Source organism: Squalius cephalus, assembly GCF_949319135.1.
Source record: "Squalius cephalus genome assembly, chromosome: 2".
Taxonomy (NCBI): domain Eukaryota; kingdom Metazoa; phylum Chordata; class Actinopteri; order Cypriniformes; family Leuciscidae; genus Squalius; species Squalius cephalus.
This window is the reverse complement of record NC_137123.1, coordinates 5,599,719-5,743,897: the sequence shown is the minus strand read 5'-3', so window position 1 is coordinate 5,743,897 and position 144,179 is coordinate 5,599,719. Positions and strand designations below refer to the sequence as shown.

At 38.9% G+C, this 144,179-nt stretch overlaps 2 protein-coding genes and 1 pseudogene across 3 annotated transcripts in view; 2 read left to right on the top strand and 1 right to left on the bottom strand.

Annotated features, from left to right (window-relative positions):
• Nucleotides 1–18,338, top strand: part of LOC307154454 (protein NLRC3-like) — a 29,427-nt pseudogene extending 11,089 nt beyond the window's left edge. The window contains exons 4-8 of the transcript XR_013824040.1: nt 5,221–7,104; nt 7,191–7,364; nt 14,849–15,019; nt 15,519–15,565; nt 15,640–18,338. The product of XR_013824040.1 is annotated as a protein NLRC3-like (transcript). The remainder of the gene's footprint in view (nt 1–5,220; nt 7,105–7,190; nt 7,365–14,848; nt 15,020–15,518; nt 15,566–15,639) is intronic.
• A 13,358-nt stretch (nt 18,339–31,696) lies between these two features.
• LOC307154463 (protein NLRC3-like) lies at nt 31,697–58,989 on the top strand. Its single transcript, XM_079864433.1, has 8 exons — nt 31,697–31,831; nt 33,338–33,503; nt 33,855–33,971; nt 34,068–35,945; nt 36,072–36,242; nt 36,766–36,939; nt 53,383–53,429; nt 56,674–58,989. Exons 2-8 carry the CDS (start codon nt 33,397–33,399, stop codon nt 57,195–57,197), a joined length of 3,018 nt encoding a protein of 1,005 aa, XP_079720559.1. The 5' UTR covers nt 31,697–31,831; nt 33,338–33,396; the 3' UTR covers nt 57,198–58,989.
• An 11,462-nt stretch (nt 58,990–70,451) lies between these two features.
• On the bottom strand, nt 70,452–137,226 carry LOC307154794 (uncharacterized protein). The gene is made up of 27 exons (XM_079864884.1): nt 137,209–137,226; nt 136,753–136,825; nt 118,330–118,680; nt 117,989–118,231; nt 117,289–117,543; nt 117,008–117,175; nt 114,678–114,820; nt 112,768–113,086; nt 111,853–112,626; nt 105,471–105,623; nt 104,081–104,273; nt 103,661–103,734; nt 103,293–103,547; nt 102,935–103,189; nt 100,973–101,221; nt 79,245–79,276; nt 78,399–78,470; nt 78,000–78,192; nt 76,439–76,558; nt 76,132–76,313; nt 75,861–76,022; nt 75,579–75,785; nt 75,269–75,501; nt 75,119–75,185; nt 74,945–75,036; nt 73,839–73,989; nt 70,452–72,371 (listed from the first exon to the last, which is right to left on the bottom strand). The coding sequence occupies exons 1-27, from the start codon at nt 137,221–137,223 to the stop codon at nt 72,231–72,233; spliced, it is 5,172 nt and encodes a 1,723-aa protein (XP_079721010.1). The 5' UTR covers nt 137,224–137,226; the 3' UTR covers nt 70,452–72,230.
• Nucleotides 137,227–144,179: the final 6,953 nt, after the last annotated feature.

The window sequence follows — 144,179 nt, the reverse complement described above, 5'->3', positions numbered from 1 at the left end:
TCCTGCCCCTCCTATTTGTCCATCGTTGCAACATTCTCAGTTGTTACTGACTGCTCTTTTTTGACAGCTGACTGCACTTCTGTCTTTTTCATGAATTTCTACCAACATATGACTGGTATGGTCGGTGTTGCTCCTCAAAACTACCACTACCACCAGTTTTTCCAGTGTCCAATTATCTATCTGTGCTGGTCTGATTTCTCCTCCCTGTCCGACTTTAACAATTGTGTCATTTTCCCATTTTTCTGGCCTTGAGCTTACTACCATATACATGTTCCTCAAAATCATGGCTCCTCCCAAACCCTCAGGCCAAGTGTACCAGGCATTTCTTTTCAGGTATGGGATGTACAATGGATTTAGCTTTATTTCTGATTTTGTCAGCAAGGAATCCAAAAGGGTAGTTTTGGGAAGGTCAAATCTGTTCAAGTGTGGTCTCTGAGCTTCAAGAGTTATTTGTTTTTTATCACATCACGTCAATCCCCTAAGAGCCACTCTCGTTCAACCTGGTTCAAGTTTGTTATTCTTGTCAATTTTTTTTAAAAGCTCATCCTTCCCTTGGTCTGTTAACTCCTGTCTCTGCCCTTCATTATCTATTCTAACCAGAAGTGATTCTTAATACCTTTGGTATCTTTAATGCATCTTGAAAATCATTCTTCTTTCCGCAATCTAGCCTCGTAATTATCTCTCACTCTAGACCACGTGTACTTTTCTTCAGGTGTCAAAAGGTGAAAAAACTCTATCTCTATCACTTCTCTCCCTCCTTATTTCTTTAAATCAACATAAACACTTTCAGTCTGTTATAACGCACACTCATACACCCGGGATTTCATACACACTGTCGCACAGCCGTGCACAGAGTCACTCACACCCACGCAAAGTCGCTCTGAAACACACACACTCAGAGTCACACACACATACAGAGCTGCCCTCACACGCAAAACCACTCTCACACCCACTTCAAAACCTCACACACACACACACAAAGTCGCTCTCCCACACTCACACAGCGCTGCTCTCACACACTTATTTCCCTATTTTTCTTGTAACAAATGAAAAGACAAAGTCAATCAATCAAACTTTTGACAATATGGGCTGTGTTTCCCTATTCGGATCACATCGATTACAGTTCGGAGAATGGCCAAACAGCCGACAAAGCCAATTTCGGGGAATATTCTTTGTTCCTTGATACCTTGGTTTTTTTTATTTTCCTCTCATCAATTTCTGTTTTATCATCCATTCAACATTTAATAACACTAATTCAATAAATTATTTTTGTGAGAGTTTTATTTTATGTGCCTTTGTCTGTCTCAGCTTTCTCACTCCCTTTTTTCTCACTGAGCGGTGCCAAGGTTTTGTACTTTGTAACAATTTCGGGACAGTGGCTCAAATGTAATTTCATGCAGAGCACAGAGCTCAGTTAAAAACACTTTGTCTATGCGTCTCCGTCCTTTCTATGAATTCTGCTCAAACACGGCTATATCATTTCTAACTTTTAATTTCTATCACTTTGGGTTTTTAGAAAAAAACATTATAAGTAAAAGGTTTTATTATTATTGTCACTTTTGCTAATTTTCTCCGAAATGACCTTCCTCCTTATTTTTTAAGATGAAAAATCACTTAGACATACAAACACAAACACTTTTCTCCTCACATAAAACAGATCACGTGCGCACACAATAAAACAGATAAGACTAACAATGAAGTGCTTCTCTCGTTACAACGCACCTCCTGCGTTGTGGACAATACAACATATAATTTTGCAAACGCACTTTTCGCATAAAATACTGTGACGCACACATGTACAATGCACCTTCATGCGAATGGAATACGCATCTCCTGCGTATGGACAGACAAACAGATAAATTTGCAAACGCACTTTTCGCATAAAATACTGTGACGCACACATGTACAATGCACCTTCATGCGAATGGAATACGCACCTGCGTATATAACATGCTTCTCACGTTCTTCAACGCGTCTTCTGCGTTGGGGACGCGCTTCTCGCGTCGGTACGCACCTTCTCGCGTACTCAATTAACGTGCTTCTCACGTCAAAACGCACCTTCTGCGTTTAGGGACAATACAACATATCATTTTGCAAACGCACTTTTCGCATAAAATACTGTGACGCACACATGTACAATGCACCCTCATGCGAATGGAATACGCATCTCCTGCGTATGGACAGACAAACAGATACTGCATGCACTTTTTTCTCAAAACCTGGAACCTACCCTCCTTTTTCCTCCCTTCTTTTATTAGTTTTAGGTTCTTTTTGGTGGGGTCTTTTGTTTAAGGCAGTCACCAACCAGGCGCTAGCTTACCAGGGGCAGCACAAAACAAATATAAGCAAAATTTGCTTACCTTATTTTTATGGCGCCTTTGTTTTGTGAGGCCTCTGCCAGCCTGCCCACCGTGGTCACCCCTCGACCCCTTGTCCCTCCTGGCTCGGCTCGACAATTATGTTGTGGCGAATTCATAGTTCTTTTTGGTTCAGGTCTCAAAGAAGTTTCTCAGAGTCGAGGTTCCAGGTCAGAAGAATTAACTTTATTGACAAGCAACAAAGTGAGAAGCCGGCTGGCCATCCGGACATCTGAAGTTACAATGGCCAGTGTTCATGTCTTATATTTTTTCTTATCGCTAGGTGCCCAATGGGCACCCTCAAATCTATCTCTTCCCCTCTGTCACGCCTGGTGACCTTGGCACAGCCAGACATGACTTCTCTATTGGTCAAACCTCACACAATGGTGCTCTGTTGGTTCAATATTTTGACACTTTGCATTGCTGATGCAAGCTGGTTATTTTCCATTCTCTCATCCTTTCTCAGACCTATTTTGTCATGCTTGTCATTTTTCATTACATCATACTTAGACATGAATCAAGGAAAATTCTCCAACATATTTTTGTCATGCTTGTCATTTTTCATTACATCATACTTAGACATGAATCAAGGAAAATTCTCCAACACTGGCGCTCCCATGAACTCTCGTCAGAGGCCCACATTGAGGAACACTAATAGTTGGATAAAGTCGTTATTTTTGTTGTTTTTCCGCACAAAAAGTATTGTCGTCGCATGATAAACTTAATGTAGTGCCACTGTAGTTACTTGGACTATTTTAACGATGTTTTAATAACTATTCTGGGCCGGTGATTTTCGGTCACACTGGAAGCCTATGGAGGAGTCAAAATTCTGTCAGATTTCATCAAAAATATCTTAATTTGTGTTCCGAAGATGAACGAAAGACTTACATGGTTGGAACAACATGAGGGTGAGTAATTACTGACAGAATTTTCATTTTTGGGTGAACTAACCCTTTAATAATGTGCTTTCCTAGATTTTACGAAATGGAAGTCACGTGACATACTTCCCTGGTCACTACTCCCTGATCGGCTGTAAGACAAAAACAAAAACAAAAAAATAAAGACTCAAAGTTTCAACTTAATACAAAAACAACAAACCACCGGGAGAAAACAAACTGTTAACTCAAAAATTGAAGGTAAACAAAGAATAATAATTAAAAAAAAAACGAGACACACCAACAACCCAGCGTTACAAAACAAAAGAATCAGCTCCCTCCTTCTTTCTCTATCGCGCTTCCGGTCTGCGTCAGACTTTTATAGGGACGCCCATTCAGGTGTAAACGTCACAATAATGATTGACGACCTTAAAACAACAACAACAACAACAACAGAACACCATATCCTCTACACATGTCACAATGTTCATTAACAAAAACAGACACATCTGTAAAAATTAACAACCTCATTTTTAAATGGTAAAAATATAAATATTCAGACTATTTGAGTTTTATTAAAATTAACCATTGGTCATCCATAATATAATATATTTAGTTAACACAGTTAAAACCACGCGTACAGCACCTCAATACCATGGTAGAATGTAACTATATGGTTTCTATGGTACTTTATATGAAAAATAGTAGCCTAAATACATTTAGTATAAATTCACAAACACTATAGCTTTATCACAAAAAAATACTGTAATTATATGTAATACATGTCTACATAATAATATGATCAAATTCTATCTGAATATCCCACATTTCTGCCACAATTCCATGGTGCAGTTAGTGTTACTACAGTAAATTCATGATAAATGATGTGATTTGTAGATTGAAAAGCTTTTTTGACTGCATCGTTGTGCACAGTGTTTCCTGCTTGTCAGCACGGTTGTGTTCTTCACTGAATTCAAGCCCTTCTCACTGGATCTCACAGCGCTGTTTAGTGGTTGTGTGACCGAGACCATTCAGCAAGTAAACACATCTGATCTAGTAAACGCTGCGCTGCTGTTTGGACTTTGAGCTGAGTGGATAAATGGTCTGTGTGGTGCGTTGATCAAATGAGTTTCGTTCCGCTTTTAGCACATAAACATTATCGAACATTTATCAAACTCTTGATATCTTTTTATCAAGGAAAATTATATTGCAGTAATTTTGTTATTATTTTGTCACCCAGCCTACTTTTAATGAAACCTGGGAGATTTCTGTCCCTTCTGCTGAAAGTTCATGCCAACAAAATATTGAAGATCCAAAATGGTCATAATGGCATCATAAAACAAATCCATATGAATCGAGTGATTTAATCCAAGTTTTGTGAAGAGATACAATCACTTTATATGATGAACAAATTTAATTTAGCCTTTAGTGAGACCCTCTTGGATCTTTAAAAAAAATTGGTGGTAATGGACTTTGAATGGAATTTCTCAGTTTTATTAAAATATCTTGATTTGTGTTTTAAAGATTAATGAAAGTAATTCATTTTTTGAATGACAGAATATTTATTTTTGAACTAACCCATTTAAAAATTGTCTAAAATGCTGTTTTGTTTGTCTTTTGTAAGAATCAGCAGGAAGAAGAGTCAGAGTTTTGAGTCTCCAGAACCCAGTGGTGTGTCTGTGAAGAGTAGCAGATCCATGGAGCAACCCCCTAGATTAAGTGATGAACCAGTGTCTTCTGATCCTCTGTTAGTATAAACATTTACTCGCTAATTTACTGTACTGCATATCAGATTTATAATGATTTAATAAACTAAATGAAAGAGCACTAAATGCACTCCAAAATATGTAACATATACACTGTACAGGGGAGCAACTTGATGAAGGGTGTAAAACTTATTTCTAATAACCAATATATTTCTGATGTCGTCAGCTGTCCTTGTGTCACTGCTATATTCCTTTTTGCTGTTATGTTATTTTCTTTTTCAGCAAGGGAAAGGAGCTGATCAGATCTGTACCGTCATCTACATCCCACTATGACACCCACATCAGGCAGGACAAAACTGAAGCAGTCCAGCAGAGACACACTCTGGAGACTGGAGAGCTGCAGAGAGTCAAAGACCAGCACAAAACCAGCATGAAGAACAAGTATGAGAGATTATTTGAGGGAATCAAACTCCAAGAGAATGACACGCTCCTGAACAGGATCTACACACAGCTCTACATCATAGAGGGAGAGAGAGAAGGAGTGAATGAAGAACATGAGGTTTTACAGATGGAGAAAACAGCCAGAACACTTCACTCACAAGACACTGCAATCGATTGTAATGACATCTTTAAAGCCTCACCTGTACTAGGATGTGAGGAGAAAGACCAAATCAAGACTGTTCTTACTAAAGGCATCGCTGGAATCGGGAAAACCGTCTCTGTGCAGAAGTTCATTCTGGACTGGGCCGAGGGAAAAGCCAATCAGGATGTAGATTTCATGTTTGTGCTTCCATTTCGAGAGCTGAACTTGATCCAAAATCATCAGTACAGTCTTCACAGACTTCTGCTGGACTTTCATCCTGAACTTCAAGATCTGGACTCAAAGATTTATGAAGAGTGTAAAGTTGTGTTCATCTTTGATGGTCTGGATGAAAGCAGAATCACACTGATGTTTTCAGACACTCAGAAAGTTTCTGATGTGACTGAGACTTCATCAGTGGGGGTGTTGATGTCAAACCTCATGAAAGGAGAGTTGCTTCCCTCTGCTCTCATCTGGATCACCTCCAGACCAGCAGCAGCCAATCAGATCCCCTCCAAATACATAAACCGTCTGACAGAGATTCAGGGATTCAATGAGTCTCGGAAGGAGGAATATTTCAGGAAGAGAATCAGTGACGAGCATCAAGCCAGCAGAATCATCTCACACATCAGAAGAGCAAGAAGCCTCAAAATCATGTGCCACATACCCGTCTTCTGCTGGATCTCATCCACTGTGCTTCAGAAGCTCCTGGAAGAAGATCTGAGTGCAGAAATCCCTCAAACTCTGACTGAAATGTACATCCACTTCCTGCTGATTCAGATAAACATGAGGAATCAGAAGTATGAAGAGAGAGATCCAGAGAAACTCATGTAGTCCAACAGAGAAGTGATTGTGAAACTTGCTGAAGTGGCTTTTAAACAGCTGATGAAGGGCCATGTGATGTTCTATGAGGAGGACCTGAGAGAGAGCGGCATAGACGTCACTGACGCCTCAGTGTATTCTGGGATTTGCACTGATATCTTTAAGGAGGAATCTGTGATTCACCAGAGGAAAGTCTACAGTTTCATTCATCTGAGCGTCCAGGAGTTTCTCGCTGCTTTCTATTTGTTTTACCTTTATGTAGTGAAAAATGTCGACCCATCTAAGTTTTTGGATGTAGTTCATTGTCTGCAAAGGGAAGCAGTAGATAAAGCCCTTGAGAGTGAGAACGGACAGCTGGATCTGTTCCTGCGGTTCCTGCTGGGTGTTTCACTGGAGTCCAATCAGAGACTCTTACAGGATCTACTGACCCACACAGAGAACAGCTCAGAGAGCATCAGGAGAACCACACAGTACATTAAAGAGAAGATCAAAGATGGACATGGACTCTCCGCTGAAAGATCCATCAATCTGTTCCTCTGTCTGCTGGAAGTCAAAGATCAGACTCTATCCAAAGAGATTCAGGAGTTTGTGAAATCAGACAAACACTCAAAGAAGAAACTCTCTCGTGCTCACTGCTCAACAATCGCCTACATGCTTCAGATGTCAGAGGAGGTGCTGGATGAGCTGGACCTCAAGAAATACAACACATCAGATGAGGGTAGAAGAAGACTGATACCAGCTGTGATCAACTGCAGAAAAGCTTTGTGAGTGTTTAATTTCTGTACATTTACAATTAACACATTTTTCTGAAGTGAAGTTATCTTCTTTTATTACATATTTTGTCCCATAGTCTTGCTGGCTGTAATCTCTTGGAGCAGTGCTGTGAGAGTCTGGCATCAGCTCTGCAATCTTCAAACTGTGTCTTGAGAGAGTTGGATCTGAGCAACAATGACCTGCAGGATTCGGGATTGAAGCTGCTCTCTGATGGACTGAAGAGCCCAAACTGTCAGCTGGAGATATTAAGGTTTGTTGTAGTAATATGTTTCCATGTCTAATCTCTAGGGCTGGGTATCATTCAAAGAATTTCGATACCGATACCTTGATTTCGATGCCAGTTCCTGAACGATACTTTTTTCTATACCAATTTTATGAAATCCATTTTAACCCTCTGGGGACCAAGCTGTTTTTGGGGTCCTTGAGATGTTCTGACATGCTCTGACATTTGTGCTTTTTTCAGTTATTTATAAACATGTTAATGGCAAAGGTGTAAATTCACTCTATATAGCACAAACAGGGCTACCATAATATGCGAGCAACGTGTATGTAGATGTTTGTATTTTTAAGAGAATAATGTTTATGCGTGGTTATTGGAAAAAAATTAAATGAAAGTTGCTGAATTAAGACCACAAAACACATATTAAATATGTGTCCACAAGACTTTTGACTAATTGATGTTGTCCCTTTGAGTTCTAGCTTCAAAATTATGTGAAAATAGTCTTGCTTTATGGTCCACAAAAAAAAAATACATTGATTTAAATGGTGTAAAACAGGTTTTGCTTGGAAAGCCAATATGCGAGGGGGAGGAGTAGTTTACACCTTAGATTACAATGTCCCACCCACTCTGCATAATGACTCTGCATAATTAGCCATTCATTCAGGTGTGACACTGACTGAGCCACAATGCAAGGACAAAAGATGTATTGAGAAGAAGACTTATATTGACCATTTCGCTTACATCTATCTTGTAAATATGTTTTGCTATTTTATTAAAAATGTTACAATAACAACAATAATTAAAATTTCAACAATATTTCAAGTGTACTCTTTCTTTGTAAAAAAGAAAAAGAAAAAAGATTATAGGCCTACATTTTATCATATGTATTCATTAGTTTGAATATAGCAAATATATATATATATATATATATATATATATATATATATATATATATATATATATATATATAATATATATATATATATATATATAATATATATAATATATATAAAAATATATAATATATATAAATAATATAGTTATATATAGTTATATATATATATATATATATATATATAACGTTAGATATGTGCAGAAATTGCTAAACAAAAGATTATTTGATGTGGCAGTATATTCTACAGTAGCCTAAAAACTGTACCCAAATCTAGTCAACAAGTGACTGACTGTAACGTTGGTTTTATGAAATATTAGGGCATATAAATGCTAATTTGCAGTTTAATACGTTGCTTATACAAATACATTTTATTTCAACATATTCCAGTCGATTTTTACTCATCTCAGTAGGCTATAGCAAAGCAGTTTATTCTTTCACACACAGACGCGCGATTCATATTTAGGCTAAACAGTCTTTACAAATATGTACCCTTCATTCATCTCACAGAAAGGCGAGTCATATTATAGAAATGCGATTCATCTTTTTGCGGTTTGCATAGGCCTACACTAACGTTATTCCATAACGTTATTCCACACTTGAGAAAAGAAAACAGCCTACCTCACTCCTCAGCGGGATCTGCTCCTCATATCAGGAGATATTGCTCCTCATATCAGCACTGTTCTGAGGAAACTTATGCCTCACTCGATTGCGACGCGCTTTGTTTACAGCTGATGTGGGGGCGTTTCACAGACTGAAATGGTTCTCAGAATTTGCATTTGAATAGCACGCGCTCTCCGGGGAGTGGTCAAATTACTTTTGAATGGCTCGTAATGAGCTCGACTGGAGTCGCTCTCTTTTTGTACAGATTACAGAAGCTGAGAATATTTGTTTTTTATATAAATTACTTCATTTAAAAGCTGCGATCTCAAGCTTTATGCCCGTGGGTCTGTTTGCCTGTTTGACTGAATTTTCGCGGAGTTATAGATCATTTTCGAACGCGTTTCAAATGGGAGTTTACTGACAGAGAGAAGGCAGAAATCGCATCATGTTAATATTTCTTTATTTGTCAAAAAGCAAAACACTTTATTTTTATTGTGAGTATACAGAAAAAAAATAGAAACTGAACAGGATCGATTGATGTATTACACGAAAATGAAAGATCAAAATTAACAGAGCATTTAGTGTTTATTTTCATTGCTAAAAAAAAAAAAAACGAGCAAAACGCGCGGGCGCGTTTTTGGTCCCCAGAGGGTTAACAAGATTACATAACACATTAGCTCAGAAAAACTTTTGTTTTATTTTTTCATTTTGACTCATGCTCCTCATGCACAAAGGAACAAAAAAAAAAGCACAAAGGAACAAAATGTTTTTTATAAAGAGCTCATGCTCACCAAAGCTGAATTTGTTTGATCAATAACAGTAAAACTTGTAATATTGTGAAATAGTATTACAATTTAAAATCTGTTATTTTATTTGAATATATTTAAAAATGTAATTTATTCTTGTGATGTCAAAGCTGAATTTTCAAAATCATTACTTCAGTGTCACATGATCCTTCAGAAATATGAAAACAGTTTGCTGCTTAATATTTTGGAAACTATGATACATTTTTTCATGATTCTTTGATGAATAAATTCAAAAGAACAGCATTTATTTGAAACAGAAATATTTTGTAACATTACACATGTTTTAAGGTCACTTTTGATCACTTTAATGCATCCTTACTGAAAAAAAATTCTGACTAACCAACACATTTTTGAACAATAATTTTGTACATTCAGTAGGTCATTATTGCAATATAAACACTGTCAGAGTGATCAACAAGGTATCTGTTCATTTACCAGTCGAAGACGGAGCAACTTTCTGCTCTTACTGTATGTTTACTCCGTGCACTGTCAAGTGCTTTATCATATTTGTCATGGTACCGGTCTTTGCAGGAATTATTTTACCGCAAAAACTGCATCGCATGCTGTTGGTATCGAGCCTGGAGAAATGTAGCCACACTTTTGATAAACTTTTCCACATCTTTAGGGTATTGTGTGTGTGTGTGTGTGTGTGTGTGTGTGTGTGTGTGTGTGTGTGTGCGCTCGTGTCTCATATGACTATGTGCTCGGAGAGTTTGTGTGTGTGTGCTCGCGTCTCATTGAGTATGTGCGCAAGTTTGTGTGTGTGCTCGCGTCTCATTAATTATGTGCGCGAGTTTGTGTGTGTGTGCTCGTGTCTCATATGTGCGTGGAGAGTTTGTGTGCGCGCGCGTCTCATATGAGTATGTGCGCCTAGAGTTCCGCGCATCTCTTGTGTGTAGAGTTTGCGTGTATTTGCAAGAGTGACTTTAGGTGTGTCATTGTGCATTTCATATGTATTTATTTGAGCATTCAGCAGTATACAAGTTTGTGTGACTACTTAGTATACTGTATGTGTATGCAAGTGTTTCATATATGTGTGCGTGAAGGAAGTTTGATTTAAGCCCTAGACGGCGCCTCATATTAGGGGGTTGGGATGCTTACACACTTCACGTGAGCCACGTCTCTGGTCATAACCGCGTAAACTATTGTTTTTAGTGCTTATTGGCTCACTGACGTTGACGAGTTAACCCCTTAGTAATCGAAATCTGGTACCGAACAAGAAGTCATTTTTCGATACTCAATAGAATCTAAGCAATTCTATCGGTACCTTTAAGGTGGTATTGGCGATTTCAGGCCCAAACATAAATGATCACATTCATCTTCCTAACGATCTGCTAGCTGCCCGCCCCATAAGCATGCTGTCAAAAAAACGCGTCTCTGTAGGCAGCCTAGGCTCTGAGATCTGCACACAAAAACAAATGGTTTCACCAACCACTCAACCAAAATAAATAGTGTTCCAGCCAATCACCGACAGGGGTGGGTGTTGTGAGGTTTTGCCCTCGTGCACGGTTGCCTATGACGGCTGCACGTGAAAACCTTACAACACCCACCCCTGTCGGTGATTGGTTGGAACACTATTTATTTTGGTTTTGAGTGGTGGTAAAAGCTATAGTTTTTTGTGTGCAGATCTCAGAGCCTAGGCTGCCTACAGAGACGCGTTTTTTTTTTTTTTACATGCTTATGGGGCGGGCAGCTAGCGGTTTGTTAGGAAAGATAAGATGAATATGATCATTTATTTTTGGGCCTGAAATCACTGATACAACCTTTAAAATGATCGTACTCAATACACAGCCCTACTAATCTCTGATTAATTCCTGATGGAGGTGTTTAGTAATAAAGCTTTACATGTCTAATATCTGTTGAAGTCTAAAACAGATGCTTAGTCTTAGGAGCAAGCTGATCATGAGGCAGCTTTCCTCATGATCAGCTTGGATGTTAACTGCTCTACCTCATAGTTGGCTGCTGTTAAAGCAACACTAAGGAACATTTTTTACCTTAAAATAATGGTTCCAAAATCGTATCAGTGTTTCATCAAGTCGTAAAAGGGTGAAAGGCACTTCTAGATTCGCTTTGCAGCCCTATATCTGCTATAACCACACTATGCAAGTTTTCCAAACCTGGTCGCTTTTCTGTAGTTCGAATGAGACAAGAAAACTACAAATTTGACTTGCTTTACGTCAACCGTTACAATAGTGATTATTTAGTTTTTCTTCGTTTCTGATGTGGCAATACATCATAATTTCATGAAATCATGCAACATACTCTACCTTGTCTGTGGACATCGTTCATTCCAAAGCTGGTGCTAGATGAACAGTGAGCGTGCGTGCGACAGTAGGCTGTGGATGGCGAAATTATTTACGACAGCAGTAATGGACAATTCCGTTTCCAACCTGTAGGGCGACCGAAGAGGAAAACTTCCTTAGTGTTGCTTTAACACCTAATTGTTTGCAGAAATATTTTCAAACACAAAAAGCGCACTGTGATCCTTTATTGAAGACTTCCATAATGGTGATGCATAAATTGGGGTTGTTAAAAATACAGGCCATGAGGAATCTAATCCAAACCAACCAAAGTCTGGCATGATATAAAGAGTTAGGTAATATATGATGAAATACATTAATAAGTTATTATGTTGGTAAAATATGCTATTTTTTTATTTTTAAGTGAACATATGCATAACTTGAAGCAGTAGCACCAGTATGTAGAAAGCAAGAAAAATAGGCTATGTGCTGTGAACTGTTGTTGATTGAGCTATTAGATATAAAATGCTTTCTGTAAGCACTGTAATTACTCTGATTGGTGCATCTCACTTCAAGGTCACTGTCGGCATTTCTTTTAATGCTTCAATAGAATTAGGCTTAAAACACTTTTACCCTGAAACTTTTCAACAAAACTTATACACACCTATCAGACTTCATTAAAATAGACCAGAACACATCCATGGCCACCCTGAAAGTACAGCAAATATACTTTTAGGGAAGTGATCACTAGGGATGGGCATTCGATTAAATTTTCTTAGTCGATCGTCGGGAGAATTAACGATCGACTATCGATTAATCATTAATATTTTTATATTGAAATTCATTATTTCTTTAACTTTTTATAAATTAAAAATGCAATGAAAATACAAAAATACAGTTTGTTTGTCCTCGATGAGATCTTTATTACAAGAAGATCAACTTGTGGCAGTGAAACTGGACGTTTGGTAAACTTGAAGATATGCCCTGCGGTGCTCTAAAACAGCGGATCCTGCAGCTGCGAGCCGGCGTTCTTAAACAGAGACCCATGGCCACTTCATCCGTTTTCTGTGATCGGATAGCTATCCGATCGTGAAAAGACCAAATGTAAATGCCCTCCGAAACGCATTCGAGACGGATTTAAACCCGATCGCTCAAACCACTTCAGGAGGAGATCTGTGCCGCATTCCAGACGAAACTGGACAAGAGTAAATGCATCTGGTTGTTGAAACCACATATGTAAATTTGACTTATCCCAAAAATGCTAAGAAATAAACGTGTGAGAGCGTGTTATAGGCTATATGTCATGTTAAAGCCAGATATGACGACGCTACTTCAACACGCATCACCACAGATGAGCATCTATTCATCAAGCCAACGTGCAAACTATCGCAAATCAAAGTGAAAGTCATTCATCAACACACAATCATCTTCATTAAAAGTAAAGAACCGAAATGATCTTACCAGGGCTGTTGCCGCAATATCTTGTTGCGGTCTTTGATTTAGAAATTTTCGCTGATGATCAATAAAATGCAGCTCATATCAGTTGCTTTCGGTGACGTGCAACAATTTAAATATGCATATAGCGCGGGAATTCAAGATCGGATTTATATCCGTTTTGCAAAAACACATTTATGTGACCAGGTGTAAATGGAATCGTTTTGATAAATCAGATAGCTATCCGATCTGAGAAAACACATGAAGTTCCCATAGAACTTCTGCACCAGTCTACTGATTTCTGTTGAGAAAGATAAGCATGTTGACATGATCTGGGATCAGATGCGACCGCAAGCCAGTCCAGCCGCCGAAAACACCCGCTCTGAGGGGACTGACGTTGCCGGGATGCACAGGTACCTCCGCGCTAAAATGAATTCCATTGCTTCAAGACTCACACTACGCAACGCAACCTGCATTAGTTTAATCGATAACAAATAAACGTGATCGACGAAATTCTTAACGATCAATTATCGATCGTCGATTAATAATGCCCATCCCTAGTGATCACAATGTGTCAGTGTTTATGCCTGGCTTTTAATATGGTCAAGATCTGAACATAGAGAACACACTCTAATGCCAGGTGTAAAGAGAGCCTTGGAGTGACTTTATTGCACAGTTTGGTAATAAATGGGTGAAGTTTACATTTACTCATTTACTTTTATATTAAGTGATTCGCAGATGAGGAATACAACATCACCTTCACTTTGCCAGCAGCCATATCACCCTGTAGCCCAAGACTGGTTGCCCACAGAAGCTAAGCAGGGCTGAGCCTGGTTAGCCTGGTCTACCTGGATGGGAGACCTCCTGAGAAAAACCAGGTTGCTGCTGGAAGAGGTGTTAGTGAGGCCAGTTGGGGGCGCTCACCCTGTGGTCTGTGTGGGTCCTAACGCCCCAGTATAGTGATGGGGACACTGTACTGTCAAAGAGCACCGTCCTTCGGATGAGACGTTAAACCGAGGTCCTGACTTTCTGTGATCATTAAAAATCCTAGGATGTCCTTCGAAAAAGAGTAGGGGTGTAACCCCGGCATCCTGGACAGATTTGCCCATTGGCCCCTGTCCATCATGGCCACCTAATCCCCATATACTGATTGGCTTCATCACTGTCTCCTCTCCACCAATAAGCTGATGTGTGGTGTGTGTTCTGGCGCAGTATGGCTGCCGTCCCATCATCCAAGTGGATGCTGCACATTGGTGGTGGTTGAGGAGATTCCTTCTTCCATGTAAAGCGCTTTGAGGACCCAGAAAAGTGCTTTATAAATGTAACAAATTAATTATTAATTCATGTTTTTTCTAACATGTATGACTTTATTGCTTCTGTGCAAAACAAAAAGATAAAAACTGCAAAATGTTCAAGCTGCTATTTTCTTTTTAATATTAATGGACAATGACCAGTGGCTGAAAAAATAAACACACACACACACACACACACACACACACACACACACACACACACACACTCACTCTTCTTTCTCTGTAGGTTGTCTGGCTGTATGGTGACAGAGGAAGGCTGTGGTTATGTGTCTTCAGCTCTGAGTTCAAACCCCTCACACCTGAGAGAGCTGGATCTGAGCTACAATCACCCAGGACAATCTGGAGTTCAGCTGTTTAACAAACTAAAGGATCCAAACTGTTCTCTGCAGATACTCAAGTATGTGGGGCAGTGTGTGATGGGGTCATCTAATCTTTTGTTAAGAAATTGTTTTTATGTTCTTGTGTATCATGAATTTTTTAACCTTGCCTTTTCTGACAAAATGTAGCAGAATCCATAAAAATCACTTAAGAAAAAGATAGCATATATCAACATTGCTCAAATCAAGACATTAAATATATTAAGACAAATTTATTTTTTTTATTTTTGAAATGGGGCATTTTACATTGAAAGGCAGACTACTAAGATTTAAACCTGAGCCTAATGATCAAAGGGTTAAATGTTTAAATCACAATTTGCACATTACTCTTACCACTTTGTTGTGGTCTATCAGGTTCAAATGCAGTATTTAATCATCTTTCCTTAAACCACTGTGATGCTGTATCTATTTTACACAACAGTTAAAATATTTAATTGGAAATTAGTTATCAGTTATTTTTTTTTTTACATTTTTTTTTTTTTTTTTTTTTTTTTTTTTTATGTTTTTGTCTCTGTTCAGTTTGGAACATGGAGGAAATTTCAGGATCACACCAGGACTGCGGAAATGTGAGTCCTCAAACATGCATACACCTATGCATATTTAATGCCATAGCTCTTCTGATCTGTCTTTCTGTGTTCAGATGCTTGTGATCTCACTCTGGATCCAAACACAGCACACACTCGTCTCTCTCTGTCAGAAGGGAACAAAAAAACAGCATGTGAGCGAGAGCCTCAGCTGTATCCTGATCATCCAGAGAGATTTGAGAACTGTGAGCAGGTTCTGTGTCGAGAGAGTCTGACTGGACACCATTACTGGGAGATTAAATGGACTGGATGGGGTCATGTAGCAGTGGCATATAAAGGAATCAGCAGGAAAGGAGGGAGTGACTGTCGGTTTGGACTCAATGACAAGGCCTGGAATATTTACTGTTGTGATACGATTTACTCTGCCTGGCATGATAATAAGAGCATAAACATTCCTCGCCCTTCATCCTCTAACAGAGTAGGAGTGTATCTGGACTGGTCTGTCGGCACTCTGTCCTTCTACAGCGTCTCTGACACACACACACTCACACACTTACACACATTTAACACCACATTCACTGAACCGCTCTATGCTGGATTTTTGGTTTATCGTGATTCTTCAGTGTCTCTGTGTCAGATTTAACAAACTCGTGTAAGGAACCTTAAAGACATAAATGAAAGGCCATTTCTTCAGAGCAAAAAATGAAAATCTAATTGTGACTTTAAATATTAGAACTGTGACTATTTCATGCAATTTCAAGTTTAAGACCTTGTGTGCCAGAGGAACAAGCGTGCAGACATTTAGAATTTTGTCTATGAACTTAATTTTGTGCAGTAGCTCACTATATTTCTATAGCATCGCTGTCAAAGAGTAATTATCTGCTGAAGTGAACTTACTTATTGTAGAGGTAATGAAAGTTATAATGAGCATTCTAATGTTTGAAGCAGATGTCATAACAAATATCAGTAGATGGTGAAGTTTTTAAAACGAGCGTTTCATTCATAAACCCATAGGATCTTACCTTACCTGGCTAACTATAGATTCCTGCACACTCACAAATCCTTACATATAACAACAAAATATAAACTCAATGTAAATAAGAGATTCATTGTTGAGTGTAGACAGCTTCATAGATTATAACGGGAGTTTTTGTAAGAGTCCCAAATACTTAAAGGGGTCATTGAATGTCCATTTTCCACAAGTTGTTATGATTCTTTAGGGTCTTCATGTAAAGTTTGTAACATACTTTGGTTAAAATTCCTCAATGGTTGTGTAAAACAACACCCTTTTTACCTCCTCAAAAACAGTTCTGTTCACAGCAACCCGTTTCGGTGCATGTCTCTTTAAATGATAATGAGAAACTGCTCACCCCTCTTCCATGGGGGGTGTCATGGCAACCTGCCTTGGCGGACAGTACACAAATGGCTGAGGGCGGAAATATGCATAGGAAATATGCTAACATGGGACAGTCCGTCAGCGGTCATGGGCGGAGCATGAGCAATATGACATCATATTGCTCAGAAAATCCAAATGGCTTGATTATTGAGAGTGTTTAGACTTTTTGAGGATCAAAAAAAAAGGAGTGAAAGTGAATTTTGTATCTGATGACCCCATGCAGTACTGAATCCAATCTGGAAAAGTATGGAATTTTGAAATGAAAAATGTTAGGAACCCTGAAGGATATAAACTCTCACTGTGAGATGTAAATCCAGATTTTGAGGTCTAGAGTTAGCATTTTATGAGATCTAGAGTCACAATTATGTTGCAATTACTTTTTATTTTTTGAATAGTTGTAAATACAATTCTGTTTTGCATCTATTAAATACAAGGTTTTACTAGTAAGAATGCAAATGTAGAGATCTGTAATTGCAATTCTTACTTGTAGTGGGGCGGCCGTAGCCTAAAGGTTACCATATTTATTAGCCTTCAAGTCACTTTCACTTCATTATGTGAAAATGAGTAACACATTACATTAAGAATTATTCAGCTTGCTATAGATATAATTGGTTAAATTATCTGTAATTTTGCTTATATGAATGAGTTACTTATAGTTATAGTTAACATAGTTATATGTGAAGATGCACGCAGCATTCATAATAAGCAGTTCTGATCTCACAGATTAATGCTTCTTAAACGTACCAATAGACAGGAGAGGTTCATTCATATGAGGTAGTCAAGCTGCTTTATATTGTATGTATTATTTAAGTGTTCAATGAACATTTCATAACCTTTGAGATCTTTTGCCGTCCCATTTTTTTGTCAGCCCTTCTCTGAATGGAGGGTCTGACTGCAGGTCACACGTTTAGGGTTTTGTCTGTTATTGTGTGTGAATTTGTAGAAACACTTCATTTGGTGTGTTCTTATAAAAGCTACACTATATGTCATCACTGTTTCAGAGGATCCACATGTTCAGTTTCAGACTGCTGGATTTTCACGAACTGTTACTGTTTATTCAATGTATTTTCTCTCTGTTCAATATGTTATGATGATAAAATCATCTCTTAATGATTGCTATTATAATAACTGTAATGCCAATGTCTTGCAGCACTAAAATTATGCATTCTAGAGTGTTTTGTTATAATGTTTGGCTCACACTGTGTTTAACCCTCTGGGGACCAAAAACGCGCCCGCGCAAACACAAAACACAAAATGCTCTGTTAATTTTGATCTTTCATTTTCGTGTAATACATCAATCGATCCTGTTCAGTTTCTATTTTTTTTTCTGTATACTCACAATAAAAATAAAGTGTTTTGCTTTTTGACAAATAAAGAAAAATTAACATGATTCGATTTCTGCCTTCTCTCTGTCAGTAAACTCCCATTTGAAACGCGTTCGAAAATGATCTATAACTCCGCGAAAATTCAGTCAAACAGGCAAACAGACCCACGGGCATAAAGCTTGAGATCGCATCTTTTAAATGAAGTAATTTATATAAAAAACAAATATTCTCAGCTTCTGTAATCTGTATAAAAATAGAGCGATTCCAGTCGAGCTCATTACGAGCTCATTCAAAAGTAATGTGACCACTCCCCGGAGAGCGAGTGCTATTCAAATGCAAATTCTGAGAACCATTTCAGACCTGTGAAACGCCCACATCAGCTGTAAACAAAGCGCCGCGAGTGAGGCATAATATAACCTACCTTATGGAGAAAAGTTTCCTCAGAACAGTGCTGATATGAGGAGCAATAGATCCTGCTGAGGAGTGAGGTAGGGCTGTTATCTTTTCTCAAGTGTTAATGTGGAATAACGTTATGGAATAACGTTAGTGTAGGCCTATGTAAACCGCAAAAAGATGAATCGCGTTTCTATAATATGAAACGCGTTTCTGTGAGATGAATGAAGGGTACATATTTGTGAAGACTGTTTAGCCTAAATATGAATCGTGCGACTGTGTGTGAAACTGCTTTGCTATAGCCTACTGAGATGAGTAAAAATCGACTGAAATATGTTGAAATAAAATGTATTTGTATAAGCAACGTATTAAACTGCAAATTAACATTTATATGCCCTAATATTTCATAAAAACAACGTTACAGTCAGGCGAAGTATGAAAGACAACATTTTGTTGACTAGATTTGGGTACAGTTTTTACTGTAGAATATACTGCCACATCAAATAAGCTTTTGTTTAGCAATTTCTGCTCATATATATATATATATATATATATATATATATATATATATATATATATATATAAAATACTATTTTTGTCAAAAATAAAGTCATAGACTAAGATGTTAGATGTTCCAATGTTGGCTATATTCAAACTAATGAATACATATGATAAAATGTAGGCCTATAATCTTTTTTTTTTTTTACAAAGAAAGAGTACACTTGAAATATTGTTGAAATTGTAATTATTGTTGTAATTGTAACCTTTTTAATAAAATAGCAAAACATATTTACAAGATAGATGTAAGCGAAATCTTAAATGGTCAATATAAGTCTTCTTCTAAATATATCTTTTGTCCTTGCATTGTGGCTCAGTCAGTGTCACACCTGAATGAATGGCTCATTACACATAATGGGTGGGACCACTCCGCCCCCCTAGCATATTGGCTTTCCAAGCAAAACCTGTTTTACACCATTTAAATCAATGTATTTTTTTTTTGTGAACGATAAAGCAAGACTATTTTCACATAATTTTGAAGCCAGAACTGGAAGCGACAACATCCATTAGTCAAAAGTCTTGTGGACACATATTTAGTATGTGTTTTGTGGTCTTATTTCAGCAACTTTCATTTTTATTTTTTCCAATAACCACGCATAAACATTATTTTCTTAAAAATACAAACATCTACATACACGTTGCTCGCAGATTATGGTAGCCCTGTTTGTGCTATATAGAGTGAATTTACACCTTATTAACATGTTTATAAATAACTGAAAAAAGCACAAATGTCAAAAACACCTTGGTCCTTAGAAGGTTAACAAATTTTTTTTGAAAAATGATGATAGTTAACTACAATTCTGAGCAATTCATATTTTTGGTTTTGAGTTGTTGCTACCTTGACATGTTACATTTTATATCTATTGGTTTATATTTAGTTTTCCCTGTGCTGTGTATTTTGTGGTTGCAAAGACACACTCTGACTTCACAAAATACATTATACAAATAGTAATGGGATGAGCTAAATTTGGTGTGTGTGTGTGTGTGTTTAATGTTTTCCACTGGTACATATGTAACCAGGATGTATACACTAAAGCACAGGTTTCCAAGACTTAAAAAAATGTGTTGCCAGAATAATTTAAGATAAATAGTTACGTAAAAAAAAAAAAAAAAAATTGTTTTCATAAAATCATTGTCTGTCACATTTCAGTTTGTTTGGACTTTCTGTTTCTATTTGATCAGTACCTGTGTTCACTATATAAAATAAATACAAATATGCAAAATATATTTGTTATGATTCCAGTCTGTGTTCCCCTGTCTTGTCCCTTGCCATCCCACCCAACACGTTTATCTCACAGTGATCTCTCCATATGACCACAATGTGAGTTCACAGTGAGCTAAAAGTGTAACCGCACTGTGCACTCACTGTGTGCTCATATTATGGACACTAGGGCTGGGCGATTTAAATCGCGATATTGTTATGCGCATCTCGTCAGTAAAGCCGGTTCCTTGATTAGTAGTAAATCTCCATCACCTGCTTTCAGATGAAGCGGCATTTAGGGCTGAGGAGATAATTAACTGATTAATTTAGTGATGATTGAGCATTATTGAAGACACCTGATGTTAACAAGCAGAATCACTGAAGAAGAAAATCACAAATTGTAAGTTACCATTAAGGTGATGGGTGTTTGCTTTAGTTGGGCTCTAGACCATTATATGTTTACTTTAACATTTACTGTTGTTTGTCTGCTGTTATTGATTTATAACAGTTACATGAACAAAGTAAAATGTTTATTATAGTGTTGGTTATGTTTTGACATAATCATGCTGTGATCTGAAAAAGGAAACTTATTGAGATAGTTTGGTTTAACTTAGCAGCAGTTTACTGATTCTTCAGCCTATGATTATCAATTCTTTACTTATAATTCAAAATATTTAATAAACATTTTTCTGATCAATAGACATTCAGATAAATTCATTTAAAACACAGACATCAATAATCAGCCTGTGAATCTCAACACTGGTGACAATTATAAAGCATGTTGCAGTGGCTGCCACCAATCACAACTCATTAATGGCTCCCATCATGCATTGCGGTATGAATAAATTATGATCTGAATTGTCTATGTAATTTACTTTTCCTAATTGAATATTCTGCTCCTCACCATTGTTGAGATGCATAGACTGAATCTTGACATCTGTGTGTGCCTAAAAGAATGATTTTTTTTTTTTTTTTTTACAACTTTTAAGAAATCCTTTATATTATATAAAACAATTCTGGCCATTTATGCAGATTCACTAACCAACAACATAAATCAAAGTCAGAAAGAAGGATTTTAATGAGTTCAGTGATCAAGTTCAAATGATGATTGTCATAACATAATCAACATCATCAGATCACTTTATTCTTTGTTCAACTGGTGATTATAATTCAGAAACAACAGCCAAACAAAATCTAAAGTTAATAATATATGGGTCAAGAGCCCAACTAAAGCAACCATTGATCATCATAACGGTAACTTACAATTTGAGATTTTCTCCTTCAGTGATTCTGCTTGTTAACATCAGGTGACTTCAATAATGTTCAATCATCACAAAATTAATCACTTAATTATATCTCATTAACTTCGACACTCTTGAGTGTGGACTCATACTCTCCCAGGAGTGTTCATTTAACACTGGAGTTGTTGCTGTGTACAAAGAGCCGTAGTTAACTGACAAGCTGAGCCATATCGCATTAATTATCGCTGGCGATACGTCCGCGATATTAGTGCGATATGGCTCAGCTTGTCAGTTAACTACAGCTCTTTGTAGTCAATGCCGCTCCATCTGAAAGCAGGTGATGGTGATTTACTACTAATCAAGGAACCGGCTTTACTAACGAGATGCGCATAACAATATCGCGATTTAAAGCGCTCAGCCCTAAGACCAAAGAGCCCAACTACAGCAAACACTGACCTCTACAATGGTGACCAAACTCTTCAAACAAACTTCAACATGTAAACCTCTTAAACATAATTTCTAAACATCGAAACTTCCCGCTATAACTGTCTAAGAATGTTAGGGGGGATAATGTTCTATCAATGTCATCACTAAACATGTTTGAAATGTTTATAGAGAGTGTTATCCTACCTTTTAGGAGAACATTCTGGTTACAAAAATAAAATTAACTACAGAAAATATTACAAGAATATAACATAATGCTCTCAAAACATTCATAGAACAATAACATTTCTAGCTGGGATGAGCTCATATTGTGGTCATAGTTTGAGCACACAGTGAGAGCGCTGTGCGGTTACACTTTTAGAACACTGTGAACTCAGATTGCAGACGTTGTGACCACATGGTGACATCACTGTGAGATCATAGTGTTGACTGGGATGTTTAGCAGTTCCCCGGTATGATTGTCTATTAGGCTGCATTTACACTGCAGGTCTTGATGCCCAAATCCGATTTGCTGACTATATCCGATTTTTTTGACGACCCGCTTACATCATCTTTTAAAAGTGACCCGTATCCGATTTTTGCATTTACATTATATACTGCCGAAACTACCAAATGTAGAAGTTCTGACCCGGAAAAGGAAGTAAAACAGCACGAAATGCAATGGATGAAGATGCAAATACAATTATCCATTGTTTTGCTTTCCATAATATTTTGAAAAGTCAGCAAAAAAGTCAGCAAAACATTGGTCTCGTACGGTGGAGAAAAAAGAGGAGAGCCCTTGTTGAACCTCCATCGCGCCTATAATAAGTCATGTGATCTCAGTTGGTGGTGTCCACCTGAGTTGACGTCACTTTTTTTAATGACGTATGACTCGCATTTACTGGGGAATATCCGATTTGTCTGCTTACATGGCACACGCAAATGCATGTATCCGATTCATATCCGATTTATTACCACATATGAGTGAGGCCTGAATCCGATCTGAGAAAATCGGAATCCATGCGTTTTTTTCCTGCTTACACGTTCACCGTTCATATCCGATCTGTGCCACATGAGAGGAAAAAAATCAGAATTGGGTCACTTGAACCATGCAGTGTAAATGGGGCCTTAGTCTCCCCAGGTGTCTCTGATCCCCCTTGTTATCTTGTTCAGCTTGTTTGCCTGTGTAAGTCCTGTGTCTAGTTCAGTCTTTGTTGAGTTCTTGATGTTGTATGTTGGTTGGTCTGTTCCTGAGTCCTGTTCCCTACTCTGAGTCTGATTTTGTCAAGTTTTGAGTTTATTTAATAAAGTGTGCTGCATGTGGATTCTGCTTCCTCCTATGCTTCTATTTGACTTAAATTATGCATTTAAAAAAAAAAAGTAACCTATTAACAAAACGAAAGAAAAAACTGTGACAGTGTGCTGTTGAGTTTGGTTCATTTGTGTGAGGCGCGGAGCTCCACAAACAAGTTGATGGAAAGGAAACCGAGACAACAGAAATCACATCCTGTTTGTTTTCTGTATTTTTTTAAAAGCACTATGATCTCTTTTATTGTGAGTGTACACAAATAAAAGTAAACACAGTTTACAGTTTGTAGTTTCAAATGCTGTCCTACTCTTTTCTTTGACTAAAATGACATGTTGAGCATGTTTTTGTATTCTCTGTTCGATTGCGCCAGCGCCTCATGCACACACAATATATTACAGCGTTGCAAACTTGACATCGCAGCCTGTTCATTATCAAAATAAAATAGTCAACCTAATATATAAAAATTACACTGCTCAGTTTAAATAGTCAGTAGTACAATTTGTGCAATTCAGCGTAAGCACAAGCGTAATGCACAATTGAATTGAATGCACAATTCAAGCGTAATGCACTTTGAGGTGTTAAAAAATATGATTTGTTCCATTGATATTGGAATGCAAGTGATGCAAGCCTATAATAAATAGTAGTTAAGCATCCAAATACACAGAGAATTTGGAAACATTTGAATTCGAATGAGAGAGTAATGCTATGTGAGCCCAACGTCAGTTTCAGTTTCGCTTTACATGATTTCGTTTTTGGCTTGTTTATAGTTACTAATATTTTTTTCATTCTTGTTCTATTCTGAATACAATTTCATTAAATTTAAAGATTTTATTGTGGAGTGAATTGAACTAAATTAGCCTTTAGCTATGTTTGTAGTGTTTATAACGTTTGTAGTAGGCCAACAATATAAAATGTTGCTTTATTTTCCGGTATTATGCAATAAATATATAATGCAATAAAATGCCACTTCTACGTGACTTACCTCTCTCAAAAAAATTCAATAATATTTGTAGTGTATTTTTTAAGCAGCAAATTAACGGTTAACTGTTAAATTAGCATCCCTGTATATATAGCTAGATCAAATTATTGCAGAATCAACTTTGCGTTGCTATTCAGGGTTCAGCTACGTGCACTTGCATCATCCAGAAATTATGAATTAAGAAAAAAAAAATATATTAAGAAAAGTGCTGAGCTGGATTGTTTGCCATCTAGTGATTTAAAAGGAGAATAAAGTCAAATGCGTCTTTCAGTCAGAACACTTTAGCGACTTCCTAGTAACAGCCAAAACAACCACTCAGAATGCCTTAGTAATGACAAAGCAGCCACCTAGGCATTTCATAGCCAGTGTTGGGTATAGTTACTTTGGAAAGTAGTTAATTAGGTTACAACGTTACCATCAATTAAAAGTAATCAGTTACGTTACAGCGTTATCTATTCATAAAAGTAACGCGTTAGAGTACTCATGCGTTACCAAAAATTAAAAGCCGTTTGCAGCGGCTCACACATGACAGACACAGCCCCCGGCCCCTTTAAATGCACCTAGAAGTGACAATGAATAACGTCAGTCATCCGACTAAATTAACACTGCAGGATAACAATAACAGGAGGGGTGGTGTACAATAACAATAACAATGGGGGTGGTGTGGCGCAATGGATAAGACACATGCCTTTGGTGTGAGAGACCCGGGTTCGAATCCACTGTGAGACACCAATGTGTCCCTGAGCAAGACACTTAACCCCTAGTTGCTCCAGAGGCGTGCGACCTCTGACATATATATAGCAATTGTAAGTCGCTTTGGATAAAAGCGTCAGCTAAATGAATAAATGTAAATGTAAACAGGAAAGACAGTCAGCAATAGGCTATTATTCCACATGGCGTTTTATTTATATATTATCACAGAACATATTAATCAAAATTCGCACCTACAGCCCGGGTAGCCTAGGCTAGGCTACTGTATATGAGCACCATACAAGATAACTCCTGATTTTTTCTTTAACTCTAATGCAGTTATCAAAGTGCATCAAGTGTGCTTACTTGTAAACACAAACTGAGGTAAACAGGCTTGCAGATTTAAATCCATTTAGAAATGAACAACCAGTCAACGATCTAACAGAAATTAACAGCTGCCTGTCAAACAAAAATGATTACAAACCGAATTAAATTTTTGGCGGTCGACAGAAGCTTTTCACCAACGCAGAGTGTGCATTTTACCGTTATGTTCTTTTCCTTTTCGTTGACAAATTGAAAATCATGTGCGTACTTCCATAATCCAAACGCTGTCCTCTCTGCAATCTTGCCGGTAGTTCGAAAAAAAAAAAAAACACACACACACACACGGTCAGGCGCAGGGCACTGACGTGTCACAGCCACTCATTGACTACGATCACAGCGCTTCGGCTCCGCTGATACATCCGCAGGTGGCACAGTAGACCTAAGCCTACTGTCTGACAAAAAGCAGGCTGCAGTCGGGATTTTCCTTTCCTTAAAATAACGGATTACTTTTTTAAAAAAATAACGAAGTTACTGATTACTTAACGCAAGAAACTAACGCGTTAAGTTACACATTTCACGAAAAAGGTAATTAGAGTACTCTAACGCGTTACATTGTAACGCGTTACCCACAACACTGTTCATAGCAACCACCCCTTTCCCTAACAACCACTTAGCAACCACATAGCAAGAAAAACATAACCTTTTAATGACACCCTGATTTTGTGGTTGTGAATTTTGAACATGCAAGAACCTAGTTCATAATGTTATATTCATTTAACTTAAAAGTTTGTATCTTGTATTATTTCAGTTCTGAATGGAATGTTGTAGAATGTGACAGTGTAAACAGAAGCCAGAGAAGCTGTTTCTTCTGTTTCTCTAATTAATTTTCCTGATCATGTGACCAATAAGAAATTCACAGTTTGGAAGAGGATTTTGATGGTCGTCACCTACAGTGAGTCACATTTTTGTGTCTAAGAATAAAATGTAAGTTTTTATTAACATGGATTAATATCTGTCTTGCTTTCTAGTGTCGATCACTTTGGATCTCAGCACTGCATCATCTTCCCTGTGGATTTCTCATGGTTTCATTCAGGTCCTGTATCTAGAGTATTTTCTACCCGCCATACCAGAATGCATTGACATTTACACATTATCTCTAGGCTCAGAGCAATTGTGCCTTATAATTTAGCTGTTTCATCTTTTTATCTCTTTATCTCTTTATCTGGAACAACCATTAATGTTATGAAAGAGTCACTGGAGGCAAGCTGGTTGAGGACCCAAACACAACTTAAATAACAAAACAATTCAAAAACAAGATCAAACATAAAACAAAAGCATGGCATGGCATAACAGGAAACAGGACATGGAACAAACAATACTCGACAAGGACACAGGGCAAACATGAGGGCTTAAATACATAGACTAATTACAAGACAAGGAACACCTGTGAACAATAATCAGACGATTAACCAATGACAACACACATGGCAGGATCACATGACAAACAGGGAATCACATGACAAGACACAGAAACATGACAATGACAAGAAAACCCAACCCTTGACATAGCCAGGTAACCATTTAGGCTCGGCTTCCATGGCCCTATCAAGGGACCCACTGCCCCACCCTCATATATTTCTTCTGGGCAGCTATGGGGTTCGGCTCAGGAACAGACATGGCGGCGACCATTTCTGGTGAGGGCTCAGGTTCAGGCTTGGCGGCGACAATCTTGTCCGGAGACACTGGCTCGGCGGCAGCCATCTTGTCCGGAGACACTGGCTTGGCGGCGGCCATCTTGTCCGGAGACACTAGCTTGGCAGACGTGACGTGAACAGTCTCTGGCTCGGCAGACGTGACGTGAAAAAACTCAGGCTCAGCAGGGCTGGCGTGAAGAAGCTCAGGCTGAGGGGATGCTGTGAGCTTGTGGGACCCCTCATCCACAAAGCCTACAGTAAAGGATGAGCCGCAGGGTTGCCAACTCTCACGCATCTGGTGTGACACTCACACTTTCAGCATCAATCTCAGGCTCTCACGCACACGCAAGAAATGTCACGCCAAAATCCATTTTTCTCCCCTCTCAATCCATTAATTTTCTGTTGATGACTAGACCACAGCGTATTAATGACAGGAGAGGAGTTTAAGGCCCACAGCTGTAATATCTTAGCCTGACGTTGTCATACTCAGATTCTAGTCAGAATGTGAGTCTGATACTGCTCCATTGAGCTTTGATTATGGGGCGTGTTTCAACCGAACCAGGAAGGAAAATGCCTCTGCACTCAATTGGATAGACCTACAACCAATCAGAGCAACGGAGTAAGTGACGTATGTTTTTCATTCATGTTTCCGATCGACAAATGCCTTGATCGCTGTTCTCTGTTCCTCTTTTAAAATGAATGCGCTGTCGATATCTTCTATAACAGACGCGATGGCGGAATCTACACATGATGTTTCATAAACAAAGTTCGGGAGAAGCACGTTCAAATAATCAATCCAATCAACTTGTCATCAAACAATTACCGTCTACAGTCTACACTATATCAGCATGAGAGGAAGCATATATTCACTATGTCAACTCAACTCACCTAACATTCCTTGACAGTTTTCAGCATCCCTTCACTCACTCTCTGCTTGTTCTTCCACAGCCTGGAATACGGGGGGAGTACTTTGGGTTCGGGCCGAATACCGAGCCCAACAACACGCCAAATATGCATTTATTCTATCTGGCTTATTTGTAAGTGTGAACTCGTGAAATAACAATTCTCCAGCGGCAGTCATCTTTGTTGTAAACGAATTCAACCCAAGCGCTCGTTGGTGACGTGGATGATTACGTTACGTTGCTCATCTGTCCATCATCGTATAAAGCCCGCCCTGACAATTTGATTGGTCCGAACAATTTTTGTTCGGGCATAATAGCTCCTCAACAGATCGAGTCCAGACCGAACTTCTCGACCTAAAAATGTTGTGGGCGGGGCTAAGTTCGGCTGGCATCCAGGCTAGTAATATCTGCCTTAAACGTTCTCACTGCAGTATATTCTGATCGTTGATTCGCTGAAAACCTTGCACCTGATACATCAGTTGCGTGTGAGAAGTTCAGAGAGAGTTCAGAGCATAGGTTCGGAGTCGGAGCCACTGATGCACGTTTGAAAGTTTGGATGACAATCAAGGTAAGCAGATAACAAAATGTGTGCCTTTCACTCACGGGTGCTTTTTTAAATCTCGTTCTTCTCCCCACACTTTCAAATTAGTTTGTTAAGATTTTTTTAACACGCCGTCATCGCCAAAGAGGAGCAGGACCGAGAAGGACACGGAGCGCCTGCCTGCATCAATGCGCGCAGCCGCGTCCAGGAACGTCGCTTGCACACACTAAAAATACCTTACTGAAAGTTATAATGAGCAGGTATCGCGCTGTCTGTGAATGTCCTGATGCACACACAACGCACAGAAAGACTCGCGCCAGTATCGAGCGCACAGACAGCGGCCCAGTTTTGCTGGGCAGTTCTCCTTCGAACGAACAATAAAATGTCAATTTTGTCGAGTATCCTCATAACAATAAGCAGTCTTAAATTAGTTACATAAAGTCTTAAATGAACAAGAGTAAATGAGAAAATGAGATGCATAAGATTCTGTCAGCAGCGGCAGATTTTAAAGTGACAGCAGCCACTAATTCTGTAGTCAGTAAAGTTAACCAAAGAACAAAGGGAACAGAGAAAATCACTAACTGCTCTTGACTAAAGAACGCTTGCAGCTTTAATAAGGATTCATCTAATTGAATTCATAATTTATGCAGTGCGGACTGTTTGATAACCTAATTCAATTTCTGTATATTTCATACCTGTTAGACAGGAAGGACACAGGAAGGGCACATGTAAATATTACATTTATTTTTGGGTTTATGTGAGGAAAGTTCACTTATATTAAAAGTTGTTATAATTTTCAAAAGTAAAAAAAATCATTTTCATGGAGACATCAGTAGCTACAGTGATACTGGCCTTCATTCATAAAAAAAAATGGCATTAAACAATTGTTTAAAATATACTGTCTTTATGTTGTTTCTATATTACAGTGGAAATTGAGTCTCACATTATTTAAATTTTATTTGCACACAAAACATTAACGGTGAACATTTTTGACTTTATAAAATGATTCTCTCAAGTCTTGGCAATTGGCCCCTATTAAACAATAAAGAAAGTAAGACATATTTTTCTTATACATAGTTTAGTAGCCTACTATATTCATTTATCATTATAATCAACTTAATTATTTCCTGGATTTTGTATCACCATAGTCCCTAAAGGTCAGGAAATGTGATTAAAATTGTGAAAAACATTTTTGCTTTTTTTAAAGTGCAAAAACTTTTTCCCCCATTTTGTGTGATGATCAAAAAAATGATCAAAGGTTGCCCAGATTGTGTTGAGCCTGCCACACTCAAATGCAGATGCCGAGCGAACCTTTTCAGTTATTGGCCTAAACAAGACTGACATCAGGAACAGACTGTCACTTGATGGCACCCTGTGAGTGATGGGAAGTTCGGATCATTTTACTCAATCGTTTGTTCGATCTCGTTCATTAAAATTAACAAATCTTTTTTCGAGTCATTTCGTTCATTTAAGGGGCTTTAAATGTTATACTTTTAACAGCCAAATTCCCCGGACACATCCAACTACGCAGTCTTTATCATATTCTGAATTAAGAAATCATTATAATGCCGTCAAAAATAATTTACAGGGAACATAAATAATTACTTTCCGAGTCTTTCGTTCATCTGTCATGTGACAGACGCAATGAACGTTCATGAAGGGATTGAACCCTGCTTCAGACACGAGCCTCCTGCAGAGGTAGTGAAGCAGGCCAACACTGCCACTGTGGCACAGGCTACAACAGGCCTAATGAGTGAAACTTGTGTTGTGGTTTACTGGGGAGGTGGAGTAACTATTATGTGTTACTATTATATTTGTAACTATTATTGTTTTGATGTTGTTGTTTTACATGTTTGTTATTTAATCACCTCTATCTTTATTTTTTTTATAGTGCAATCAATAAATTAATTGTACATTTTGAAAAAACTTTTTTTCCCATAAATCAGGGTTTAGGCTATATAAGTAAACAAGGACGGATGTTTTTAAAATTAGGGTTAGGGTTACGCGCACGCACTGATGTTTTACAGAATCTCACTCCAGCCAAAGTCCCAAAGTTGGCAACCCTGGAGCCGCTTATCTGATGGGCGAGGTCAATATATTGGATTAAAGTCCATTGAGGGGTGTTATCAGGCATGAGGTAATCAAGAATGATGTCCGTAAGCCCATAGCGAAACATGTCCTTTAAGACACCCTCATTAAAGTCAACCCCATGGCAGAGCTCATAAAATTCATCAACATACTTCTCAATAGGGCGGTCACCTTGGCTGAGACGGAAGAGACGGTTTGCTGGGTCCATATTTTGGTCGAGTATTCTGTTATGAAAGATTCACTGGAGGCAAGCTGGTTGAGAGCCTAAACACAACTTAAATTACAAAACAATTCAAAAACAAGATCAAACATAAAACAAAAGCATGGCGTGGCATTAAACTAGAAAACAAGAAACTGGATCTGGGACTAATGGAGCCTTCAAGTGCTATAGTAATTATGGTAAATACCAAAAGCCGACTTGGAAAATGCACATGAACACCCCCTCATGTGGTATTTTCCACTGGGCAGCTCGTAGAATATTTTGATGCACGAGTTGCCGAGATGAGATAACCTTTGACCTTTTCAAAATGCCGGAGAGCAACGCAAGAGTCGTGAATACTGTTAGCGGATAGTTTTTGTAGCCCATACAATGTTGTGTCATTAACAATTGTAATATAATGCGTTAACACTCAATTTTCAACTTCGCCGCAATTTCCTTGGTTCATATTTAATTATTTTGTCATGTTTTATTTTTTTATTTATTATTAATTATGTTTTAATCATCAGAAAGCACCACATTTATGTTTTTTTTTTTTTTTGTAAAGATAAAAAAGATACTTTACTGACACAGACCTTGCGGGTACTACATTACGACAACAAAAGCACTTGAACACAACACACTGGTAAATACCAGTTCACAAGTGGAAAATATCATCTTTTCCATAGCACGTGAAGGCTCCAATAGAACAAACAATACTCGACAAGGACACAGGGCAAACATGAGGGCTTAAATACATAGACTAATTACAAGACAAGGAACACCTGTGAACAATGATCAGACGATTAACCAATGACAAGACACATGGCTGGATCACATGACAAACAGGGAATCACATGACAAGACACAGAAAAATGACAATGACAAGAAAACCCAAACCATGACAGTTCATGTTGCTTCCCCTTCACACAGAATCAATCTGTGATTGGATTTCCCCCTAGAAATAAAAGGGAAAAAAAGAAAAGTTATTCTGTTTTGAGGCTTTAAACCTGTTACACTGGATTTTTAAACGGCTGTAGATTCTGTGGTAAGTTCAGAACTTATTCTTTATGTACACATGTTGTCATATAAAAATGAGCTGCTGTTTGATTTCTTGCTTTTCTTCACATGGGATTTCAAATATGGATCATTATATTTCGACAAAGAAATGCTCTGACCATAGTCAAAAACATGGATGACTAAAGTAAAATTACTTTTGATATTTCCTCAGATCATTATATATAATAATATAAAAACAGTTATGAAAAAAAAATATGTATTTTTTTTATATTCAAATATTTATAGATCATGACATCAAGTTAAACTTTAAGTTGAACTTTAGCTTAAGCTTTCTTAATGTTTAGAAAAATAGTTCTAAATGGTACAGATTACAGTTCTTTGTAACAATAGCAGAACAATTGGTGTTAAATAGAGCCCTTTATAAGGTTACGTAAAGAACCATGATTTTTAATGTCTGTGTAGTACTTTAAACGATCCCATAATAAAAAAATGAATATGTTTTTTAATGTCTCAGTCTGCCTGGATTTATAACATGTAGTGACAGTGTCAGTTCCTCTCTACAAATCATGTGATTTTAGCATTTTGTTGTGTCGGTTCCTCTTTGCAAATGTGGTTTGTGCATGTGATTGTCTGTATAAGCAGAAATAAACAGTTGAGGTCAAAGTCACAATGTCCTCCATTTAAAGGTGCTGTTTTACTCTAATAAAGCATAAAAATACCATAATATGTTTGCATATATTGAGGAAACACAAGTTTACATACTCGTTTCTCTGAAAAACACTTCTACAGCCAGTTATTTTACTAATTATTTTACAAGTTCCGTGTTGTCAGTCGGGTTTTGTTTTGGTCTGTGTGACTCCGCCCACTGCCAGTTCACCCAATAGTATTTTGACACCCTGGGATGCCAGTTGGCAGGAAACACAGCGTATCGCAGCCTTGGATACGAGCAAACAAACTGGGTAAAAAATGGCAGATTCCATGCAACCTAAAAAGCCTTGATATCCATCTAAAATCTCTATGAACGAGAGCATATTAAAGCGCGGATAAATCAACTCATTAACTTACAGTCTGTTAGTCTTTTCAGCTTTCATTGTCAATTGCGCTCTTGCGTGTCCTCAAACTGGCAACCCGCGTGCGAGTTGAGTCTGAGGAGGAGGGGACGGGGGAAACAACGATCTCCAATAGTTTTAATTTGGACTGCAGTACCTATTTTGTCATTCTTACAGACAGCACCTTTAAGTAAAAGCAATTGTTTATGAAGGCCACAAAACAAGTTGGGATGAATAAGTAACCCTGATCCTTCACATAACCATTTCAGCAAGTTTTTCAAGAGGGTATGGTCTCTAAATAGAATATACTACAATTACTTTACATTATGTGTAAGGCAAATAGACTGGTATGTCTTATACGATTAAGAGTTTAATGTATCTGTACTGCAGTGTCCAAAAATACTATAAATGAAATAATTGTAACATCAGTACAGCGTCATTGTATTATTTTTTTATTTTATTTTTTGCTCCGGTTCCAATAAAAGATTTGAAATCAATCACTCCACTTTTTGAGAAAAGGAAGTGGGAGGACGGTGCCTTTAAAATGAGTTCTCTATCTACTGGATCCAGCTCCGTGTCTATGAAGCGTGATCAATCCATGATGAATGATCCCTCTAAATTAATAGATGGAACAGTGTCCTCTGACCTGAGGTAAGACTAATTTTGCATTTAGTAGACATTTGTATTCAAAGTGACTTTCCAGTAGCCTGCTGACAGTGAATGAGTGACAGCTAATGTTACATTACAGAGAAGCAAAGAGTCACTGTCTTACCAAAAAATGTCCTTTGGCATTTTCAAGAAGTTATTTTTGATATGTTGTTATATTTTGGTATTCTTTTTATTTACTCAAGAGGAAACATAGTACATTGAAGAGAGTTCACCCAATATAAAAAAATTCAGTTCATTATTTACTCAGTGTCAAAAAATGAATCAATGTAAATTTTATATGCATGCACAGTATAGCTAATACTCTAAAATGCAGTTTTGCTTGTCTTTTTTCAGTATAATCAGGAAACGGAAATCAGAGTCTCCAGAACCCAGCTGCGCGTCTGTGAAGAGTAACAGATCCATGGAGCCACCTTATAAATTCAGTAAAGGAACAGAGACCTCTGACCTTTCGTTAGTATTTGTAGTTGCTAATTTACTGGTAACAGATATATTTCTTAAGCTCTCCAACAGTCATTGTAATTTTGCTATTTTGCTTTTTAATCTCAGCATGGAAGAGAAACAAGAGCTGATCAGATCTGTGTCGTTCTCTACATCCCACTATCGGACCCACATCAGGCGGAACAAATCTGAAGCAATCCTGCAGACACACACACTGGAGACTGGAGACCTGCAGAGAGTCAAAGACCAGCACAAAACCAGCATGAAGAAGTATGAGAGAATATTTGAGGGACATAAACTCCAAGAGAATCAAACCCTGATAAACAGTATCTACACACATCTCTACATCATAGAGGGAGAGAGAGAAGGAGTGAATGAAGAACATGAGGTTTTACAAATGGAGAAAACGCCCAGAACACAACACTCACAAGATACTCCGATCTACTGCAATGACATCTTTAAACCCTTGCCTAAATCAGGATATGAGGATAAAGACAAAATCAAGACTGTTCTTACTAAAGGCATCGCTGGAATCGGAAAAACCGTCTCTGTGCAGAAGTTCATTCTGGACTGGGCCGAGGGAAAAGCCAATCAGGATGTAGATTTCATGTTTGTGCTTCCATTTCGAGAGCTGAACTTGATCCGAGATCATCAGTACAGTCTTCACAAACTTCTGCTGGACTTTCATCCTGAACTTCAAGATCTAGACTCAAAGATATATGAGTGTAATGTTGTGTTCATCTTGGATGGTCTGGATGAAAGCAGAATCGCACTGATGTTTTTAGAGGCTCAGGAAGTTTCTGATGTGACCGAGACTTCATCAGTGGGTGTGTTGATGTCAAACCTCATGAAAGGAGATCTGCTTCCCTCTGCTCTCATCTGGATCACCTCCAGACCAGCAGCAGCCAATCAGATCCCCTCCAAATACATCAACCGTCTGACAGAAATTCAGGGATTCAATGAGCCTCAGAAGGAGGAATATTTCAGGAAGAGAATCAGAGATGAGCATCAAGCCAACAGAATCATCTCACACATCAGAAGAGCAAGAAGCCTCCACATCATGTGCCACATACCCGTATTCTGCTGGATCTCGTCCACTGTGCTTCAGAAGCTCCTGGAAGAAGATCTGAGTGCAGAAATCCCTCAGACACTGACTGAAATGTACATCCACTTCCTGCTGATTCAGATCAACATGAGGGATCAGAAGTATAAAGAGAAAGATCCAGAGAAACTCCTGCAGTCCAACAGAGAAGTGATTGTGAAACTTGCTGAAGTGGCTTTCAAACAGCTGATGAAGGGCAATGTGATGTTCTATGAGGAGGACCTGAGAGAGAGCGGCATTGACGTCACTGACGCCTCAGTGTATTCTGGGATTTGCACTGAAATCTTTAAGGAGGAATCTGTGATTCATCAGAGGAAAGTATACTGCTTCATTCATCTGAGTGTTCAGGAGTTTCTCGCTGCTTTCTATGTGTATTACTACCACATAAGCAGCAATACAGAAGTGTGTTTAGATTCACTGCATGATTTACAGAAAAGAGCAGTAGAAAAAGCCCTTGAAAGTGAGAATGGACACCTGGATTTGTTCCTGCGGTTCCTGCTTGGAGTCTCACTAGAGTCCAATCAGAGGCTCTTACAGGATCTACTGACACACACAGAGAACAGCTCAGAGAGCATCAGGAGAACCACACAGTACATTAAAGAGAAGATCCAATATGGACATGGACTCTCCACTGAAAGATCCATCAATCTGTTCCTCTGTCTGCTGGAAGTGAAAGATCAGACTCTGTCCAGAGAGATTCAGGAGTTTGTGAAATCAGACAAACACTCAAAAGAGAAACTCTCTCCTGCTCAGTGCTCAACAATCGCCTATATGCTTCAGATGTCAGAGGAGGTGCTGGATAAGCTGGACCTCAAGACATACAACACATCAGATGAGGGTAGAAGAAGACTGATACCAGCTGTGATCAACTGCACAAAAGCCATGTGAGTTGAGGCACATTGGTATCTAGTTACCATATCAAAACTAGTATGCTGTTTTAATATTTTAGTTCAGTGCTTTGATGAGATCATGTGGTACAAACATTTAAAGTAATTAATTATGTCCCACAGGCTTGCAGGCTGTTATCTCACTCAGCATTGTGAAACCGTGTTACCGGCTCTTCAGTCATCAAGCTGTGTCATTAGAGAGCTGGATGTGAGTAACAATGACTTGCAGAATTCAGGGGTGAAGCTGCTCTCTGATGGACTGAAGTTTCCAACGTGTAAGCTGGAGATACTGAGGTATTACTAGGAGACTTACTGAGTGATCTAAGTCTGTTTTTTATTAGAAGTTATATCCTGGATATTTCCTCTTTTGTCTGTAGTTGATCTGCTGTTGATGTGTGTCTGTAGATGATCAATCTGTTGATGTGTGTCTGTAGATGATCAATCTGTTGATGTGTGTCTGTAGATGTTGATGTGTGTCTGTAGATGATCAGTCTGTTAATGTGTTTCTGTAGGTGATCTGTCTGTTGATGTGTGTAGATGATCAATCTGTTGATATGTGTCTGTAGGTGATCAGTCTGTTAGTGTGTATCTGTAGGTCATCTGTCTGTTGATGTGTGTAGATGATCAATCTGTTCATGTGTGTCTGTAGATGATCAGTTTGTTGATGTGTATCTTTAGGTGATCTGTCTGTTGATGTGTGTCTGTAGATGATCTGTCTGTTGATGTGTCTGTAGGCGATCTGTCTGTTGATGTGTATCTTTAGATGATCAATCTGTTGATGTTTGTCTGTAGATGATCTGACTGTGTGTGTCTGTAGGATGTCAGGCTGTATGGTGACCGAGGAAGGCTGTGGTTATGTGTCTTCAGCTCTGAGTTCAAACCCCTCACACCTGAGAGAGCTGGATCTGAGCTACAATCATCCAGGAGATTTAGGAGTCAAGCTACTCAATGACAAACTGAAGGATCCAAACTGCTCTCTGGAGATATTGAAGTAAGTGGGGCAGTAAGAGAGTTATTTGATTTTTCATTAGATTGTTAATACTTTTAAGCTCAGTTGATTAAAAAAATAAATAAATAACTTGTGCACCATGCTTACCAGCCATGACATTGTTTACAATACAGTACAACCTATTGTACCTTATCACTTAAACTGTGTGTGTCTGTGGTACGGTGCAAAAGACTTAGGCACTGTTTAAACTGCAAAAGACCAGAATGAAAACAATCATACTTCTTTAATGGATTTAGCTTTAGTCTCAATTACTGATCTAACACTTCACTAGTTTATAGTACTGTATATGCTTTAGAGCAGAGGTTCTCAACTTAAAGAGATAACCAAATTGCAGGTAAAAAAGAAAAGGTTTATGTGCAATAGGCAAAACTCAGCAAAATCCGGCCCAAGAGGGTCAGAACAAAAAATAAATACATTTTGCCAGGAAAAATAAGATGCTGAGTAGCAGGAAGTAATTCACACAGACAAAAAAACCTAGAATGGGCAGCCTGGTATTGATGTCGGGGCAGGCAAGGGCAAGAAAAAGGAACAAGGCAGGGCAACAAATCCAGGTCAGGAGAAGAGAACCTCAGGATCCCAGGCAGGTCAGATCAGACATTCTAACTAGGCAGGGGTAGACAAAAAAGAAATGCAGGATTGACAGAAAATCCTGGAGCCAAAAAAAAAAAAAAAAAAAAAAAAAATTATTCACATATTATGAATTTTACATACATACATATGCATATATACATATTACATATATTATTTTCAGACATGTGCAGACCTACTATGTACTGATGCACTTTTGCCATTAACCTGTTAAGCTGCAACCCCACTTTTGAAAAATCCCCAGAAATGACATACCCAAACTGAAACAGATACAGTTCATGAACCCTTTGCACTAAAAGCACAAGTATGATCTCATTTGAAAGCTGACACCTGGTAGTTTATTGTAAATGTAGAATTAATTATTGTCATAATGATTTTTTTTTTTTTAAATAGCTTCAAAATTTTGTAAAGTTATTAGAATTTTTTTTTATGAAACATATTAATGAAAATAAAATTGAAGTTGGCACTGGAGCAATCTAGAAATGCACTACAGCTAAAGCCACATGTCTAAACATTTTATATTTAAAATATGAAGATAATAAGTCTAAAACTCTGTATTTAGTTAAATGTTTTTCAAGATCATGTCATGACTTTATTTTGATTAGGCTACTCTAAAAATGCTACTGATGTTTAGTCGTCTTCTAAGCATCCATTCAGACTTTTGTCTCTATTGTTTTGTGGTGCAAACGAGCCCCATTCAGTCTCAGTCTCCCCCTGCACACATTCACACCTCTCCAGACTGGTTATGGCTCGAAATATGCATTTCTTTTGTCTGCATTATAGTTACTAACGACTGGCTATTCACAGCCTATTCATAGGGTTTCAATCCCTAATTTATTTTATCAAAGTTCTCACTTCACATTTGAAGTGCACTAAATAGTGGTCAAATGCACTAAAACATATCAGTAAGCATTCTTATTTAGAACAAAATTCATAAAAGAATAACCCCTGGTGGCAGGTGCACCTGGGCTAGCTAGCATGTTAGCTTAGCACACCATCAATACACGACCATTTATGAGATTAAAACCATGTTTGTGCTCCAAACTTACTTCATAATGCAATCGAGTGTTTTAAATAATCTTCTGTGATATAATTTGGCTTCAGATAAAAAAAAAATCAGACAGAAAACATTATTTATAGTTTTATGCACGATGATAAAGTCTATATCGATTAGCATTACATTATAAATATAATCTATTATTATAAAAATACCTGGCATGGCTTGAAGAACACAGGCAAATCAAATATCATAGCAAACATGTTTATTGTCTTCAAAACATGCATATTACAGCGGGATCTCTGTAGCTTTGTGTGTAGCAGTGACGTCCTGGAATGTCACATGATTATGGCTCTTCTTCATGTCCCATATATGGATTATTTTTTGTGCATATAGCGCCCTCAGGCTGTTGGTATGGATTGAAAACACTGCACATCTCAGTAAGAAGCGATCATAATGATTACATCGACGCATTTGGGTATAAATTCAATAAATATTATTCCTGTCTTTAGAAATATGACGTGAATCTATGAGAATATATCAATATTTCTCCAAGTTTGCACATTTTTGAGCTAAAAGCCCTGAAGGACGCTGTTTTGTGTATCGCTGTCATGACGACAGCACGGGAGTTTTTTATGAATGAAAGCGGCTGACGTGCATAATTCATATTAAAGGTATCGACTCATTTTTTCATTTCATAACTCCTGACACAAATTAAGACATAACTGTCACTATAAGTTTCTCAGAATACAATAGTGGTCAAATACTGAAACTTGAGTATTATATCTTTTTAATGATGTATAGTTTGTCAAGGTATAACATTAAATCTGATAGTAACTTTGAACTATATAAATAAAAAAACGCTTCAGTGCGCCCACGCACTGGTGAAGCTTAACAGGTTAAAGAACACTTACAAGCGTAATTTGGCAAAATTCCATCAGTAGGCATTATTTTTGTCAATTTAGTGATCAAAATGGACAAATATGTTATTAGATTAGAAAAATTAAACGAGGAACATACCAATGAAGGGACACATGCAAACAAGTAGAGTTGTAGCATCAGCAGTGAAGGTAGGGGAGTATTGGAAGAATGGAAGAATCAGTTTGCTGTCAATGAGAAGGAAGGGCAGGCTTTCTGTTTGCTCCGGAGTAAAGTAACTGAAATCAATGCGAGGTAGCTTAAAAGTGTCCCAGGCTGTGACATTTGCAACATTAAAAATGATGTGGCTCCTTGCCAAACATTGCAGACTATTCAATGATGGGGAACTATTTAAAAACTGTTTTCTGGAATCACAATGTCTTTTTGATCATATGAGCAACAAGAGCTAGACAATCTGCAGGATAAAAATATTACAGCTCAGTAAAGACACAGTTACGTGTTGAATTTCAGAAATGTATGAGCACTTGACAGAAGATCTAAAAACTAAGCTAGCCACTGCTTCAGGACTCCTCTGGCTGCAGATGAATTGACAGACATCAGATATGTTGCTCAGCTTTGCATTTGGTTGAGATGTGTGAATTCAGGAACTTTTGAGATTACGGAAGTTTTATTGGCATTGAATCTGCAACAAGAACGAACAAGGGGCAAGGGCATTCATAGAGCACTCAGTGAAGCATGCAAAGATATGAACATACCGGCATCCTCAGTTGCCTCCATCACTACTGATGGTGTCCCCTCAATGACGGGAAAACACAAGGGTCTTGTTGCTGAAATGCAAAAAACACTGCCCTTACTTGTTGGCATTTCACAGTATTGTGCACCAGCAAACTCTATGCAGTAAGTTAATTGATGGATACCTCATGAAGGTTATAGACACTGTGGTCAAGGTGGTCAACTTCATTTGAGCATACCCTCTAATGTATTGCCATTTTTTTGTGTAGTTGGATGAATTGGATGGTGCCTTTAGACACCTTCTGCACAGTGGAAAGTCTTAAATTGTTTTCTGACTGTACTCCTTGTGATAGTTTACTTTCTTGATGACATTGGTGAAGAAGAGAGATTTCCAGTCTTGAGAGATAAGGAGTGGAAAACAAATCTAGCTTTTCTATCACGGATACATCACAGTTCACCGAAGCAAGCTGAACTTGCAACTGCGAGGATGTTTCAAAATGAAGCTATAGTACACTACACAACTCAAAGATGGCGATTTAACTAATTTTCCACTTCTGAATGACGCGAATCAAGCATAGCGTCAGTTCTGGCAGGTCACGTTAGTCAAGCTCGCATCAGCTGACTCTCAGCTGATCCACGTCTACCTATAGGAATACGACGCCTATCACCGTATACATATATAAGCTCCTTCAGTATTACCAGCAGCTATTGTGTTTCTCAGGAGCTAATTACCCTCCTCCATCCCCAGCTCTTCCTCTCGTCAGTCAGGATTTGGCATTCTGATTCCCTTGAATCAGAAAAAAAAACTTGAATTATGTGTGTACTTTTAAATCTTGAATTAATGATTTCTGCAATACATTCATGTTGGTTCTGTTCTGTTTACCCTAAGGGGGGTTATTGCTGCTCTTAGCCATGCTAGGCTGCATGGATGCGCAGGGAGTTCTTGCCAAGAACAAAACCATACCGCCAATCCAAACTGTATGCTAATTGTCAGTCATATTTTATGATAGTGGTCCTGACAGAAGTGAGGGTTTACTTGACACACAACAGAGAGAAAGATTTTTTTATTACAACCATCAATCAAATGCAAGAAAAAATAATCTCTCGTCAGATTTTGTAAAACTAAAATTTGCTGGACATTTCATCAGAAAGCCATTCACTTTCCCTGTGGAACAAATCAAGGACTTGGCTGCAACTTTCTTTTGCTAATACCTTAACATTAAATTGGGTTGGTTTGCAGTGGTGACATAATGTTTAAATGATATGCTGCCCATGACGTAGAGCCCTGCATTTCAGCCCGAGCCCGACAGGCCCCAACTTTTTTACGCCCCTAGGGCCGGGCTTCGGGCCAATTTTCACGTCATAGTTCACATGCGGGCCGGGCCTCGGGCCTTTTTTGGGTTATCCTTCTTTTTATATTTTTAGACATTAATTAAAAAAATATGAGAAGTTGACGTCGACGATAGAAGAACAAACATAGAAAGACATTTAATAACCTCATAACTTTCATAATCTTATAATTACACTGACATATGATTGACATGACAGTCTCACGCACGCAAGCACGCGCACACACAGGTTTCCCGTCAGCGCAACCAACGATTCACCTCACTTGCAAATAATGCAGAATATTAAGAGAAAAATCGCAGAGTGATAGAAGAGAGGACTGGGTTAAAATCTCCCACTGTGGATGCTATTCTTTTTCTCCACGATGCTCTGTAAGAGACTGTTCTAACTTTTCGTTTGATTGGACTTTATTTTCGTTTAACTGTTGGAAACTAGGCTACTGATGTTTTTCGTTTTTCGTTTGATTGGACTTTATTTTCGTTTAACTGTTGGAAACTACTGGAAAAAAGAATGGCCATGTTCTGTGGTGCATTTTTGAGGTAAGATAACCTGCAAGTTTGTTTTTTATTTTTTTTATTTAATTTGCTCTATTGCTCATTTCGTTTGCGAGCGCTGTTGCGAGCAGCCTGAGCCTGCCTCAGTATTTCAAAAAAAATTTACTCACTGTGGTTTAATAAATAAACATTAAACTAACTGTCTGTGATATGCTTGAAGTGTTTTATATCTATGGATTTTATTGTAGCCAAGTAAAGTATTAGCGTTGATTTGAGAGGCTAAATTGATCAAACATGTTTTACTCACTGTTGGCTCGGCTGCTTGGTCGTAATTTTTAGTGCAATTTTCCACCGGACAAAATTGCGATTGTTAACTCATGATTTCTGTTCTGTCTGTGCGCACCAATCTTGCACTTCTATCTACTCCTCAACCAGACCACCTAGAGACTTCGGGTTTTCGGCATTATGTTAAGGAAGGTCTAATCTCGGGAACGCACAAAAAAAATCCAGGAAAAGATTTACTATCTCTTAGTGTTGTGATCCCATGACGTCAGAAAATTGGCTAAAACACTCACTGAGTTTTTATTATTATTATTTTTTTTTAAATGCTCCAAACATTTGTCTAAATTAACTTAATAAAGAAATGAAAAGAAAAGAAACATAACTAACAAAACGGACATATTTTAATGGCTGCAAATAGGGCAGGCTGCCGCTGTAAAAAAAAAAAAAAAAAAAACGGGCTCGGGTCGGACTCGGGCTGATAATTCTGATGAGCTGTCGGACACGGGTCGGGCTAGGGCCTGAGCGTCTCGGGCCAGGGCCGGGCTCGGGCCTAGATTTGAGGCCCGTGCAGGGCTCTACCGTGACGTGCACTTGGACTGTAGTGTGGCCCAGTGGGAAAACCACTGCTTTAGAGTGTCAGTTTGTGTGTGTCATGAATCATTCTGTATGTGAGATGAGGGTCATCTAATGGATCTTTTGTGAAGAAATTGCTTTCATTTTTATTTATTTTTTGTTGCTCCCACTATTTTATCTGCCTTTATTGACTTGATACAGCAGAATCCACAAAGCTCATTAAGAAACAAGAAAAACCATTGAAACATTTTCTGTGATATCAAAGTGTGAAACTGTTCATTTAACATCAAGCTAAATTTAAAGGGGTGATGAACTGAGAAATCAAAGTTTCCTTGAGCTTTTGACATATAAGAGATCATCATACTATAATAATATCCTGTAAGTTTCAGAACTGAAAACTACCTTGTTAGTCCAATAAAAGCTTTTATAGACATCAGGCTCAGCAAACGACTCGTTTTTCAAAGTGGGGAACTATGACGTCAAAGAGGATAAAACACCGCCTCCACAAAAGAAGATCAACGCCTACTTCAACACGGCCTGGTTAGCCCCGCCCACCGATTCGCCCAAACATGCTAAATAACATAGGACGACATGATGATTGCTACCGGATCGAGCTACTTCCAAGCAATAAACATGCTGTTGACTAAATATTGTGCAGTGCCTGTTTGTGGAAGAAGACACTCATAAGCTTCCTTCGGATTCCAGCATGGTTAAACTTGATTAAATCAGTCAATCACAATTTCCCGACACGGATCTGCCAGCAACATGTAAGTAACCATGTGTATTCTAATGCCTGATCTGCGATCAGTGATTTCTGATGTGTAATTATTCAAGTTCAGATATTTCTCTTAAAATCGTTCAATACTGTTTATGCATCAGTGACTAAACGATCAACTTAACATAATTTCTCGTAGTATTATGAAAATAATCTTTTTTTAAACTGTTATTAAATTATATAGCCTACAGAAAGCGATCAAAGAACGATCCCTTTCCATTCGCCCAAGCTGTCAATCAAACAGCACAGCGCGAGCCGCGAGAGCTTATCTGGACACTTACCAAACTCGTGATGAAATAATGACACTGTTACACTACACAACGAAGCTCTTACTGTGTACTCACATCGTGTTTGCATTGTGATTTGGTGTAAGTGTAACGGAGTGTATGTTAAATGTATATGTTAAATTACTGCATAAATGGGACAGCGCCATCTGTCTGATGCGTGATGGTATTTAGGGCACGAAATAGGTACCGCCCACAGCAGAAATGACGAGATATGCTGTGGGTAAGTTGCACGTTTTAGCGATCAGAGAATAAGCAGTTAAAAGTGTCCAAAACACATAAATAATCTCTTTATTGTGGATTAATCCTGCAATGAAACTGCAAGGCATGTTTTGATGTGTGTTTGGCGTCGAGTGTGTTATGTTATATCGAGTTATATTGATTTTGTATTACGAGGCATAACCGTAATTAATTTGTGCATTGTCTTGTGTTTATGTAGAACTGATTTATTCTCTGAAGAAGTGAAAAGCCTATTTCCATGTTTGTGTCTCCATTGTGCAGGTAAATATTTTGTTATAATGTGTTTTATGTATTAATTGCTCTATTTCATGTGCATGTTCACCACTAGATGGGGATGTTTCCCTTTATATTGGATATAATTGAATTTGTTCTGTATTTCATTGAGTTGATTTGTAATTAACTCTTGGAAAATGTATTATAACTGTCAAACTGCTAATTGTACTCACTATACGATCACAACGCAACAGAAATATTGCATTAATCTAAAAAGATTAAAAAAGAAAAAGAGTACTGTTTCAAATAAACAGCAGAAATGACGAGATATGCTGTGGAACTGATTTATTCTCTGAAGAAGTGAAAAGCCTATTTCCATGTTTGTGTCTCCATTGTGCAGTGTGCAGTGTGCAGTGTACAGACCAACCAGGCAACACCGTCACATTGGTGCCGTGAAGTTGTGATGTCGCTGTGTTGTTGTGGGTCGTGTCTTCAAGGAAGTTGATGGAAATCACCGTCCTGCTGCATAAGGATTGAAAGCATCCGTCATCAGTTTTACAGCTCGTTCTTGGGTCACAGCCTTTCCTGTTCAAGAGACTTTTTCACTTTATCCTTTTTCAATTTAAAGGAGAAAACGCTCTGATCATTGACATTGACTTTATTTTTGTGTTTGTGTGAACTTGCAGCACATTTTATCATTCATAATGAGTAACAGCAAGAGATATTTGTGTGATCAATTCACTCCTAGTCCAGTAGGCAGAGGCAGAGGGGTTTTAGGTGTACCACTTCCCTTTTCAATAGACAGCCCCGATAGTGGAATTAGTGATAGCAGACCTGGCATTACTAGAAGGGAGTGTGCTGTGAGAGATTGTGATACAGCAGACATGAATTCAGATGTCAATCAAAAGTCTAGAGATTTCAGCACGTCAACACCTAATGCTGACCATGGTGTGCCCGATATGTTAGGACAAATGAGTTCAATTGTCCAACAAATTGGCCAGCAGTTAGCAGACAACATTATGTCCCATTTTAGTCCTCTTAGCTTGGACATTGACACGCCAAAAAGACAACTACCTGACGATTCTAAGACTATTAATGGCCCATCAGGCATGGGGAATCTGTCGCAAAGTCAAGTAATTCAGCACAGAAAAGTCAAGGAGCCACCTTCATTCAGAGGGGACGGTTCTGACACAGTTGAAATTGAGGAATGGGAAGATCTGTTGAGAACATTCGTTAAAAAGAGTAACATGAACCCTGAGGAACATGTAGAAGAAATTCTTGTGCACCTACGTGGTAAAGCAAAGGATGTAGTCAAATTCTGGATCAGGAACTGTGATTCTGCCACAACTGTCTGTCCAAATTCTGTCTATAGCCTGTTGCGCAAACATTTCAGCTCTAATCATTACTCACCTGTCCCGCTTGCTGATTTTTACACTACCTTGCCTGAGGAGAATGAGAATCCGTACGACTACTGGCTGAGACTCAACAAGGCAGCGGATGTTGCTTTAGAATGTCTGCGAGAGCATGGTAAAACACTTGAAAAGCCCAGTGTGGAAGTGGTGCACATGTTTATTAGACACTGCCCAAGCAAAGACTTAGCCCTAACCTTCAGGTCAAAACCGATTGACAAGTGGTCAGCACATGAAGTTCAGGCTGTGCTTAACGATTATCAGTCGGAGTTGTCTTTCAAAGCCGCCAGTACAGTGCATCGTAGTCGAAATGAGAAAGTTTCAGTCAACAAGATTGATTTCAATGCAGTTCCAGTGCCCGCTCCCACAGTCTGCGAACAACAGCAACAGAAATGTACAGATTTCTCTGCTCTTGAAAAGGTCATTGACATGCTTGAAAAAGTCCTGCTAACCAACACTAACAGACCTCAGTCTCATTCAAGACGCCAGCCTACTAGGAGTCTCCCTAGGATCGAAGGTCTCGATGTTTTACCCTGTGCCATCTGCAAAGATGCTGCTCACTCTGCCTTAACTCATTGTCGTGAGCACCAACTGTGCTTCCAGTGTCAGTCACCAGGTCACTCCAGACGCTTCTGTCCCAGGTGGAGAAGACAACCGCCTCAGCCCGATCAGGAAAACTAGCAGGTCTGTGCGTAAGGGAGGTTAGTGCAGACCAGATCAATAACCCTCCCATTTCTGACACACAAGATTACGAATCTATATATGAACAGCACAAACCCAGTGTTCCCTATGATAAAACGGCTGTCTTTCAAGGAATACAACGAGTCCCCAGAGCTGATTCATTATTTTACACAACTGTGTCGGTAGAAAATGGCCCGTCTTTTACTGCATTACTCGACAGTGGTTCGATGGCCTGCACTCTCAGCGAGGCTGCTGAAGCTAGTTTGTTGTCAAGTGCTCTCACGCTGACAAAGTGTCCCGCCAATGATGTTGTAATTATCGGATGTGGTGGCCATCAAGTCACACCAACTGCAATGTATGATCTATCTGTCAGTGTTTATGGTTGCAAAATGATAATACCTGTGCTGATTGTTCCAGGACAGACAGATGAGATGATCTTGGGCAGCAATGCCATCAAAAGCATGCTGACTCTCCTGAAGAATACTGATGATTACTGGAAATTGATCTCACTTCCAAGTGGTAATGGTGAAAACGAGACTTTAGATTTTATTTCTTTGCTGTCCAACACTCAGAGATGGAGAGGTGATTACGCACCTGAAAAAGTCGGTACTGTTAAACTCAAGCACTGTGTGATACTTCAGCCTCATAGTGAACATCTTGTTTGGGGCAAGCTTCCGGTCAATGCCTCCATGTCTGTGGGAAGTACAGTGCTTGTGGAACCTACCCAGTCCAAATGTGGCTCTAGACAGATCATGGTAGGCAGAGTCATTACACCTTTATGGGGCGACGGATGGGTACCTGTGAAAATTATAAATCCTACGAATAAGGTGTTGACACTAAGAAGGAATGCAAAAATCGCAGACGTTTCTCCATGCATCGCAGTGGAAGATCTTCCAGAGAGTGACCATATTAAATCTCAAGTTCAACACTTTCAACATGAGGAAGCTTCTCAGGGATCTGAGGAAGAGATGGTGCATATCTTGAACAACTTGGGACTGAAAGACCTGGATCTGACAGAGTGTGAAGTGTCCTCAGCATGTAAAATTGATTTGCTTCGTCTCATTGAGAAATATGAGTCTATATTTTCAAGGGACAAGATGGACTGTGGTGAAGCCAAAGATTTTGTACATCGGATTCGTCTAGTGGACGACAAACCTTTTCGTCTTCCCTACCGCCGTGTACCTCCAAGTCATTATGAGAAACTGAGAGTAGCACTGGATGAGATGGAAGAGAAGGGTATTATCAGAAAATCAAATAGTGAATATGCTTCTCCTCTCGTCCTGGTGTGGAAAAAGAACGGTGACCTGAGGATCTGTACCGACTTTCGATGGTTGAACGCCAGGACCGTGAAAGACGCCCATCCTCTGCCACACCAGTCAGACGCCTTAGCTGCTCTTGGGGGGAATGCTTTCTTCTCAACTATGGACCTTACCTCAGGCTTCTATAATGTTCCGTTACACGAGGACGATAAGAAGTACACTGCTTTCTCGTCGCCATTCGGACTGCATGAATATAACAGGATGCCGCAGGGCCTCTGCAATAGTCCAGCTACATTCATGCGTATGATGATGTCAATCTTTGGTGACAAAAACTTCACAAGTTTACTGTGCTATCTTGATGATCTCATGGTCTTTGCTCCTAACGAGCAGGTTGCACTTACCAGGTTGGAGATGGTGTTCTCAAGACTCAAGGCCCACAACCTCAAACTTTCCCCTAAAAAATGCCATTTCTTGAGAAAGTCTGTAAAGTTTCTTGGTCATGTCATATGTGAAGATGGTGTCAAAACAGACTTTGATAAAGTAAAGGCCATTACGGAAGTACAAGCAGTGGATTTAATGGACTCTGATGGAATCACTCCATGCCACAAGAAAATCAGATCATTCTTAGGCATGGTACTATACTACCAACATTTTATAGAAAGATGTTCCATTAAAGCCAAACCCTTGTTCGACCTGATCTCAAAGACAGACACTAAAGGCTCCAGAGGCAGGAGGAGGAAACTCACCTCAAAGGCTATGTGCGTTAAACTCTCACCAGCAGACTGGACGGAAAAATGCCGGAAAGCATTTGACACTTTAAAGGAGGACCTTCTCACAAGTGTAACGCTGGCACACCCAGACTTCGAACGTGACTTCATACTGGCGGTAGATGCCTCGTTTGATGGATTGGGTGCTGTTCTTTCCCAGATCCCAGAGGGTAGCACTATGGCCAGGCCGGTGGCATTTGCTAGCAAGACGCTATCACGTTCACAGATAAATTACCCAGCCCACAGGCTAGAGTTCCTCGCACTTAAATGGGCGATATGCGACAAGTTCCATTTTTGGTTAAAGGGCCGTCATTTTACAGCTTGGACGGATAATAATCCCCTTACCTACATTCTCACCAAGCCGAGACTCGATGCTTGCGAGCAGCGCTGGGTTGCTAAGCTAGCCTCCTTCAGCTTTGACCTGAAATACGTACCCGGTTCTAAAAACATAGTCGCAGATGCATTGAGCAGGGAACCTTTCGTCCAATCGAGCGTGAGTCATCGACTAGTGACAGAACCTTACCAGTCCTTACTCAATCAGGTTGATGGAGTTGTAGATCACGTTGTCCAAGATTCCTTCCGACTTACCACTAACTGTCAAGTACTGAGTCCTGCTGATGATTCTTCTGGTACAGCTGGAGCTGGCAGTCAATGTCAAATGTCTTCAGATGCTTTGAGTCCACTAGATGTAGCTGCAGTATTGGACGCACATTCTTCTGTTAGTGTAGGACAATTCATTGGCGTGGAATCCATTCCGCAATTCCTTGATGTCGACCAGACTACTGCACTTAATGTGAGCGCACTTTCAGCTGCACAAGAACAGGATAATGCTGTGAGTCGAGCACTCTTTTACGTTCGGAGACACCGACGTCCTAGCAGGCATGAACGTGCTAGTGAACCTCGTACTGTTCTGAGACTTCTTAAGCATTGGACTAAACTTATCATCAGGGATGGCATGCTTTTTAAAGTCAAAAGAGACAATCAAATGAACAAAAAGTTGTATCAATTCATTGTGCCTGATGATTTAAAACAACAAGTACTTCATGGTCTGCATGATGCTGCTGGTCATCAAGGGCGCTCCAGGACACTTTCATTGGCCAGACAACGGTTCTTTTGGACAGGCATGGAATACGACATAGCGAATTATGTAAGGAACTGCATGAGATGTATTGTAGGCAAGACACCTGAACCAAAAGATCGTGCCCTCCTTGAGAACATACGCACATCTGAGCCGATGGAACTCATCTGCATTGACTTTTGGACAGCAGAGCAGGGTGACAAGAGTGTGGATGTCCTGGTAGCAACAGACCATTTCACCAAATTAGCCTATGCTTTTCCCTGCAAGAATCAGTCTGCTAAGCAGGTTGCTCATCATTTATGGAACAGTCTCTTCTGCATTTATGGATTCCCCAGGCGTGTGCATTCAGATCAAGGTCCAAGTTTTGAGAGCAAGCTGATGAAGGAGTTGCTGAATATGGCAGGTGTCAGTAAATCACACACGACTCCCTATCATCCAATGGGAAACGGAATCACTGAACGCTTCAACAGAACCTTAGGGAACATGATAAGAGCCTTACCTCCCCAGTCCAAAGCCAAGTGGCCACAGTCTTTGCAGATGCTGACATTCTGTTACAACTGCACCGTTCACGAGACCACAGGCTTTGCGCCTTTCTATCTGATGTTCGGGAGAGTTCCGCGTCTTCCAATCGATGTGATGTTCCAACATGTCCTGAGGGACGATACTGTTGTGAAGTATTCAGATTTTGTATCCAAACTCAAGTGCGACCTTGGTGAAGCTGCAAAGATTGCACAAAAGCACAGTTCAACTGAGCAAGCCCGGCATGCAAGGATCTATAATCGAAAAGTGAAGGGGTCACCTTTGACCATGGGCGACAGAGTCCTTCTGGCCAATCGCGGCGAGCGTGGCAAACGAAAGATTGCAGACAAATGGGAGTCTAACCTCTACGAAGTTATGTCTGTGAGATCACCCATCAATGTCTTTCGGATAAGAGACACTGTAACAGGCAGAGAGAAGGTTGTGCACAGGAACCTTTTACTCCCAGTTAACTTTCTGTACAAGGATGGCCGTGATTTACCATTTGAGTCCCATTCAAATGATTCAACTTCAAATTTACCTGACCTTCCTGAGAGTGATGCAAGAACGGCCCACTGGGTAATGCAGTCTGATCAGCATAATTGTCCAGATAATGCGAGTGACTCAGTTGCCTTGTCCAGAGTTCAGTGTTTCTTGGATGTGCAGAATCCCGATTCAAAGGCAGACTCTAATACTTGCAACCATTCTGTACGCATGGAACTGGGAGAAGACATTCCGTGTTTATTAGATGAAGGACTACCTACTGACGATGAGTTAGATCAAAGTTTCTCTCAGCAATCTTTGACAGCGTCAGTTTTTCCACTTTCACATGAAGTAAATAACCCTGTTCCGGATACAGTTAACCCTGTAATTTGCAATCAACCAAAGCACTTTCAAACAGGCACATTTAGTACAAGGGTTGGTAGGATCATTAAACCTCCACGAAGATTGATTTGCGAGATGAATAGTCAGTTTGTGCATGATTCATCACCTCCAGTGATTTCTCTTTTTGATGTGGTGAAAAACCTTTTTCATGGGTAAAATTTTATTTTGATATAGTTTTGAGTAGAGATTTTGTCTCGAGAAGTCATTTAAATCTTTGACTTGTGTATATGAAGAGAGGTGTATAGGGCATCTCTTTAGTCTGTGTTAAGTCTGGATTTTGGTACCAGTCCATACTTGCATACTTCCTCTGGAAGAATTTTGTAACTGATACTTACACTGCAATATGTCAAGGAGTTTCTTACCTTTTCTCTTTTCCAGTCATCCTTGTTTTGTTTTTGACCTTTTCTGATTCTTGTATTAAGTTTTCTATTGTTCAGGCGCTTTCCCCAGTTTAGCATAATTTAAGGGGGGTGTATGTAACGGAGTGTATGTTAAATGTATATGTTAAATTACTGCATAAATGGGACAGCGCCATCTGTCTGATGCGTGATGGTATTTAGGGCACGAAATAGGTACCGCCCACAGCAGAAATGACGAGATATGCTGTGGGTAAGTTGCACGTTTTAGCGATCAGAGAATAAGCAGTTAAAAGTGTCCAAAACACATAAATAATCTCTTTATTGTGGATTAATCCTGCAATGAAACTGCAAGGCATGTTTTGATGTGTGTTTGGCGTCGAGTGTGTTATGTTATATCGAGTTATATTGATTTTGTATTACGAGGCATAACCGTAATTAATTTGTGCATTGTCTTGTGTTTATGTAGAACTGATTTATTCTCTGAAGAAGTGAAAAGCCTATTTCCATGTTTGTGTCTCCATTGTGCAGGTAAATATTTTGTTATAATGTGTTTTATGTATTAATTGCTCTATTTCATGTGCATGTTCACCACTAGATGGGGATGTTTCCCTTTATATTGGATATAATTGAATTTGTTCTGTATTTCATTGAGTTGATTTGTAATTAACTCTTGGAAAATGTATTATAACTGTCAAACTGCTAATTGTACTCACTATACGATCACAACGCAACAGAAATATTGCATTAATCTAAAAAGATTAAAAAAGAAAAAGAGTACTGTTTCAAATAAACAGCAGAAATGACGAGATATGCTGTGGAACTGATTTATTCTCTGAAGAAGTGAAAAGCCTATTTCCATGTTTGTGTCTCCATTGTGCAGTGTGCAGTGTGCAGTGTACAGACCAACCAGGCAACACCGTCACATAAGCATTTGTGAGAGTGCAAAAATTGAGTTGCAATGATAAGATCTTTATTGTGCTCATCATGCTGCAACCTTTCATGCGATGGAATAGATTTAAATATAATGCTTTAAACGATACTTTTCACGATTTGTTAATCTCGATAGCTGTAATAGTAAAAACGTAGTACAAGTTTTCGAGAGAGTTCATGTAATACTAGCTATTTCATTGCAAGCATGTCAGCCAATCACAGCAGTGGGCGTTTGCACTGCAGTCTCACAGCAGACACGCCCCTTAAAACGGAGCGTTCAAATCTGAGGCAGAAATCAGGCTTGGAAAAATGGCTTTTATTCATAAATTATGACAATTTTGTATGTAAAAATCATACTAACATTATAAGGGCACCCCAGGCAACATTATAAAATAATAAAACAATCCAGTTCATGACCCCTTTAAGTGAAAAAAAAAAAAGACAATTAAACAAACTGTTTTTGTTTTTTATCCTACTAGTATTTGAGAGAGAGATTAGTGCAATGCTGCGTTCTCACCGAACGTGAATTGAGCGTCTGGAGCGAGTGATTTCCATGTTAAGTCACTGTTACGACGACATCAGCCATCTTGCAAATAGAAAACCGCCTAGCACTTGAAGAATTTCACCTCGAGAAGAATTTCACCTCGAATGAGCGTCTATTTTGCTTCAAACGCTCGCATTATAATTTGACGCGCGAGTGGATTCAAAATGTTCAAGCGTCCAACTAGATGCGATAGAAGCGAATTTGACGCTCAATTCGCATTCGGTGTAAACGCAGCAAAAGGAGGGTTAAATTGTATCATAATTTGCAGTAACACTTTTGAACCTGTATAGTGCACTGTGAGCCATTCACCATGTAGGAAGTAGTAAATGTGTTGAGAAGTAAATCTGTTTAAAAGCTGAGGTGAAGAATGATGTCATTAACATTTTTGATCCATACTGGTGGTAGAGACCAGGAACATTTTGTATGCATATATCTTCTAAGTTTGAAATTTGTATTTTTTTATGGGAACAAAAGCTTAAAGATAGTCTTAATGCTAACATTTATTCTAAAAGCCAAAAAATAGTTGCCACTATCTATTTTACACAATTAGCATTTCTAAAACGATGTGTTTTTTTTTTTTTTTTTCTGTTCAGTTTAGATCATGGAGGACATTTCAGGATCACACCAGGACTGAGAAAATGTAAGTCATCATGTACACACACACACACACACACACACAGCTAGACATTTTTTGTTCTAAAAATGTTCTGAGAACATTATCATGCAGTGTTCTAATAATGTTTTCAGCGGGTAGTTTTATTTTAGTTCCCAGAATGTTCTACTAAAAGTTAGGATAACATTCTCTAAAAACATTCTAAAAATGTTTAATGATTACATTGTTAGAACATTATTCCCTAATGTTCTTTTAACATTTTCAGCGAGTAGTTGTATTTTTGTACCCCGAATGTTCTCTTAAAAGATTCCCAACAATGTGCTTTTCCATTCTTCACGTTTTCCTTGGCTGCATTTATAATTTGAAGTCGATGCACTCTTTTAGAGCTCCTGGGATTCAACCTTATTTTCTTCATGCATGAATAGCCTATGTAAATTGTAGCTTATATTCAATTTAATCAATTATCATATTTTGATGTTTAAATTATAACGCTGAAAACAGTCTCGTGACTCGTGATTTGATTACATCTTTAATTAGTGATAGAAGTTACTAAGTAGCATGAAGTTATTATCTTAACATTAACATTAAAACACTAACATTTTTAACAAACTTAATTTCACAATTAATTCAAATATTTTTACTATAGTGTATTTGCATTTATATTTTAGTTTAATTATTCTTTTGTCTGAGTTGCAAGGTGTCAGGTCTGATGATAAAAGAAAACGCATGTGCGACTGGATTTTGCAAGTGTTGTCATGGAAATGGCAGGTGAGGGATGAAATAGGGACGTTCGCAAACTGGCCCGGACAAATGTCCTCAGAACGTCCGTCAGCGAACGTTACAAAGTGAACCAAATGCGGACGTCATCGGAATGTCCATCAGCTAACGTTACAAAGCGGGCCAAATGCGGACCTAAGGGGACGTTCGAAAAGTCCGGGGGACATCCCTTGTTAGCTGGGAACACATAACATTAGCCTAATACATTGAAAAATGTACTAATATTGATATTGCTCTAATCGCATTTAGACTCTCAATTTAACACAATATATTTTGATGTAGCAGAATTTTATTTTATTTTATTTTTGTCCATTTGTTGTCCATTTACATACCGCAACTCGCTCAAAATAAAAATGTAGCAGTCCGATGTAAAATAATCCATGTTTTAAACAATGTAAAAGCCACAGAACTGAAGTCGGCTAGTACTGAAGATCCCAAGCAGCAGCACGCACGCACGCACACACACACACATACACTCCAACAGACGATATTCAAACTTGACCTGTAAAGGCGCAATTACAGGAAAAGATGACATGTTTTAAAAGAAAGAATATGAAAAAATATACACGTGCTATTTATTTATTTGTATTTGTAGGCTGGCTGTTATATTTAATCAATTGGTTAAATGGTGTTTTCATTGCAGTGCATGATTAAAACTTAAACTTACAATAAATGATATACCATATATAACAACATATATTTACCACTGCTCTGCTAAACAGCAGTTTAACAGAGCAAACAGATTATATATTAAACAGAGCAAACATTGCATATGTATTCATATAAAATTATGTATATATGAAAAACTAATGGACTAGTCTCATGGTGACATTAGAGTTATATTCATGTGACCCATAATGACCCTTTTACACTTTAACAAATTATTGACCTTTCCTTTAGAAACACTCTTATGCCTAATAATGTCTTGCTTTTCACCCTGTGTGGTACTGTTACACAACCTGTTGGTTTAGGGTTAATCCTCTGTCCAACGCAACACTTTGCTAACATTGGCATAATTCTATACAAGTTACAACATATACCCCGGGTTGCACAGGCAAGGCTTAAGCCTGTAGTCCCAGACTAAAATGTATGTTTGAGCTGTTTTATCTGAAAGCAACTTGCACTGGCATATCTTAAATATGTCAGTGCCATTGTTTTGTCTCAAGATGCACAGCAGTAATGTTTCTTTTTTTCTTTTTTCTAAGGCATATTTTTAAAAGCTAATTAAATGCACTAAGGCCTAATCCTGTCTTAATATAAACCATGTATGTGAAACCCTAACTCTAAACCTAACCCTTGTCTACAGACCTTTATTTAACAGCATGGATACTCCAAGGTGTTGACTGCAGTGGTTAGGCCTCAAGCGTTGATACAGGACAAATAACTTTTCACTGTCACAGTCTGTAATGTATTTTAGCAAAGAGTGTTTGTATGGATTGTCCCTAAGCTAGAGCCATTAGTGCATTCAAGTCATGTCAAAAAGATCGTATTTACAAGTTGAACGCACATGAACGCCACCACAATGATGAGAATATGAGTAGGAAGCTCAGGATTTTCTTTAAGCCCCAATCTTGAAGAGTTAGGAGTGTGTCAGTGAGAAACATTGTGGAATACCACAATACTTAGGTATTCAGCAGTGACATTGTCAGGCTTTTTTACAATGAAGTAACCTAATGCCTGCACAAAATATGATAGCATTATAATATAACAATATAATATGTAATGATAAAGTTTACAGTGGCTTCATAAATTAATTTAAAACATTAAAAAAAGATAATTTTACAGCCTGCTACCTCAACAACATCCCTAAAAAAATCCTCAAAATGTTTCATGCAAAATGTTCTACTTTTGTTAAAAAGTCAGTTGACAGGAATGAAAACATTTATCTCAGGACTTAATAATATCCTGAACACATTTTACGAACATTGATTTGATAATGTTCCTCCTCTATTATTATGAAACATTGTGCCAATGTTTTATAAAAGATCATTCTACAAACTTTTACCTAAACAACATCCTAAATACATCCTCAAAATGTTACAGATAAAATGTTCTAGTTTTGTTAACACGTCGCATTACAAGAACGTTTTATAAAAAACACTCATCATCTCAGGCCTCAATAATATCCTCAAAACATTTTACGAACGTTGATCTGATAATGTTCCTCCTCTGTTATTATGGAACATTGTGCCAATGTTTTACTGAGAACATTATATAATCTGTTATCTCAACAACATCCTCAAAACATCCTCAAAATGTTACAGTTAAAACGTTATATTTTAGTTTACATTTAACCTTATAGAAACATTATTTGAAATGAGAAAACATCCGTAAAACATTCTTTGAACATTACATTCAAATGTTTTCTTTAAAACATTAACCAAACTTGTAGGAAATGTTAGCCAAAGTTCTGAGAACGTTCCCTGCTAGCTGGGCACACCTGTGAATATATTTACAGTGTCATAGATGTGCTGATCTCTCTTGTTGTCTTCAGATGCCTGCGATCTCACACTGGATCCAAACACAGCAAACACTCATCACATTCTGTCTGAGGACAAGAGAAAGGTGAAACACACCAAAGAGCAGCAGCCGTATCCTGATCATCCAGAGAGATTTGAGCTCCATGACCAGGTTCTGTGTGGAGAGAGTCTGACTGGACGCTGTTACTGGGATGTTAAATGGAGTGGCTCAGGTCATGTAGCAGTGGCATATAAAGGAATCAACAGGAAAGAAGGGAGTGATTGTCGGTTTGGACTCGATGACAAGTCCTGGAGTCTCTTCTGTAGTAATAAGGTTTACTCTTTTTGGCACAATAATAAAAGCACTGATGTACGTGGCCCGTCAGCCCGCTCTAATAGAGTAGGAGTGTATCTGGACGTGTCGGCTGGCACTCTGTCCTTCTACAGCGTCTCTGACACACACACACTCACACACTTACACACATTCAACGGCACATTCACTGAACCCCTCTATGCTGGATTTGTAGTTTATCCAGATTCGTTTGTGTCTCTGTGTTAAGAACCATATGGAAGCCTGTTTTCCATGCACAGTAAATTCCCCGGTGTTAAATTAACGGTGTTCATATGGGATCTACCAGCAGGGTGTTAAAAGTAACACCGAAGCAGTGTTAATGTTAATGAGATAATTAAGTGATTAATTGAGTGATGATTGACCAACAAGCAGAATCACTGAAGGAGAAAAATCTAAATGTTTAGTTGGGCTCTTGACCCTTGAAACTAATAACATTAGATTTAGTTTGGCTGCTGTAATTGAGTTATAACTACCAGATAAACAAAGAGAAAAAGTGATCTGATGGTGTTGGTTAGTTTTTGTAATAATTATCATTTGACCTGAGTCACTGAACTCATTCAGAGCCTTATTTCTGACTTAAATTTATATTGTTGATTACAGTGTTGATTCAACAGCATAAGATCCAGAATTTTCAATATATTCCAATGGATTTTTAAAAAAGTTCTGATAAAAAAAATAATACAAAAAACTGCCTTTTAGGCACACACAGACATCAAGAATCAGTGTATGAATCTCAACAATGGTGACAAACAGGAAATTCAATTAGGAAAATTCAGATCATAATTTATGCATACCACAATGCATGATGGGAGCCATTAATGAGTTGTGATTGGTGGCACCCAGAATGCACAGCAACATGCTTTATTATTGTCACCATTGTTGAGAATCACAGGCTGATTTTTGATGTCTGTGTGTCTAAAAGACAGAAGACTTTAGCTTTTTTTTGTTAAAGTTTTCTTTCAGAACAACTTGTAATCCTTTAGATTACATTACAAAAGGTCTTGTGGCTCAGATAAGGTCCAGTTCTGATTTATTTCATTTGCTTTTGGCTATCCAGGTTCAGAAAGTAAAAGTCCTCCTCAGTATGTTGTTCCAATCACCTGGATTTGCTAATTCAGCAGGAGAGAGAACTAATTAGTGAAATCAGCTGACTGAGTTCATGGGTGGAATAAACATATGGCAGGACTTCTACTTTCTGACCCCTGGACTAGCCCTGACCCCTCGGTGAGGTTTGGGAGAATGCTATTTTTAATCGCCAAACCGACACCATGCAGTTGTTGTCCTACCCTCTCCAGTAAATGTATAACCCTCACCTTCCTCCTTTAATGATCCTTCACCCAGAAATCTGGTCTCACTTAGTGCAGCTTTATCTATGTTATAACGCTTAAGCTCAGCAGTGACCAATGCTGTCCTTTGACTAGGCTGATTAGTGCCATAGTTTGATTCCAGGAGAGCTCTAATGTTTCATGTTGCTATACGTAACGAAATATATTTCTTTTGCATTCTGTGAACACTGAAACAGAATGGGCCGATAGGTGCGGCATCCTTTCCAGGCCGTCTGGAGCAAGGTCACACACACACACACACACACACACACACACACACACACACACAAAGCTGATTAAAAAAACATTGAGCAGATCTGATAAATCAAATTATTTTGCCATAAAAATAAACTTTTGCCATATTTTACCCCAGAAAAAGGGAAAAAAACATTCTGAATGATGATAACTTATCAATTTCTGAAAGCTCAAATTATATTATGATTATCTGTATATAAATGTATGTAATGATTAGACTGTACAGTGTGAGGTATTGAGGACATCAGAGCACATGCTGATCAAGTATAAATTTAATGCATGAGGGAAAAAACTTAGACAAACTTTTAATGTTAGCTTGAAAAATAAAATCATGATTGGAAATGTAATGATTAGTTTGATGAGTGTGGTTCATCAGCAAAGCAGCTATTATTCAACTTATTAAATCACATATTTCCCCTAATGTCTAGTTCTTGTGTTGTTTAATTTTCATTTAGTGTGTGTGTGCGTGTGTGTGCGTCAGAGGTGGAGATTCCAGGGGTCAGAAAGTAAAAGTCCTGCCATATGTTTATTCCACCCATGAACTCACACAGCAAACACTCCAGTGTTAAATGAACTCTCCTGGGAGTTTATTTGGCTCCAGACTCAAGAGTGTTAAAGTTAATGAGCTAATTAAGTGATTGTTTGAGTGATGATTGAGCATTATTGAAGACACCTGATGTTAACAAGCAGAATCACTGAAGGAGAAAATCACAATTTTAGACACCGTTATGGAGATTAGTGTTCGATTTAGTTGTGCAGTTGACCTTCAAATGAATATCTTTAGATTTTGTTTGGCTGTTGATCTGAGTTATTACAGCCAGATGAACAAAAAGAAAAGTTGATCAGGTGGTGTTGGTTATATTTGAACATAATCATAATTTGTTCTGAATCACTGAACTCAATTAGAGCCTAATCTCTGACTTAAATGTATATTGGTCATTACAACATCACAGTAATTCTACAGATTAAGTTCCAGATTTTTCAATATAATTCAAATTATTTCTTAAAAGTTGTTCTGATAAAGAAAAAGAAAATCTTTCTTTAAGGCACACACAGACATCAAGATTCAGTGTATGAATCTCAACAATGGTGACAAAAAGAATATTCAATTAGGAAAACAAGACAATTCAGATCATAATTTATTCATACTGCAATGCATGATGGGAGCCATGGATGAGTTTTGATTGGTGGCACCCAGAATGCACTGCAACATGCTTTATTATTGTCACCATTGTTGAGAATCACAGGCTGATTCTTGGTGTCAGTGTGTCCAAATAATATAATTTTTCAAAGTCTTTTGATCAGAACAACTTTCAAGAAATCTTTCTGATTACATTGAAAATGATTAACATGGCATAATATTAGAATCACAGGCAGCTGTAATCAACAAGGTAAACTTAACTCTCTAAATGAGTTTTGTGATTCAGGTCAAATTATGATTATGTCAAAACATAACCAACACCACCTGATCAACGTTTCTCTTTGTTCATCTGAGAGTTATAACCCAGATACAACAACCAAACAAAATCTAAAGTTATTAGTTTAAGGGTCAAGAGCCCAACTAAAGCCAACACTGATCACCATAATGGCAACTTAAAAAAGAGATTTTCTCCTTCAGTAATTCTGCTTGTTAACATCAGGTGTCTTCAATAATGCTCAATCATCACTCCAACAATTACTTAATTATCTCATTATCTTTAACACTCTTGAGTCTGGAGCCAAATAAACTCACAGGAGAGTTCATTTAACACTGGAGTGTTTGCTGTGTGAGTTCATGGGTGGAATAAATATATGGCAGGACTTTTACATTCTGACCCCTGGACTCTCCACCTCTGGTGTGCGTGTGCGTGTGCGTGCGTATGTGTGTGTGTTGTTCAGTCACCTAAAGCAGCTTCCCACATAGCAACATTTTGACATCCCAGATCTGGGCCACATCTGTTTGCCAGATGTGGGCCACAAGCAGGCCATAGCAATGCCACATGTCAGCCAAGAGCAAAGAAATAAACCAGAACTGAGTCACAAAATCTGTGTATATTAAATATGGAGTCATCTCAGCCTTAAAAAGCCTGTTAACAAGCAGAATCACTGAAGAAAAGAAGAGAACAGAAAAAAGAGATGAGCAGAAACACAAGAACTACAAGTGACTTCAGCCATAGATTGACTTTTCATGCTCATGTTTGTTAAAATTGTCTAAATGATTGTTATAATATTGCTGGATCTCATGCTGCAGTAACACAGGGTTTGAGATATGAATATATTAATGGAACAACACAATTGTTAGATTGAGGAAATCTCAGTGAATCAGTCTATTTCATGATGATTATAAAGCCATCAACAGGTAACCATCATCACCTGATCTCATTTCACTTTAGCTTTCTTTGCTGCTGCAAATCTGTTTAACAAACACACTGTCACAGCGGCCAAAAAAAGACAAAATATATAATAAGAGTTAAGAGGCCAACTAATGGAAACACTAATCACTGTTATGGTGACTTCAAATGAGTTAAACCCCTGTTAATTCGATTTCTTTACTCTTGGCTGACATGTGGCATTGCTATGGCCTGCTTGTGGCCCAGATCTGGCAAACAGGAGTGAGCCACCAAAGGGCCGTCATTCCACGCTGCATGTTGGCCAGATCATCTTTCCACGTGTGCCAGATGTGGGCCGGATCTGGGACGTCATAATGTTGCTATGTGGGTTAAAGCACAACTGCTCTGATAATTACCTGAAAATTTTATGATGCTCTGCGCCACTAGAGGGAGCGCGATTTTCACATGTGGTTGGAGTTAAAAACGAAAGTAAAAAGAGAGAAACTACTACGCCATTCGGAAGCATTGAATCTGTTAACACTGGGATTTTGTTTTACACACCATTTTATGTCAACGGCTGCATATTTTGTGGTAAGTTCAGAACTCATTCTTCATGTAACCATCTAGTCAAAGTGAGCTGCTATTTGGTTTTGAGTTTCTTATCTTTCGACTGTCTAACTAACAGAGAAGGCATTTGCATTTGTAGTGGAAAGCAACCGCTCCGGAAGCTCAGTAATGCTAGTTTTAGGTTTGCTTATGATATTCACTGTATCGCATATATTAACTTCCATGCTGCATGTGGGCCGGATCATCTTTCCACATGTGCCAGATGTGGGCCGGATCTGGGATGAAACAATGTTGCTATGTGGGATATTCGCCTAGGCTGCTAAAGGGACCGTCTGCATATTCCATTCACAGTCCAAAAATATAAACGTCCAATCACTCATTCCAGTGAACGATATTTACAAGGTTATAGTAAATGCCTAGGCACACTGAATTACCGTATGTACTTTTGCCAATGTCTCACTTGTACAGTACAAAATGATAAAATAAAAAGTGCTTTAACGTTTAAAGTTTTGTTTTTCCCATGTTCCAAAAGTCAGGGCTGAAGCCTGAAGGGATGGTTTTAGGGGGTCATTATAATGATCATTGTTTCAGAGGATCCACAGGCTCAGACTCATCCTGCTGGATTGTCAGAAACTGTTGCTGTTGCATCAACAAGTTTTCCTGTAGCTCAAACAGTAGAGCGTTGGCGCTTGCAATGCCAAGGTCATGGGTTCGATTTCCAGTGAAAGCAAGAGTTGATAATATAAATGTATACCTTGAAATTTAATGTAAGTCGCTTTGGATAAATGTGTAAATGTGTTGTCTCCCTGATCAAAATATTATGATGATAAAATCACCTTTTAATGATATGATCATAATGAGAAAAATGCATTTATGAATTTATAGTGTATTTATGAAATTATGTCCACTAAAAATATGATTCTTAGTGAATTATAATCTCTAATATATATATTTTTTGCTACCTTAACATTTTTTCCACTGCGCCGTGGTACACGGACACGTGCCGTTAGTGTGTTTCCTCAGCACAGTACAGAGGTGGAGAGTCCAGGGGTCAGAAAGTAAAAGTCCTGCCATATATTTATTCCACCCATGAACTCACACAGCAAACACTCCAGTGTTAAATGAACTCTCCTGTGAGTTTATTTGGCTCCAGACTCAAGAGTGTTAAAGTTAATGAGATAATTAAGTGATTGTTTGAGTGATGATTGAGCATTATTGAAAACACCTGATGTTAACAAGCAGCCAACATCACCTGATCTCATTTTCTCTTGGCTTTTTCACTGCAACAAATGTGTTTTATAAACACATAATTATAGCAGCCAGAGAAAATTTTACATTAAAGAGTCAAGGGTCAAGAGCACAACTAAAGCAAATGCTAACCACCATCATGGTGACTTTGAAATACAACTATTGATTTCATTCAAACAGAAATGAAATAAAGTCAGTCTGGTTAGTAATAAGTAAAGCTGGTAATGCTGTTTGTGAAGTTGTTTAATTCTTCTCTGCTGAGATCTTCACAGATTTAATGTCTTCTTTTCTCTTCAGTTGATTTCATCTAAGACTGTGTCTGAAGTCAGTTGTAGTTCTTGTGTTTCTCTTTCCTTCAGTGATTCTGCTTGTTAACAGCAGGTGTTCATAATTAATGCTCAATCATCACTTAATTATCTCATTAACTTCAACACCGCTTTAACTCTGTAGTGTGCACACATATGAACACTGAGCAGTGTTAATTTAACATGGGCGTTTTTCTGTGTACTATTACATAAATCGTACCTGTTTCATTTACGTATGACTGACAAATATAAATCACATTGTTTATTAATACAATTACATAAATCTTATCGGTTTCATTTATGTATGACTTCAAAATATGAATCACTTTCAGAGTATTGATTGGTTTATGTTAAAACTATGTAATCCAAATGCATGGAAATTTTATATGCAATTCAAATACATAAATCTTATGTTTAGACACAAATTTTTTTTGAGTGTAATGCTGCAATGCCAACCACTGTAGTATTATGAAATGAATTATTTCTTAATTGCATTATGATTAATTTCACTGAGAAAATCATCTGTACCTGTAACATTGATCAGGACTCATGTGATGAAGATCTTGTGTCCTTGATCAGACTGAACTCCACACCAGTATTCTGAATCTTCTTCAGTCACATGACTGAGGCTTCCCGTCAGGAGCTGCTTGTCACATTCACCGTCTGTCTTCGTCCTGTCTGCACTACACTACCCAGAATCCTCTGTTATCATCACCTTCACCTGCACATCATCATGATCAGCACCATCACCATCACCTGTGTTCCATCATCATCTCTTGCATCTGTTATGTCATTATCTCTGTGTATTTAGTTCCCTCTGTTTCTCTGTTTCACTGCCGGTTATTGTTTGTGTCTGGGTGTTTGTACAACAGCACTCTGTTTCGTGTATTCGCCTGTTTAGAATCTAATGTGAGAATTAAACCTTTGTTATTATTTGTATCTCCGTGTTTTGCCTCCTTCTTCATCTACCTGTGACGTGACAGAATAACCGGCCAAAAGATGAGTTGGGAGCTTGCTGGACAGATCGCGGCTTTGGCCCTGGATAGCACCAGGAGGTTTTGTCTTCTCGCTGTCACCAGCTCTTTAAAAATGAGACGATCAAGGCGTGTTACCGGATTGGGGCCGAGGTGGTCGATCCGAGGGAGCTTCCAGATCTCTCCGGTCTGGACTGGAGAGAGGCAATCTCCAGGTGTCTAGAAAGCTTCATCGTCACATCGCCGCCCCGGTGTTCACTCCCGGTCCTGAGTTTCGTCCAGCCGAGCCTGCACTTCACTCCAGTCCAGTCCAGCCGAGCCTGCACTTCACGCCAGATCTGCCGAGCCCAAGGCAGTATGCGTCATGCCCGCCGCCCTTGAGACTGTGAGCGTCATGCCTGCCGCGCCTGTGACAGTAAGCGTCATGCCCGCCGAGCTAGAGACTGACAGCGTCATGCCCGCAGAACTATTGTTTTCTTTTATCCCGCTGAGCTCAAAGCCCTCTTCGCCGCTGGTTCTGCCCAGCTCAACGCCCTCTTCATCGCTGGCCCTTTCCAGCTCAGAGCCCTCTTCATCGCTGGTCCTGTCCCGTCCAGCACAGAGCCCTCACCTCTGGTCCCGTCCAGCACAGAGTCTTCTCCGCTGGTCCCGTCCAGCACAGAGCCCTCACCGCTGGTCCCGTCCAGTACAGAGCCCTCACCGCTGGTCCCGTCCAGTACAGAGCCCTCACCGCTGGTCCCGTCCTGCCCAGAACCAGCGCATTACGTCAGCCCTGCCGAGCCTGCTCATCACGTCCCGTCTGCCCAGCCAGAGACTGAGCCTGTCCCGGTCCCAGTTCCTGTCCCAGACCCTGTTCCAGAGCCTGTCCCAGAGGCTTGTCTTGACACCGTCATTCTCCCCAAGAATTTTTTTTGGGGGGGCCATACGTCTCCGCCATGGCCACCCGAAGGGTCCTCTCCGCCATGGCCGCCTGAAGGGTCCTCTCTGCCATGTCGTAAATACCAGTGGGAAGCTTGGGATTTTCTCTAAACCCCGATCTTTACGAGTTGGGTGCGTGTCACTGAGAAACAGAATACCACAATACTTAAAGGTATTTAGCAGTGATATTGTCAGGCTTTTCTATTTACAGCGCAGTTAGCTAATTGCCTGCACAGGATATGATGGCATTATAATATAACAATGCACCATGTAACATTTCTAGAACAAGAATTTAAGAACCTTACTGTGTTTTTGTGTAATTATTTAAGAGAAAGTACTCCGCCATCTTACTCCGACTTGAACACACCTGCCGCCGTAAACACGACTTACCACCTCGTATGTACGAACTTTCCTGGAGGACTTGAACGCACCAATAGACATGATAAATACATAGACACTCTATTGGCCACTGGATCGTACGTCAACGGCGCCGCCGTATTGCTGAGGGCAACTTTCCCATACCTCTCATCATGGGAATTGAGAAAAATGGCTGCTTCGTGTGCTGCTTGAGGCCATACAAATCGCTGCACAATTGAAAACAGGTCTCGGGGAATTACCTTTCACAAGCATGACTGAACATTTGTTTCTGGTTGTATTTGGTTATTATATAATTAGTAATAGTAACGTCAGTCAGACGTTTAGCTGTTAGTTAGCTGTGAAAGTTGACATGATAGTTTTAGCTTAAATATTATATTTTATATTATAAAGTGAATTTCCTGAACTCTACATACATGACACCACCCTGTCTCTTTTTGCTAAATGTTCGTTTTAATGATCAATATTATAATGTTTTTTATTCATAATTTTTTTTAAATGAAAACAAAAAGAGTCAGGGTTGTGCTTTATATTTCGTGTTGTTGTAAATATGCAGTGAAGATAATCAATTGCGTTGCCTGAACCACATTTGTGTGGCCATTATGTTAAAGATTTTTTTTTAAATGAAAAAGAAAAGAGGCAAAGTGGTGGTTTATAACATATTTCGTTTTATTTGTAGCCTATAAAGAGATAACCGGAGTAGAGCGAGCTGAGTGACACTATCAAGTACGCCGCTGTTCCATTTCAGAATTATCGGACTTGTGTCCTCCCGTCCTCGGGAGTTCGTTCTCCTGAGTCGAACTTGTCAGTCCGAACTACCAAGGACTCAAGTCCTAACTTTGCGTACTTGGTATTGAGAAACGGCTTATGGCAAGCTCTCTCGAGTCTCGCGCGCACATGATCATTCCCCACGCTCTCGCGCTTGATCTCCTCTCGCCTGAGCTGCTTCTTCTTCTTCTTTCGTTTTTTGGCGCATTGCATTCTCAGTGCATACCGCCACCTACCTTTGCTGTTATGCAGTTTTTCCTTTTTTTTTCTTCTTTTTTTCATTCTCACTTGCCTGTTCCTCACGTCACATATCAATCTTTATATATAATTATTTGATGCTCCATCTCATTCCATCTCCCATATCCGATATGGCGCTGCGTGTTCAGCTCCTCCAGACCGGTGTCGTGCCGAATTTCGACCCCTGCCGAATTATTACCCCCCCTAGTATTGGTAGGTTTAGGATTAGTTGTGGGGGAGGGGTTAGGATTGGGGTGGGGTTAGGATTGGGGTGGGGTTAGGATTAGGCAATCAGGTACTGACTTCAACGAGGGGGGTAATAATTCGGCAGGGGGTCGAAATTCGGCACAACACCTGCCTATGAAATCTAGAATAAATTCTATATTCTGCTCTATCTCTATTAAAATCATAACCTAACAAATATGCCTAATCATTATTAACCTTCCCTCTTTCGTTTAAATATATCAACTCCTTCCTTTCCTCGCCATACCTTTTTCAATCGTATATCACATGTTCTACTGTTTCTTTCTCCCCACAATTCTCACATAAACCAGTCTCATGAACTCCAATTATAAAGCGATGAAAAAAAATTATATTTATATATAATATAAATTATATATAAATATATACAGTATATCGTCGCTGTCCGATGAAAACCGCGTATGTCCATTTTGCCGATTTTGAGATTTTTCGACGGATAGAATGTCCAGGTTCATTTCCGTATACAGTATGCTTCACGTCTAAATGACCAATGAAAAGTTGTGAAATCATGTCATCTGATTTTCACGTATATCCATTTGCTGTCAAAGCTGTCAATCACGCCGCGTATCTCCGGCCCTGTGGAGGCATCTCGCCGATCTAAGCGTCTCTGTAAGCTCAGCATTGGATAGCCGAATAACTCTGTGAGGTAAAGTATCAGCAAACATTTGTTTTTGACAACTGTTCAAGTTTATTATGGCGCTTTTCCACTGCATGGTACGGCACGGTTCGGCTCGGTACGGTTCGGCTCGGCGCGGAACGGTTCGGCTCGCTTCGCTTTTCCACTGCGTGGTACGACTCGACTCGGTACGGCACGGTTCGGTTCGCTTTAGCTCGGTTGCTTTTCCATTGCAGTTATGTGCGTTTGTAAATCCGGGGACGCGTGCACTGATTTTTATTTATAAAATAGTGTTTTCTGTCAGTGTCTGGCAAAGATGAAGTTGACGATCGCCATATTCGTAGTAAACGCGCCTATAGAGAGAAATAACATTATTATTAAGTCTTTTTGAATATTTGATTGAATGCTGAATTTTGCGCTTGTTCAATTTAATAAAATTAAAACTTTAATTGTGATCATTAAAATAATTGAATATTAAATATTTTGTGGCCAAGTTTTTCTCATTTATTATATATATATATGCCCTCAGCACATGCGTTAAAAATTATCCGGCGCCGCCCCTGACTGCAAGAAACAGTTTACAAGAAACTTTTTAACTGCAAGACACTACAGCGTTGGCTGTTGTCTACTGGCTATTTAAATCTAGCGGGTTTGTCTCGTGCATGGTCTCGTGTCGCAAATACAATGACACTGGTAGTGACGATTCTGTCTGACCAATCAGTGATCTTCAGTGTTTTCACGTCACATTTTAGTACCGGTACGGTACGCTTGGAACCTCAACAGAGGTGGTACCATTTAAAGCGAGCCGAAGCGAGCCGTACCGTACCATACCATGCAGTGGAAATGCGCCATAAGCGAGCCGAAGCGAGCCGTACCGTACCGTACCATGCAGTGGAAAAGCGCCAAAGCGTGCCGTACCGAACCGAGCCGTACCGTACCATGCAGTGGAAAAGCGCCATTATATATTTGCAATATATTCACAACTGTTATTTACTGGTAAATGGTCTCTAGACAAAGTAATTATCACTGTTTATTGTGGAGATGTTCACGCACGGGTCTGTTAACTTAAGCAATACTTTTAAGGTAGTCTAATATTTTTCTGACTAATAAATTACTGACACAGTAAAGGGTAGATTTATATAAAGAATAACGAATTTTAAAAAAAGAAAAAATGAAATTTAAATAAAGAAAAAACGAAATTTAAATAAAGAAAAATGACATTTAAATAAAGAATAAACGAAAATGAAATAAAGAAAAACCTGAAATTTAAATAAAGAAAAACGAAATTAAGTTAAATTAAAAACTTAATTTAGATTGATAACGGGTAAAAAGGCTAATAGCCTACATGTTGGGTCCGTGTACTTTTTCGTTCATTCATTATTCTATTTCGGAATGAAAGATGAAATGTAAAAAAAAAGGGTGCAGCTTGTTTTTTTGTTTAAAAGAAAAAAACTGAAATGGCTGTATTTTTTTGTACATAGCATAGCCTACTTTGTTATGATTTTAGTATCATAATGATTAATAAATGCACGCACAATTATCCGTGAACTTTATTTGTACAAATTGCTGCACATTCATTTAATTCTGCATTTTGCACACACAAGTTGAAAGGCTTCAAATCGAGTCTGTAGGTCTACTATACTGTTGAAAGTATGAAAAGTGAACAGTAATAGGATGCACAATTTGAGACGGGTCGGACATGATTTTGACCACTTCATTAAGTTTTGTTTTGTAGAAAACCTTTCTTTAAAGTGAATTTCGTTTTGTATAAATTGTATCTTAATTTTAATCAATTTTTCATCAACCAATTGCCTGGAGTGGATTTAATAAATAAGAAGCTAATATATAGCAGACAATATAATCATGGAGGCGCCCGCGCGGTCACTTGCATTGCACGTTAACTGGAGCGCATCTCATCCTAACTTAACGAAACTCAGTGTATGCCTCACACAGACATGAGAAAGACATCAAATACACAAAGCTTGAAAAGTCTTTAAACGAAATAATTCAAAACGAAAAGAAAAAGGCTCTCTGATTATGTATGATTATATGATCATATAGCCTAGCCTATTTTGTGAATTGTTCATTCCCGGTTGGCACACATTTTGCTGCCCTTACAAAAGTGCCGCTCTAGGCAATTGCCTAGTTCGCCTATATGGACGCACCGGCCCTGGGGTCAGCAATGAGTGTATTGATTCATTGTCCCTTCATAGTTTGCAAGAGACATTTAACAAACTGAGACATAGGCTATTTAATAAACTGAGCGTAGCCTATTCATCAGCGACGATATGTATGCAAATATTTCTTAAATATATACAAGCATGTGTGTGTATTTATATGTACAAAATAATTATACACAGTACACACACATATATTATGTAAACACAAACTTTTATTTTTGATGCGATTAATCTCGATTAATCTTTTGACAGCCCTAATTTATTAACTTGGTACCTAATCATACCCATTTCCTCCCATTCCCGTTTCTTATCTAATATTCCTAAATCAATTTTAACCTCAGAAATAATCCATTTCGGAACCTCTCCCCATCCAGGTGACACACTACATTCCATATTAGCAATCTGATATTTCTCTGCTAACTGATTTATCTTCCATCCATATCCTCTCTCGTTACTTAAGTATTCCCAACAATTATTTAAAACATCTTTAGCTATACTTTATCCAGTGTAACTCTTTAAAGATGTCCAAAATACCAAAGACAATTTAACTCTCCGTAATTTCAATGGCATTTCATTCGCTTCTACTAATAATGCATTGTTGTTTTAACTGCTCCTAAGCATATTCTAAGAGCTCTATATTGATTCTATCTAGCTTTTTTAACAATGATTCTGAAGCTGACCCATAAATCATACATCCATAATCAACTGTCGATCTTATCAAGGCTTGATAAATTGTTATCATTGAGTCTCTTTCTGCTCCCCATTCTTTCCCAGCTATTGCCCTCATCACATTTAAGACCCTCCTGCATTTTTTTATCTATTTCCTCAATATGTTTTTTCCAGGTATATCTCCCATCTAACCACATTCCTAAATATTTAAAAATTTTAAGTTGTTCAAAAGGTTTTCCATATTATAATAATTCAATATCCTTAAAATCTTACTTTTTCCTACTGAATACCATATAACTTGATTTACTAGTTGACATTTTAAAACTCCATTCTATACTCCAGCATACCTGAAATCACTTGCTTTGTATTTCGCCCTCTCTTCCAAATAGCCCCGTCATCAGCATTTCACGAGTTCACACTTACAGAGGGCTCCGAGCTCGGAGTTCGGCCCGAACCCAGAGTACTCCCCCCGTATGTAAGTGTTTAGGACTAGAAGCGTGGAGAAGGGGTGGTGGAGGGATGCTGCAAAAACTGTCAATGGAATGAGGTGAGACTGCTGAGTATATATACACCTCTTACCACTGATTGCTGAGTGCTCTCCACTTGTGTTAATTATCTGAACCTGCTCCTCCCGAAACTTGTTAATAAAACATCATATAATGCACATCCCACACCAAATCCTACATATCATTAATCATAATATTAAAAATAATTGGACTTATAACACTCCCTTGAGGAATACCATTTTCTGCCTTATAAATTAATGACTGACACATTCCCACTTGAACTACAAAGGTTCTTTCAAACAAAAATTGAGATAACCAATTCTACATATTTCCATATATTCCTATCCTTGATGCTTTAATTAAATTAATTAAATTAAATTATCTCCATACCGTGTCATACGCTTTTTCTATATCTAAATACACACTCTACTTCATTACTAACCTTGATTAATGCATCCATAGTTGATCTTTTACCTCTAAATCCACATTGATACTAATTAAATGTACCCTTTTTCTCTAGTTCATATGTTAACCTCTGAACATGTGTCACCGGGGAGGGTCTTCCTCTTCCGAAATCCCCAGATCGTCGTGGGGACTTGATTGTCGAGTGTGAGGTCAAGTTTCCTGAAAGATTAAGCCAGAGTGCCAAGGACACTATCGCAAATGTTTTGCCGGCTTCTTGAGCCGTGTATACTGCAATGCTGGAGACATTGCCATTGGGAATTTTTGGTTTCATAGTATTTAAAGGATGAATATGAGGGGCTGCTGAAATTGTCGAACTGTTATTCTGTAATGTACTGCCAATGAGAGACTATCTGAACCAAAAACATTGCTGGACTAGACTAGTTTATGTGTTTGTCATGTACATTTTAGTTTTCCCCCATTTTAGTTTCCTTTGGCTCAAGTCCAGCAGAAAGTCTCCAGCTGCGAACTCTTGGCCAGCGTTTTGTTGTCAACTACACACATCTAACACATCTAAGTTTACTTATTTCAAAGATGGACAGTAGAGCATGTTGTGATGTTGCGGGACTACAATAATATAGTTTCTTATCAGCAGCCTGATCCTTTGGACACCTCAGGGAAGTCTTTCTGTGAAAGTAGTGTGTACTTTTTCTGCTAATACGGTCTAATACGGTTCTGCTGATGCCACTAAAAGTCATTTCCAATATAGTGGTGGCTCAAAGTGATGCTTGGATCCTCTCTCTTCTAAGTATGTGAAACAACACTTGATGGAGAAGTTATATGGTGAGAAACTCAAAAGCTCAAAGTCAGATAGAGGACAAATTTGTAACAAATACTAGATTTATTTCAAATAAATGATTCAAATTACTGATATTGTGGTTCATTTCTTATGCAAAATCATATGGAACTTTTGGCAATTTATGTTATTGTTTTTAATTGTGAAACTAAATTTGTTTTTTCACAAATGACTTCTGTGGGATCTTTTTGGATTGTGAGATAATGAGTTATGAATATGTTTTGAGTTTTGAATAGATTGTTTAATAGAAAATAAGATTTGAAATGTTACAGATATCACACTGCTTTAATAAAATACTTTAAACTGAAAAACAATTGCTTTATCTTATTATTTTTTTTAGCATATTAAAAGTGTAACCCAGTATACAAGCCTCTAAAAATCATGGTAGTTCCTCTACCAAAGAAATGTTGCACTTAAAGAAATGTATAGATTCACATAAGTGTATTGACCGCTGTAAATATATAGCATGTTAACTAGTGACATTTGTAACTGAGTCGGTCATGACAGAACCACTTTCATAAGAATGGCACTTCCTTTGCTGAATATGGATGCTTGTGTCATCAGTGTTTCTTGATGGACATCTGAAGAACTTCCTGTACTGCTGCCTGACCTGGACAAGAATGAGAAGAGAAATAGTTTTAAACTCTGGTTAAAAAAACTAAAACACAGAACATGTCCAGGTTATTTTTCAAGAATTTAATTTTAGAAGATGAGAAATGAAAATTAACTTAACCCTTTAGAACCTGAAGCTAAAATAGGTGTGAGAAAAATATATCGACTAAAACAACTAGCTTCCAGCAGACGGCCGTACGCAAGTCGACTTACACCAAAAGAGAAACCAGTGACGCATGTATGACGTAGATGTAGGAGTGGCGTAAGCTTTGACGCCTCTCGCGGTTCAAACAAACAGGGCTGGGCAACAAACTCAAGCTCCTCTCACATTTTCTCTCAAAAAAAATATATTTTTAAACTAATTTGTGACTGGTGTTTTGTTTTGCTCTATCTCTGTGTTCATCATTACGTTGTGCGTCAGGTCAAGGGTCACTCTTTCACTGAAACGGCCTTTCACTGCCATTATAGAGGCAGTGAACTGCCATTGTTCGAGGATCAGACTCGCTGTCCCAGTTTAAAACTAGACTAAAGACGCATCTCTTTAGCCAAGCATTCACATAATCCTTACCTTTTATACTACAGTTGAATCAGATTGAATGCATTAATATTACGAACAGCAGCTACGCTAATTATTTCCCATATGCTTTTCTGTTATCTCGGACGTAAAGGTAAATTGGAGGTAAATACAGATCGTCAGCTCCAGTTTGTATCCAGGCTCTCATGGAAACTACAGATGCCCCAACACCCGTGCAGAGATGACTCGACGCCCGTGCAGAGACGACTCGACGCCCGTGCAGAGACGACTCGACGCCCGTGCAGAGACGACTCGACGCCCGTGAAGAGACGACTCGACGCCCGTGAAGAGACGACTCGACGCCCGTGAAGAGACGACTCGACGCCCGTGCAGAGACGACTCGACGCCCGTGAAGAGACGACTCGACGCCCGTGAAGAGACGACTCGACGCCCGTGAAGAGACGACTCGACGCCCGTGAAGTAACGACTCGACGCCCGTGCAGAGACGACTCGACGCCCGTGAAGAGACGACTCGACGCCCGTGGAGAGACGACTCGACGCCCGTGAAGAGACGACTCGACGCCCGTGAAGAGACGACTCGACGCTGGCGATATGTTTATGCCCTAAATCAATACATGATTAACTAACTGTATTTCTCTATGTACATTTCTGAAATGCACTTTCTGTAAAGCTGCTTTGAAACAATATGTATTGTGAAAAGCGCTATACAAATACATTTGAATTGAATTGAACTGAATAAAGCTTGGAAGAGCCAGGACATTTTTAAATAAATCTCGGATTGTATTCGTCTGAAAGAAGAATGTCATATACACCTAGGATGACTTGAGGGTGAGTAAATCATGGGCTAATTTTCATTTTTGGGAACTAACCCTTTAATATAAAGTAGGTGAGAGATGATTTTCTGGTAGACTGTCTGTACTGATGTCTGACCTGATTATTGAAGACACAATAGACCAGGAACATGAAGGTTCCCTGCTGGGAGTTCAAGATCAGGAAGGGGATCTCCAGCTCCTTCCAGAAACCCAGAATCCAGGAGCAACCAAGAATCACAAACTGAGCCAGTGTTTTAAATGTCATATTCCTGCAGAGAAAGATGGAGAGTTAATATATATTTATTGATTATATTGTTGTGGAAAATCTGCAGTTGTTCTGTTATAAGTATGACTTTTGTCTGTAGAACACTTCTGTATATCAATCAACCACACTTGAAACTTGTTTATTAAGAAAGAGGTTTATGAAGAAAAACTCTGCAGTTGTTATTGTAAAAAATGTTTTTAAGAAAGTGGTTTATAAAGAAAAACATACCACACTTAATGTTTTAAGCATTAATTAAAAAGCATAGAGAGGAACAAAACATGTATTAGAAAGAGCTTTGCTAAAGAAAGAAGATAAATGCAAGCATTAGCGTCAGATGTGTTGCGGACGAAGTGCAGAATGTAACAAAGAAGAAAAGTCTGAAGAAGGAAGACAAAGAGGCGAAAGGCTTTATAAAGACTTATAAAGGAATGAATTCCCAGAACTCATGACACCTCAAGACTTAGGATTGGATAAATTGTCTGTAAGAGACTGATCATTTATGAGGGGATTTCCAAAGATTTCGACCTCAAGAAATCTGATGGTCTATAAAAGGCTGAAAGGAGAAGATGAAGGCAGACGCTGATTCTTAATGGCCTCTCCGGTGTTACAACGCTTGTAAACGATTTACTCTTGATGTTGTTTTGTCTTGTTTTTTAATATTAGTACTTTATATGTAAACTAATTAAGATAATAAAACTATATTTAATTGAAACTAAGAAACTCTTTTGCTGCTCTCGCCTGCCAAAAGTCTTTGATTTCTAAAAAGGTGAGCTGAACAGACCACGAAGAAGTCTTCTGACCTATGGAGTATGAAAATTCAGATGCTTATGATTTAGGACACATTTGACTTTCCCTAACCTGAGAATAATCAAAATAAGGTTAAAGGTGTCTAGAAATATGCAGCATATAACAATATATATACACATTTCATGGAGTGTTCAAATCATATTGTTTTTTACTTGGTTTGTTTCATATGTGAAACTTCAGCGTTCAGATTTTTCAAGGTGGAGGTCAGACTGATGATGATGTAGATGAAGAGAATCATGTTTAACTGCACAGTAAGAGAAACAACAGTAATTAATCTTTAATCACTTTTCCTTTTAACACAAAGTCATGATGAGACATGTGCTTACTGCTAGTATGACGCAAACAGGTCCCTGAAAACTCCAGTTAAAGCCTTTATCCATTTTAATCCAGCACCTGTTTAGAGGAAGAAAAATAATTAAATGAACAAACATGAAGGATGAAGGTGTTGATCTCTGAGTCTCTCAAACTAAACTCACTGTTCACTTCCGTAGCCTTTAGGATTCACCCCACCAGACACAGCCACCACAACCAGAGCAACCGTATATCCAATCACACACAGGAATCCACTTCTAAGCACCCCCCTCCTTTTGGAGCTGATCTGTGATAGGTTCTTCACACAGATGAAGAGCAGCACAGCTTCAATGAACATCCACACAAAGCCGGAGAGAAAGAGGAAGTGCAGCACACCTGCTATCACGGCACACAACACCTGGAGATCATGAGAGACGGTTATGATGATTCTCAGTGAGACTGTGCTGAGCTGTAGGGCTCCTTCATCATTCTCACCTGATGACGGTGTATGAGGCTCAGGAACTGTTGTGTGAGCAGGAACAGAAGGTGAGCCAACAGAAGACTCACGCAGAGGTTGATGCGAGCCACATTATTCACTCCAGGACTCCACTGACAAAGGGCAAAGGTCAACAGGGCCAAACTGAAGAACACCAGCCCCACGATCACACACACCAAATTCAACACGTCCAGCTCTGAGTCGCTCTGAGGAAACATGTCAGAGTACATGAGTGCCAAATCTGTGCTGTTCTTCAATGCTCACTATAAATGTTCTCGTACCTCTGATGGGCGACTGGTTTGCATGATGACAGCGAATGTGGACAGATGAACACAGGAACACACAGTGTAGCTTCTGTTGGTCTTTAAAACAGAACAACCATCTACAATCCACTCGCTGATATTCCAGTACACACAGGACAGAGAACTGCCGGGCTCAAACTCCTGCAAAAAGAAGAAAGAACATGCAGAAAATAGTATAACACTGAATATTAGATGTTTTCAGATGTTCATCAGTTCTCAGGTTGGACAAAAACACATTTCAGTCTCTCACGCTGATGTGTTTGAAGGTGAAGTTGACTGGTTTGGTGAGTTTAGTGTTGGTGGTTTTGAGAAGAGTAACTGAGATCACAGTGGACATCATGGTTTTAATCGTGTCAGTTGATGTGTTGAAGAATTCTGGCTTCAGTAGATTCTCCATTGTGTTATAACTCATGAAAGCCACAGCAGCTGATCCTGTGTGACAGAAACAGAAGAAACTTGTATTCAACACATTAAAACCTTTAGTTAAATGTGGTTTAGTGATATATCTTCTAGAAATGTTTTATTTAAAATGTTGTATTAAAACACATCTCACATACTTGTTTCATTGTTGTTATTGGCGATCCCAATGAGATCGATGTCCACAGAACAATTTGTTGTGACAAGTCGAGGGATTTTATCTAAGGTGACACTGGGTCCAACCATGAAGACTTCAACCTCTGATTTAGAAAATAAGCAGTTATGTTTTTTTTTTTGTTTTTTTTTAATTTTTTTATTAAAGTTGCTTCAATCTGCACAAATGTGCAAAAAAACAAAACAATAAAAAGACTAAAATAAAATAACTATTTAATTTAATCACTAGTTTGAACTAATCAGTTAACTTTGTACACAGCAAAATCCCCAGAGTTAAATTAAGTCAAGCTGGTAATGCTGTTTGTGGAGTTGTTTAATCCTCTTCTGCTGAGATCTTGAGAGATGTAATGTCTTCTTTTATCTTTAGTTGATTCATCTTAGGGTAGGGGAGACCGGGGAGTGTTGCAACAGGGGATGGTTGCAACATGTAATTTTTCTCCAGTCAGAAACAAGCTAGAGTGATGTCACTCATACTGCACATGCACAGTTAGACCCTCCCCCAACAAGAAGACAGTAGACATATTCAACATCTGCTGCTGAATTTATTGAATAAAACTTGTTTTGGAGGTATGAAAGTAACATTTCAACTTACTTAGTTTGAATTATTGTTTAGTTGACTTCTAAGTGACATGGTTAGCATGTGTCAAAGTCAGTGTGTCTAGCAGGCGTATGATGTCTGTCATGGCTGATAGGTTTGGGGACAGTTGCAACAAGTTATAAATTGCATGTTTAATAAAAGTTTGTTGCATTGAAAATTGTTCAATTCTTCCTGTCTGGCACTGAAATATGGAGAGATTGAATAGCATCTGTAACACCTGCACACTGAATATATGTAGGCCTATGTTCTACACATAAACAAACAAAACTCAGTAACTGTTATTTGATAAATATCACTAAATAAATAAATAATAGATTACAAAAATATTATTATAGAAATAAATAATACTATAGGCCTAAAACAGTTCATATTTTCAGAATTATATATGCTCATTGAGACAAAAAGCTAAAGTTAATTAGTGAAATTTAAGGTATTTTTAACATGTTGCAACCGTCCCATGGGTGTGTTGCAAATGTCCCCTGGGTTGGGGTCAGTTGCAACATCTGGCTTCTTCCATTTAAATAAATAATGTGAACGATATGTCATATATAATCATCTCTAAATGGCATAGAGTTTAATATATACAAATTTGCTTGATCTAGTCCCAATAGTCTCTGAGTAACTGAGAGAAATGCAAAAAGTGTTGCAACTGTCCCCGGTCTCCCCTACGTTTACACGACAACGATACGCTTATAACTCAGAAGTGTTTCCTTTGAGTTTTCAAAACTTTGCATTTTCAGGCACCCAAACTGACTCTTTGTTGTTCTGGAAACGAATGGCCAAAACTTATAAAAAGTTTTACGTTTTTAGTTGAAAACGGTGTCTTGTAAAAAGACCCTAAGACTGTGGCTGAAGCGGGTGTTTTCTATATAAACTATATCATATATAAGCTCAGTTTCATCATCAATAATAACAGTTTCTCCACTCACCAACAGCAGCAAGAGTAAAACTGACTCTGTCATTTGTGTCTGTCGGCTTCACCAATGTAGAGATGAGTTTCTCGTTGGTTTTTAACACATGGTTTCCGTTGGAGGCTAGTTCAGCTGGGCTGGCTGATGAGGAAGACTCTGAAATCTCTTCTGAAGTGTTGAGGACCATATTCAAAACATCGGTCACTGGAGTCTAATTTATTGATCAGAAAAAAAAAATACTGTAAATGTAAATATTAAGAAAGCCAATTAATCAGACCTGCGATGTCAATCATGTAACTGACAATTACATTTGATTTGATAATTTTATATATATATATATATATATATATATATATATAATTTTTTTATATATATATATATATATATATATATATATAAATTCTCTTGAAGACTTACATTCAAAGAAAGCTCTTGATCTGTAATGTTCTCGATCTGCTCTAGAAGATTTTGAAGCTTTTCAGTCTGACTCTGAAATTGAGAAGACAGAATTTGAGGATGTGTGAGTGATGACTCTAACCGGGTATGCTGAGTGCCTCTGAAATGAGACACAGAGGGGTTTTTTTAACAAATTTTGTTAAAAAATGATTCAATGACATATATTTTTTTAAACATTTGTCGCCACCTACTGGTGGAAATGAAAATACTTTTCTAAAGGTGCTTTTCAGTATTTTGCTCGCTACAGTGGACAGTGTTTGTATCCAAACAGAAGTACTGGAATAAAAGTTTAAGTTTCTAAAAGAAGTAAAGAGAATGTGTGGTTGAAATGGACAGCTTCGTTGACAGCTTTCTCTGCGCATTAAATCCCCTATATTGCCAGCAAACAATGAGAATTCAGAACAATGATGATGACAGAGAGTATAGGCTTCAAAGCTATTGTGGACCCGCTTACCCAAAACCCTGGTTTGGCAAATAAATGAATGACGGACAGTTACGTATTTCCAACATTTTATTATGTAAGCTTTATGTTACTCCTCAAATAACAAGGGAATTTGTAGTAATTTCTAGTATTAATTAATTAGCGAGTCCACAAACTCATTCTTTCAATTGGCTTTTGTATGCAGTATTCACAGTTTATATGGACTGAATGCCCCCATAAGCCATCAGCAATTATTAGAAAAGCACATTCATATTTCAGATTACACACATATCTAAAATGCACATGTTATTGCACTGCTTCAGTTTGGACTATTATTGATAGGAGCTGTGAGTCTCTACAACTTCAATTTCAGAAACTCAACTTACGTTGCATCCTTCCAGCAGTGTTATATTTATACCTGCAATGACAGAAATCAAAATGAATACAGTAATATAATAAACTGCAAAACTTTTATTTAAATTACTATTTTATTAAGCAGCAATTTCAGCAAGATTGTGGATTCAGCAAGATTTCAGTGGTGTACCTCCTTCTGCGTACCCCCTCTCTTCCACTTAGACTTCAGTCATACCCTTTCCATTAAGGGACAATATTTGCCCCCTAAATTTATTTCCAAGTGCTTTTTTTTACCTTTATGCATAACTTTATGAAATAAAAAATATTTTCAATGAAAAATGTTCAATAGAGCAATATGCAATGACGGAAAAACTAAGTGATACTTTAAAATATATTACACTAAAACCGGTAAGTCACTGTCTTCTCAATGAGCGAGTCATTGAGTCACCCTTACATTCAGTAACAAAGCAACTAGCTGTATTTATAAATGAATCATTGAATGATTGACTCATAATTCTTTTCAAAGCTGCAGAATTGTTTACGAAACACTGCACTGTAAAAAGAGATGTGTTAAAAATGACACATGTTGAGTCAGTTTTAACACATGTAGTGAATGTGCTCAGGGACAACACATGTTGAGTCAGTTTCAACACATGTAGTGAGTGTGCTCAGGGACAACACATGTTGTGTCAGTTTTAACACATGTAGTGAATGTGCTCAGGGACAACACATGTTGTGTCAGTTTTAACACATGTAGTGTGTGTGCTCAGGGACAACACATGTTGTGTCAGTTTTAACACATCCAAATAATGCCATAAACATTCATTAAACAATATATGATGTAACATAAACCACAAATGTACATGACTGATACAAAAACTAAGAAGAAACTTATTTAAATGAAATAGCATCAAATGTGAAGTGTCACGCAGGGAATTCTGGGAATGTAAATTTAGAGAAACAACAAGAACAGAAAAAAGAGACGAGCAGAAACACAAGAACTACAACTGACTTCAGCCACAGCCTTAGATGAAATCAACTGAAGAGAAAAGAAGACATTAAATCTGTGAAGATCTCAGCAGAGGAGGATTAAACAACTCCACAAACAGCATTACCAGCTTCACTTATTACTAACCAGACTGACTTTATTTCTGTCAGACGTCTACAGAAGATCTTATTGAGAATTAACAATTGATTTATTAAAAAGAGTTTTAAAATCATCACCATGATCAGTGTTTCTTTAGTTGGGCTCTTGACCCTTGACTTTCTAACATTAGTTTTTCTCTGGCTGCTGTAACTTTGGTTATGGCAAGAAAATCAGAGAGAAAATGAATCAGGTGATGTTGGTAATGTGATGATGATGACATAATCATAATGTAGTAGTCTGATTCACTGAGCTCTCATTGAGTCTTATCTTTGATTATATGGGTCATTCATTTTACATTAATGATTGTAGTAGCCCTATGATTCTACAGCATGTGATCCATCAGTGTTTTGATAACGAAGGAACGTGACGGCTCTAGCCAGGCTCCCAGCGACCGAACCAGCAGGACCAATGGGACCATAGACGTACCTGTGGAGGGGCAGCGAGGTGGAGGACAGGGACCCATCCCGGAGTGGGGTCTGAGTGTGCAGTGCAACACTGCCTCTTGTCTCACTCCTCCATAGGCTTTCAGAGGGACCGAAATATAGCCGGGAAAAGATGGCGGCTAGGAGCAAGCACAGTTTGGCAGTAGCTGTGCGCTCTTCTCTAAAATCTCCGGACTATCTAATGCAGCCATCTGAACGCTTTTTACAGAACTGGATAACAATTTTGTATATTGTTACACTTTTAATTGTGTCTGTCAAGCACCTCGGTCTGCAAGAGAACCTAAATTGCATGTACACGCAAAACGGCAAGAGCTATCATCTTCTATATTCCAAATTCTTCAAAAATGTTCATCCTAAAACTTCATCTAAGGCGTGTGCGAGATCTCAATCAAACAACATTAACGTGAGTGCTACTCAATTGGTGATTGTGCTACTTCTGGCTGGAGACATTGAAGTTAACCCAGGCCCAATGCCACTGATCAACACCATTGAAACTACAGAAGAAATAACATAGCCAACACATAGTGGCCATCAATGTACTACCACCTGGTCACTGTCAAATCGCCTGTTTGACCCACCTTTGGGGGCTGTGGGCCCTGTGGGGTTCCCGACTTCTGGGCTGAGGCCTGTGGAGCTCCCATGCCTTGGGCTGTTGGGCGCTCATGGCCCTGCCGGTGCTTCTTCCTGGTTTGGCGCGGGTGTGTCGTTGGCTGGTGGTGCGGTGTGCGGGGAAGTGGGCGGCCTTGGACGGGCTGTTTCGCCGTGTGTGGAGTGTTCTGTTGGGCTGGGAAACTCCGTGGGCGCGGCGGGAATCGTGCGAGTGGCAGCGCAATCACCGGAGAGGCAGCTCTACAGGTTGGACGCGGGAGCGTGCACTGGTGAGCATGTGACTTTGCTAACACAAACAACTGTCGCTGACTCTTGCAATGTTAATAAACAGACTCCTCCAACAAAACAAATTAGGAATCCAGTCTTCAAACGTCACAGAACTAATAAAATTTTTCGCACATTAAATCAGGCAAAGGTAGTTTGGGATCCGTTATCGAAAGTAAAGGGACTATTCGGCGGACACTTGAATATACGCAGTATGAAACCAAAACGTGAACAACTGGAACATCTGCTGTGCAGTTCCAATATTGACTTTTTAGGACTTTCAGAGACGTGGTTAACCCATTCTTCCCCTGAGGCTATTGTAAATATGCCCGGGTATAATGTATTTAGAAAGGACAGAAAAAACGGGAGGGGTGGGGGAGTAATAATGTATGTTAGAAATACTCTGAAATGCACAATGATTGAATGGCCAAATGAAGTTGTATTGGAATGTGTAGGTGTTGACATATCACTTTCTGCAACAATGTCTTTTGTTATAGTGTGTATATATAGAAAGCCCACAGCGAAAAATGATTTTTATGAACAACTTAAACTTGTCCTCAATCACTGTGATAAAACCAAGGAAATTATTTTAATGGGTGATTTTAATATTAACTGGACTGTAAAGAGGGAACGAACAACTCTTAAACAAATTACTGACTATTTTAATTTAACACAAATGATAAAAACACCAACCAGAATAACAAGCCACTCAGAAACTCTAATAGATCTGTTATTTACAAACCATGCTGAGAGGATTGGTAAAACATACAACCTCATTACCGGGCTTTCTGACCATAATATTGTATTTGTCTCTCGAAAATTAAGTAAAAAGTGATTTAACTCATTTAAATGTAATAACCATTTTAATTTTATCCCAAAACATCTGCATCAAAATCTTAATATTCTTCTAAATGAAGTAAATTGGTCTGAATTGTTTTCTGACAATGATATTGAAAACAATTCCCAGATGCTTAATGCTAAAATTGCGGATGTTATGGAACCTTTTATAAAAAGAGGAAAAGGTAAAAAAAAGGGAAATCATTTACCCTGGCTCAATAATCAATGCAAAATACTTATTAAAGAAAGAGACATATTACTTAAAGTGTTCTTAAAATCTGGTCTTACTACTGATAGGCAAAGATTTACTTCAATGAGAAATAAAACAACTCATACCTTACGTAAAGCCAAGGCAAATTTCTTCATGGATGTTATTAAAAGTGCTAATGGCAATGGTAAACTAATATGGCAAAATATTAATAAACTAACTGGAAAGCAAAATAAAATAGATAATGATAGATTGGAAATAAAAGTTAACAGCAAGCTTATAAATAATCCAAAAGAATTAGCAACTGAATTCAATAATTTCTTTATTAATTCAGTCAATGAAATAACACAAATGTTTAGTTCCTCAGAGATAGCTCGTAAGCCTATTGATCCTGGACAGCCGGTTTTTAGGTTAGAGCAGATAACTGATGTGGAAGTATCTAACATTATTAAGTCTATGAAACCCTCAAAGACCAAAGATGCATATGGCCTTGATACACATTTTTTAAAATTACACAGGGATGCGCTAGTGTGCCCAATAACACATTTGATCAATCTATCAATTAAAATGGCAGTTGTTCCATCAGGATGGAAGGTGGCCATAGTCTCACCAATTTTTAAATCAGGCGACAAAACAAATATTTCAAATTATCGCCCCATCAGCATCCTCCCTGTCGTATCTAAGGTTGCAGAAAAGTGGATCGCCAAGCTGCTGAATAACCATCTCAGCCGTGGTCCTTCTCTTCTGCATCCCATGCAATTTGGGTTTCGTAAAAATCACTCCACTGAGACGGCAAACTGTGTCTTTATAGAAACAGTGAAATCGTTGCTTGATAAAACCACATGTGTTGGTGCAGTCTTTTTGGATTTAAAGAAGGCGTTCGATACTGTAGATCATCGAGCCCTTCTGTCTAAACTGACTCACTTCAACTTTGCAGAAGATGCTTTAGTTTGGTTTCAATCTTACTTGTCCAACAGAAGACAATCTGTGAGTGTTGGTAGCACTAAGTCACCTCACCTTGAATGTTCAGCAGGGGTCCCACAAGGTTCAATTTTGGGACCAGTATTGTTCTCTGTTTATATAAATGATCTGCCAAACATTTGTGAAAAAGTCCATTTTCAAATGTATGCTGATGATGCGGTCATTTTTACATCTGCTAAAAGCACACAGGAAGCATCATACATCCTCACATCAGCATTGGAGAATATACAGCAATGGCTGCTTAAATCTTGCCTACTATTGAACAAAAAGAAAACTGTTGCTATGTTCTTTACAAAAAAACCCATAAAACTAGAGCGGTCCAATGTGTTCCTGGGGGAAGTGGAACTGGATATTGTAGAGGAGTTCAAGTACCTCGGGGTAACACTGGACTCAACACTTTCATTTAAAAAACACATTAAACTTACAGCGAACAGAATTAAATTCAATCTACATAATTTTAAACAAATTAGACCATCAATGACAATTAATTCCGCTAAAATGTTCTTACATTCAATGATATTTTCGCACATAGATTATTGCATCACTACCTGGTCACTTACTGGAAACACTATTTTAAAACCCATAGAAAAGTTATTTAAAAAATCTATAAAAATACTTGATCAAAAACCTCTGTCATACCATCAGTGTAATATTTTAGAAAAATATAATTTGCTCAATTTTGAAAATTTTATTAATTTTAAATATAGCTGTTTAATTTATAAAGTTTTTCATGGATTAGCCCCACCTTCACTCTCTCTATTTATCAAACCAAGGTCTGACAGAGGTCGTTGTACCAGAGCTTCATTTAGAGGAGATATAGAAATCCCACATAGAAAAACTAACTTTGGTCAAACTGTTTTATCTGTCAAAGGGGGTCATTTTTGGAATAGCATTCCAACAATTACTAGAGAATGTCCCACTTACTGCACATTCAAAAAGCATCTAAAACAATTTCTTAAAATTTCACAATTATGTACTCATTTTAAATAATTGTATTGATATAATGTAATCTGCCTGATTGTGTGCTAATGTGTTTTGTGCTTGATATTGTACTGATATTGTACATTCTTTTATGTTGTATTATCTTGTATAATGTTATTTTCCTGCCTCGGGACTACAGGTGAAAATTAGCATTTATGCTATAACCTGGCTCATTTACAGTCTACAGAAATGTTTGATTGTCCATTAATGTGCACTGTCCCGAATAAATAAATAAATAAAATAAAAAAAATAAAAACCTGGCTCCACAGTTTTGCAGGGGTGCGTGAGAAAGCATACAGCTAGTTCTGAGACACTGCTTATGATTTATGGGGATTCAAATAGAGGAGTGGGTGGATGTTTATTATTATAGGGTGGTTGTGTACACACACTGTCGACACATTTATGTTCAAACACTATGTAAAAGTGAATTTTGCATAATAGGTGCCTTTAAAAACCTTGTAAAATTAAAGTTTACAAAAACGTCATAGAAGTTTATAAAAATGTAAAATATATATTTTTAAATTTTATATAAAATATATATTTTACAAAACATGTTCAACTCTAAAACTTCAAGAAAATCAAAGCTAAATATCTGAACAAGTTCTGTGACAAATTTTAGGTTGATGTCTCAAAAATATTTCCATCAAGTTTTTTTAGCGCAGTACCAAACTTTTCGAGACACCCCTCGCTGCAGCCTGTAGCACGATGACGTAGTTGGATGATCCAATACGTACTGGACGCGCATGCGCAGTGGTGCGTTTTGGTCTGTACAAATAAAAAATAAAATAAAAACCTGAATTTAAGTTAAATATAAATGATCACTTGAGTGACAACTGCGTGATCTGACTGCTGTGATCAGTTTGTATATTAAACTTAAATTCAGGTTTTTTTTTTTTTTTTATGTACATCATGGCATGATGTAGGCTACTGTACATAAAACTCCGTCGCTATAGAAACAAAGACGCTAAAATGCAATCATGCAAGAAGTTTCATGCTTCTCTACTATTGTGAAATTGATATTTTTATATTTGCTATTAGTATTATCCATACTGTAAAATCCTTATGTTTTTATTCAACTATGTGTGGGCCTAATGAAAAATACAGGACAAATCGCGTCCATTATTGACTGACTAGAATGGGACGATTTCGTATTTTAAGGAACCTTATGTACAGAGCACTATGGAAAAATTGTATAGCCATTAAAGAAGGAACTATTACTTGGCAAAATATCATTAAGCACTTTTTTTTCTGACAAGATTTAGTTTCTTGATGCTGTTATTATTTTTGCGTTTTTGCGTTTGCGAATGTGTAGCCTACTACCAGTTTTACAGTTTTTCTCAGTCGCTTTGGTGCATTTCTCACATCACTATTTACATTTGCACAACAGTTAATGCAGTTCTCAAAACAATTAGTACAAACTGCAAAACCTAGTTGATAACCTGCAAAAGCATGTCACTTGCTCAAAATGGATAGCTCATTCCTCAAAAGCAAGTATTCATGTCAATGAAAGTGTCAGTGTCATCAAGATGAAAAGTCCTGACACCATTGTTTATGAACAAGATAGTCAAATGGCTTTGTCATGTTTTCATTATGACAGTTTACTCTGTAAATGTTTTCCAATGCAAAAAAGTCAGATCTTGATGACACAACCTGAAAATGCTCAAGACAGCACTATATACTATTTGCACAGCCATTTGAAAAATACAGTAAAGTTACACATTACTGTATTTAGTGAGGTAACTGAGTACAAGACACTGAATATGTATGTTTCACATTTTTACTGCATATGCTCTTTGCAATTCTAATTTGTTCACAGCATTGTGCAAAAGAAAAAATACACCCTTATTTACAACAAACATAAACTCCCTTTGGGTAGAGCTGTGCACAACTGTAAACAATATTGCAGTAAATATTGGAACTGAACATCCAACATACTGTAATCATTCATACATCCAGACGTTCCTCATCAGTGAAAGCTGAGATTCACCTGAGAGAAATTGTTTTATTTAGGAGACATTTTCAGAAAAAAAAAAAGATTTTAAAAAATGTGTAAAATTTGCTTGACAGATTTTGACAACTAGTTCAACATTTTTGTATGTAATGACTCAAGCAATGAAATGAGGACTATTAGTTTTATATGGAATGACTATTCAGCATTCACAAGTATAGTTAATTTTGACTGACATGACATAAGCAAATGATAATGTTATAAAACAGCAGAGAGTTGTATGAAAGCAATCGATGCATGTCCAAAAGCATCTGCAATTTGTTGGAAGGAATGAGAAACTGCTACTATGATGTGCACAAATGACTAAATGTTGTGGAGGTTGAACTAACTGTTGTGCAAATGTAAATAAATAGTGATGTGAGAAATGCACCAAAGCGACTGAGAAAAACTGTAAGTTGTTTACAGACCGATTTCGAATGCGCATGCGTCGCGTCTGAACGCGTTGTTGTCTTTGGAGCTCCATCGATTGATTTATAATTCTTGATTTCTCTTTAAACTCACTTACAACAAACATTTTCTACTTTTCCTCACCTCATAGTTACAACGCGGACTGTTGAGCAGACGCGTCTCAAGCCTTGTGATCCAACGCTGGATACTCTTATAGGTTACGTCCGTGGATCACGGATGAACGCGTCTTCTCCGCACTCATTTACAAACAAACATTTTTTCGCCTATCGTGCGTCTACTCTACACCCGTACCACTAAAAAGACGGATTATATCCAAAACTTCGGCCATAAATTAGTATTAATATTGATAGCATCACTGGTAGCGTCGTTGCTAACTTAACGTACTGTCCATCTGTTAAAATGGCGAATATATCAGATGTAAGTAGTCTACCTTTTGGTGCAGGTGAGGACACATTTGAGCTGCACGCACTGCAGTCTGAGCTGGAAGCTGTTGAGAACCAGATCCACGACTTTTTAGTGAGAAAAGCCGAGCTGATAGACCGGCGTTTGGCTCTTGAAACATCACGCGCCGATGCACACAAATCAGAGATTAACGTTACTAACCCGCTGACTCCGACCTCGTCTACTCCGTGGCGTTTCTCAACATCGGTCCCGAGCGTCGAGGTCGCGATCAGCCATGGTCTCGTTCACTCCGGCTCCAACACGCCACCACGAAGCCTGGATATTTCCGCAGCGGAAGACGCGAGTCAGGTCTAGACCAAGAAAACTCTCTCCGACCCTCTCGGTTTTCGAAATATCCACACAAAACCGCTTCTCCCCTCTTCGCGAAACAGAACACGATGCTGTGATCATCGGCGATTCCATCGTTCGTAACGTACACGCTACGTTAAATAAAAGTAAGGTGCATAGTCACTTCTTTCCTGGTGCTCGTGTTTCTGAAATCGCTGCTTGCGTTCCCGAGATTCTGAACGAACGCGTCGGAACTGTGGTCTTGCACGCGGGAGTGAATGACATCAGGCTGCGCCAGACGGAAGTTCTGAAGAAAGACTTCAGGAATCTGATCGATACGGTACGCAGCACATCGCCTGAAATAACGATCATTGTGTCAGGACCGCTTCCCACGTACCGACTAGGTCATGAAAAGTTTAGTAGATTATTCGCGCTAAATGAATGGTTAATGTCATGGTGCAATGAGCAGATACTGCTCTTTGTAAATAATTGGAATCTGTTTTGGGAGCGTCCTAGGCTCTACCGTGCTGATGGCTTACACCCAAGCAGATTCGGATCGGATCTTATGTCGGATAACATCTCCAAAATGTTAAATACCTTTTGACTAGTAACCAAAAGTCCAAATCATAGTCTCTGCTGCACCAATTTAACTGATATAAATAGTGTTGAACATTGCATAGAAACTGTGTCTATTCCTCGTTTAGTGAGATCAAATAATAAATCTAATGCAGGATCTAGAAAAAAATCGAATTGTTATTGTAAGTAAGGCAGTTATTGTAAATGAAATAGTCACAGATAATAGCTTCGATGTACTTTGCCTTACTGAAACCTGGCTTAAACCAAATGATTATTTCGGTCTAAATGAGTCTACTCCATCAGGATACTCCTATAAGCACGAGCCCCGTCTGATTGGTCGTGGCGGCGGTGTTGCAACAATCTATAGAGATATTCTCAATGTTACTCAGAAAACGGGCTATAAGTTTATTTCGTTTGAAGTACTTGTACTAAATGTTACGCTCTTAGATGTTCGAAAAACATCCCTATTATCTCTAGCCTTGGCTACCGTATATAGACCGCCTGGGCCTTAGGCTGATTTCCTAAAAGAGTTTGCAGATTTTCTCTCAGACCTATTAGTTAATTTCGATAAAGCATTAATTGTTGGAGACATTAATATCCACTGAGATAATTCAAATGATGTGCTAGGGGCTGCGTTTACAGATTTATTAAACTCCTTTGGGGTCAAGCAAAACGTTACCGGACCAACTCATCGTTTTAATCATACACTCGATATAATTATATCACATGGAACCGATCCAACCGATATAGATATCATTCCACAAAGTGATGATGTCACTGACCATTATATGGTAACTTGCATATTACGTACTCCTGTAGAATATCATGCTGCACCGCGTTATCGATTAGGCAGACGAATTCTTCCATCCACCATAGATCATTTTTCAAATAGCTTACCTGATCTGTCTCAGCTGCTCAGTGAACCCAAACAAACAGATGAACTTGAGGAATTAACTAGCACTATGAGCACCATTCTCTCTGGAACATTGGATATTGTTTCACCCATTAGATTAAAAAAGGTCAGAGAGAAAAGTAAAGCACCATGGTACAACAATACTACGCATGTTCTAAAGAGAGAAACCCGTAATTTAGAGTGTAAATGGAAAAAAAACTAACTTAGAGGTCTTTAGAATCGCGTGGAAAGACAGTATGTCACGTTATAAAAAGGCCCTAAAAGAGGCCAGGGCTGAGCATCTCCGCAAACTAATAGAAAACAACCAAAACAATCCTAGGTTCTTTTTTAACACTGTGGCTAGACTAACAAATAAACAAGCGTCATCTGAACAAAATATTCCGTTACAGTTTAGTAGTAATGATTTCATGAAGTTCTTCACTGAGAAAATAGAAAACATCAGAACCACAATTGTAAATGTTCAATCCTCAATCGCGCCTTATAATTCAGCCTCAATTATCACCCCGCAAGAACAATTACAGTGCTTTACAACTATAGAACAAAAAGGGTTAAATAAACTTATCACTTCATCCTAAAACAACAACATGTTTACTAGATTCTATACCAACTAAACTATTGAAAGAAGTGTTACCTATAGTGGAAGAGCCTCTCCTCAATATTATTAACTCGTCTTTATCTTTAGGTCATGTTCCAAGAACATTTAAACTGGCAGTTATAAAACCTCTCATTAAGAAACCACAATTAGATCCACATAATATAGCAAATTATAGACCCATTTCAAATCTACCTTTTATGTCTAAAATACTAGAAAAAGTTGTGTCCGCTCAACTGGGCTCTTTCTTGCAAAATGACACCTATGAAAAGTTTCAGTCTGGATTTAGGCCGCACCATAGCACTGAAACTGCGCTCGTTAAAATCACAAATGATTTACTTTTAGCTTCTGACCAAGGCTGTATCTCAATACTAGTTTTACTTGATCTTAGTGCTGCGTTCGATACTATAGATCATACAATACTCTTAGATCGACTACAAAATTATACTGGTGTTCAAGGACAAGCATTAAGCTGGTTTAGATCGTATTTATCTGACCGCTACCATTTTGTTTATTTAAATGGAGAAAAATCGATCATAACTCCAGTAAACTATGGAGTGCCGCAGGGATCTGTGTTAGGCCCTCTATTATTCTCAATATATATGCTGCCACTTGGAAATATTATAAGGAAACATGGAATTAGTTTCCATTGTTATGCTGATGACACTCAAATCTATATTTCATCACGGCCAGATGAAAACGCTAAATTATCCAAATTGACAGATTGTGTTAAAGATATAAAAGATTGGATGACGCGCAATTTTCTTTTGTTAAATCCAGACAAGACAGAGGTACTAATCATCGGTTCAAAAAACCACCCACAAATCCTCTCACAATACAACTTTAACATAGTAGGATGTCCTGTTGCTTCATCCTCTACAGTAAAAGACCTGGGTGTTATATTAGACTGCAACCTGTCTTTTGAAAATCATATTTCATATGTTACAAGAACAGCCTTTTTCCACCTTAGAAACATTGCTAAGCTACGTAATATGCTATCTGTTTCTGATGCAGAAAAGTTAGTTCATGCATTCATGACCTCGAGACTAGATTACTGTAATGCTTTATTAGCCGGTTGTCCTGCAACCTCAATAAACAAGATACATTTAGTCCAAAATGCCGCCGCAAGAGTTCTAACTAGATCAAGAAAATATGATCATATAACACCAATTTTATCATCACTACATTGGTTACCTATAAAGTTCCGTATTAATTACAAGGTATTGCTACTGACTTATAAAGCCCTAAACGGCTTAGCTCCAGTTTATTTAACGGATCTTCTATCGCCCTATAATCCATCGCGCTCTTTAAGATCACTAAATTCAAGGCTTTTGGTCATACCTAGGATATCCAGATCCACCAAAGGAGGGAGAGCATTTTCACATTTAGCTCCAAAACTCTGGAATAGACTTCCTGATACTGTTCGTTGCTTAGACTCGCTCTCCCAGTTTAAAACTAGATTAAAGACGCATCTCTTCAGCCAGGCATTCATATAATTCTTTTAATCTCACAGGTAAATCTGACCTCTAGTTCATAAACGCCAGAGGAGAACTGGCCCCGACTGAGCCTGGGTTCTCCCAAGGTTTTTTTTTCTCCATTAGGTCACCTGATGGAGTTTTTCGGTTCCTTGCCACTGTTGCCTTTGGCTTGCTCAGTTGGGGATATTTGGGGATATTTAATTTAATTAATCAATCAATGATACGATTGATCAGCATTACCAAACGTGGACGTTCCACTAGAAACAAACATTGATGTATTATTTTAATTTATTACTGTGAAGCTGCTTTGATACAACCTATGTTGTGAAAAGCGCTATATAAATAAACTTGACTTGACTTGACTTGACCGTATTGTAGTCTATTGTAGGCCTACCTCTATGATTAAAATTACAGAGACAATTACTTGACTCATTTTTGCTTTCACTCAACAGCAAATATGACCAGAATAAAATAAAAATGGCTTTATTTTAAAATGTTCTGTATACACGCATTAAATCCATCACATTTAGGTTTAAAATCATGTGATTTAAAATGATGTAAAATTAACTATATTGCATGTATGTAGAGAGAAACTAGGAAAGCATCACATTTATGTAAATAATTACTTATTCATCAATAATTACGTATTACTATTTATCAGTAGGCTACTACTACACAGGTTAGAACATCATCTTACTTAAGACCAGCGCATGCGAATTATGTTCATGAACGTGACAAATGAACAAAAGACTCTTAGACTCTTATTTATGTTCCCTGTAAATTATTTTTGACTGCATTATAATGATTTCTTAATTCAGAATATGATCAAGATTGCGTAGGTGGATGTGTTCGGGGAATTTGCCAGTTAAAAGTATTATTTAAAGCCCCTTGCCTTAAATGAACGAAATGACTCGAAAAAAGATTCATTCATTTTGATGAACGAGATCGAACAAGAGAGTCAGCAAAATGCAGAGGTGGGAGTAAGTCACTACATGCAAGTCTGAAGTCAAGTCCAAGTCTTAACATTGCAAGTCAAAGTCAAGCCAAGTCATTCTGTTGTAAGGGTCAAGTCAAATCAAGTCAAGTCAACTCTTTGTCAAGCAGAGGTGGAGAGTCCAGGGGTCAGAAAGTAAAAGTCCTGCCATATATTTATTCCACCCATGAACTCACACAGCAAAAACTCCAGTGTTAAATGAACTCTCCTGTGAGTTTATATGGCTCCAGACTCAAGAGTGTTAAAGTTAATGAGCTAATTTAGTGATTGATTGAGTGATGATTGACCATTATTGAAGACACCTGATGTTAACAAGCAGAATTACTGAAGGAGAAAAAGCACAATTTTAGTCACCATTATGGAGATCAGTGTTCGATTTAGTTGGGCAGTTGACCTTCAAATGATTATTTTTAGATTTTGTTTGGCTGTTGATCTGAGTTATTACAGCCAGATGAACAAAAAGAAAAGTTGATCAGGTGGTGTTGGTTATATTTGAACATAATCATAATTTGATCTGAATCACTGAACTCATTTAGAGCCTAATCTCTGACTTAAATGTATATTGGTCATTACAACATCACAGTGATTCTACAGAATAAGATCCAGATTTTTCAATATAATTCAAATTATTTCTTAAAAGTTGTTCTGATAAAGAAAAAGAAAATCTTTCTTTAAGGCACACACAGACATCAAGATTCAGTGTATGAATCTCAACAATGGTGACAAAAAGAATATTCAATTAGGAAAACAAGACAATTCAGATCATAATTTATTCATACCGCAATGCATGATGGGAGCCATGGATGAGTTTTGATTGGTGGCACCCAGAATGCACTGCAACATGCTTTATTATTGTCACCATTGTTGAGAATCACAGGCTGATTCTTGGTGTCAGTGTGTCCAAATAAAATATATTTTCAAAGTCTTTTGATCAGAACAACTTTCAAGAAATCTTTCTGATTACATTGAAAATGATTAACATGGAATAATATTAGAATCACAGGCAGCTGTAATCAACAAGGTAAACTTAACTCTCTAAATGAGTTTTGTGATTCAGGTCAAATTATGATTATGTTAAAACATAACCAACACCACCTGATCAATGTTTCTCTTTGTTCATCTGAGAGTTATAACCCAGATACAACAGCCAAACAAAATCTATAGTCATTAGCTCAAGAGCCCAACTAAAGCCAACACTGATCACCATAATGGCAACTTAAAAAAGAGATTTTTCTCCTTCAGTGATTCTGCTTGTTAACATCAGGTGTCTTCAATAATGGTCAATTATCACTCAAACAATCACTTAATTAGCTCATTAACTTTAACACTCTTGAGTCTGGAGCCAAATAAACTCACAGGAGAATTCATTTAACACTGGAGTTTTTGCTGTGTGAGTTCATGGGTGGAATAAATATATGGCAGGACTTTTACTTTCTGACCCCTGGATTCTCCACCTCTGCATCCAGACTCCTCTGGTGACCATATAAGGACTCTTCGATTTCCATATATGGATTGAGTGATCTTAACCATTATATATTTCCATACTTTAAAAAATATATATTTATGAAGTAGACATCCTATTCAGAAGTAGTCTAGGTAGTAATGTTAATATTTGATTTAATTTGAATTCAATCTCTAAAATACATATAAAAACATACGGAAAGAATCAGAGTGTGTGTTATAATTCGGCACCACATCTTTTGAAAATCAGTCGCCAAATATGAAAACTACAGTCTGAACACTTTCAAATGCTATTTAGTTTGTCAAGATTACTTTAGGTTTTGACTAAGATATTATTGTTATACACTGTTAGACCTTAACAGGTTTTTTTACAGTAAAATACTGGCAACACTGTTGCCAGTAATATACTGTTAATTGTACAGTTCTTTACTGTAATCTACAGTATGTTACTGTAAAAATGCACTAAAACTCGAGTTAACTAATTTCACTTGCAGAAACCTACTGCCTTAAATTGACCTAATTTCATTTAAATGTTTTAACTAAAATTTATAATGCATTAATAACGTGAGCAAAGTAATACTGTGAACTTCTATCATTTGAAATTACTAAAAAACTATTGAACATAAAAAGATTTCCACTGGACCAGCAACTACAGAGTCACCGTCTGTTAAATAAAGCAACATGCAGCAAATCATCAATGTTTTTAGATTTTCTCCTGGACTGAAGCACAGCCTCTACTCTTCAGCACAATGGTGACCCAAAAAACAAGATTTTAGAGTAAACTACTGGCTCGATGGTGTTTTATGCCCCCAATGGCTCCTTAGAGGCAGCTAACCCTACCCTCAACCTTAAACCTACCCATCCCCTCGCTGCCTGGAAGGCGCCGTTGGGGGCATAAAACACCAAAGACCAAACTACTGGTAACAGTGTTGCCAGTATATTAGGGATGGGCGATATATCGCACGATATTGTTATGCGCATCTCATCAGTAAAGCCGGCTCCTTGATTAGTAATAAATCGCCATCACCTGCTTTCAGATGGAGCGGCATTTACTACAAAGAGCAGTAATTAACTGACAAGCTGAGCCATTTCACATTAATATCGCGGACGTATCGCCAGCAATAATTAATGCGATATGGCTCAGCTTGTCAGTTAACTACGGCTCTTTGTACACAGCAAAAACTCCAGTGTTAAATTAACACTCCTGGGAGTGTATGAGTCCACACTCAAGAGTGTTTAAGTTAATGAGATAATTAAGTGATTAATTTAGTGATGATTGAACATTATTGAAGACACCTGATGTTAACAAGCAGAATCACTGAAGGAGAAAATCACAAATTGTAAGTTACCATTGTGGTGATGGGTGTTTGCTTTAGTCGGGCTCTTGACCATTATATGTTTACTTTAGATTTTGTTTGGTTGTTGTATCTAAATTGTAACTGCCAGTTGAACAAAGAAAAAAGTTGTCTGATGATGCTAGTTATATTATAACATTCATCATTTGAACTTGATTACTGAACTCATTAAGATCCTTCTTTCTGACTTTGATTTATGTTGTTGGTTACAGCATAACTGTGAATCTGCAAAAATGCCCAGAATATTTGATATAATATAAAGGATTTCTTAAAAGTTGTTTAAAAAAAAAAACACTCTTTTAGGCACACACAGATGTCAAGATTCAGTCTATGCATCTCAACAATGGTGACGAGCAGAATATTCAATTAGGAAAAGTAAATTACATAGACAATTCATAATTTATTCATACCGCAATGCATGATGATGGGATCCATTAATGAGTTGTGATTGGTGGCAGCCACTGCAACATGCTTTATTATTGTCACCATTGTTGAGATTCTCAGGCTGATTATTAATGTCTGTGTTTTAAATGAAGTAATCTGAACATCTATTGATCAGAACAATGTTTATTAAATATTTTGAATTATAAGTAAAGTACTTATAATCATAGGCTGAAGAATCACAAAACTGCTGCTAACATGTTAACCCAACTAACTCAATAGGTTTCCTTTTTTAAATTACAGCATGATTATGTCAAAACATAACCAACACTATCAGATCACATTTTACTTTGATCATTTAACTGTTATAAATTAATAACAGCAGACAAACAATAGTAAAAATTAAAGTAAACATATAATGGTCAAGAGCCCAACTAAAGCAAACACCCATCACCTTAATGGTAACTTACAATTTGTGATTTTCTCCTTCAGTGATTCTGCTTGTTAACATCAGATATTTTCAATAATGCTCAATAGTCACTTAATTAATCACTTAATTATCTCATTAACACTCTTGAGTGTGGACTCATATACACTCCCAGCCCCAGGAGTGTTAATTTAACACCGCTCCATCTGAAAGCAGGTGATGGTGATTTACTACTAATCAAGGGAACCGGCTTTACTGACGAGATGCGCATAACAATATCGTGCGATATATCGCCCATCCCTACAGTATATACCTGTTTTATAACTTACAGTTTATTACTGTTAACCTACATTTTGTGGGTGTGTCTTTTTATCTTATACTGTTAACCCTTTCAACACCACAGGAAAATCCACACTACAAAGAGTAAAAAGTAACATTGAGACAGTGTTGCAGTGAGATAATTAAGAGAATATGTAAGTGATTGTTGAGCATTAGTGATGAACACCTGCTGTTAACAAGCAGAATCACTGAAGGAAAGAGGAACACACAAACAGAAAATAAAGAAACACAAGAACTACAACTGACTTCCAGCCATTACACATTATTACACTTATTATTAACCAGTATGGCTTTATTTCTGTCATACATCTACAGAAGTTGTTATTGAGATGTTTAATTGAAAATGTTTGGTTTGAAGTCACCATTATAGAGATCAGTGCTTGCTTTAGTTGGGATGCTGATGCTAGAACATTAGTGTATCTTTTGCTGCTTGAGTTATGTTTTTGTGCAAGTCACACTTGTGCACACACAGAGTTAGTGAATGATTGCGGTTATAATGATTATGATGATAAAATCATCATGTTGCCTGTTCATTCACTAAGGAATTCATTCTCACTCGTTCAGAGTTTAATTCTCAATCAAAAGTGTTACATTAGCACCACTGTGAAATCACGGCAATACATTACAATGACTCATTTTTTTAACACATCATGCATATACAAAAGAAACAGAGATATATCCCAGTTTAGCACATGCATCTCAACAATGGTGGCAATATATATATATATATATATATATATATATATATATATATATTTTTTTTTTTTTTTTTTTTTATTCATGCAGCAGTGCATGCTGGGAGTTTTATATTATCCTAGAACCCAGCATGCATTGCAACATTAAAGGTATAGCGGAGGATTTTTTACTTCCGGGTGGATCACCTATTCTATTGGTCCTCCTAATTGTCAATCATTCTGGTGAATCAATCAAAATTTTCAAAAAGTGGAGAGGGCGGGTCTTATCTAAAATTCGGAAAGATCCTCCACTATACCTTTAAACTTTTGATTGTCACCATTGTTGAGATTCATGTGCTGATTGTTGATGTCTGTGTGTGTCTGAGTCAAGCAGGAGTTAAAAATGTTTTAATGCACTCCATGATTATAATATTCTTCAGTAAACCTGGTAACAGAAATATTGATTTCATGTTGTAGATTCACGGATATATGCAAAATAATAATACCCATTAATTCAAATAATATACAAAGGAAAGATCAGAGAATCAGACAGGTCCAGGATGATTGTGATATCATCACAAAATCCCCAAAACACCTGATCAAGTTCCTCTTGACTTTTTCTTGCCATAACAAATGTGTTTTATAAACTCACTGTTAAAGCAGTCAAAGAGAGATGAATGGTAAGAAGTCAAGGTACAAGAGACCAACTAAAGCAAATACTGATCTCCATCATGGTGACAACAAACTTTATTATTAACTAAATCTCTGTTAATTCTCAACAAGAACTTTTGTACATGTATGAAAGAAATCTCTGTGGCTGGAAGTCAGTTGTAGTTTTTGTGTTTCTCTTTTTTTTCTGTTCTTGTTTCTCTGTCCTTCAGTGATTCTGCTTATCAGGTGTTCATCAGTGTCTCAATTCACTCACTTCTTTTCATTCACTCAATCAAGGGGACTATATTAGTGAACTAATGTAGGGAATAGTGAATGAGGGCATAGGGTGTGATTGTGAAAACAGCCTCTGAGTGTCGACTTTGAGCACTTTTGATTTACAGTATATTCCTGTAATCTATTTTTGATTTCTACGGTATATTACTGGTTTAATGGAAAATGGTATGATATTGTCAGAATTTGGCCTTTTTTTACAGCAAGGGTTAACCCCCTGGGGTCAACGGTATCGCCGGCGATACCAGCTTGCTTTTTTTCAGTTCAGTTCAAAAGAAATTAATTTTGCTCTGTGGACTTTGATATTACAAGCAAGTTTCATACATCAATCGATTCTGTTAAATGTGTATTATTTTTGTGTATACTCACAATAAAAACAAAGTGTTGTGCTTTTTGCCAAATAAAGAAAAATAAACGTGATGCGAGTTCTGCCTTCTCTCTGTCAGTGAAGACCATTCTGAAACGCGTCCAAAAATGAACTGTAACTCAGCGAATACTCGGTCAAACAGGCATACAGACACACAGGCATGAAGCTTGAATTCTATTCCTTTAAATGAGGTAATTTATATAAAAAACAAATATTCTCATCTTGTGAAATCTGTATTAAAAGAGAGCGATTCCAGTCGATCTCATTAGAGCTAATTCAAATGTAATGTGACTCCGCCCACGGAGAGCGCGTGCTATTCAAACGCAAATTACTGAGGCAATCCAAGCAAACCTGTGAACGCCCCCATATCAGCTCGAGAAAACACAAGTTTAATCAGACCATTGTAGCCTACGTGTTTACACCATCTGGCAGCGCTGTGAGGAATAATAATAATAATGGAAAATCTACCTCAGAGTGTGGGTATTGCAGGAGAGAGGATCCGAATATGTAGTAAGTTTTTTTTCCTTCTCAAGTTAATCGCGTTTCTGTGAATGAATGAACGGCAGCCGCAGAGATGCGCACTGTTTATCACAGCTCGCAAAAAGACAGTTTAAATTTAAATTGCGTATCTGTGTGAATGAATGATGATGTTTTAGCAAACTGTATTGCTATACTGAGTTGAGTAAAAATCGACAGAAATATGTTGAAATAAAATGTAGGCTATTTGTATAAGCAACGTATTAAACTGAAAATTAACATTTATATGCCCTAATATTTCATAAAAACAACGTTACAGTCAGGCGTTTCTGTTTGTGAATGAATGTTTCGGTTTTAGCAAACTGTATTGCTATACTGAATAAAAATCGACTGAAATATGTTGAAATAAAATTTATTTGTATAAGCAACGTATTAAACCGCAAATTAACATTTATATTTCTTATAATAAAAATGAAAGACCTATGTTACAGACATATGAAAGACAACATTTCGTTGATTAGTTTTGGATAGATTATACATTTTTACTGTAAAATATCTGCCACCTCAAATAAGCTTTTGTTATATATTTGCTCATGTTAAATATAGTGTGTTTTGTCAAAAATAAAATAATGTGAATGAATGATGATGTTTTAGCAAACTGTATTGCTATACTGAGTTGAGTAAAAATCGACAGAAATATGTTGAAATAAAATGTAGGCTATTTGTATAAGCAACGTATTAAACTGAAAATTAACATTTATATGCCCAAATATTTCATAAAAACAACGTTACAGTCAGGCGTTTCTGTTTGTGAATGAATGTTTCGGTTTTAGCAAACTGTATTGCTATACTGAATAAAAATCGACTGAAATATGTTGAAATAAAATTTATTTGTATAAGCAACGTATTAAACCGCAAATTAACATTTATATTTCTTATAATAAAAATGAAAGACCTATGTTACAGACATATGAAAGACAACATTTCGTTGATTAGTTTTGGATAGATTATACATTTTTACTGTAAAATATCTGCCACCTCAAATAAGCTTTTGTTATATATTTGCTCATGTTAAATATAGTGTGTTTTGTCAAAAATAAAGTAATCAAATAATCAATCAAATCCTTAACTTTGAAATATGTATGATAAAATGTATACTTTAGTTTTTACAAAGAAAGATTACACTTGAATTGTTGTTGTAATTGTAACCTTTTTAATAAAAAATATATATTTACAAGGTAGATGTAAACAAACTATTAAAAGGTAAATATAAGCCTTTTCTTTAAATATTTTTTTTGTGTTTTATTTGTGACAAATTTGGGGATAGGATAAATATTCCCAAACTGAAAATACAGTATGAGAATTAACTGCACAATTACTAGACATGTTTTCCTTGGATATTATAGGCCAAATTGCAAGCACAATATGTGGAAAAATAAAAAAGAATTGAGATGCTTCCAACTGTTGCTCTTGCATTCTTGTGGCTCAGTGACTCACCTGAATGAATGGCTAATTAAGTATGCAGGCCCCATTGTCTCCTAGGTGTGAACCACTAAATATGCATGATCGTTGACGCCCACTCCGCATATTGCCTTTCCAAACAGAAAGTGCTTTGCAAAATTCAAATCAATGTATTGTGTTATGTGAATGATAAGGTAGGGTGATTTTCACATCATTTTGAAGAAAAAACACTAGGTGATGACATCCATTAGACAAAAGTCTTATTGGCACATATTTAGAATGTGTTTTATGGCCTTATTTCAGAAACTTTAGTTTTTTAGTTTTTTCAATAACCATGCATAAACATTATTCTCTCAAAAACGCAGACATGTACATTCTTGTTGCTCACATATTATGGTAGCCCTGTTTGTGCTAAATAGTGTGTAATTTTTTTTTGCCATTAATATGTTTATAAGCAACTGAAAAAAGCACAAATGTCAGGGCATGTCAGAACATCTCAAGGACCCCAAAAACAGCCCAGACCCCAGAGGGTTAACAGTGTAAATGTATAATGGCAAGTGTCCCACAGGTGTCAGGGAGGGGCAGTCTTAAAAATAGTGGTTAAAACATTTGTATAAATCATAAATTCAGAAATGTATTCTTTGTAATGTGTGAAAAGTATTTTCTTTTACTTTAGAAAGAGTAATGTAAGTATATGAGCCGCTCTACCTTTAACAGTGACAGTTACAGCGTCTGATCTCTGAGATCCATGTTGATTGTGAGCCTGACAGTAGAAGCGTCCACTCTGTAGTGCACTGAAACTCTGTCCAGATCCAACAGCTGAGGTTTCATTCTCCTTAAACCAGCTGAAGTTCAGAGCAGGAGGGTTTGAGTCACTGATGCAGTTCAGAGTCACTGAATCTCCCTCCACTATTACACCAGATCCACTCATCAACACTGAGACGTTCCTGGGAGGATCTAATAACAATCACCAAATTATTTAAGACCTCTTACACATTTTTAAAATGACTAATATGAACCAAATTAATCAAAACAGAGAATTTATGGGGCGCCGTTTGTAAAGCGACTCACGCTGAAAATAACAGCAACATTTTGTCACATTTAGCTTCAAACAATGTTTAAAAAACTGGTATGAATTTTTGACGTCACTTTTTACCACATTTACAACAATATTTGTCAACTTAAATAGTATTTTAAATAGTTAAATCTAAATATTAAATGTTACACCTAAATGTTAAATGTTAAATCTAAATGCTAAATATAAATCTAAATGTTAAATCTAAATCTAAATCTAAATGTTAAATCTAAATGCTAAATATAAATATAAATCTAAATGTTAAATATAAATATTAAATCTAAATCTAAATGTTAAATCTAAATGTTAAATGTTAAATCTAAATCTAAATGTTAAATCTAAATGTTAAATCTAAATGTTAAATCTAAATGTTAAATCTAAATCTAAATGTTAAATCTAAATGTTAAATCTAAATGTTGAATTTAAATCTAAATGTTAAATATAAATGTTGAATCTAAATGTTTCGGGTGAAACTAAATATTTAACTAATATGCAAATTCAAAATGCCGGTAACAGGAAGTGCCAAAATAAAAGCTCGAGGTGGTCAGTGTGTGTTTATAGCATGGTTTATAGTGTCAAATAACGAATAAAAAACATCTCATCCGAGGAAATGGACTCTTGGACATGGATTATCGTGATAATAACTACCTAAAATAATAAACACGTTTGGAGAAACTTTGTTTGAAGAGTAGGCTAGTGTCACTTTTATGAAAAGTGCGGGACTTATGACCTGTAGCCATAATAGCCAGCCACTAGGGGGCTCACTTTGACTGAATGTCATGTCATTACTCTCATCACGAAACTCTACAGTTTCTCCAAACGTGTTTATTATTTTAGGTAGTTATTATCGTTATATTATAGTTATTATTATGAGATGGTTTTTATTCGTTATTTGACACTATAAACCATGCTATAAACACACACTGACCACCTCAAGCTTTTATTTTGGCACTTCCTGTTACCGGCATTTTGAATTTGCATATTAGTTAAATATTTAGTTTCACCCGAAACATTTATATTCAACATTTAGATTTAGATTTAGATTTAGATTTAACATTTAGATTTAGATTTAACATTTAGATTTAACATTTAGATTTAACATTTAGATTTAGATTTAACATTTAGATTTAGATTTAATATTTATATTTAACATTTAGATTTATATTTAACATTTAACATTTAGATTTAACATTTAGATTTAACATTTAGATTTAGATTTAATATTTAGATTTAACATTTAGATTTAACATTTAGATTTAACATTTAGATTTAGATTTAATATTTAGATTTAACATTTAGATTTAGATTTAGATTTAACATTTAGATTTAACATTTAGATTTAGATTTAGCATTTAGATTTAATATTTAACATTTAGGTGTAACATTTAATATTTAGATTTAACTATTTAAAATATCTCTAAGTTGACAAATATTGTTGTAAATGTGGTAAAAAGTGACCGTCAAAAATTCATACCAGTTTTTTAAACATTGTTTGAAGCTAAATGTGACAAAATGTTGCTGTTATTTTCAGCGTGAGCCTCTTTACAAACGGCGCCCCATAAGAATTAGCATCTTATGTTTTATAATAAACTCACACATGACATTTAAAGTCACAGCATCAGAGTATTTCTCCCCATGTTCATTGATGGACTTGCACTTGTATTCTCCACTGTCACCAGAGCTGATCTTTGAGATGCTGAAGATTATTCCAGATCCTACAAACGTTCCTCCTTTAATCCAGCTGATTTCTGCAGGAGGGTTTGAGTCACTGATGCAGTTCAGAGTCACTGAATCTCCCTCCACTATTACACCAGATCCACTCATCAACACTGAGACGCTCCTGGGTGGATCTAAAACAGAGAAACATTGATATCATTAACAATCATATTAAATTTGAAATTACAGATGTTTAGAGGATTTAATGTCACAGACACTGAACCATCATTAACTCACACATGACATTTAACATCACGGCATTAGAGTATTTCTCTCCATGTTCATTGATGGACTTGCACTTGTATTCTCCACTGTCATCAGAGCTGATCTTTGAGATGCTGAAGATTCTTCCAGATCCTACAATCGTTCCTCCTTTAAACCAGCTGATTTCTGCAGGAGGGTTTGAGTCACTGATGCAGTTCAGAGTCACTGAATCTCCCTCCACTATTACACCAGATCCACTCATCAACACTGAGACGTTCCTGGGAGGGTCTAATAACAATCACCAAATTATTTAAGACCTCTGACACATTTTTAAAATGACTAATATGAACCAAATTAATCCAAACAGAGAATTAGCATCTTATGTTTTATAATAAACTCACACATGACATTTAAAGTCACAGCATCAGAGTATTTCTCTCCATGTTCATTGATGGACTTGCACTTGTATTCTCCACTGTGACCAGAGCTGATCTTTGAGATGCTGAAGATTATTCCAGATCCTACAATCGTTCCTCCTTTAATCCAGCTGATTTCTGCAGGAGGGTTTGAGTCACTGATGCAGTTCAGAGTCACTGAATCTCCCTCCACTATTACACCAGATGGACTGATAGATGCTGAGACGCTCCTGGGAGGATCTAAAACAGAGAAACATTGATATCATTAACAATCATATTAAACTTGAAATTACAGATGTTTAGAGGATTTAATGTCACAGACACTGAACAATCATTAACTCACACATGACATTTAACATCACGGCATTAGAGTATTTCTCTCCATGTTCATTGATGGACTTGCACTTGTATTCTCCACTGTCATCAGAGCTGATCTTTGAGATGTTGAAGATTCTTCCAGATCCTACAAACGTTCCTCCTTTAAACCAGCTGATTTCTGCAGGAGGGTTTGAGTCACTGATGCAGTTCAGAGTCACTGAATCTCCCTCCACTATTACACCAGATGAACTGATGAACACTGAGACGCTCCTGGGAGGATCTAATAACAATCACCAAATTATTTAAGACCTCTGACACATTTTTAAAATGACTAATATGAACCAAATTAATCCAAACAGAGAATTAACATCTAATGTTTTATAATAAACTCACACATGACATTTAAAGTCACAGTATCAGAGTATTTCTCTCCATGTTCATTGATGGACTTGCACTTGTATTCTCCACTGTCATCAGAGCTGATCTTTGAGATGTTGTAGATTCCTCCAGATGCTACAATCATTCCTCCTTTAAACCAGCTGATTTCTGCAGGAGGGTTTGAGTCACTGATGCAGTTCAGAGTCACTGAATCTCCCTCCACTATTACACCAGATCCACTCATCAACACCGAGACGCTCCTGGGAGGATCTAAAACAGAGAAACATTGATATCATTAACAATCATATTAAACTTGAAATTACAGATGTTTAGAGGATTTAATGTCACAGACACTGAACCATCATTAACTCACACATGACATTTAACATCACAGCATTAGAGTATTTCTCTCCATGTTCATTGATGGACTTGCACTTGTATTCTCCACTGTCATCAGAGCTGATCTTTGAGATGCTGAAGATTCTTCCAGATCCTACAATCGTTCCTCCTTTAATCCAGCTGATTTCTGCAGGAGGGTTTGAGTCACTGATGCAGTTCAGAGTCACTGAATCTCCCTCCACTATTACACCAGATCCACTCATCAACACCGAGACGCTCCTGGGAGGATCTAAAACAGAGAAACATTGATGTCATTAACAATCATATTAAATTTGAAATTACAGATGTTTAGAGGATTTAATGTCACAGACACTGAACCATCATTAACTCACACATGACATTTAACATCACGGCATTAGAGTATTTCTCTCCATGTTCATTGATGGACTTGCACTTGTATTCTCCACTGTCAACAGAGCTGATCTTTGAGATGCTGAAGATTCTTCCAGATCCTACAAATGTTCCTCCTTTAATCCAGCTGATTTCTGCAGGAGGGTTTGAGTCACTGCTGCAGTTCAGAGTCACTGAATCTCCCTCCTCTATTACACCAGATGGACTGATGAACACTGAGACGCTCCTGGGAGGGTCTAATAACAATCACCAAATTATTTAAGACCTCTGACACATTTTTAAAATGACTAATATGAACCAAATTAATCTAAACAGAGAATTAGCATCTTATGTTTTATAATAAACTCACACATGACATTTAAAGTCACAGCATCAGAGTATTTCTCTCCATGTTCATTGATGGATTTGCACTTGTATTCTCCACTGTCATCAGAGCTGATCTTTGAGATGCTGAAGATTCCTCCAGATCCTACAAACGTTCCTCCTTTAATCCAGCTGATTTCTGCAGGAGGGTTTGAGTCACTGATGCAGTTCAGAGTCACTGAATCTCCCTCCACTATTACACCAGATGGACTGATGGATGCTGAGACGCTCCTGGGAGGATCTAAAACAGAGAAACATTGATATCATTAACAATCATATTAAACTTGAGGTAACACTTTATTTTGATAGTCCGTTTGTTGAGACTTTACTAGTTATTAGTAGCCATTCAGTAGCTTGTCAACAGTGCATCAGTTGACATTCAACAACACTGTTTCAACAGACAAGTAACATACGTTCAACTGACTGCCTATAGACTATAAGGTACAATTCAAGTGTTAATCTACAGATTTTACGAAAAGTGCCTGTTGACTGTCAATATTATTTTGCAACAGGTTATTAACCAATTGTCGACTAACTTTCAATTGTCAACTAACTTTCTGTAGATTGAGTACCAACAACTCAAGATCAATCTGTCAGTTAAATGTCAACAGTCATGTCAGCATATGAAGTATATGATACTGTATATCCTACTCAAGGGGTCTCATGTTGCATCAAATTAATGATTATTTTAGCTGATTTAAAACTGTTTTTAAAAAATTGTTAACCATTTGTAGATAATCTGTTAATAGTCAACTAAAGATTAGATCTGTTGCTTGTCAACAAATAAATTTATGATCAGTTGACTATTAATAGACATTATCCACTAAATGTTAGTAGATATCTTTTAGGACTATCTAATTAAAGTGAAAAACAGTTGATATCAGTAGAAAGTCTATAACCTATCAACAGATTGAAAACATAACGTTACTTTTTTTGTACGTTTGGATAGATGCTGAAACGTATGATACAGACATGTCTGCAACGTAGAATTATTACGAATTCACAGCTACAAAAGGTTTACGAATCATAAAGATATCTGTATCATTTCCCTTATACTGTTTTATACATAAATGTAAGTTCCCTTAACCCTACTCCCAAACCTAAATATAAATTACTCATTTTATACAGAATATAAAAAGAATAAAACACTTTATGGACAGAGATGTGTAGGGAAATGCCAGTTTTATTAATAGCATTAAAATATATTTTGAGCCACTAACATTAATCCTACTCCTGCCCCTAAACCTACCCATAACCCTTTCTTAAAACTATGCAGGCTAAAATTATGAAGAAAAACAACAGATGTGTAACGTTAATCATAATCATTTATTGCGAAAATGTAAATCAGTACCAAAAGTCGCTCAAATGACGATGTGTTGCAGTCCTCTCTGGCAGTATATAATAGTTTTGTATAAGGGACAGAGCAGAATTTAAGTTATTAATCCATGAAAATGTTAACCCAGCTTCCCTCTGCGAGAAGACGGCGCGCGCGCACGCGCTTCTGCATTTCAATGTTGTTTCAACTGAAACACGGCATGCTGCAATCTGTGACGAAGCAGGCGAGAGCCAATGAGCGTTTGATATCACTGCCGTAAAACATGTCGTAACGCTTCTTGACGGCGCAATTTTTGAATTTAAATTCATCATGAGCGCGGGATTTGACATTTACGGTCGCTGCTGAGAATGGAGATGGAGATCGCTGGATGTGGATGAAGGGCTGAATTTGGATCTGTTTCTTGCTTGCGTATGGATTATAAAGATTCGGATTACATCTAACGTTACGTTAGCTAATAAAAATTATGTATTTTGTTAATTTATATTGTGTTTTGGTGTATTATGGTTCTATAGGAGAAAACGCCTTTTGTGTCTCACCGTAACGTTAAATAAACTAAATGTTACAAAATGGTTAAACGATTAAAGAAGGTATTGTTAAGGGTTTAACTAGTCTTGTCTGTTAATCCTCCGAAGCGAGTTTGCAGCAGGAACAGAGATTATTTCTTAAATGAGTAACTGTTATAACGTTAAACTGCATTTAATAAATGTGATTTTCTGTAAAACTTACTGTCATGAAAGGCTAAATGTATTCATTAATAATTATTGTTATTTGTTGTTTATAACTTTTGATCTTGGCCTTGGGCATTTGAAATGTGTAGACTATTGAGTTTTCTCATTTGGAATGCTCAATATAATTATTTTCACATAATCAGATGGTTCAGATGTGATCGTGATATCCTAGTAAATAATGGGTTGTATTATTATTATTTTTTTAATAAAAGTGATTTTCTTTTCTCTGATGTGCTGGCCATAGTGTTTGTTCTAACGTTACCTACTTCAGTCAGGTTATGTATGCAATCTGTTGATAGGTTATAGACTTTCTACTGATATAAACTGTCTTTCACTTTAATTAGATAGTCCTAAAAGATATCTACTAACACTTAGTGGATAATGTCTATTAATAGTCAACTGATCATAAACAATTTATTAATCTGTTGATAGGTTATAGACTTTCTACTGCTATAAACTGTTTTTCACTTTAATTAGATAGTCCTAAAAGATATCTACTAACACTTAGTGGATAATGTCTATTAATAGTCAACTGATCATAAACAATTTATTTGTTGACAAGCAACAGATCTAATCTTTAGTTGACTATCAACAGATTATCTACAAATGGTTAACAATTTTTTAAAAGCAGTTTTAAATCAGCTAAAATAATCATTAATTTGATGCAACATGAGACCCCTTGAGTAGGATATACAGTATCATATACTTCATATGCTGACATGACTGTTGACATTTAACTGACAGATTGATCTTGAGTTGTTGGTACTCAATCTACAGAAAGTTAGTCGACAATTGGTTAATAACCTGTTGCAAAATAACATTGACAGTCAACAGGCACTTTTTTTGTAAAATCTGTAGATTAACACTTGAATTGTACCTTATAGTCTATAGGCAGTCAGTTGAACGTATGTTACTTGTCTGTTGAAACAGTGTTGTTGAATGTCAACTGATGCACTGTTGACAAGCTACTGAATGGCTACTAATAACTAGTATAGTCTCAACAAATGGACTATCAAAATAAAGTGTTACCAAACTTGAAATTACAGATGTTTAGAGGATTTAATGTCACAGACACTGAACCATCATTAACTCACACATGACATTTAACATCACGGCATTAGAGTATTTCTCTCCATGTTCATTGATGGACTTGCACTTGTATTCTCCACTGTCATCAGAGCTGATCTTTGAGATGTTGAAGATTCTTCCAGATCCTACAAACGTTCCTCCTTTAAACCAGCTGATTTCTGCAGGAGGGTTTGAGTCACTGGTGCAGTTCAGAGTCACTGAATCTCCCTCCTCTATTACACCAGATGGACTGATGAACACTGAGACGCTCCTGGGAGGATCTAATAACAATCACCAAATTATTTAAGACCTCTGACACATTTTTAAAATGACTAATATGAACCAAATTAATCCAAACAGAGAATTAACATCTAATGTTTTATAATAAACTCACACATGACATTTAAAGTCACAGCATCAGAGTATTTCTCTCCATGTTCATTGATGGACTTGCACTTGTATTCTCCACTGTCATCAGAGCTGATCTTTGAGATGTTGTAGATTCCTCCAGATGCTACAATCATTCCTCCTTTAAACCAGCTGATTTCTGCAGGAGGGTTTGAGTCACTGATGCAGTTCAGAGTCACTGAATCTCCCTCCACTATTACACCAGATCCACTCATCAACACTGAGACGCTCCTGGGTGGATCTAAAACAGAGAAACACTGATATCATTAACAATCATATTAAATTTGAAATTACAGATGTTTGGAGGATTTAATGTCACAGACACTGAACCATCATTAACTCACACATGACATTTAACATCATGGCATTAGAGTATTTCTCTCCATGTTCATTGATGGACTTGCACTTGTATTCTCCACTGTCATCAGAGCTGATCTTTGAGATGCTGAAGATTCTTCCAGATCCTACAAATGTTCCTCCTTTAAACCAGCTGATTTCTGCAGGAGGGTTTGAGTCACTGCTGCAGTTCAGAGTCACTGAATCTCCCTCCTCTATTACACCAGATCCACTCATCAACACTGAGACGTTCCTGGGAGGGTCTAATAACAATCACCAAATTATTTAAGACCTCTGACACATTTTTAAAATGACTAATATGAACGTCCCGGGTTACGTATGTAACCCTAGTTCCCCGAAGGGACGGACGCTGCGTGTAATCGCAGTGGGAACGCCTCCAGCGTAGTGCGTCTGAAGCATGAATGAAATCAGTCCAATGGCGAGACGGAACGTAGTAGGCAGGTGACGTCATCGACCAGGAAACTATAAAGCACCCCTGAATCACAAGCGAGACAGCTTCTGATGTTACTGAAGCAAGCGATCCAAGGGGATGCCGGGAGCATGGCAGGACAAGCAGCGTCCGTCCCTTCGGGGAACTAGGGTTACATACGTAACCCGGGACGTTCCCCTTCAGGGACTACTAGGGGTGTGACGAGACGCTTACTCCACGAGACGAGACGAGACACGAGATTGGGTTCACGAGAACGAGACAAGACGAGATTTTTAAACAATTTTTAAGAAATCCTCAATGATAAAATATATGAATGGGAAATAGTCTTTTATTCAACTGAAAATCACAAAATGCAAAACAATTTAGGTGCATTTTGAAATCAACTTGTAATGAATGTTATTTTACTTCTATTTTAAAGAATTCTATGCAGTAAAGGACATGCAAACACTGCTAAATGTTTTGCTATAAACTCTACCGTCTGGCTTCTCCCCTGTACGATTTCACATGAGAAATCTAACTCCTTTCCACAAATCGAACATAAAAAAATAAAACAGTATAAATAAAATAAATATTAATAACTGAAATAACACTTTAAATGCAAACAGTAAGTGTGTATCCATAATCAAAGTAGGCTACTGCTCTCTCAAAACTACAAGTTCAAACAGAAACAATTTTTTTTTCTTCAAGCATGAAAAAGAGATAAATTAACTACACAGAACAGCCTAAGATAATGGTCATGTTCTTTTTCAAGAATATAAGCATGTCAACGATTTCTGGCAGCAGTTGAGACCTTTGGGCAGTACTAGGGCTGCACGATATGAGGAAAAGCTGCGATGTGCGATCATTGTTTAATATTGCGATGTCGATATGACTTGTGATATGTGAATGTTATTTATACTGTTCTCATGTCTCAGTGCTTTAATAGGTTCTTTGCGCGATAGGTCAAATGTTTATTTTAGCGCGATTTTGGCACGATCCGTTTCGTGGAGATTCGTGAAGGACAACGGGCGTCGGGACGCAAGATTCGATCGTTTCATTTCGTGTGTCATAGTGGGCGACGACAAGCTACGCGTCTGCAATGCTTCAGGACATCACGACAGAAAAACTAGCATGTTTAACTTTAACGGTCCTCCACGACGGGTTGAGAGTGAGTGAGAGTGCGAGCAACAGTGTGCGTGTGTTTGCGCGCACGTGTAACGGAGGCCAGCTAGTAGTTGCTGTGCGAGTAAACCTCACTCCTCTGATCTCAATAGGCGCTCTAGCGACAGACGCTAGAGGCTGCAGTCTTTAGCCTCCTTGTTAGAGCGCCCGACTCTCATGCCGGAGACCCGGGTTCGAGACCCGCACGGAGCGGGGTGTGAAGGACCCGGGTGAGAGGGGTTACATTGGTGCCGTGACCCGGATGGGAGTGAGGTTTAGGGGGGTGAGTGTAACGGAGGCCAGCTAGTAGTTGCTGTGCGAGTAAACCTCACTCCTCTGATCTCAATAGGCGCTCTAGCGACAGACGCTAGAGGCTGCAGTCTTTAGCCTCCTTGTTAGAGCGCCCGACTCTCATGCCGGAGACCCGGGTTCGAGACCCCCACGGAGAGGGGTGTGAAGGACCCGGGTGAGAGGGGTTACACGCGCATGAGTGAGTGAGTGAGCGAGGGACAGTGTGTGTGTGTGTGTGTGTGTGCATGGAGTGTGTGTGTGATTGGCCCGGCACACAAATGATTTAAAAGTGGCAGGGGCATCTTCAATAATTTCACCCTCATGCTCCATCACGCTGACATCACAACAACTCACGAGACAAATTTTCACCTCGACAAGAAATCTCGACGCGTTTTAATCTCGCAAGATCTCGTCATACGAGATCTCGTCACACCCCTAGGGACTACCGCTGCGTGTAATCGCAGTGGGAACGCAATACCCACGTCCCCATGCGAGCAAGTCTCCGTCGTGTGTAATCAAGGCGCACAGGCTGACGAAAGAACTTGCGCCCCAGGAGTGGAGCTAAAATCGAGACAATAAAATCTGACGAATGTGTGCGGTAAGGACTAGCCTGCCGCATCACAAACATCCTGAAGAGAAACTCCTGAAAGGAGAGCTTTAGAAGCAGCCATACTCCGGGTGGAGTGAGCCCGTACAGCCAAAGGTGAAGGCTGACTGGCCGACTCGTAAGCAAGTGAGATGGCCTCGACCACCCACTTGCTCATCCTTTGCTTAGATGCCGGGCACCCCTTGTTGGGCAGCCCAAAACAAACAAACAGCTGTTCAGACTTCCTCCACAGAGCAGCTCTGTGGACATAAGCATCTAGAGCCCGCACTGGGCAGAGCAAATTAAGTTTCTCCTGGTCCGACGTCAGAAACGGAGGAGGACAAAAAGCCTGCAATATGACAGTTCTAACTACAGAAGTTGGAACCTTTGGAACATAACCTGGCCTAGGATAGAGAAAGGCCTTAGCCATGCCAGGTGAGAATTCCAGGCACGAGGGAGCAACCGAGAGTGCTTGAATGTCTCCAATCCTTTTGAGAGACGAAATAGCAAGCAGAAAAATTGTTTTGAGAGTAAGGAACTTCTCGGAAACCTCTTCAAGGGGCTCGAAAGGAGCTAGGGAGAGACCCTCTAGGACGATGGCCAAGTCCCATGATGGCACCCTCGTGCATACTGCTGGCCTCAGCCTCAAAGTGCCACGAAGGAAGCGAGATATAAGTGGGTGTCTCCCAAGAGAAACTCCACGCGAAGGAGCGTGGTAAGCAGCCAGGGCTGCCACGTACACCTTCAGTGTGGAGTGGGATAACCCCGTGGAGAGACGGTCCTGCAGGAACTCCAGCACTGTACCAACCGGGCAGTTAACTGGGTCCTGTTGGCGCTCTCCACACCAAGAGGTGAAAAGTTTCCACCTCGCAGCATATAACTTCCTCGTAGCGGGAGCTCTGGATTGGAGAATGGTCTCAACGACCTCAGTCGAGAGACCGGATTCTATGAGCTGAGCCCCCTCAGAGGCCAAGCCCATAGTCTCCATAGCTCTGGGCGGGGGTGAAGGATCGACCCACTCGCCTGAGAGAGTAGGTCCCTCCTGATCGGAATCTCCAGGGGAGAGCCGTCGAGGAGGAACACTAGGTCCGCAAACCATACTCGGGCCGGCCAGAACGGGGCTATTAGCAGAAGACTGAGCCCGTCCCGGCGAATCCTCTCCAGAACTCCCGGGAGCAGAGCGATCGGGGGAAATGCGTACAGACGTGACCTCGGCCACGGCTGTACCATAGCGTCCAACCCCAATGGGGCTGGATGGCTGAGAGAGAACCACAGTGGACAGTGTGATGTCTCTCGGGAAGCAAAAAGGCACGATCTAAATGTTCCCATAGGAGCTCCACCACCTCGGGGTGAAGTCTCCATTCCCCGGGCCTTGGCCCCTGCCTCGACAGGATGTCTGCCCCCTGATTTAAATACCCCGGGAGATAAATAGCTCTCAGCAAAAGAATTTTCCCTTGGGACCATAGAAGGATCTGACGTGCCAGTTTGTAAAGCGGGCGAGAACGCAGACCCCCCTGATGGTTGATATAAGAGACCACCGATGTGTTGTCTGTTCGGACAAGAACATGGTGGCCCCTTAGGTCTGGGAGGAAGTGTTTCAGAGCCAGAAACACTGCCAACATCTCTAGAAAATGTATGTGCCATAGACGATGATGGTCCTGCCACAGACCCTGAGCTGGGCGACCACTCATGATCGCCCCCCAACCCGTGAGAGAGGCATCCGTCGTTAGCATTACGCAACGACAAGGAGCTCCCAACACAGGACCTTGGGACAGAAACCAAGGATCTTTCCACATGATCAGGGCGCGATGACACCGTCGCGAACTCATGATCGTGCGGAACCGATTTCCCCCCGGGGAGAATCTCTTGGTTCTGAGCCACCACTGTAGCGGTCTCATGTGCACGAGGCCAAAAGGTATCACGTTGGACGCAGCTGCCATGAGACCTAACAGTTTCTGGAACTGTTTCACAGTGAATGACTGGCCTAGCTTGACCTGATCTACTGCGGCGAGAATCGAAGCAATACGCGCAGGTGACAATTGTGCCTGCATCGTCGTCGAATCTCACACTACACCGAGAAAAGTGGTTCTCTGTAATGGAGAAAGCACACTCTTTTTGGCGTTGAGCCAATCTCTTGATGTGAGCAAGAACGACATCTCGATGCCGAACTGCCTGTTGTTCCGATTGAGCGAGAATTAACCAATCGTCGATATAATTCAGAATGCGGATGCCCTGCAGCCTTAGAGGGGCTATAGCTGCATCCATACACTTCGTGAACATTCGGGGTGACAATGCTAGGCCGAACGGAAGAACCCGATATTGGTACGCTTCGCCCCCGAAAGCGAACCTCAGGAACTTCCTGTGTTGAGGAAGAATAGACACATGGAAGTAGGCGTCCTACAGATCTATCGTGACGAACCAGTCCTCGGACCTGATTTGTGACACGATCTGTTTGAGAATGAGCATCTTGAACTTGAGCTTCCCTACAGTGCGATTTAAAAGACGCAGATCTAAAATCGGACGCAACCCCCCGTCTTTCTTTGGAACAATGAAGTACCGGCTGTAATAACCTGACTCCCTGATGGGAGGAGGAACCCGTTCTATAACTCCTTTTTGCAGAAGAGTCATAACCTCCTGTTCCATCACCAGAGCCTGCTCGGGGCCCACCACAGTGGAAAGGACCCCTCTGAACCGAGGCGGACGAGACCTGAACTGTATAGCGTAACCTCTTTCGATTGTATGCAGGACCCACTGAGACATATTGGGAAGATTTTTCCACTCCACTAGAAAATCTACTAGGGTGCCAGCCTCTCGAGGCTGACCTCTGGAATATGTCAAGCTGCAGACACAGTGCCCTGTAACGGCGCACCGGCAGGGAACAACTGGTCTAACTGCTCTAGACTCCTCCTCAGAGGGAGCGAGCGCCCCTCGGGAAACGCTCGCTGGGGCCATCTACGCCCCGGCTTGAAGGCGGGGTTGGCAGACCGGCCCCCTAAGGGCACCGAGTGGAGACGGGCACCGTATAATGAGGTGGAAACCGTCTTCCCCACGGTGGGGTGTATTTTGAACAGCAGGCACAGTGCCCTGAAGCGGCGCACCGGCAGGGAACAACTGGCCTGACTACTCTAGAGCCCTCCTCGGAGGGAGCGAGCAACTCTCGGGTAAAAACTCTCTGGGACCTTCTGTGCCCCGGCATGAAGGCGGGGTTGGCAGAACGACCCCCCTGAGGGCACCGAGGGGAGACAGGCACCATATAATAAGGTGGAAACCATCTTCCCCAAGGAGGGGTGTACCCTCAGAAGCCCTACACTACTAGTGTCAGGGCTCCTTGGCCTACTTAGAGATAATAACAGTCCTCAGATCCGTTTTATCATAAGTACTGATATTAGAAAGGGCACGAAGCACTCGGCGCGTGCCCTTACCATAAGCATGGATTTTAGAAACTGCATAGTATTTTATGCAGTTAAAAGGCCAGAAAGATATTTCATTTAATTTCTCAAAATTAAATAAAACCATAAACATAGATTTTAGAAAGGGCACGAAGCACTCGGCGTGTGCCCTCGCCATAAACATGGGTTTTAGAAAGTGCATAGTATTTTATATACCTTTTTTTAATTTCTCAAATTTAAATACAGCCAGTAACAAAGTATTTCATAGTCTGAATAACAGGCCGAATATTCATATTTGAATACAGAAAGAATCATAGCTTGAAAACACACATTTTAGTTGTGATAATAGGAATAAGAGAGAAAGGGAAACTCCTTAAGCTCAGTTTCCTCCACATTATAAATAAATTGCGGATCTACGCGTTGCCTCGACAACGCGAGATCCAAGCCGTTGATTCTTTATGCTGCCATCTACACGCTGCCTCAGCCAGCGCGAGATCTGCTTTAAGACTCAACAGTTTGTTTTCTAAAACTTCATTATTGTGTGTGTGTTTTTCTACACATTGAAGTGGCGAGTCTATTTCAATAACTACAACATTCAGCTCCTCAGAACTGGATAATTGCAGTACCGATGCCTCATTCGGGGTGGAAGTAACCGCAAAGCGTGCTTCCGCCCCGAGACACTGGACCTGGCAGGTGAAGGCAGAGAAAAGGCGAAGCCCATCTCTAAAACCCCTCTGCCAGATCCATTTGCGAACCTCGTGACTCGAGCCGCCGCTCTGCCTCGACAGAAGCGGAACGCGAGCCGCGAGGAACGCGAGCCGAGTCGCCCTCCTCAAAGAACGACCGGAGGGAGCACAGCGTTCTCACAACAATGCTTATTCAGTCCCCTCGAGGGCTGATTGAGCGTGCTGCGCTCCCAAACGAACAGCACACAATATGTGTATCCCCACCCGTGATTTGTAGATAGGTAGGGATGAACACCCTATTGAAATGCTGTTCGCTCGCCATTACAAAGTTTTTTTTTTTTATATATATATGGGTGAAAACTCCTGCCTAGCAAATTCTAAGACAGACAAAAAAACACCAGGGACATAGATTCACACAGAGCGCTGCTGAAGTAACAGAAGCTGTCTCGCTTGTGATTCAGGGGTGCTTTATAGTTTCCTGGTCGATGACGTCACCTGCCTACTACGTTCCGTCTCGCCATTGGACTGATTTCATTCATGCTTCAGACGCACTACGCTGGAGGCGTTCCCACTGCGATTACACGCAGCGGTAGTCCCTGAAGGGGAACCAAATTAATCCAAACAGAGAATTAGCATCTTATGTTTTATAATAAACTCACACATGACGTTTAAAGTCACAGCATCAGAGTATTTCTCTCCATGTTCATTGATGGACTTGCACTTGTATTCTCCACTGTCATCAGAGCTGATCTTTGAGATGCTGTAGATTCCTCCAGATCCTACAAACGTTCCTCCTTTAATCCAGCTGATTTCTGCAGGAGGGTTTGAGTCACTGATGCAGTTCAGAGTCACTGAATCTCCCTCCACTATTACACCAGATGGACTGATGGATGCTAAGACGCTCCTGGGAGGATCTAAAACAGAGAAACATTGATATCATTAACAATCATATTAAACTTGAAATTACAGATGTTTAGAGGATTTAATGTCACAGACACTGAACCATCATTAACTCACACATGACATTTAACATCACGGCATTAGAGTATTTCTCTCCATGTTCATTGATGGACTTGCACTTGTATTCTCCACTGTCATCAGAGCTGATCTTTGAGATGCTGAAGATTTTTCCAGATCCTACAAATGTTCCTCCTTTAAACCAGCTGATTTCTGCAGGAGGGTTTGAGTCACTGCTGCAGTTCAGAGTCACTGAATCTCCCACCTCTATTACACCAGATGGACTGATGAACACTGAGACGCTCCTGGGAGGGTCTAATAACAATCACCAAATTATTTAAGACCTCTGACACATTTTTAAAATGACTAATATGAACCAAATTAATCCAAACAGAGAATTAACATCTAATGTTTTATAATAAACTCACACATGACATTTAAAGTCACAGCATCAGAGTATTTCTCTCCATGTTCATTGATGGACTTGCACTTGTATTCTCCACTGTCATCAGAGCTGATCTTTGAGATGCTGAAGATTCTTCCAGATCCTACAATCGTTACTCCTTTAAACCAGCTGATTTCTGCAGGAGGGTTTGAGTCACTGATGCAGTTCAGAGTCACTGAATCTCCCTCCACTATTACACCAGATCCACTCATCAACACTGAGACGCTCCTGGGTGGATCTAAAACAGAGAAACATTGATGTCATTAACAATCATATTAAACTTGAAATTACAGATGTTTAGAGGATTTAATGTCACAGACACTGAACCATCATTAACTCACACATGACATTTAACATCACGGCATTAGAGTATTTCTCTCCATGTTCATTGATGGACTTGCACTTGTATTCTCCACTGTCAACAGAGCTGATCTTTGAGATGCTGAAGATTCTTCCAGATCCTACAATCGTTCCTCCTTTAAACCAGCGGATTTCTGCAGGAGGGTTTGAGTCACTGATGCAGTTCAGAGTCACTGAATCTCCCTCCACTATTACACCAGATGGACTGATGGACACTGAGACGCTCCTGGGAGGGACTAAAAAGTACAAAAATTAAAACCCTAAATCATCTAATTGAAACACAATCTCTGGTTATTAAAAAGACTAAAATAATCTGCACTCACACATGACATTGAGCTGAACAGCAGGAGAGATGTGTCCGTCTACAGCACAGCTATATCTGCCTGAATCCTCTCTTCTGACTGACTGCAGCAGGAGTTCATTGTTTCTGTCTCTTCTCTCAGTTAATGGCTGTGAGTTTCTGTACCAGATGAATGTTGCTCTGTCAGTCAGAGCGCAGCTGCTTTTACATCTCAGAGTGACTGAATCTCCCTCTGTCACTCTCTCAGGAGACTCCACCTGAAGATCTGAACACAACACACACATTATATCTAGTGCTGCTGTCATACACTGATTATTATTCAACATAATGCACAGAAGAAGAGATGAACCTCATCAAACTCACCTGTGACAGTAAGAGTCACTCCAGATTTACCAATCCATTTTCCATCAGGTTTATCAGTTGTGAATCTGAAATAGTACATGTGTGAATCCTTCAGTGTCACATGACTCAGTCTGATGGTGCAGTACTTCTGTTGATCTCCCAGATACTGAAGCCTCTGACTGTATTCAGGGTCCTTAGACAGATCTGGAAACTCTTCATGTTCCTTTTTATCTTTTGTTTTGGTCCAGAACACTTCCATGATCTGATACCCAGTAGGGTATGTATAAGTGCATCTCATTATCACTGTTGAGTCCTTTAGTGCACAGATGTGTGAAGGACTGTAACTCACACTCCAACCAGCACAAGAAACCCCTGAAACACAGAATTCATCAAACTGTAAATGTAGTTGTATCTGTTATATTGGGCCATGAAAACATGACAATACTTTATTACTATTTGAAAACAGCGACTCATTACAGGAAATATAATATACATGTGAATAAATAATCTCAGTGTGAATTACTTTAAGACAGAGGAGTGAAGAGAGAACCAAGAAATCAGCCAAAAACAACAACAGTTTTTCTGAATTGCTAAAACACATTTCTTGAAACCATCACTCACTTTCCCAAAACCTTAAAGGGGTCATATAATGGTACATGCACTTTTACAAGTTGATTGTACTGAAATGTGTGTTGGCAGTGCCTGTACACAACCATCATATAATGATAAAAAAAAAAAAAGAATCTTCTTATATGTTTTTACCCCATCTCAAATCAAGCCGTTCGACCTAGTGACGTCACACGGTCGGACGCCCCTCCCACGATTGTTGATTGACAGCAGCGCTTCAACACAGACCCGCCCTCACTCGTGAGTGACCTGTCAATCATAGTCCGTGTGGACCGGCGTGGTCATTGTTGATACACTGGAGCTCTGTCTATGAGCAGAATGGCGTCTAAGCGATTGTGGTTTTCTGTTCTTGGGTGTAATAAGGAACACAGCAGACATTTTGATGTTCCTAAATCCAAACCGTAGACAACAGCACTGGTATATCTTTATTTATAAAGCTATACTTGGCAAATTTCCACTGTACCTCTGTAACCTCCTCTCTGTTTGCTCTGGTACCTATCAGCTACACTCCTCAAAGTGGTTGCTTTTTAATGTGCCACGAGTTACAACCGAATTGGGAAAAACTGCTTTTTCTTATTTAGCACCTTGGGGGTGGAATAATCTACAAAAAGAGCTAAAGTTAGAAACCCTTATGTCCATAAATGAATTTAAAACTACTGTAAAGAGTGTTGTGATGGAGACATGTTCTTGTTTTTCTTAAGAGTCTCATTGTGTTTTATATTTTTATTTTTAACATTTTGTACTTCTTTTATCGTGAAAATGTAATTTGGTGTTTGTTATGTATGCATTTGTTGTGATTTGGCTGCTACCTTGGCCAGGTCTCTCTTGTAAAAGAGATTCTGAATCTCAATGGGACCTCCTGGTTAAATAAAGGTATAAAAAAAAAAAAAAAAAAACGCTGAAGACGCAGTGGCTGAGTTTGTTTTCAAAGGGAATATTCCCCACAACGTCAATGCTTTAAGTTTGCGCGAATCATTTCACCAGACTGCTTTATAAACGAGGGTCAGTATAAAGCTGGATTTACTAAGAAGCTGCTCCTGAAAAAAGGATCGGTAACTATTCGTGTTCCTGCTGAACCTCCAGAAGAAGTGAGTGAGTGAGTGTAACGTTTTATTAACCTTTATATTAATCTTTATATTAATCTTTGCAAATCGCTTGCTGCACGCTTCACGATGAATGCGGCTATTTTTACACTCAGGGTACATTACGGCATGTTTTCTATGTATGACGTTCTCAATATAATTCATAATCCCATGTTTATGATAAACAACGCGTTATGGTTATTGTGTTACAAACGGTGTACGCACAGAACAGGGGGGCGGGGTGAGCAAAGCTCATTATCATTTAAAGACACATGCACTTAAACGGCGTGCTGAAAACAGAGCTGTTGTTGACCAGCTAAAATGAGTGTTTTCTTACAATACTAATGAGAATTTTTAATTAAAGTATATTACAAACTTTTAATTTAGACCCTAAAGAATCATATTAGCTTGTACAAAAATGACATTATATGACCCCTTTAAACACAAAAGCAAATGTTCAAAACTCATTCAGAGAATCTCTGACTCTTCTGGTAAAATCAAACAATGCTTTCAGATCTTACACACATCAGTCAATATTAGAAACACTACAGATCATTCGTTAGACACTACATGACAAATGGAGAACACAGAATCCAAAGCATGCAGTTACAGGAGAAATATTTATTTATTTATTGTAAGAAAGTAAACGTATTGTAAGAAAGTAAACGAATTTTGCAATTATGTAAAAAAGTAGTACTGACACCTGACAGTGGTGAGTGAATAAATACTGTATGCACTGCAAGTACTGTATAGTATTGTACTGAATATTGTATAGTGTCGAATGTCTGTATATTCAGCATTTGCATACTGTGAAATACAGTGACCAACTGCAGAAGCCCAAAATGTTACAGTAAAAAAACTGTAAATGAAATGCATGTTACTGTAAAGTACAGTCAGAAGAGTTGAGCAACTGCAGAATCAAGGTCAGTGAGAGAGATTTATTCTGCTTCAGCTTCACGTCTTCATGTCGGTCCGGCCGGAGAATATCATCTCTGCAGGAGAAGAGAAAAACCCTGAAGCAGATCCAGCCTTGACCACATTCTCCACACCTTCCTCTTCTTCTTCCTCCTTGTTCATCACCTCTTTCACACACTCTTCCTCCTCTTACACACATACTCTTCCTCCTCTTACACACATACTCTTCCTCCTCTTATACTCACACTCTTCTTCCTCTTATACACACACTCTTCGTCCTCTTATACTCACACTCTTCCTCCTCTTATACTCATACTCTTCCTCCTCTTATTCTCACACTCTTCCTCCTCTTTATACTCACACTCTTCCTCCTCTAACTCACACTCTTCCTCCTCTAACTCACACCCTTCCTCCTCTTATACTCACACTCTTCCTCCTCTTATACTCACACTCTTCCTCCTCTTATACTTATACTCTTCCTCATCTTACACTCGTACTCTTCCTCCTCTTATACTCACACTCTTCCTCTTCTTATACTCACACCCTTCCTCCTCTTATACTCACACTCTTCCTCCTCTTATACTCACACTCTTCATCCTCTTATACTCACACTCTTCCTCCTCTTATACTCACACTCTTCCTCCTCTAACTCACACTCTTCCTCCTCTAACTCACACCCTTCCTCCTCTTATACTCACACTCTTCCTCCTCTTATACTCACACTCTTCCTCCTCTTATACTCATACTCTTCCTCCTCTTTATACTCACACTCTTCCTCCTCTTATACTCACACTCTTCTTCCTCTAACTCACACCCTTCCTCCTCTTATACTCACACTCTTCCTCCTCTTATACTCACACTCTTCCTCCTCTTATACTCACACTCTTCCTCCGCTTATACTCACACTCTTCCTCCTCTTATACTCATACTCTTCCTCCTCTTATACTCACACTCTTCCTCCTCTAACTCACTCTCTTCCTCCTCTTATACTCACACTCTTCCTCCTCTTATACTCATACTCTTCCTCCTCTTATACTCATAGTCTTCATCCTCTTATACTCACACTCTTCCTCCTCTTACACTCACACTCTTCCTCCTCTAACTCACACTCTTCCTCCTCTTATACACACTCTTCCTCCTCTTATACTCACACTCTTCCTCCTCTTACACTCGTACTCTTCCTCTTCTTATACTCATACTCTTCCTCCTCTTATACTCATACTCTTTCTCCTCTGATACTCACACTCTTCATCCTCTTATACTCACACTCTTCCTCCTCTTTATACTCACACTCTTCCTCCTCTAACTCACACTCTTCCTCCTCTAACTCACACCCTTCCTCCTCTTATACTCACACTCTTCCTCCTCTTATACTCACACTCTTCCTCCTCTTATACTTATACTCTTCCTCATCTTACACTCGTACTCTTCCTCCTCTTATACTCACACTCTTCCTCTTCTTATACTCACACCCTTCCTCCTCTTATACTCACACTCTTCCTCCTCTTATACTCACACTCTTCATCCTCTTATACTCACACTCTTCCTCCTCTTATACTCACACTCTTCCTCCTCTAACTCACACTCTTCCTCCTCTAACTCACACCCTTCCTCCTCTTATACTCACACTCTTCCTCCTCTTATACTCACACTCTTCCTCCTCTTATACTCATACTCTTCCTCCTCTTTATACTCACACTCTTCCTCCTCTTATACTCATACTCTTCCTCCTCTTATTCTCACACTCTTCCTCCTCTTTATACTCACACTCTTCCTCCTCTAACTCACACTCTTCCTCCTCTAACTCACACTCTTCCTCCTCTAACTCACTCTCTTCCTCCTCTTATACTCACACTCTTCCTCCTCTTATACTCATACTCTTCCTCCTCTTATACTCATAGTCTTCATCCTCTTATACTCACACTCTTCCTCCTCTTACACTCACATTCTTCCTCCTCTAACTCACACTCTTCCTCCTCTTATACACACTCTTCCTCCTCTTATACTCACACTCTTCCTCCTCTTACACTCGTACTCTTCCTCTTCTTATACTCATACTCTTCCTCCTCTTATACTCATACTCTTTCTCCTCTGATACTCACACTCTTCATCCTCTTATACTCATACTCTTCCTCCTCTTATACTCATACTCTTTCTCCTCTGATACTCACACTCTTCATCCTCTTGTACTCATACTCTTCCTCCTCTTATACTCATACTCTTCCTCCTCTTATACTCATAGTCTTCATCCTCTTATACTCACACTCTTCCTCCTCTTACACTCACACTCTTCCTCCTCTAACTCACACTCTTCCTCCTCTTATACACACTCTTCCTCCTCTTATACACACACTCTTCCTCCTCTTATACTCATACTCTTCCTCCCTTTTATACTCACACTCCTCCTCCTCTTATACTCATACTCTTCCTCCTCTTATACACACACTCTTCCTCCTCTAACTCACACTCTTCCTCCTCTTATACTCATACTCTTCCTCCTCTTATACTCACACTCTTCCTCCTCTTATACTCATACTCTTCCTCCTCTAACTCATACTCTTCTTCCTCTTATACTCATACTCTTCCTCTTATACTCATACTCGTCCTCCTCTTATACTCATACTCTTCCTCCTCTTATACTCATACTCTTCCTCCTCTAACTCACACTCTTCCTCCTCTTATACTCACACTCTTCCTCCTCTAACTCACACTCTTCCTCCTCTTACTCACACTCTTCCTCCTCTAACTCACACTCTTCCTCCTCTTATACTCACACACTTCCTTCTCTTATACTCACACTCTTTCTCCTCTAACTCACACCCTTCCTCCTCTTATACTCACACTCTTCCTCCTCTTATACTCACACTCTTCCTCCTCTTCCTCCTCTTATACTCACACTCTTCCTCCTCTTATACTCACACTCTTCCTCCTCTAACTCACACCCTTCCTCCTCTTATACTCACACTCTTCCTCCTCTTATACTCACACTCTTCCTCCGCTTATACTCATACTCTTCCTCCTCTTATACTCATACTCTTCCTCCTCTTATACTCACACTCTTCCTCCTCTAACTCACTCTCTTCCTCCTCTTATACTCACACTCTTCCTCCGCTTATACTCATACTCTTCCTCCTCTTATACTCATACTCTTCCTCCTCTTATACTCATACTCTTCCTCCTCTAACTCACTCTCTTCCTCCTCTTATACTCATACTCTTCATCCTCTTATACTCACACTCTTCCTCCTCTTATACTCACACTCTTCTCTAACTCACACTCTTCCTCCTCTTATACTCACACTCTTCCTCCTCTAACTCACACTCTTCCTCCTCTTATACTCACACTCTTCCTCCTCTTATACTCACACTCTTCCTCCTCTTACACTCGTACTCTTCCTCTTCTTATACTCATACTCTTCCTCCTCTTATACTCACACTCTTTCTCCTCTGATACTCACACTCTTCATCCTCTTATACTCACACTCTTCCTCCTCTTATACTCACACTCTTCCTCCTCTTATACTCATACTCTTCTTCCTCTTATACTCATACTCTTCCTCCTCTTATACTCACACTCTTCCTCCTCTTATACTCATTCTCTTCTTCCTCTTATACTCATACTCTTCCTCCTCTTATACTCATACTCTTCCTCCTCTTATACTCATACTCTTCCTCCTCTAACTCACACTCTTCCTCCTCTTATACTCATACTCTTCTTCCTCTAACTCACACTCTTCTTCCTCTAAGTCACACTCTTCCTCCTCTTATACTCACACTCTTCCTCCTCTAACTCACACTCTTCCTCCTCTTATACTCATACTCTTCCTCCTCTTATACTCATACTCTTCCTCCTCTTATACTCACACTCTTCCTCCTCTTATACTCATACTCTTCCTCCTCTTATACTCACACTCTTTCTCCTCTAACTCACACCCTTCCTTCTCTTATACTCACACTCTTCCTCCTCTTATACTCATACTCTTCCTCATCTCATACTCACACTCTTCCTCATCTTATACTCACACTCTTCCTCCTCTAACTCACACTATTCCTCTTATACTCACATTGTTCCTCCTCTTATACACATACTATTCCTCCTCGTTCATCACCTCGTTCACATACTCTTCCTCCTCTTATACTCACACTCTTCCTCCGCTTATACTCATACTCTTCCTCCTCTTATACACACACTCTTCCTCCTCTATACTCATACTCTTCCTCCTCTACGTCACACTCTTCCTCATCTTATACGCATACTCTTCCTCCTCTTCTACTCATACTCTTCCTCCTCGTTCATCACCTCTTTCACAAACCTCTTATACTCATACTCTTCCTCCTCTTACACTCCTCTTCCTCCTCTTATACTCACACTCATCCTCCTCTAACTCACTCTTCCTCCTCTAATACACACTCTTCCTCCTCTTATACTCACACTCTTTCTCCTCTAACTCACACTCTTCCTCCTCTTACTCACACTCTTCCTCCTCTAACTCACACTCTTCCTCCTCTTATACTCACACTCTTCCTCCTCTTATACTCACACTCTTCCTCCTCTTATACTCATACTCTTCCTCCTCTTTATGCTCACACTCTTCCTCATCTTATACTCATACTCTTCCTCCTCTTATACTCACACTCTTCCTCCTCTAACTCACACCCTTCCTCCTCTTATACTCACACTCTTCCTCCTCTTATACTCACACTCTTCCTCCGCTTATACTCATACTCTTCCTCCTCTTATACTCATACTCTTCCTCCTCTTATACTCACACTCTTCCTCCTCTAACTCACTCTCTTCCTCCTCTTATACTCACACTCTTCCTCCGCTTATACTCATACTCTTCCTCCTCTTATACTCATAATCTTCCTCCTCTTATACTCATACTCTTCCTCCTCTAACTCACTCTCTTCCTCCTCTTATACTCATAATCTTCATCCTCTTATACTCACACTCTTCCTCCTCTTATACTCACACTCTTCTCTAACTCACACTCTTCCTCCTCTTATACACACTCTTCCTCCTCTTATACTCACACTCTTCCTCCTCTTACACTCGTACTCTTCCTCTTCTTATACTCATACTCTTCCTCCTCTAACTCACACTCTTCCTCCTCTTATACTCTTACTCTTCTTCCTCTTATACTCATACTCTTCCTCCTCTTATACTCACACTCTTCCTCCTCTTATACTCATACTCTTCTTCCTCTTATACTCATACTCTTCCTCCTCTAACTCACACTCTTCCTCCTCTTATACTCTTACTCTTCTTCCTCTTATACTCATACTCTTCCTCCTCTTATACTCACACTCTTCCTCCTCTTATACTCATACTCTTCTTCCTCTTATACTCATACTCTTCCTCCTCTTATACTCATACTCTTCCTCCTCTTATACTCACACTCTTCCTCCTCTTATACTCACACTCCTCCTCCTCTTATACTCATACTCTTCCTCCTCTAACTCACACTCTTCCTCCTCTTATACTCTTACTCTTCTTCCTCTTATACTCATACTCTTCCTCCTCTTATACTCACACTCTTCCTCCTCTTATACTCATACTCTTCTTCCTCTTATACTCATACTCTTCCTCCTCTTATACTCATACTCTTCCTCCTCTTATACTCATACTCTTCCTCCTCTAACTCACACTCTTCCTCCTCTTATACTCATACTCTTCTTCCTCTAACTCACACTCTTCTTCATCTTATGCTCACACTCTTCCTCCTCTAACTCACACTCTTCCTCCTCTAATTCACATTCTTCCTCCTGTTATACTCACACTCTTCCTCCTCTAACTCACACTCTTCCTCCTCTTACTCACACTCTTCCTCCTCTAACTCACACTCTTCCTCCTCTTATACTCACACTCTTTCTCCTCTAACTCACACCCTTCCTTCTCTTATACTCACACTCTTCCTCCTCTTATACTCATACTCTTCCTCATCTTATACTCACACTCTTCCTCCTCTAACTCACACTATTCCTCTTATACTCACACTGTTCCTCCTCTTATACTCATACTCTTCCTCCTCGTTCATCACCTCGTTCACATACTCTTCCTCCTCTTATACTCACACTCTTCCTCCGCTTATACTCATACTCTTCCTCCTCTTATACACACACTCTTCCTCCTCTATACTCATACTCTTCCTCCTCTACGTCACACTCTTCCTCATCTTATACTCATACTCTTCCTCCTCTTCTACTCATACTCTTCCTCCTCTTACACTCCTCTTCCTCCTCTTATACTCACACTCTTCCTCCTCTAACTCACACTCTTCCTCCTCTAATTCACACTCTTCCTCCTCTTATACTCACACTCTTCCTCCTCTAACTCACACTCTTCCTCCTCTTATACTCATACTCTTCCTCCTCTTATACTCATACTCTTCCTCCTCTTATACTCACACTCTTCCTCCTCTTATACTCATACTCTTCCTCCTCTTATACTCATACTCTTCCTCCTCTTATACTCATACACTTCCTCCTCTTATACTCACTCTTCCTCATCTTATACTCATACTCTTCCTCATCTTATACTCACACTCTTCCTCATCTTATACTCACACTCTTCCTCCTCTAACTCACACTCTTCCTCCTCTTATACTCACACTGTTCCTCCTCTTATAGACATACTCTTCCTCCTCGTTCATCACCTCTTTCACATACTCTTTCTCCTCTTATACTCATAACCTTCCTCCGCTTATACTCATACTCTTCCTCCTCTTATACACATACTCTTCCTCCTCGTTCATCACCTCTTTCACATACTCTTCCTCCTCTTATACTCATAACCTTCCTCCGCTTATACTCATACTCTTCCTCCTCTTATACACATACTCTTCCTCCTCGTTCATCACCTCTTTCACATACTCTTCCTCCTCTTATACTCATACTCTTCCTCCTCTTATACACATACTCTTCCTCCTCGTTCATGACCTCTTTCACATACTCTTCCTCCTCTTATACTCACACTCTTCCTCCTCTTATACTAACTCTTCCTCTTCTAACTCATACTCTTCCTCCTCTTATACTCATACTCTTCCTCCTCTTATACTCACACTCTCCCTCCTCTTATAATCACGCTCTTCCTCCTCTTATACTCATACTCTTCCTCCTCTAATCTTCAATGCAACATTTTGAGTCAATTTAGGCACTTTAAACTGTCTTGTAATTTGTACAGTTGGTTTCCTCTGATCATTAGAAATAAGTGTGAACAATTTTGAGTCGTTGGGTGTAAATGATGACAACTGTTGTACTTGTGTTTAACTTTAGCCTGCCTGTGTTTAGTGTTTTGAAACATAAGTGCATCACAGTGAGAAATGTGTTTTAGTGAGTGAGAATGTGTTTTGAGTTTTGCAAAAAGAGTGCATGAGATTTACACAGTGTTTTAACTTCCTGAACTTGTTTAATGTTTTACAGAAAGAGTGATTTATTTGACAAATTGGTTTAGGCTATTGAGAATTTGGTTCAGAGAAGTGGGTTTTGAGTTTTTTTGCAATTCAGAAAAACTGTAAATCCTGGAATATGACTAAATCAATATTTAACATATACACATTCACTTCCGAGAACAAGAGCAAAATATATTCACGATCTAGTGCTAGGGCAGGGCTGTCACACTTTCAGCCTGAGACTCTAATCGACATGTTTCACACACTCTCACGCCACACACACATTTTCTCACGCAGAGAAAAATCGCACTGACACTGACCAGGGGTCAGAAAGTAGAAGTCCTGCCATATGTTTATTCCACCCATGAACTCAGAAGCTGATTTCACTAATTAGTTCTCCTGGCTGAATTAGCAAATCCAGGTGATTGGAACAAAATACTGAGGAGGACTTTTACTTTCTGAACCTGGACTTTACACCTCTGACACCAACAGACAAGACAGAGCTGGTTACTTTTGATATGAAACAAATTCTCAGCCCTCAGATTCTGTCAATTTTATTTCGAAATTAAAACAATAAATAACGTTTTGGCGTTGTAAATGTGACGTGTAAATATAAAGTGGCAGATCAGTAGTCGTATAGATTCAAATACTTGTATATTGTTATTCATATGTTTTATTATTATGTATTGTTGGTTACCATTTAGTAGCTATAGATGTTTATGTTAACATCACTTAAACCTGCGTGTACTGGCGAATGACACTAGGGGGCAGTGGTGAGCCGCAGGGCGTTTCACTTTTTGACATGAAGTAGTCACACTGCCAGCTACTTTGGCCCTGTCCCAAATGGCACACTCCGGACTTATGGACTTACTCAGAGTACACACTTAGGTGACGTCATGTAGTGCAGACCTAGACTCTTCCTCCTCTTATACTCACACTCTTCCTCCTCTAACTCATACTCTTCCTCCTCTAACTCACACTCTTCCTCCTCTTATACTCATACTCTTCCTCCTCTTATACTCACACTCTTCCTCCTCTTATACTCACACTCTTCATCCTCTTATACTCACACTCTTCCTCCTCTTATACTCACACTCTTCCTCCTCTTATACTCATACTCTTCCTCATCTTATACACACACTCTTCCTCCTCTAACTCACACTCTTCCTCCTCTTATACTCATACTCTTCTTCCTCTTATACTAATACTATTCCTCCTCTTATACTCATACTCTTCCTCCTCTTATACTCACACTCTTCCTCCTCTTATACTCACTCTTCCTCCTCTTATCCTCACACTCTTCCTCCTCTTATACTCATACTCTTCCTCCTCTAACTCACACTCTTCCTCCTCTTATGCTCACACTCTTCCTCCTCTAATTCACACTCTTCCTCATCTTATACACACACTCTTCCTCCTCTAACTCACACTCTTCCTCCTCTTATACTCACACTCTTCCTCCTCTTATGCTCACACTCTTCCTCCTCTAACTCACACTCTTCCTCCTCTAATTCACACTCTTCCTCATCTTATACACACACTCTTCCTCCTCTAACTCACACTATTCCTCCTCTTATACTCATACTCTTCCTCCTCTTATACTCACACTCTTCCTCCTCTTATACTCACTCTTCCTCCTCTTATCCTCACACTCTTCCTCCTCTTATACTCACACTCTTCCTCCTCTTATACTCACACTCTTCCTCCTCTTATACTCATACTCTTCCTCCTCTAACTCACACCCTTCCTCCTCTAACTCACACTCTTCCTCCTCTTATACTCACACTCTTCCTCTTCTAACTCACACCCTTCCTTCTCTTATACTCATACTCTTCCTCATCTCATACTCATACTCTTCCTCCTCTTATACTCATACTCTTCCTCATCTCATACTCACACTCTTCCTCCTCTTATACTCACACTCTTCCTCCTCTAACTCACTCTTCCTCATCTTATACTCACACTCTTCCTCCTCTTATACTCATACTCTTCCTCATCTTATACTCACACTTTTCCTCCTCTTATACTCACACTTTTCCTCCTCTTATACTCACTCTTCCTTCTCTTATCCTCACACTCTTCCTCCTCTTATACTCACTCTTCCTCATCTTATACTCACTCTTCCTCCTCTTATACTCATACTCTTCCTCATCTCATACTCATACTCTTCCTCCTCTTATACTCATACTCTTCCTCATCTCATACTCACACTCTTCCTCCTCTTATACTCACACTCTTCCTCCTCTAACTCACTCTTCCTCATCTTATACTCACACTCTTCCTCCTCTTATACTCATACTCTTCCTCATCTTATACTCACACTTTTCCTCCTCTTATACTCACACTCTTCCTCCTCTTATCCTCACACTCTTCCTCCTCTTATACTCACTCTTCCTCCTCTTATACTCACTCTTCCTCCTCTTATACTCATACTCTTCCTCATCTTATACTCACACTTTTCCTCCTCTTATCCTCACACTCTTCCTCCTCTTATACTCATACTCTTCCTCATCTCATACTCACACTCTTCCTCCTCTTATACTCACACTCTTCCTCCTCTAACTCACTCTTCCTCATCTTATACTCACACTCTTCCTCCTCTTATACTCATACTCTTCCTCATCTTATACTCACACTTTTCCTCCTCTTATACTCACACTTTTCCTCCTCTTATACTCACTCTTCCTCCTCTTATCCTCACACTCTTCCTCCTCTTATACTCACTTTTCCTCCTCTTATACTCACACTTTTCCTCCTCTTATACTCTTCCACTTCCACACTCTTCCTCCTCTTATACTCATACTCTTCCTCCTCTTATACTCATTCTCTTCCTTGTTCATCACCTCTTTCACATACTCTTCATCCTCTTATACTCATACTCTTCCTCCTCTTATACTCACACTCTTCCTCCTCTTATACTCACACTTTTCCTCCTCTTATACTCACACTCTTCCTCCTCTTATACTCTTCCACTTCCACACTCTTCCTCCTCTTATACTCATACTCTTCCTCCTCTTATACTCACACTCTTCCTCCTCTTATACTCATACTCTTCCTCCTCTTATACTCACACTCTTCCTCCTCTTATAATCACGTTCTTCCTCCTCTTATACTCATACTCTTCCTCCTCTTATACACACACTCTTCCTCCTCTTATACTCATACTCTTCCTCCTCTAACCCACTCTTCCTCCTCTTATACTCATACTCTTCCTCCTCTTATACACACACTCTTCCTCATCTCATACTCATACTCTTCCTCCTCTTATACTCATACTCTTCCTCATCTCATACTCACACTCTTCCTCCTCTTATACTCACACTCTTCCTCCTCTAACTCACTCTTCCTCATCTTATACTCACACTCTTCCTCCTCTTATACTCATACTCTTCCTCATCTTATACTCATTCTCTTCCTTGTTCATCACCTCTTTCACATACTCTTCATCCTCTTATACTCATACTCTTCCTCCTCTTATACTCACACTCTTCCTCCTCTTATACTCACACTTTTCCTCCTCTTATACTCACACTCTCCCTCCTCTTATACTCTTCCACTTCCACACTCTTCCTCCTCTTATACTCATACTCTTCCTCCTCTTATACTCACACTCTTCCTCCTCTTATACTCATACTCTTCCTCCTCTTATACTCACACTCTTCCTCCTCTTATAATCACGTTCTTCCTCCTCTTATACTCATACTCTTCCTCCTCTTATACACACACTCTTCCTCCTCTTATACTCATACTCTTCCTCCTCTAACCCACTCTTCCTCCTCTTATACTCATACTCTTCCTCCTCTTATACTCACACTCTTCCTCCTCTTATACTCACACTCTTCCTCCTCTTATACTCTTCCACTTCCACACTCTTCCTCCTCTTATACTCATACTCTTCCTCCTCTTATACTCACACTCTTCCTCCTCTTATACTCACACTCTTCCTCTTATACTCACAATTTTCCTCCTCTTATACTCACACTCTTCCTCCTCTTATACTCTTCCACTTCCACACTCTTCCTCCTCTTATACTCATACTCATACTCTTCCTCCTCTTATACTCACACTCTTCCTCCTCTTATAATCACGCTCTTCCTCCTCTTATACTCATACTCTTCTTCCTCTAATCTTCAATGCAACATTTTGAGTCAATTTAGGCACTTTAAACTGTCTTGTAATTTGTACAGTTGGTTTCCTCTGATCATTAGAAATAAGTGTGAACAATTTTGAGTCGTTGTGTGTAAATGATGACAACTGTTGTACTTGTGTTTAACTTTAGCCTACCTGTGTTTACTGTTTTGAAACATAAGTGCATCACAGTGAGAAATGTGTTTTAGTGAGGGAGAATGTGTTTTGAGTTTTGCAAGAGGAGTGCATGAGATTTACACAGTGTTTTAACGACCTGAACTTGTTTAATGTTTTACAGAAAGAGTGATTTATTTGACAAATTGGTTTAGGCTATTGAGAATTTGGTTCAGAGAAGTGGGTTTTGAGTTTTTTTGCAATTCAGAAAAACTGTAAATCCTGGAATATGACTAAATCAATATTTAACATATACACATTCACTTCCGAGAACAAGAGCAAAATATATTCACGATCTAGTGCTAGGGCAGGGCTGTCACACTTTCAGCCTGAGACTCTAATCGACATGTTTCACACACTCTCACGCCACACACACATTTTCTCACGCAGAGAAAAATCGCACTGACACTGACCAGAGGTGTATAGTCCAGGCGTCAGAAAGTAGAAGTCCTGCCATATGTTTATTCCACCCATGAACTCAGAAGCTGATTTCACTAATTAGTTCTCCTGGCTGAATTAGCAAATCCAGGTGATTGGAACAAAATACTGAGGAGGACTTTTACTTTCTGAACCTGGACTTTACACCTCTGACACCAACAGACAAGACAGAGCTGGTTACTTTTGATATGAAACAAATTCTCAGCCCTCAGATTCTGTCAATTTTATTTCGAAATTAAAAGAATAAATAACGTTTTGGCGTTGTAAATGTGACGTGTAAATGTAAAGTGGCAGATCGCTGTAGCGCCTCAGTAGTCGTATAGATTCAAATACTCGTATATTGTTATTCATATGTTTTATTATTATGTATTGTTGGTTACCATTTAGTAAGTAGGCTATAGATGTTTATGTTAACATCACTTAAACCTGCGTGTACTGGCGAGTGACACTAGGGGGCAGTGGTGAGCCGCAGGGCGTTTCACTTTTTGACATGAAGTAGTCACACTGCCAGCTACTTTGGCCCTGTCCCAAATGGCACACTCCTGACTTATGGACTTACTCAGAGTACACACTTAGGTGACGTCATGTAGTGCAGACCTATAATATCATATAATATATCTATTTATTGTTCTCTTTGTTGAATTTTCAGATTGTACAGCGTTTGACAGAAATAAAAATTATGTGTCACCAGAAAACACAGCCTCTTCTGTGTGTGCAACACCTCATACATAATATCGATCAATCAGTGTTTTTCAGCTGCAGAAAGAAGTCAATAAAACAGCTGGAGAACAAGAATATCACATAACGTTACATAACGCTGGAGAAGCATAACATTACATTTACCCCAGGAAAGCCATTTAATGACCATAGCACGTTAGTTGGCTAGAAAAATGAGCTATAGAGACCATTTGCTAAATATGTGCACTACAGTATATTAGCCTACATATTTATTACATTTTTACCTATATCACTACAATATTATAATGTTGTAATTATAATAAAAAACACATTATATTTAATTAGAGTTGTTATTTTTAATCTTTAAAGCTGCCGTCGGCAAATTTTTTTTGATCAAATTCAGTGAAATTGACACTATAATCCGACAGAACAACATAAATAAGGTGGTTTTAGAAAAAAAAACGAGCTTCTAACTCCACCTGGAGCGTGTTATTTGTTTTGCAAAAATCCACCGCTCCCGGATCATCGGGTCCAATCAGCGCAGGGGGGTGTGAGATCTGACTGTCAATCACAGTTCGTGCACACGCCACAGATCCCCCCTCCCTCGCGCAGGCGCGCACATTACAATATCACATGCACACGACATGCCTGAAGTTCGCCTGAAGATTGTACGAAGCGTGATCGCGGAGAGAAAATCTACTAACAAGCTTCCAATTCCTCGGTTATTGCTATCTATGGATAGATTAGCCAGGGCAGCCTACCTCCGAGTCCATGGTGTTGATCGATGCTGAAGAGACGAACGCGTTCACAGAAAATCAGGTACACACCAGTGATGCGCGGGTCAATGTATAAACAACCCGCACCCGACCGACGTTTTCAACTAACCCGCCCGCAACTCGGACCGCAAAAAAAAAAGTAGAAAATATTGTACCCGACCCGCTTCCTGACCCGCATTAACAAAGTGTAAATTAAATATAGGCTAGCGTAATATTCAAACAATTGATACAAGCTTATTTAAATTTTAATCCTGCGCGCTGCGCAAAAGTTCATTTATAAGAATGTTGGCCTAATAGTTAGGCTAATTTAGCCTACTTTTAAAACGTTTATGTATATTTTTTTCATATTTTTGTTTATATACATTTTATTTATATTATTAGGCCCATTTATTCGTTTTATTTTTACAGCAGTTTGTGTGTACAATGGATATACGCCCATTTAAATTTTAATCGTGCGCGTTGCGCAAAAGTTCACTTATCAAAATTCTGGCCTAATAGTAAATTTACTTTTAAAATTTTTATGTAGGCTATATTTTTGTTTATATAATTGTTATTTATATTATTAGGCCCATTTATTCGTTTAATTTTACAGGACTGTTGTTGTAACAACAATGTTGTTGTACGTAGGCTATATTCCTTCTTACATATGTCTAATTTGTAATTTGAAATAAAACATTTCTATTTGAAAAATGTTGTTGTTGCTCATTAGTTCTTTAGGAGGTAAGGCTGTGGTCTAAGCTAAAAGTGATATACATGTAGATCTTTTTTTTTTTTTCCTTTTTTGGAGTGAGCGGGGGGTGATTTGAGTGTAGCGCGGAGCAAACTGCGTTGAGCTACACTCATGTAGCAGCTGATGCGGAGCGGCCTGATGTAGCTTTGAGCGGGGGAGCGAACATTTCCGTGAACGATGATGAGCGGAGATTCTCACCGCTCCACTCCGCTCATATGCTCTCTAGTACTATATAAATTACAAAGGTTTAATTGGCATCTTTATTTCAAACGACCCGACCGACCGCGACCCGAATATCATTAAAAATATTTTTGGATGACTCATAACCGCGGGTAACCGCGGGTGACCGCAGGCACCCGCTCATTTCGGATCAACCCGCGCATCACTGGTACACGCACTGACGATGGGCGGGTGCTCGCTGGTAGTGGGGGAGGGGCATGAGAGTTGTAAACATTCAAAATTTTGGCTAAGTCCACTCAATCTGCCAGACTTGCCGACTGCAGCTTTAATAATAATAGCTGACAGGGCTCTGTATGATTACAGCAATGTGTGAGATTAGTTTTTTCTTTAGAAAAATGTACATGTATCTACTGTACCTAATATCATCCAAATTAATCGATATTGAATCAAGATCGGAATCAAATCACAAGAATTGAATTCGTGATAGAGATTGAAAGAATTGAAATCATGAAATTTGTGTCAAGCAATAATAATAATTAAATAAAACAGTAGCCTACCAGTCATTGTACCATGTAAACATTTTAAGATGTTGTCACTAAAATTCTGTTATTTTAAATAATACAATTCTGATATGTTTTGCCAATCACAATAAACGTATTACGGTATTGCAGAAAAGCAGAAGTAAATGTACAGAGACAGAGGAGTGAAGAGCGAACCACGAACAACATGACACACTCTCAAATAATGAAATATATGAAAAATAAGACGAAGAAAATAATCAAAGTTGATTTATTAAATAGGCTACCCAATGACATCAACATATTAGTTTTGTGGCTTTTAGTTCATTTATGCTCATTTATGTTAGTGAACTCCTTTGACATGATAAATATTTAACATGTACAAATTCACTTCCGAGAACAAGAGTCAAAATATATTCATGATCTGCTGCAACAGTGACTTTTGTCCAATCAAAAGCTCTGAACTTTGAGAAAGTCCCTCCCCCTAAACCATGTGACACTGACTAGCAAGTAGCAAAAGACTATACGCTGATTTCACGCAGCCGTTATTTTGAAATCGAAAGCGAGGCTCCGGTGGGAAGAAAACCGGAAGTATCGCCTTTAATCATAGGAGAGTTCAAAATGGCGGCTGCGTGAAATCAGCGTATTGGACATTTCTAAAAGGGACGAGCGTTTGACAAGTTCAACACAAGCTTCCTGTTTCAGAGAGAAATATGTAAGAACAGGACAGAAGAAAGTGCAGATCAGCCGCTCATGAGGCCTTAAATAAAACATCAGTGTTTCTAATGTGAATGTAAGAGAGACTCACCGTGAATCATGAGCAGAAAGAAGATCAGAGGAAGAGGAGGAGCCATTCTGACCCACATCAGCATAACATATATCTATAATACAGCATTCAATTCACATTTATTTGTATAGCGCTTTTCACAATACACATCATTTCACAGCAGCTTTACAGAAAATACACAAGTCCACATTACAATTTAGAGTGATCTGTTATCAGACGAAACTGTCTAAGATATGCATTTCAGAAATGTACATATACAAAGTCACAGTTAGTTAAAAATGTATTAATTTAAACAATGTAATAATTTCAAGCAGAAACAATGAGCTCATTGAAGTAATGAATACTTGCGTTAATATATTCATCACTTAAACAAGTATATGTACATCACCCTATTCTTAACATTTCTCATGTAAAGACACGCATGTTATATGCGCAATAATCATCAGTTTCATTTAAGTAAGAGTGTGTTTGTCTTACCGTGTTGAAGCTCATCAGATCAACAGCAACCAAATGACTGACTGTTTTAACACAAGCACTTTAGCTGTACAGTGAAGGACTCTGTGTAGTTATCACTGTTTATTAATGACCAGCGACGGAAATATCACAGTCCCTCCCTTAACAAGAGAACAACATTACTGAACTAAACCTACTTAAACAGAAATGATGATCTTTTTCTGTAAGTTAAAGATGAATAATTGAGAAGATGAATGAAGATGAATGATAGTGATTTACAGGTGAGGCTCATCAAGGTGGATGTCAGTCGCAGGAGATGGTGACCATGGTGACCTCTGGTGGCAGTTTGAGGGACTGAACTCAGTGCATATTCCCACTGTCATCATCTGAGATCAGTGCATATTCCCGCTGTCATCATCTGAGATCAGTGCATATTCCCACTGTCATCATCTGGGATCAGTGCATATTCCCACTGTCATCATCTGAGATCAGTGCATATTCCCACTGTCATCATCTGAGATCAGTGCATATTCCCGCTGTCATCATCTGAGATCAGGGCATATTCCCACTGTCATCATCTGAGATCAGTGCATATTCCCACTGTCATCATCTGAGATCAGTGCATATTCCCACTGTCATCATCTGAGATCAGTGCATATTCCCACTGTCATCATCTGAGATCAGTGCATATTCCCACTGTCATCATCTGAGATCAGTGCATATTCCCACTGTCATCATCTGAGATCTGTGCATATTCCCACTGTCATCATCTGAGATCAGTGCATATTCCCACTGTCATCATCTGAGATCAGTGCATATTCCCACTGTCATCATCTGGGATCAGGGCATATTCCCACTGTCATCATCTGAGATCAGTGCATATTCCCACTGTCATCATCTGAGATCAGTGCATATTTCCACTGTCATCATCTGAGATCAGGGCATATTCCCACTGTCATCATCTGAGATCAGTGCATATTCCCACTGTCATCATCTGAGATCAGTGCATATTCCCACTGTCATCATCTGGGATCAGGGCATATTCCCACTGTCATCATCTGGGATCAGGGCATATTCCCACTGTCATCATCTGGGTTCAGGGCATATTTCCACTGTCATCATCTGAGATCAGTGCATATTCCCACTGTCATCATCTGAGATCAGTGCATATTCCCGCTGTCATCATCTGAGATCAGGGCATATTCCCACTGTCATCATCTGGGATCAGGGCATATTTCCACTGTCATCATCTGAGATCAGTGCATATTCCCACTGTCATTATCTGAACTCAGTGCATATTCCCACGGTCATCATCTGAGATCAGTGCATATCCCCACTGTCATCATCTGGGATCAGGGCATATTCCCACTGTCATCATCTGAGATCAGTGCATATTCCCACTGTCATCATCTGAGATCAGTGCATATCCCCACTGTCATCATCTGGGATCAGGGCATATTCCCACTGTCATCATCTGAGATCAGTGCATATTCCCACTGTCATCATCTGAGATCAGTGCATACAGTCATCATCTGAGATCAGTGCATATTTCCACTGTCATCATCTGGGATCAGGGCATATTTCCACTGTCATCATCTGAGATCAGTGCATATTCCCGCTGTCATCATCTGAGATCAGGGCATATTCCCACTGTCATCATCTGAGATCAGTGCATATTCCCACTGTCATCATCTGAGATCAGTGCATACAGTCATCATCTGAGATCAGTGCATATTTCCACTGTCATCATCTGGGATCAGGGCATATTTCCACTGTCATCATCTGAGATCAGTGCATATTCCCGCTGTCATCATCTGAGATCAGGGCATATTCCCACTGTCATCATCTGAGATCAGTGCATATTCCCACTGTCATCATCTGAGATCAGTGCATATTTCCACTGTCATCATCTGAGATCAGTGCATATTCCCACTGTCATTATCTGAACTCAGTGCATATTCCCACTGTCATCATCTGGGATCAGGGCATATTCCCACTGTCATCATCTGGGATGAGGGCATATTCCCACTGTCATCATCTGAACTCAGTGCATATTCCCACTGTCATCATCTGGGATCAGGGCATATTCCCACTGTCATCATCTGAGATCAGTGCATATTCCCACTGTCATCATCTGAGATCAGTGCATATTCCCACTGTCATCATCTGAGATCAGTGCATATTCCCACTGTCATCATCTGAGATCAGTGCATATTCCCACTGTTATCATCTGGGATCAGTGCATATTTCCACTGTCATCATCTGGGATCAGGGCATATTTCCACTGTCATCATCTGAGATCAGTGCATATTCCCACTGTCATCATCTGAGATCTGTGCATATTCCCACTGTCATCATCTGAGATCAGGGCATATTTCCACTGTCATCATCTGGGATCAGGGCATATTCCCACTGTCATCATCTGAGATCAGTGCATATTCCCACTGTCATCATCTGAGATCAGTGCATATTTCCACTGTCATCATCTGGGATCAGGGCATATTTCCACTGTCATCATCTGAGATCAGTGCATATTCCCACTGTCATCATCTGAGATCTGTGCATATTCCCACTGTCATCATCTGAGATCAGGGCATATTCCCACTGTCATCATCTGGGATCAGGGCATATTCCCACTGTCATCATCTGAGATCAGTGCATATTCCCACTGTCATCATCTGAGATCAGTGCATATTCCCACTGTCATTATCTGAACTCAGTGCATATTCCCACTGTCATTATCTGAACTCAGTGCATATTCCCACTGTCATCATCTGGGATCAGGGCATATTCCCACTGTCATCATCTGAGATCAGTGCATATTCCCACTGTCATCATCTGAGATCAGTGCATATCCCCACTGTCATCATCTGGGATCAGGGCATATTCCCACTGTCATCATCTGAGATCAGTGCATATTCCCACTGTCATCATCTGAGATCAGTGCATACAGTCATCATCTGAGATCAGTGCATATTTCCACTGTCATCATCTGGGATCAGGGCATATTTCCACTGTCATCATCTGAGATCAGTGCATATTCCCGCTGTCATCATCTGAGATCAGGGCATATTCCCACTGTCATCATCTGAGATCAGTGCATATTCCCACTGTCATCATCTGAGATCAGTGCATACAGTCATCATCTGAGATCAGTGCATATTTCCACTGTCATCATCTGGGATCAGGGCATATTTCCACTGTCATCATCTGAGATCAGTGCATATTCCCGCTGTCATCATCTGAGATCAGGGCATATTCCCACTGTCATCATCTGAGATCAGTGCATATTCCCACTGTCATCATCTGAGATCAGTGCATATTTCCACTGTCATCATCTGAGATCAGTGCATATTCCCACTGTCATTATCTGAACTCAGTGCATATTCCCACTGTCATCATCTGGGATCAGGGCATATTCCCACTGTCATCATCTGGGATGAGGGCATATTCCCACTGTCATCATCTGAACTCAGTGCATATTCCCACTGTCATCATCTGGGATCAGTGCATATCCCCACTGTCATCATCTGAGATCAGTGCATATTCCCACTGTCATTATCTGAACTCAGTGCATATTCCCACTGTCATCATCTGAGATCAGTGCATATACCCACTGTCATCATCTGAGATCAGTGCATATTCCCACTGTCATTATCTGAACTCAGTGCATATTCCCACTGTCATCATCTGAGATCAGTGCATATTCCCACTGTCATCATCTGAGATCAGTGCATATTCCCACTGTCATTATCTGAACTCAGTGCATATTTCCACTGTCATCATCTGGGATCAGGGCATATTCCCACTGTCATCATCTGAGATCAGTGCATATTCCCACTGTCATCATCTGGGATCAGGGCATATTCCCACTGTCATCATCTGGGATCAGGGCATATTCCCACTGTCATCATCTGAGATCAGTGCATATTCCCACTGTCATCATCTGAGATCAGTGCATATTCCCACTGTCATCATCTGAGATCAGTGCATATTCCCACTGTCATCATCTGAGATCAGTGCATATTCCCACTGTCATCATCTGAGATCAGTGCATATTCCCACTGTTATCATCTGGGATCAGTGCATATTTCCACTGTCATCATCTGAGATCAGTGCATATTCCCACTGTCATCATCTGGGATCAGGGCATATTCCCACTGTCATCATCTGGGATCAGTGCATATTTCCACTGTCATCATCTGGGATCAGGGCATATTTCCACTGTCATCATCTGAGATCAGTGCATATTCCCACTGTCATCATCTGAGATCTGTGCATATTCCCACTGTCATCATCTGAGATCAGGGCATATTTCCACTGTCATCATCTGGGATCAGGGCATATTTCCACTGTCATCATCTGAGATCAGTGCATATTCCCACTGTCATTATCTGAACTCAGTGCACATTTCCACTTTCATCATCTGGGATCAGTGCATATTCCCACTATCATCATCTGAGATCAGTGCATATTCCCACTGTCATCATCTGAGATCAGTGCATATTCCCACTGTCATCATCTGAGATTAGTGCATATTCCCACTGTCATCATCTGGGATCAGGGCATATTTCCACTGTCATCATCTGAGATCAGTGCATATTTCCACTGTCATCATTTGAGATCAGGGCATATTTCCACTGTCATCATCTGGGATCAGGGCATATTTCCACTGTCATCATCTGGGATCAGGGCATATTTCCACTGTCATCATCTGAGATCAGTGCATATTCCCACTGTCATCATCTGAGATCAGTGCATACTGTCATCATCTGAGATCAGTGCATATTCCCACTGTCATCATCTGAGATCAGTGCATATTCCCACTGTCATCATCTGGGATCAGGGCATATTCACACTGTCATCATCTGAGATCAGTGCATATTCCCACTGTCATCATCTGAGATCAGTGCATATTCCCACTGTCATTATCTGAACTCAGTGCATATTCCCACTGTCATCATCTGAGATCAGTGCATATTCCCACTGTCATCATCTGAGATCAGTGCATACAGTTATCATCTGAGATCAGTGCATATTCCCACTGTCATCATCTGAGATCAGTGCATATTCCCACTGTCATCATCTGAGATCAGTGCATATTCCCACTGTCATCATCTGGGATCAGGGCATATTCCCACTGTCATCATCTGAGATCAGTGCATATTCCCACTATCATCATCTGAGATCAGTGCATATTCCCACTGTCATCATCTGAGATCAGTGCATATTCCCACTGTCATCATCTGGGATCAGGGCATATTCCCACTGTCATCATCTGAGATCAGTGCATATTCCCACTGTCATCATCTGAACTCAGTGCATATTCCCACTGTCATCATCTGAGATCAGTGCATATTCCCACTGTCATCATCTGAGATCAGTGCATACAGTCATCATCTGAGATCAGTGCATATTCCCACTGTCATCATCTGAGATCAGTGCATATTCCCACTGTCATCATCTGGGATCAGGGCATATTTCCACTGTCATCATCTGAGATCAGTGCATATTCCCACTGTCATCATCTGAGATCAGTGCATATTCCCACTGTCATCATCTGGGATCAGGGCATATTTCCACTGTCATCATCTGGGATCAGGGCATATTTCCACTGTCATCATCTGGGATCAGGGCATATTTCCACTGTCATCATTTGGGATCAGTGCATATTTCCACTGTCCACCAACAGGTTTGCAGGGCTGACTCAGGCGATGGCTGCCAGTCACTGAGATGTTCTCAGAAAGAGGAGGAAAAAAGAAAAGGGAAAAACATCCAGTATGCGGCAGTCCTGTGGGCGAAAATGCCTTGTTTATGCTAGAGGTCAGAGGAGAATGGGCCGACTGATTCAAGCTGATAGAAGAGCAACTTTGACTGAAATAACCACTCGTTACAACCGAGGTATGCAGCAAAGCATTTGTGAAGCTACAACACGCACAACCTTGAGGCGGATGGGCTACAACAGCAGAAGACCCCACCGGGTACCACTCATCTCCACTACAAATAGGAAAAAGAGGCTACAATTTGCACGAGCTCACCAAAATTGGACAGTTGAAGACTGGAAAAATGTTGCCTGGTCTGATGAGTCTCGATTTCTGTTGAGACATTCAGATGGTAGAGTCAGAATTTGGCGTAAACAGAATGAGAACATGGATCCATCATGTCTTGTTACCACTGTGCAGGCTGGTGGTGGTGTAATGGTGTGGGGGATGTTTTCTTGGCACACTTTAGGCCCTTTAGTGTCAATTGGGCATCGTTTAAATGCCACGGCCTACCTGAGCATTGTTTCTGACCATGTCCATCCCTTTATGACCACCATGTACCCATCCTCTGATGGCTACTTCCAGCAGGATAATGCACCATGTCACAAAGCTCGAATCATTTCAAATTGGTTTCTTGAACATGACAATGAGTTCACTGTACTAAAATGGCCCCCACAGTCACCAGATCTCAACCCAATAGAGCATCTTTGGGATGTGGTGGAACGGGAGCTTCGTGCCCTGGATGTGCATCCCACAAATCTCCATCAACTGCAAGATGCTATCCTATCAATATGGGCCAACATTTCTAAAGAATGCTTTCAGCACCTTGTTGAATCAATGCCATGTAGAATTAAGGCAGTTCTGAAGGCGAAAGGGGGTCAAACACAGTATTAGTATGGTGTTCCTAATAATCCTTTAGGTGAGTGTATGTACACTGAAAAAAATGTGGAGTGACATTTACTTAAAAAAAGCTAGGCAATTTTTCCCACACAGAAAGTGCTTGTAATCTTTACTCGGGCTATTTCAATTTGTAATTAATTGTAAAAGTAATTAAATTGAACAAATTATAATTGAGTAATAATTAATCAAATTAATTCCTTAAAAGTTAACCATTTAAAATGAGTAAAATTTACAAAATATCTTTTATTGCCAACATTGAAGACACCTGGTGTTAACAAGCAGAATCACTGAAGGAGAAAACCATAATTAAAGTCACCATTATAGTGATCAGTG

Excerpts from the sequence above, each read along its gene's own strand:
- LOC307154463 (XM_079864433.1), top strand. The coding sequence starts at position 33,397 with ATGAGTTCTCTATCTACTGGATCCAGCTCCGTGTCTATGAAGCGTGAT. Across the intron at positions 33,504-33,854 it reads ACAGTGTCCTCTGACCTGAG|TATAATCAGGAAACGGAAAT; the intron begins GTAAGACTAATT and ends GTCTTTTTTCAG. Across the intron at positions 35,946-36,071 it reads ATCAACTGCACAAAAGCCAT|GCTTGCAGGCTGTTATCTCA; the intron begins GTGAGTTGAGGC and ends TATGTCCCACAG.
- LOC307154794 (XM_079864884.1), bottom strand. Across the intron at positions 112,627-112,767 it reads GGCTCAGCTCATAGAATCCG|TGCTGGAGTTCCTGCAGGAC; the intron begins GTCTCTCGACTG and ends CGGTTGGTACAG. Across the intron at positions 72,372-73,838 it reads ATTGTGTCTTCAATAATCAG|GTCAGGCAGCAGTACAGGAA; the intron begins GTCAGACATCAG and ends ATTCTTGTCCAG.